The 114,540-nt window shown below is 44.3% G+C and overlaps 5 protein-coding genes across 6 annotated transcripts; 4 read left to right on the top strand and 1 right to left on the bottom strand.

Moving 5' to 3' along the window:
- Positions 1-1,719: 1,719 nt before the first annotated feature.
- gjb7 (gap junction protein beta 7) lies at positions 1,720-4,370 on the bottom strand. The gene is made up of 2 exons (XM_056257668.1): positions 4,290-4,370; positions 1,720-2,697 (listed from the first exon to the last, which is right to left on the bottom strand). The coding sequence occupies exon 2, from the start codon at positions 2,681-2,683 to the stop codon at positions 1,910-1,912; it is 774 nt and encodes a 257-aa protein (XP_056113643.1). The 5' UTR covers positions 2,684-2,697; positions 4,290-4,370; the 3' UTR covers positions 1,720-1,909.
- A 9,211-nt stretch (positions 4,371-13,581) lies between these two features.
- Positions 13,582-26,627, top strand: smim8 (small integral membrane protein 8). Its single transcript, XM_056257682.1, has 2 exons — positions 13,582-13,949; positions 26,245-26,627. The coding sequence occupies exons 1-2, from the start codon at positions 13,803-13,805 to the stop codon at positions 26,401-26,403; spliced, it is 306 nt and encodes a 101-aa protein (XP_056113657.1). The 5' UTR covers positions 13,582-13,802; the 3' UTR covers positions 26,404-26,627.
- A 2,168-nt stretch (positions 26,628-28,795) lies between these two features.
- On the top strand, positions 28,796-55,665 carry si:ch211-241j12.4 (uncharacterized). The gene is made up of 17 exons (XM_056257694.1): positions 28,796-28,997; positions 29,610-29,681; positions 29,752-29,875; positions 35,182-35,281; positions 38,816-38,938; positions 41,545-41,661; positions 42,982-43,142; positions 43,727-43,873; positions 43,942-44,044; positions 44,112-44,240; positions 46,505-46,690; positions 48,810-49,036; positions 50,940-51,788; positions 51,873-51,966; positions 53,025-53,132; positions 53,587-55,135; positions 55,196-55,665. Exons 1-17 carry the CDS (start codon positions 28,949-28,951, stop codon positions 55,663-55,665), a joined length of 4,608 nt encoding a protein of 1,535 aa, XP_056113669.1. The 5' UTR covers positions 28,796-28,948.
- A 465-nt stretch (positions 55,666-56,130) lies between these two features.
- On the top strand, positions 56,131-67,571 carry si:ch211-241j12.3 (uncharacterized protein LOC566552 homolog). Its single transcript, XM_056257679.1, has 7 exons — positions 56,131-56,289; positions 56,532-56,660; positions 59,238-59,430; positions 60,495-60,619; positions 61,794-61,984; positions 67,077-67,210; positions 67,321-67,571. Exons 1-7 carry the CDS (start codon positions 56,167-56,169, stop codon positions 67,551-67,553), a joined length of 1,128 nt encoding a protein of 375 aa, XP_056113654.1. The 5' UTR covers positions 56,131-56,166; the 3' UTR covers positions 67,554-67,571.
- Positions 67,572-70,454: 2,883 nt separating this feature from the next.
- On the top strand, positions 70,455-88,383 carry rpf2 (ribosome production factor 2 homolog). 2 transcript variants are annotated; one of them, XM_056257680.1, is made up of 11 exons: positions 70,455-70,541; positions 71,234-71,366; positions 71,447-71,484; positions 72,983-73,022; positions 73,102-73,183; positions 74,156-74,232; positions 74,310-74,409; positions 78,066-78,168; positions 78,729-78,873; positions 87,955-88,103; positions 88,200-88,383. In XM_056257680.1, the coding sequence occupies exons 1-11, from the start codon at positions 70,519-70,521 to the stop codon at positions 88,231-88,233; spliced, it is 924 nt and encodes a 307-aa protein (XP_056113655.1). In that variant the 5' UTR covers positions 70,455-70,518; the 3' UTR covers positions 88,234-88,383. The 2 variants fall into 2 exon arrangements, with proteins under 2 accessions (XP_056113655.1, XP_056113656.1); XM_056257681.1 differs by lacking the exon at positions 88,200-88,383 and having other exon boundaries at positions 87,955-88,172.
- The last annotated feature ends 26,157 nt before the right edge of the window (positions 88,384-114,540 follow it).

The raw sequence follows: 114,540 nt of genomic DNA, 5'->3' as shown, positions 1-114,540 counted from the left end.
TAGCATCCATTCTATTATTTTAGAAAAAAAGGTCTGAAAATGTTTTAAATATAAAGAAAAAAATAATAAATTCACCATTTGTGATGTGGCAGGAAGCTATAACGCACATGCGTGTTCTTTGTATGTGTTTCTTAGAGGTTGAATTCAAATCAAAATCGGCCAAACTTCTCATACACTTCTGAATAGGATGTCTACTTCATAAATTGAATGAAAATTGTGGAAATAATGGTTCATATCAATCAAAACGCATATGGAAATGAGGTGCCCTTATATGGGCAGTAATGGAGTCTGGTTGTGCCCTAGTGGAAGCGTTCGGTACTGCAGACAAACACACTCTCACTGAAAGCTCATTTACTGAGATATCAACCTAAAACTTTAAACAACTTGTTCAGATTTTTGGCTGTGATTCTTCTGCAGTTTTAGAGTCGCCCAGGTCTTGTAAATATACATATTTTATATAAAATATGAATAATCATTTTTTTTTACATTGTACATTTCCATAAACTCAAACTTCTATAACTTTTTTTCTGTTTCACTTTCTTAATTTATTTCACCTCTACAAAAATCTGCCAAATGATCTGTCAAGACCAATCTTACGTCTATATTCCAAAGCCTTCTTGAATTACAACCATTTAAATTCGAAATGTGCATTTTCATGTCTGTTCAAAAAAAGAGGGGTGACACTACAGCTTACACATGTTAAACAGTGTTTTATTGAAATTCTAGGAAAATATGATTAGCTCAGTACAAAAGCCATTATCATATAAACAGACATTGTTTATAATGCATTGATAGATGAATAGATTTTAGAGTCTGACACAAGGGTGAATGAGACTAGGGATGCACCCATATGAAAATTTTGAAAGCCGCCGATATATTGGCTGATAAATCTAAATCCTAATTTTTATATAATTTTTGAGTGCCTGGTTATAAAAACAAAAGTCACATGTCCCAATCACACAATTATAACGATGTTCTCATAATTTTATGTAGCCTATATGACAGACTTGTGTTGCACTTAACTTTGTTTTTCCTTTACAAAGTGATTCCAAACATATTTCAAGCAATTCAAAAACATCATGTTGAACAGTGCGCATCGGAACCGTCTCAGCTGAAGGAAATAATCCATTATTTACAGGCTTAAATATATCGGGCAAATTTTCGATATGGTGGTGGATAAATCGCGCATCCCTAAATTAGACCCGTCTGTATACGGCAGCTCATATCTAGTGGGTATCGCTTTTACAGTAGTGGACTCATTTACTTTTTCCCTCTGTTCTCAAGCCACTCAGTTTCCCGCTACCACACACTAGTCCACCGTGGTTATCTGATAAGGATGTTTATTTTAGAAATGCAGTATTCAAATAAGTGCAGTCTAATCCAGTGGTTCTGGGTTTGCATTAGACATTACCACTATTGTTTATCATACAAAAATAAATATATTAATACAGTAGTCAACATTTGAAGTGGATCAAAAAAGTTCTTCAAAGTTGTCCTAAGAGAAGAACGGGCATTCAAATTTCACGTTTAACTTTGATGAAAGGTTTTTATCCACTTCAAATGTTGACGGTCTTACCATGAGCTTTACAGCTCCAACAATATATTAAATCATTTGATTCTCAGCTCAAAACACTGTTGTTGAGAAACTTCAGAGGAACCTGTATTCAATGCCATCTGGGTTGTGGTTTGGACTTGGTTTGGGAGAATGAGGGGATGTTGACGTTAGTCTAATTTGCATAGATTCTACTCAAATGACACGCAATGTATACAATACAACAAAAGATGGGAAGTGCTCACTCTTCCCCTTTAATAGTGCATTCTCATGCTGCTCATGACTGGTAAGTTATTTGCATTTGAGGCGTCAGTGGAGAAGCACAGGTTTGTCCTGCATGAGCATCGGCCGCAGTGTTCAGGCCGCAGCGAGCGTGAGGCTGTCCGGCCGGGCCGGCGCCGGGTGAAGGCCGTCCTCCTTGGACACGGACAGAAGCTGTGGCGAGCCGAGCGTGAGCGTGGAGGGAGGCCGCACCCCCCGCACCGGGGCGTACCTCTTGCTGAAGCACTTCCAGCACGTCTTGGACACGATGTACACCATCTCCACCACATTCAGCACAATGCACAGTATGGAGGTGCAGCCCATGATGTAGAGGAAGATCTTCTTCTCCGTGGCCTTGGCGATGTAGCAGTCGACGGTGTTGGGGCAGGGGCTCTCCTCACACTGGAGCCGCCGGGGCACGTGGAAGCCGCTGTACAGCCAGTAGAAGGCCAGCAGAGTGGCCACCTCAAAGGTCGTTTTGAGGACCAGACTCATGATGTAGGTGAAGAGCAGGCCTCCGTCGATGCTGCCTTTGTCCCGGTACAGCCTCCTCTTGTGCTTGCTCTCTCGGTGCTCCCTGTAGGCCACGTGCAGCGCCACGAGCAGCGACGGCGTGGACACCATGATCAGCTGCAGGGCCCACAGCCGCACCTGCGAGATGGGGAAGAAGTGGTCGAAGCACACCTGCTCGCAGCCCGGCTGCTGCGTGTTGCACACGAAGTCCTTGAACTCGTCCTTCCACACCTGCTCGGCGGCGGCCACGAACACCAGGATGCGGAACACGAAGAGGATGGAGAGCCACACCCGGCCCACCACCGTCGAGTGCTTGTTGACCCCGCTCAGCACATTCTCCAGGAACCCCCAGTTCATGTTTCATCAGGCCGCTGCGGAGGCGAAGGAAACTCAGAGTTACACGCCTTCCGGCCATCATATACACTCTATGAGAACGGGTCTTTAGTGGTTCCACGAAGAACCTTTAACTCCCGTGGAACCATTCTGTTGGTCAAAATAGTTATTTTAAGAACTGAGAACTGAAAGGTTCTTGGGGAACCAAAAAATGGTTCTTTAATGGCAAATCAGGGGGGAAAAAGTTATTTATTGGCATCGATGGTTCCTTGAAAAACCTTTAGCTTTCTTGGGATCTTTATGTTGCTCAGAAGGTCCTTTATGGTGGAAAAAGATTATTAAAATAGTTACTTTAAGAACTGATACCTGAAAGGTTCTTTGGGGAACCAAAAAAAAGGCTATTTAATGTCAAATCAGAGGGGAAAATGTTCTGTATTGGTATTGATGGTTCCTTGAAGAACCTTTACCTTTCTTGGGATCTTTTTGTTGCTCAGAAGGTTCTTTATAGTGGAAAAAGATGGTCAAAATAGTTATTTAAGAACTGATACCTGAAAGGTTCAGTTAAAGGTTTTGGGGAACCAAAAAAAATGGTATTTAATGTCAAATCAGAGGGGGAAATGTTCTGTATTGGTATTGATGGTTCCATGAAGAACCTTTACCTTCCATGGAACCTTTCTGTTGCAGAAGATGGTCAAAATAGTTATTTTAAGAACTGAGAACTGAAAGGATCTTTGGGGAACCAAAAAAATGTTTCTTTAATGGCAAATCAGGGAAAAACAAGTTCTTTATTGGCATCGATGGTTCCTTGAAGAACCTTTAGCTTTCTTGAGATCTTTTTGTTGCTCAGAAGGTTCTTTATAGTGAAAAAAGATGGTCAAAATAGTTATTAAAGAACTGATACCTGAAAGGTTCAGTTAAAGGTTTTGGGGAACCAAAAAAAATGGTATTTAATGTCAAATCAGAGGGGGAAATGTTCTGTAATGGTATTGATGGTTCCTAGAAGAACCTTTACCTTCCATGGAACCTTTCAGAAGGTCCTTTAGATTATTAAAACAAGTTTTTATTTTATTTTACTGAACTATTCAGCCAGAAATAGTTATTTCAATGGCATTGCTGTGAAAGCCCCTCTTGGAACCTTTATTTTTAAGAGTGAATCATAAACGTGGACCACTTGATGCCACATTCGCTTACGGGAGCAGGAGCAGTGGCTGTCTTCGACAGATATCAAGTTATACTGGTTAGACACATGTAGAACATTCTGGAACAAACGTTCTCCCAGTAACATTAATAGAGTTTGTTTAAAGTGATCAATGTTCTCGAAATGTTTGCACAAAAAACATTACATAGCTATTTATTTATATATTTTGTAAATGTTACTTGTTTCAGAGAACTTTCAAAACTAGCGTTCCTGTTTACAGAATGAAAAAGGAAGGTTCCTGTAGCGTTCTCATAACCAAGAGAGACATTTTTTTTAATACATTAAAAATTGACATTTAGAGAACATGCAGAAATAACATTTTTAGTAAACCTGTTTCAGAATCAGAATTATTTCACCAAGTGTTCTCAAACATGTAAAATACTTCTCTTAACAAAGGCAAATGACATTTTAAGCTGATAAGGAAGTCCTTACCTGTGGTGTAGTGTGATCCTGATCCCTGCCGCCGTCGACTCGGCTCTGTGAATGTGCGAGTGCTATTTGATAGTCAAACACACCTGCCGCCGGAGCCCCACCTGTTTGGTAACTATGCCTCTGGAGTCGGGGACGCTCTACCAGCTGATGAGCGGCCAATCAGAAGGCTGAGCTGGGGAGATGCTGAGCTCATGACCGGCAGTGTTAGCAGTGTAAACAGCGTCGAGTGCAGTGCAAACCGCTCAGACGTGTTCCTGACAGTCTCCATCCACAGCAGAGGCTCGACACACTGCACTCATACACACTCTTATGAGGGATCAACCTTGCTGAAGAAGCTCCTGTAAGCGCATCTCCTGCAGCCACTCAAGCGTTGCGGTGGATATTCCATCAAAAATGCTTCAAAATAAATTATACTTGATGTTTTAGTGTCGTATTGCTTTCTGGGGCTCTTACAGTGCAGATACTGTGTCAAAAATTTTACTAAATTAAAGGGATAGTTCACCCAAAAACTCTGTCAGTAATTACTCTCCCTCATGTTGTTCAACCCCGTAAGACTTTCGTTCATCTTCGGGACACGAATTAAGATATTTGTGATTAAATCTGAGAGCTGGATCACTCCTCCATAGGCTTCTTAAGGGATCGAAGCTGGAAGACATCGTTAAAATAGTCCGAGTGACTACAGTGGCTCTACCTTAAGTTTATCAAGCGACGAGAATACTTTTTGTGCGTTAAAAGCAAACTAAAATAACGACTTTATTCAACTCTTCATTTCCTTCTCTGTGGGCCTCGAGTGAGTTCACGTAGTGTAACAGCGCAGCGCTTCTGGGTTGTAGGTCACACACAGGCTCACTATTGGCCGACGCTGGTCATGTGTGTGTGTGTGTGTGTGACGTACAACACAGAAGCGCTGAGTAATACAACATGAGGGAGAGTAATTACTGACAGAATTCTAATTTTGGGGTGAACTATCCCTTTAATATTTTAAGTACACCTGAAAAATACACATTTAATTGTTCTGAAGTATCTAAAAAATTAAACTGTCTTAGAGAGTAAAACTTCTTAATGCAAAGACTCTTGGTTACACTTTATTTCCATACTCAACTTTAGATATTCTACTGACATGTAAACTAACTCTCATTAGAGTATTGTAGACTGTAATAGACTGTTAGTTTAGGGTTAGTAAAGTAAGTTGACATGTAGTTGTAAAGTTACTGATAGTCAGTAGATTGTCTAAAGTGGACCAAGGCGATAAAGAGTTAGCAAACTGTGGAGAGAAACCTGTCAGAATCCCAGTGTTCTCGTTGATCTGACTAAAGCTGAGGACGCAGCAGATGTTAAACTGAAACCTGTTACCCGAATACTCTCAGCTAAAATGCCAGCAGATTTTACAGTGATTTGACATTTGAATATAGTGGTTTTTAGACTAATAATGTCTGCTTATAACTTTTAGGTCTACATTGATTGACTATACATAGATTGTAATGTAAATGTACTGAGTAACTGTAGAGGTATTCATCTTTAACAGAACTCAAGTACAGATTGCCTTTAGTAGTGAAGTAGCATTACAGTTGTGTGTGTGTGACAGCATCGTTCCACAGATGTTGTTGTCAAATGTGCTGAAGTGTGTGATAAAGTGAAATGTATTTCCAGTCTGATCCCTGATCAGTCATTAGTGTGTGTGTGAAGTGAGCTGTGTGTTCATCTCTCACAGCCAGCACTGGTGCAGAGTAACACGACCGGCAACACATGCAGTTTTAATGACACACCTCGGGCTGTTTGAGCATGAATAACTGATGATCCCAGCCGGCCTCTCCGGGGCCCTGTGGGGCGTGACGAGCTGGGGACCGGATCGGCTCCACTGGGGCCCTGTATGTTAGCCCACTGGGGCCCTGTATGTTAGCCCACTGGGGCCCTGTATGTTAGCCCACTGGGGCCCTGTATGTTAGCCCACTGGGGCCCTGTATGTAGCCCACTGGGGCCCTGTATGTTAGCCCACTGGGGCCCTGTATGTTAGCCCACTGGGGCCCTGTATGTTAGCCCACTGGGGCCCTGTATGTTAGCCCACTGGGGCCCTGTATGTTAGCCCACTGGGGCCCTGTATGTTAGCCCACTGGGGCCCTGTATGTTAGCCCACTGGGGCCCTGTATGTTAGCCCGCTGGGGCCCTGTATGTTAGACCGCTGGGGCCCTGTATTTTAGTCCACTGGGGCCCTGTATGTTAGTCCACTGGGGCCCTGTATGTTAGCCCACTGGGGCCCTGTATGTTAGCCCACTGGGGCCCTGTATGTTAGCCCACTGGGGCCCTGTATGTTAGCCCACTGGGGCCCTGTATGTTAGCCCACTGGGGCCCTGTATTTTAGCCCACTGGGGCCCTGTATGTTAGCCCACTAGGGCCCTGTATGTTAGCCCTCTGGGGCCCTGTATGTTAGCCCACTGGGGCCCTGTATGTTAGTCCACTGGGGCCCTGTATGTTAGCCCACTGGGGCCCTGTATGTTAGCCCACTGGGGCCCTGTATGTTAGCCCACTGGGGCCCTGTATGTTAGCCCACTGGGGCCCTGTATGTTAGCCCACTGGGGCCCTGTATGTTAGCCCACTGGGGCCCTGTATGTTAGCCCACTGGGGCCCTGTATTTTAGCCCACTGGGGCCCTGTATTTTAGCCCACTGGGGCCCTGTATGTTAGCCCACTGGGGCCCTGTATGTTAGCCCACTGGGGCCCTGTATGTTAGCCCACTGGGGCCCTGTATGTTAGCCCACTGGGGCCCTGTATGTTAGCCCACTGGGGCCCTGTATGTTAGCCCACTGGGGCCCTGTATGTTAGCCCACTGGGGCCCTGTATGTTAGCCCACTGGGGCCCTGTATTTTAGCCCACTGGGGCCCTGTATTTTAGCCCACTGGGGCCCTGTATGTTAGTCCACTGGGGCCCTGTATGTTAGCCCACTGGGGCCCTGTATGTTAGCCCACTGGGGCCCTGTATGTTAGCCCACTGGGGCCCTGTATGTTAGCCCACTGGGGCCCTGTATGTTAGCCCACTGGGGCCCTGTATGTTAGCCCACTGGGGCCCTGTATGTTAGCCCGCTGGGGCCCTGTATGTTAGCCCGCTGGGGCCCTGTATGTTAGACCGCTGGGGCCCTGTATTTTAGTCCACTGGGGCCCTGTATGTTAGTCCACTGGGGCCCTGTATGTTAGCCCACTGGGGCCATGTATGTTAGCCCACTGGGGCCCTGTATGTTAGCCCACTGGGGCCCTGTATGTTAGCCCACTGGGGCCCTGTATGTTAGCCCACTGGGGCCCTGTATTTTAGCCCACTGGGGCCCTGTATTTTAGCCCACTGGGGCCCTGTATGTTAGCCCACTAGGGCCCTGTATGTTAGCCCTCTGGGGCCCTGTATGTTAGCCCACTGGGGCCCTGTATGTTAGTCCACTGGGGCCCTGTATGTTAGCCCACTGGGGCCCTGTATGTTAGCCCACTGGGGCCCTGTATGTTAGCCCACTGGGGCCCTGTATGTTAGCCCACTGGGGCCCTGTATGTTAGCCCACTGGGGCCCTGTATGTTAGCCCACTGGGGCCCTGTATGTTAGCCCGCTGGGGCCCTGTATGTTAGACCGCTGGGGCCCTGTATTTTAGTCCACTGGGGCCCTGTATGTTAGTCCACTGGGGCCCTGTATGTTAGCCCACTGGGGCCCTGTATGTTAGCCCACTGGGGCCCTGTATGTTAGCCCACTGGGGCCCTGTATGTTAGCCCACTGGGGCCCTGTATTTTAGCCCACTGGGGCCCTGTATTTTAGCCCACTGGGGCCCTGTATGTTAGCCCACTAGGGCCCTGTATGTTAGCCCTCTGGGGCCCTGTATGTTAGCCCACTGGGGCCCTGTATGTTAGTCCACTGGGGCCCTGTATGTTAGCCCACTGGGGCCCTGTATGTTAGCCCACTGGGGCCCTGTATGTTAGCCCACTGGGGCCCTGTATGTTAGTCCACTGGGGCCCTGTATGTTAGTCCACTGGGGCCCTGTATGTTAGCCCACTGGGGCCCTGTATGTTAGCCCACTGGGGCCCTGTATGTTAGCCCACTGGGGCCCTGTATGTTAGCCCACTGGGGCCCTGTATTTTAGCCCACTGGGGCCCTGTATGTTAGCCCTCTGGGGCCCTGTATGTTAGCCCACTAGGGCCCTGTATGTTAGCCCTCTGGGGCCCTGTATTTTAGCCCACTGGGGCCCTGTATGTTAGCCCACTGGGGCCCTGTATGTTAGCCCACTGGGGCCCTGTATGTTAGCCCACTGGGGCCCTGTATTTTAGTCCACTGGGGCCCTGTATTTTAGCCCACTGGGGCCCTGTATGTTAGCCCACTGGGGCCCTGTATGTTAGCCCACTGGGGCCCTGTATGTTAGCCCACTGGGGCCCTGTATGTTAGCCCACTGGGGCCCTGTATGTTAGCCCGCTGGGGCCCTGTATGTTAGCCCACTGGGGCCCTGTATTTTAGCCCGCTGGGGCCCTGTATGTTAGTCCACTGGGGCCCTGTATTTTAGTCCACTGGGGCCCTGTATGTTAGCCCACTGGGGCCCTGTATGTTAGCCCACTGGGGCCCTGTATGTTAGCCCACTGGGGCCCTGTATGTTAGCCCACTGGGGCCCTGTATGTTAGCCCACTGGGGCCCTGTATTTTAGCCCACTGGGGCCCTGTATGTTAGCCCTCTGGGGCCCTGTATGTTAGCCCACTAGTGCCCTGTATGTTAGCCCGCTTGGGCCCTGTATGTTAGCCCGCTGGGGCCCTGTATGTAAGTCCACTGGGGCCCTGTATGTAAGCCCACTGGGGCCCTGTATGTTAGCCCGCTGGGGCCCTGTATGTTAGTCCACTGGGGCCCTGTATGTTAGCCCACTGGGGCCCTGTATGTAAGCCCACTGGGGCCCTGTATGTTAGTCCACTGGGGCCCTGTATGTTAGCCCACTGGGGCCCTGTATGTAAGCCCACTGGGGCCCTGTATGTTAGTCCACTGTGGCCCTGTATGTTAGCCCGCTGGGGCCCTGTATGTTAGCCCACTGGGGCCCTGTATGTTAGCCCACTGGGGCCCTGTATGTTAGCCCACTGGGGCCCTGTATGTTAGCCCACTGGGGCCCTGTATGTTAGCCCACTGGGGCCCTGTATGTTAGTCCACTGGGGCCCTGTATGTTAGCCCACTGGGGCCCTGTATGTTAGCCCACTGGGGCCCTGTATGTTAGTCCACTGGGGCCCTGTATGTTAGCCCACTGGGGCCCTGTATGTTAGTCCACTGGGGCCCTGTATGTTAGCCCGCTGGGGCCCTGTATGTTAGCCCACTGGGGCCCTGTATGTTAGCCCACTGGGGCCCTGTATGTTAGCCCACTGGGGCCCTGTATGTTTCACAACAGGGGGGACTTTAAATTAATATTTAATCATATAAAACAAATGAAATACTTAAAATATAATCAATTTAATTGGTTGAAAAACATTTGGCAGTTACCCATCGTGGAATAAACCAAACCAGCTCAAAAGTATCAAATCAAAAGTATTTATATATATAGCATAATAACCCTGATTCATTGGTGACTGTTACAGGTGTCAGATAATAACTGCTCTATTTACAGTCTTAATTCATGTTCCTGCTCTTATTATCAATGATTAATCAGAGAAAATATTGTTTGTCTTCATAATCCTTCATCAGAGACGTCATCAGTCTGTCCGGTTATACAGAGACACGTTCACATCATTCAGATTTAAGTATTAGGATAAACCTATGAGAGGATATTGATCACAATCACTACATTGTGAATTATTAATTCATCAACGTACATAAAGCAAACAATAAGAACAATAAGAACAAGGTAAAAAGCCCACAGACGTTAATGAAAACACTGCAGCGGTGTCTAAATGCACATTCATAATGATTGCTCAATAACACATTATAAACACTCGGACTGAAGCTGCGTAAACACACTGATGAAATCAATCTAATGTCAACAGGAAACATAATCACCTGAGGCTTTACACATGACAGTTCTTTGTCTCTTTATTTCTGCACCCCCTTCCATAGATCTCCATAATAAAGGCTAGATGTCTCGTCCGCGCTGCTGGCCAATGGAGGTCGACGTCCGCACTGGCGGCCATCTTGCCACAGGCAGCTCGCTCACTCGTAACATTGTGTTTTAATGGTGCATGTACTTTTTAAATAACCATAACTTGCTCAATTTACCGATTTTCAAACGGTTTGGTTTGTTATAAACGTCAGAGATGTAGTTATGACACTGCACACTTATGAATAATAAGTGTATCAATAAATAATCATCCAGAATTATAGCCACGTTAATAACGTTTGTAAGAAACCAAACCGTTTGTAAATCCGTCAAGATTTCAACGAGATGAGAGTATTTGTGTTCGTGCTGATCACTCATCTTACATCAGGCACCACAGAGCCCGCCAGAAAGCTTGCCTGTGACAAGATGGCCGCCGGTGATGACGATAGAGACTCCGCCGTAAGACATCTAGCCTTTATTATGGATATCTGTGCCCCCTTCTATGCCCCCTTCTATGAAGGTCGACATGTTGTGACGTCATGTTTCTACAGTAGCCGACAGCGAACACACAGCGAACACACAGCGCCACAGAGCGCGTTTCTTCACTACCTTGAAAGAGAAGCCGCAGAAACCTAGAAGCCATAGACACCGTGAGTAGTGACTTTTCCCTTGTCAGTGGTGTAAAATATGTAGTTGGATTGTTTCATGTAACTCAGTTCTTCTCCCTCGCTGTGTTATGGCTTTGACAATCAGATGATTAGTACTATTGACCGTAAAACAGTAACGTTACAGGAGTCACCAACACGTCGATCGCGGTCGACAAGTCCATCTTGGAAGCATTTTAAGTCGATCGCGAAGAGTTTTCAAAACCAGAGAAAAAAAAAACTATATTTTTATTCATTATTATTTCTTAATTTGTGTGCAGTAAATGTTGTCTAGGGGATGCGGAGGCACGCGCTGTTACAATCACGTCATTTTTGCCGCGCGCATCTTTGCGCTCATGTGGACGCGTCGAAATTTTTAAACAAGGCTTTACGTTTTAACCAGCTATTATTATATTATATATTGAGACCCTTGATCCTCACCTGACTATGGCTTTGTAAACTTTATCCATGATGTGGTTTATAATGGACTGTGGTACAGAAACAGTGACATTGTTACACACTCTTGGCTTACTCTGGCCATTCTCTGCTGTCTCACTCAGACGACGACATGTTTGTCCCGGTTTAGCCACCATAGCTCCTTCGAAAGGGAGGGGTGAGCAGTGGGCGGAGCCATTAGTGCAACTCGCAACCGAACCGCTAAAATCTACACACTGCACCTTTAAGGGCTTTAACTCTATTTAGATACGCAATATAAAGCCAAATATTGATTAATGCAGGGGGTTTAATCTTGTAGAGTAATGTTTGCGATGGATACATGCTAAAATGCAGCTATATATTTTCATGAGTAAAGATATCATTCATAACATCATTATAACAAAATTAAACCCCTTCACACTCATCGACACCAGAGGGCACAATATCTTGAACCTCAATGTCATGCGGATCATTCACTCATGAACTGCTCATGAAGGACACAGAAGGACACGAGACTCGGGTACAGGCAAGGCCGGACTTACCATTGGGCTTGACTGGGCTGCAGCCCATGGGCCCCGCCCAGTAGGGGGCCCCCTTACCCATTTTAGTTCGTTTGTTTTGTTCAGTCAAACTTGTATGCCAGATATCCCGAAATTATTAGCCGTATTTCCACTGTCTGGCCATGTGCAAGCGAGGGCTATAATCAGCCCAAAGTAGTGACTTGAGCGCTTGAAAACTAAATCCAATACACTATAGTGCGCGTGCACGCGCCGAACGCGTCTTTCCGCGCTCACGGAGTAGAAAGACGGAGGGGAGCACGGAATAAAATACCCGGGCCTTAATATCCTCCGACTGAGAGCTTCGAGGCTATAATCAAACGGCGCAACCTGATATTTATCACAAAGAATAACACGCGTGTTGATGTGCATCTGCTCCATTGCGGTCGGCTACTTTAAACAGCTTCAATTGGGCTTTTAGTCCAAAAGAGCGCACATTTAGAAAAATCTTGATACATTCTCATATGTTCACGTCTCGTTGCTTTAAAGAGAATGATAATTTCTATTTATTTATTTTCACAAAATTATGTGCTCTGGATAATTTTGAGCGCTCTCTCCACTGCCATCACAATATAGGAATATGTCATCAAAATTATAAAACAAAAAAAAAACATTTAGGCCTAACGAGTTCCTGTTTAATGTATTTAAAACACGAGCCTATGATATGTGAGTTATCACACCAGCAAGAGCGCTGATTTTCCGAACATCTGCACAATCGCAAATGTGACATCAGTTCAATCAAAGAAAACAGAACAAACAGCAGAACCGCTGCGCCTCCGAGTAACACGTGTTTTGTTCCTCAAAAAATCTTCATTTTTGACAGAATCAGACAAGTAAATGATTCAATTAGGCTACCTATTCATACATACAGTCGTTTGCTAGGTTAAACGAATTAGGATTTTTGAACGAATCGGTTGAATAAAGGATCCAACTCCCTCATTAAGATGGAGACTTGCCGCCACCTACTGGCGGTGTTAGTTTGATAGTTAAAATGGTTTCATAGTTAATTTTTCTCAATCATTTCATATTTCTACATTCAAATTTTTACATTTAAAACATTAATCTCTTAACATAATTTATGCAATTATAATTTTCTGTGTAAATCCATACATGCCATGTCTAAACAGCCTGTGTCAATCCAAAAATGGATTTTATTGATACCGACTTCCTTTTATTTGGTCATAATAAGCCACCGTGTCTTTGCATTCTGATTGAATTTGTTGACTAAATTTAAGAATCTGACAGATAGCTATGACAATGAATAAAAAAAATACTGTTTTCTCTTGGCTTTATTATTAGAGTTTTGATCTTATCTCAACCTAGAGAGCACATCCTGCATTATATTGTATTATAATGACTATTTAAAATTAGCCTACCACTAAACTTTGACTATAGGCACATTGCATAATAATTGTTCTAGGAACCTCAAAGCATATTTAAATTTTTGTGCAATTTGTGCTACTCCATAATGATGTTTGTAGCGTATAGGGCCCAAACATAAACTCAAGCCCAGGGGCCCCCAGCCCCCTAAGTCCTGCCCTGGGTACAGGAGATATAAAGGGTCGCGGGGAATGAGAAATTAGATTCATCATGGACATAATATGTATTTATCAGGTCTATGAATTAATAGAATTAGCAGATAGTGTGCGAGGGAGGAACGGAGACTAGAATAAAGCGGCTTAACCACAGAACAGCAGAGGGCGGTAATGCGACATGTGGAGGAGAGCTGCGAGACCTCGAAGAAGTAAAAGTGTTTACTATCGTTCAGCGTGTGTTCGACTGTGATTTCTGCGCTCCGGTCGACAGCTGTGAGTGTGAGAGAGTGAGTGTGAGTGTGTGTGTGTGTGTGAGAGGAGATGGGGACCCCCCCGCAGGACAGCAGCAGCGGCAGCGGGGGATCAGGCGCTCGGCAGCCGGACAGCAGCTACAGGAGCCCCGGCCTCCGCGGCCTCAACACCACCTCTCTGTTCCGCGCCGTCAACCCCGAGCTCTTCATCAGGCCGGCGAGTGATCACACACCCGTCTCTAGTGCACACACACTGCCAGCCAGGGCTTCTCTTACTGCGGCTTACAGACACTCACTGCGACAGGGGACCAGAGAAACACACACATGCTTCTCAAAATCAGTATTATGACATAAGTCATGACAAGTCGTTTTTATGAGGTGGAAAGGCATGATGAGATTAAGAAGTCGAAATGATGACAGTAAATCGAAATTATAACTTAAAAGACGAAATTATGATATTACAAAGTACACAGTCATTGTTTTGACTCATTAATGTGTCATAATTTCGGCTTTTTAATCATACTTTCGATTACTTAGTATGTCACAATTTTGAATTTTATCATATATATATATATATTACTAATAATTGTGACTTTATATGTTTTAAATTTGTATTGTTAAAACTACACTACAGCTGATGGACAAGAATAACGTAATTCATTTTCACAATTCACACCATAAAATCTGAAATGGTTTATTCATCTTGCCTTTTGTTTTGATTTAAAAACGTAATTAAACTGATGAATTTTAAACACTGAAGGGCTGAGACAAATATAAAACATGATACATAAAAAACCAAAGACATTCAGGAACAAAAATTAATGAAAACATGAAACAAAAGTTCCCAAGGCATTTTAATGTGAACGTAAAAAAAATAAAAATAAAAAACATTTTATTTAAATTAGTTGTAGAAACAACCATATAATCTTAAAGGCCAATCCTGTCATTTGTGTGATTAATTATGGTAAGGTTAATCGTTGATCTGTTTGTAACGGTGATCTGATGATGTCACGTAACGATGATCTGGTGATGTCACGTAACGATGATCTGATGATGTCACGTGACAGTGATCTGATAATGTTGTGTAAAGGTGATCTGATGATGTCGCGTGACAGTGATCTGATGATGTTCTGTAACGGTGATCTGATGATGTCGTGTAACGGTAATCTGATGATGTCATGTAACGGTAATCTGATGATGTCGCGTGACAGTGATCTGATGATGTTCTGTAACGGTGATCTGATGATGTCGCGTGACAGTGATCTGATGATGTCGTGTAACGGTGATCTGATGATGTCGCGTGACAGTGATCTGATAATGTTGTGTAAAGGTGATCTGATGATGTCGCGTGACAGTGATCTGATGATGTTCTGTAACGGTGATCTGATGATGTCGCGTGACAGTGATCTGATGATGTCGTGTAACGGTGATCTGATGATGTCGCGTGACAGTGATCTGATGATGTTGTGTAACGGTGATCTGATGATGTCGCGTGACAGTGATCTGATGATGTCGTGTAACGGTGATCTGATTATGTCGTGTAAAGGTGATCTGATGATGGCATGTAACGGTAATCTGATGATGTCATGTAACGGTAATCTGATGATGTCATGTAACAGTGATCTGATGATGTTGTGTAACGGTGATCTGATTATGTCGTGTAAAGGTGATCTGATGATGTCATGTAACGGTAATCTGATTATGTCGTGTAAAGGTGATCTGATGATGCCGTGTAACGGTAATCTGATGATGTCATGTAACGGTAATCTGATGATGTCATGTAACAGTGATCTGATGATGCCGTGTAACGGTAATCTGATTATGTCGTGTAACGGTAATCTGATGATGTCATGTAACAGTGATCTGATGATGTCATGTAACGGTAATCTGATTATGTCGTGTAAAGGTGATCTGATGATGCCGTGTAACGGTAATCTGATGATGTCATGTAACGGTAATCTGATGATGTCATGTAACAGTGATCTGATGATGCCGTGTAACGGTGATCTGATGATGTCGCGTGACAGTGATCTGATGATGTCGTGTAACGGTGATCTGATGATGTCGCGTAACTGTGATCTGATGATGTCGTGTAACGGTGATCTGATGATGTCGTGTAACGGTAATCTGATGATGTCGTGTAACAGTGATCTGATGATGCCGTGTAACGGTGATCTGATGATGTCGTGTAACGGTAATCTGATGATGTCATGTAACAGTGATCTGATGATGCCGTGTAACGGTGATCTGATGATGTCGCGTGACAGTGATCTGATGATGTCGTGTAACGGTGATCTGATGATGTCGCGTAACTGTGATCTGATGATGTCGTGTAACGGTGATCTGATGATGTCGTGTAACGGTAATCTGATGATGTCGTGTAACGGTGATCTGATGATGTCGTGTAACGGTGATCTGATGATGTCGCGTAACTGTGATCTAATGATGTCGTGTAACGGTAATCTGATGATGTCGCGTAACTGTGATCTAATGATGTCGTGTAACGGTAATCTGATGATGTCGTGTAACGGTGATCTGATGATGTCGTGTAACAGTGATCTAATGATGTCGTGTAACGGTAATCTGATGATGTCATGTAACAGTGATCTGATGATGTCATGTAACGGTGATCTGATGATGTCGTGTAACGGTAATCTGATGATGTCGTGTAACGGTGATCTGATGATGTCATGTAACGGTAATCTGATGATGTCGTGTAACGGTGATCTGATGATGTCGTGTAACAGTGATCTAATGATGTCGTGTAACGGTAATCTGATGATGTCATGTAACAGTGATCTGATGATGTAATGTAACGGTAATCTGAGGATGTCATGTAACAGTGATCTGATGATGTCGTGTAACGGTGATCTGATGATGTCGTGTAACGGTGATCTGATGATGTCATGTAACGGTAATCTGATGATGTCCTGTAACGGTGATCTGATGATGTCATGTAACGGTAATCTGATGATGTCATGTAACAGTGATCTGATGATGTCATGTAATGGTGATCTGATGATGTCGCGTAACTGTGATCTGATGATGTCGTGTAACGGTGATCTGATGATGTCGTGTAACGGTAATCTGATGATGTCGTGTAACGGTGATCTGATGATGTCGTGTAACGGTGATCTGATGATGTCGCGTAACTGTGATCTAATGATGTCGTGTAACGGTAATCTAATGATGTCGTGTAACGGTAATCTGATGATGTCGTGTAACGGTGATCTGATGATGTCATGTAACGGTGATCTGATGATGTCGTGTAACGGTAATCTGATGATGTCGTGTAACGGTAATCTGATGATGTCGTGTAACGGTAATCTGATGATGTCGTGTAAAGGTGATCTGATGATGCCGTGTGTGATGGATTTTTTCTTCCCTAATGCTAACCTATAATCTGACTATCCGCTTTCCTAAAATGCTCAAGCTCTCTACGTCCCTTACGACGTCTTTAGCTTACTCAAGCTCTATACGCTCCTTACGACGTCTCTAGCTTACTCAAGCTCCCTACGTCCTTTACGACGTTCCTAGCTTCGAGTTTTCTGAACTACTCTTACTCAAGCTCTATACGACCCTTACGACGTCTCTAGCTTCGAGTTTTCTGAACTACTCTAAAACCCCTTTGCTGCGCAGCTTTAATGACAGACAGACTTCAGTAAATGTCCTTTAGATGCTTTTAATTACGGCCAGGAGTCTCGAGCAATACTCAGAGAATCTCCCAAGTAAAACCAAGGCCGGTGGATCTCAGACAAATTCCATTGAGAATCCCACCGAAAACACGGAAACAACAGTTTTTATACAATAGGGAGGTATGGCAAAATGACATTCATTTGATTGGTTATTCCTTCTGTTACTGGGTAAGAATTTGTTTTAACGATTACTTCATTGATCACAAGTTCTAACTTAGTCATCTGTCTAGTCTCATTTCCCATATTTGTTATTTATACACACAGTCAGGAGTTCGACACACACACATTCATGTAGAATACAGAACGTCCTAGAACATGGTTTTTAGAGATTTAGCAGTTTAAACAAGGTCAAATATTAAAACATGGTTTTCTTAATATTCAGTTTAAATTTTCCACCACATTCCCCTCTCTGGCCATAATCAAACATGGCCAATATTAAATTTAATTATTCTAATCAATTTTCTATACCTGCATGACTTACCTGCTCCACCGAATCATCCTATTTTAAGTCAGTGACTTTAATACCACCTGTTATCTCTAACCATTTCCTTGTTTCACATACACATACCATCTTCTCATCTATTCATCTCCTTGCCAATATTCTATCTCTAGTAAAAAAACTAAACATACCATAGTACATTGCCTTTTAACTTTAGACCTTGAGTCAAGTTTCATAATTTTTAGCTATCTTTCAAATCATATTGATCTATTAGGCCTTAACAGGCCGATACTGTTGTTAACTATTTTCCTTAATCTTATTTTGTTAGCTTTTAATTCAAGCAGGCGATTGTTTTACTTAGTCAGATCTATTTAAGGATCTGTGTACTAAAATCTAACCAAAGAAAATTCTATAATCTTTCATTTTTATCTTTAACACTAATATCAATAATTTTATTATTTTGTTCCAAACAATGTCATTATTTTAAAAATAACTCTGTTTAACCCAGCTCTTGACACTAGAATAGCTCATAATGGATCCATTGATCCAGATCATTAAATCTTTAGCTTCATTGTGAATTTAGAAAGCTTTTCAGAATTTTTCTATATTAGCAAATACTCTATTTCTCTGAATCGTCTAAACGGATTAGACTAATTTTTAAGTTTAAATTGAACATATTTTTTGGTCATATTGTTCTTGGTCTATATTTTTAACTCTGTCCTCTACATAATTTGTTTTAATACGTTACAATAACAAAACAATATTTAATTTCTGGAAAGCCGGGCTAAATAAGCAAGCACTGTTGCTGTATTCCTAGCTAGCTAGACCCGCAGTCACCTCTCAGATATTAAATACAGACATTAGACAATACATGAAAGGAACATTTCAGTAATCACACTGGTAACTTCTTCAACTAATAATAATCCATAAATTAAATATGTTTCCCAAAATCAATCCCCTTTTAAAAGGTTTTCTTTAGCTATTTTAGCAATTGGAAACATCTAAAATATATATAACGTAGTCATGAGTTCATCACTATAGAAGTTTACCTAATTATCTATTCAGACCTAATCCGGCAAAGTAACTTATCACCTATTCTCTCTTACTAGAGAACAACTATTGCTATTAATATTTTTTAGCATCCATGATTGTAATGTCTTCATTATAATTGTAAAACCCTCAAGTTTCTTCAAACTATAATCCCTAGATTATTTATTATTTTTTCAGTCATGCACCTAGTTAGAGTCCCTATAATCTACAAAATTAAAAGATTTTCTTCTTCTTAATTTATATGTACCTAAAATATTTTCAAATTAATCAGTAATTGTTCAAATCTCAGCCCTATATCAATTCTCAGTCCTACAGTTTGATTGAACCAAATAAAACATCAATAAACATCACATTATTGCTTCTGGAAGAACATCACATTATTGCTTCCTAAGCAAAAGCATTGCGGAAGGCATCAGTGATCCAATCTAACCCCCCATCCTGTTGGTTTGTTCTTTGCCTGTTCATCCTGCCACAGATCATCCCGCACCTCTGTCATATCGTCCAGTATTTTGAGATGGAACTCCCATCCTCATCATAAGCTGGAATGAACAAATTTAACTCATAGTGATTTCTTTCTGTGTCGGATGAATAGTCATGATGAACAGGCAAACTTCCCTTCTCTTTCTACCCTGGTCACATCCTGGAGGAAATTCAAACAGAAACAGCAATATGATCAAAAACATCACTTATGAATATAAAAACACACATGCTGCACTTGAACACTCAGTTAGACCACATTTGCTCCCAGGTGTGCTGGTCGTCGCGTTGGCCCCACAGACGTCTGAAACGTTCCATGTTCACCTTGATTGCTCTTTGCGAGCAATAACAAGGTCTTTTCCCACGCAGGTAGAGGAGGCACGTTTCCAGCACGTCCTTTTGTTTTTCTTCCCCTACTTTCCTCTGGATGGCGGTTGGTGGGGCTTGCAGTGGGACACGTGAACCCAAGCGTCACGCTTGGAAACTTTGATTGCTGTATTCGTTGTTAGAATGATCTCATACGGACCCAGCCACCTCGGGTTGTCGTCGGCGTTTGGGTGTGGAGTTGCTCAGGGCTGGTTGGTGTAGTTTAAGATGAGATGCTTGCACAGAGGTGTCACCCCACCCCAGATAGGACCTTGCTTGTGGAGTGAGCCATTTCCTGGCTGCTTTGACCTGTTAAGGGAGACCTTAACTATTTTTGTTAGTGACAACATGTATTAACATAATCTGCTTGTCTGGCCGGTCGTCCTTTCTGATCAGACCTGTGAATTTTCATGATAAACAGTAACAAGACAATATTTTATACATTTGGAACAGAATAAGTTCTGTTCGATTGGATCCATCATGACATCCTGTAAAAGGAAGAAGGTTAAATGTGGGGTGGACAGGGCAAGCATGCTTGCTCTCTGCCTTCCCAAAGTTATACGCTGCGCAGGTGTGGCACTGTTTCTTTCTGCCACAACAATAACCCATCTCAGGATAATTAGCCAAAATCATCCATGGCTATTATTTTATTGGTCATAATTTACTCTGTTAGTGACATCAGCAAAAAATCCTGTATCTTCAAAAAAACATTGTAAGGGGTTAATATTTCAGTCAATCATTTCTAAATACAGTCAAAGAACAGGACGTTTTTAGTCCATTTTCAAAGTTCCATTGACCAAGGTTACATCGAGTCAAAAGTTTCTTAGATGGTTAGATCATATCGAAAGTTTGTCTGAAGGCTACATCCTAAATAAAAGGAAGTAAGATTTATTTTGTTCTATTGTTGGATCTAGAATGGAAAGTTAGTCACCATCAGACATGAAAATGGGAAGTATGATAAAGTTTACCATAAGATAGAAATATAAAATCAGAGTTTTATGGTTAGCACCATAATTAATCTTATCTATTAAAATTTCCATTCATTCACATTCACACACTTTCACACACACACACACACACACACACACACACACACACACCCACCCCTCTCTGGCCAGAGAATCATACCTTTTTGTCTGCCATAGCAGTTTATGAACTGAATGAGGAACATATATTTTATTAGGAGTGGAATACCACCAAATCCGAACGGTAACAACTTTTACGACAGAAACTACTGAACGTAGAAACACTGTGGCATTCCCCTTGCGACAGTGTCTAAACGTTAGGATATTAATTGTCAATTGTCCGATGCAGTCACAATGTGTTTTAGTTTAAACACAGTGAACGTAAACCTCAAAATCAAATAGATTAAACACTTCAAAATAATTGTATAGACCTACGGTTGCAGTTGAGAGATTCAGCTTCAATCCCTCAAATGCAATTTGTCATTAATTGCACAATTTCAATTTTTCAAAAACTTTTTGTTGTTGCTCCTAAGCTATTTAAAAGAAGATTTGGAAATCTTCACACAATTTTGGATCCATGGACAAAAATAAAATAAACATTTATATCTCGTACCCTGGTGATGACAGCATGTGATTTCAAAAGATTTTTAGAATAAGATTCATTGTTCTTATTGAATCCAGAAAATTACCTTTTAAATGAAATGGAGTGACCAATATGTTTACTTTTCTAGCCATAATGTCTCTTTGGGACACTTTATGCCCTATATTTAGTTATATATATATATATAGTCAATAATATATTCTCAACAAATTCATGCTTTTACCACTATTGGTTTAAGTAATAAGCCTCACTATCCAAATCCAGTATTTTAACTGATTGGTGAGTCAGTCTCTCACTTCTGCTATTGAACTTCCTGTATTAGGGCTGCTGGACTGGTCCTATTGGAAGCAGATTCAAAGTGTTAGTTGAAGAAATATGAAGAATTGCTGAAACCAGTGGATAATCAAAAACAATAATCAAGTTAATATGATAATTAACTAAATTTGAAACGTTCTCTGTAGTGATCATTGAAAATTCAGCAACTGGCCCACAAGTGAGGGGATGGAGGTCTTTCTTTTCTGTGTGGATTGTCGTTCAGTTGACTTGTTGGGCTGATACGTTTGATCATCAGGCTGCGATGGCACTCTCGGTCTGGCTTTTGATTCACCCTGGCACAACATTTCATAATGCATGGCAAAATTGTCTTAAGGAAAAGTCAAGTGAATTGTCACCTCAAGTGAACTGTCTTGAGTTGACCCCTCAGAAGGGTCCACTTCCTCTTTCGGGAGCTGGGGAGCTGAGGGCACCACTTCCTCTTTCTCTCTCCACAGTCATCCAACTGTTCAAGGCTGGTGTCTGAAATTCTTGAACACTCAAGAGAACCGCAAAACTCAAATTAAACTTATAGTTTAATAACTAAAAATCTCATCTGGTTATCAAGACAGCAGTTCCTCATTTTATCAAAAAGCGTACTTCATTGCGGGAAAAAGCAAGCGTTTCTTCGTTGCAAAGACGCAGGAAAAAAGCAAGAAAACTACTCTTCAGAATACAGTGTATATTGTAAAGAGAATTTCTTCTGTCTTTTCTTCTTTCTTTTTCTTCAAGAAACCAAAATAAAATGACTATATGATGCCTGTTATGTGCTTGTTCAAATCACAATTTATATTTAAATTGGTCACCCAATCTCATTCTCATATAATGCTCAATGCACAAAAATTCTCTTAGTTAAACATAAACCATTTGCTCTTAGAATCTCTGCAATGGATCAATTTTTTTTCAAGTTCTTTCACACTGTCTCCCAGGGATAACGGGATACAAATTCTAGACACCTTCAGATAGAAAGTATAATATTTAAACACGTGTTCTTAATATCTTATTATTTATTTATTACTTTAAGAGCACCTAATTGCTCAGTCTTATATATCTCATCAACATAAATAAATCAAAGTTTAACTCACAAAAGTTTCTTTATGATTCAAAATTTCCTAATTATCTCAGAATGTTTCACGGGTGCATATTCCTATTATTATGATTTATAACTTTAACAATTTCTGTAATTTTTTTCAAAATGTAAAAATTCATAAATGTTAACAATATTGATCCATGTATCTTGTCTCAACTCTTTCAACTGTATCTTTATATTCTCTCAGAATTAAACCTTTATTCAAACAAAACTTCAAACAAAAAGCAAATTGCAGCTCTACAGCATCTCGGGGCATTTTTCCCTCCCGGATCTGATTTCCAGCATGACAAAGTTGCTCTCTTTGCAGGAAGTTTTATTGACACAACAAATAGAATACTCAACAAATACCAATTTGGTTGAATTTAACCATAATCATTGCTCATTGCCCTTAATAGACAAGGTAAAAACTTCTTTTTTTAATGTGATCACCAATTTCCTTTAGATATTTTTTCTATCTGGCCACTTAATCTCAATTCTATATATCTTCGTACATATGTAGCCTATATATTGTTAAATAGGTAAATTTAGTTGACTTTCGTCTTCTCCATAGGATAATGGGATACACCGTTTAAACCTGGGCTCAGCCAGTTTTTTCTCTTCTCTTCTCTTTTTTTTTCAACAGATCTGGAACATTTTAATTTCAGAACACGTTCCAAAATCTTATCTTAAAAAAACGCACAAAAATGCTTTATTTTACACATTAAAAAGGAAAACAAAAACTGAAGTCTGTGTGTCCTACCTTAATAATTTTAAGTCCTTTTAGTCCGTCTGGAATGGGTCCCTCTGTCGAACAGGGTTCTGCAGTCTGGCAGAGTGAAGACAACATGGTTCCTCGTCCCCGTCCATCCTGACAGAGGGAGATTCCGAGGACTCCTGGATTGGCTCGCCAAATTGTGATGGATTTTTTCTTCCCTAATGCTAACCTATAATCTGACTATCCGCTTTCCTAAAATGCTCAAGCTCTCTACGTCCCTTACGACGTCTTTAGCTTACTCAAGCTCTATACGCTCCTTACGACGTCTCTAGCTTACTCAAGCTCCCTACGTCCTTTACGACGTTCCTAGCTTCGAGTTTTCTGAACTACTCTTACTCAAGCTCTATACGACCCTTACGACGTCTCTAGCTTCGAGTTTTCTGAACTACTCTAAAACCCCTTTGCTGCGCAGCTTTAATGACAGACAGACTTCAGTAAATGTCCTTTAGATGCTTTTAATTACGGCCAGGAGTCTCGAGCAATACTCAGAGAATCTCCCAAGTAAAACCAAGGCCGGTGGATCTCAGACAAATTCCATTGAGAATCCCACCGAAAACACGGAAACAACAGTTTTTATACAATAGGGAGGTATGGCAAAATGACATTCATTTGATTGGTTATTCCTTCTGTTACTGGGTAAGAATTTGTTTTAACGATTACTTCATTGATCACAAGTTCTAACTTAGTCATCTGTCTAGTCTCATTTCCCATATTTGTTATTTATACACACAGTCAGGAGTTCGACACACACACATTCATGTAGAATACAGAACGTCCTAGAACATGGTTTTTAGAGATTTAGCAGTTTAAACAAGGTCAAATATTAAAACATGGTTTTCTTAATATTCAGTTTAAATTTTCCACCACACGTGTAACGGTGATCTGATGATGTCGTGTAACGGTAATCTGATGATGTCGTGTAACGGTGATCTGATGATGTCATGTAACGGTAATCTGATGATGTCGTGTAATGGTGATCTGATGATGTCATGTAACAGTGATCTGATGATGTCATGTAACGGTAATCTGATGATGTCATGTAACGGTAATCTGATGATGTCGTGTAAGAGTTATCTGATGATGTCATGTAATGGTGATCTGATGATGTCATGTAACAGTGATCTGATGATGTCATGTAACGGTGATCTGATGATGTCATGTAACGGTAATCTGATGATGTCGTGTAACGGTGATCTGATGATGTCATGTAACGGTAATCTGATGATGTCGTGTAATGGTGATCTGATGATGTCATGTAACAGTGATCTGATGATGTCATGTAACGGTAATCTGATGATGTCATGTAACGGTAATCTGATGATGTCGTGTAAGAGTTATCTGATGATGTCATGTAATGGTGATCTGATGATGTCATGTAACAGTGATCTGATGATGTCATGTAACGGTAATCTGATGATGTCGTGTAAGAGTTATCTGATGATGTCATGTAATGGTGATCTGATGATGTCATGTAACAGTGATCTGATGATGTCATGTAACGGTAATCTGATGATGTCATGTAACGGTAATCTGATTATGTCGTGTAACGGTGATCTGATGATGTCATGTAACAGTGATCTGATGATGTCATGTAACGGTAATCTGAAGATGTCATGTAACGGTGATCTGATGATGTCGTGTAACGGTGATCTGATGATGTCGTGTAACAGTGATCTAATGATGTCGTGTAACGGTGATCTGATGATGTCGTGTAACGGTAATCTGATGATGTCGTGTAAGAGTTATCTGATGATGTCATGTAATGGTGATCTGATGATGTCATGTAACAGTGATCTGATGATGTCATGTAACGGTAATCTGATGATGTCATGTAACGGTAATCTGATTATGTCATGTAAGAGTTATCTGATGATGTCATGTAACGGTAATCTGATGATGTCATGTAATGGTGATCTGATGATGTCATGTAACAGTGATCTGATGATGTCATGTAACGGTAATCTGATGATGTCATGTAACGGTAATCTGATTATGTCATGTAAGAGTTATCTGATGATGTCATGTAACGGTAATCTGATGATGTCATGTAATGGTGATCTGATGATGTCGTGTAACTGTGATCTGATGATGTCATGTAACGGTGTTTCAGACTGGTCTCCTCCTCTGATGATGTCATGTAACGGTGTTTTAGACTGGTCTCCTCTGATGATGATGTCGTGTAACGGTGTTTTAGACTGGTCTCCTCTGATGATGATGTCATGTAACGGTGTTTTAGACTGGTCTCCTCCTCTGATGATGTCGTGTAACGGTGTTTTAGACTGGTCTCCTCTGATGATGATGTCATGTAACGGTGTTTTAGACTGGTCTCCTCTGATGATGATGTCATGTAACGGTGTTTTAGACTGGTCTCCTCTGATGATGATGTCATGTAACGGTGTTTTAGACTGGTCTCCTCTGATGATGATGTCATGTAACGGTGTTTTAGACTGGTCTCCTCTGATGATGATGTCATGTAACGGTGTTTTAGACTGGTCTCCTCTGATGATGATGTCATGTAACGGTGTTTTAGACTGGTCTCCTCTGATGATGATGTCATGTAACGGTGTTTTAGACTGGTCTCCTCTGATGATGATGTCATGTAACGGTGTTTTAGACTGGTCTCCTCTGATGATGATGTCATGTAACGGTGTTTTAGACTGGTCTCCTCTGATGATGATGTCGTGTAACGGTGTTTTAGACTGGTCTCCTCTGATGATGATGTCGTGTAACGGTGTTCTCTGCTGTTCTTCCTCTCTCCTGCAGAATAAGGCGGTGATGGCCATGGGTCTGCTGAGCATCACGCTGTGTGTCGGGTACATCGGGTATCTGCACGCCATCAGAGAGAGCGACCAGACGCTGTACGAGGCCGTGGACAGCGACGGAGAGAGATACATGAGGAGGAAGACCTCCAGATGGGACTGACCTTCATCATCTTCATCATCATCACTGCAGAGAGAGATACATGAGGAAGACCTCCAGATGGGACTGACCTTCATCATCTTCATCATCATCACTGCAGAGAGAGATACATGAGGAAGACCTCCAGATGGGACTGACCTTCATCATCTTCATCATCATCATTGCAGAGAGAGATAAATGAGGAGGAAGACCTCCAGATGGGACTGACCTTCATCATCATCATCATCATCATCATCATCATCACTGCACCTCACATACATCACACATGAATAATTTATAAACATGAATTGGATATGTCAGTATAGTGAAAGTCTTGCTCTCTTCCTTTATTTCATGTAGTGTGTGTGTGTGTGTGTGTGTGTGTGTGTGTTTAATTACATTTAGCTGATAAATGTGTCATATATTTATAATCTTTCCTTAGTGAAACAGGCTTTAAACGTGATTTTCAAATATGTACCGTGTAAAGGCACTTTTAAAAGAATTGTGTATTAGAGGTAACAGACAGAAAAGTTAAACTAATTTAGCAGCCTGTGATTGTGTTCAACACTCAGATGAAAAGATTGTTCAATAAAATGTTTTTGAGACTGTTTATGTGACTGAACTTGTTGAATGAACTGTTTATGTGACTGAATCTTCAGTTGAGTTCAGTTAGCTTGTGTGTGTTTGTATGTGAGAGAGAGAGAGGGTGTGTGTGTGACGCTGGTTCAGTCAGTCTTCAGTAGTAATGCTCAGTCACGTGATCAAACCTCAGGTCGTGTGTGTGTGTGATTGAACAAACTGCTGTTACTTCACTAAAGCCTCCTTCAGACTGTCCGTGCGAATCTAATTTCTGTGCAGATTCATTTAGAGACCGATCATCATATTCAGCTAATCCTATTTTTACCTATTTGTGTCCGCCACAGAATAAAAAAAAAGTAAAAAGGTAATGGACATTTTATGTCACAACTGCAAGTTTATATCTCACAATTCTTACATTATAACTTAAAATTCTGACTTTTTTCAGAATTGTGTGATATAAACTCGAAAGTGCGAGTTATAACGCAGAAATTGTGAGATATTTAAGTCGCAGTTAGCTTTTTTGTGTTATTCCACGTTTAGATCAGATTCAGTTCACATACACGGATTTGGACTGACAGTGTGAACAGACGCTGGAGCAGAAACAGATCTGAAACCCCACCGAGGCTCGAGTGTGTCTTCATGAAGTGTAAGTGTGCACATGTTCTCTGCAGGAGGAGGAGAGGCTCGAGTGTGTGTCAGGTGTGTGTGTCTCTCCAGCAGGAGGCAGTGCTGCTCCTCACTGACGTCTCTCAATACAACCCCACAACAATATGTGCCACTCAGATGGGTGGTGTGTTGCATGCAGTTATTTTAATAGAGGGAAACAATACACATTTCTAGTTTCAGTATTATTTGTTGTTCAGACATTCCTCTTTAAACACAATAAATCAGCTGTATGCACTGACCCGCATTTGGTAGTGTGTACAATTAATCAAATGTACTCATCAAGATCTCCATATCTCTGGGATTGAACCATGTTGTGCCTTTAATATTTAATTAATGAACATACCAATAGAAATGATTGTTAAAAAATGAATTTGTAAAAAGATATTGAAATATGTTTAATACTTCTTGAGACACAGGCATGCAAACTTTTTGGTAAAAACACTGCGTTTTCACCGTTGGCATATAATGCAGCAACAGATTTAACTAATAGACCTATCAATCTCTATGTAAAAATACAGTAATGATGCTGCCATGTAATGCCCTGTAATCTGACTCCAAATGTCAGGTGAATTATTGAAACTAAAGCCACACTGGTGTTTCTGTCACAGGATCTGCGTGTGTCTGAAGAGCTGATTTTCCTGTTCTGTCCGATTCCTGTAACATCATGTGCTTGTGAACTTAAAGCCAACCTTTAAACGTGTGGAATGTAAAAAGGAATTAGTTTTACCTGTCTAGTTCTACCAGACATGACCGAAAACAATAGTTTTTATTCTTCACCAATCCACTTTTTAGGTCTGATGATGATAAAATGTTCAAAACTTGCCTGTATGGTTTCCTCAAACTGAGTGTTTTTCAGAAATGTCAGCCTATGTCAATAAAGTTATTACAGAAGGGTTTGTTTGTATGCTTTTGTATGCTAAGGTATAAGTTTCCAACTTATGCACAGATCTGTTTGGAATTTTAAAACAAGTAAATGATTGAACAATTTTAAATAATTAATTTAATTTGTTACGTTAAACTTGTTTTTCTAGGTAATTTTATAATAAAGTTTTAAACAAAAATGCCGTTTGTGTACATTCGCATCGTGCGCGCGCTCGTGTTTGTGGGCGTGTTCGCGTGTCCCGTGGCCCCGCCCACCGGCTCTCCGCTATAAAAAAAGCGCGCTCGCTGCCGCTCTGCTCCGGGTCACTCACTCAGCGCTGAATGGGCTCAACATGGCGGACACTCTCGAACCCACTCCGGCTCTTACTCTCTCCCTGTCCCGCTGCAGGAGCAGTGTGTTATAAAGTTCCCGGGGGAGTGTGTCTGCGAACACAGGCGTCAGATGAGAGAGCGTGAAGCGCTGAAGATGAACGGCGCGCGCGCAGGTGCAGGTGAGCAACAAGTGCTTCTGTTAAAGTGGGACTTTACCGTTTCTCAGTGTATAGAGCTGGTCAACTGTGACTTTACCGTTTCTGTTTAAGTCTATAGAGCTGGTCAACCGTTTTCTCCTCGGTTTGTCGTATATTAGACCGTGTAGTGAGCGTGTGTTCGTGTGTGTCGCTCCGCGGTGCTGAACAGTGTTTCGGCTCGTGTGAAGATGAGCCTCAAACATCAGGAGAGAGAGTTATGCAGAACACCATAATCTAAATCATGCTGTGGTCAATAATGGTGATGACATAAGTCAGAAGTGTGACATGCTAAGTAATAATTATTGGATTTAAAAAGACAAAATGATCCCATAAGTTGAAATTATGTGAAAGTTGACATTATGGCATTTCAAGTTATTAAAAGTAGAAAATATGGCCTTTTATGTGATTGACTTTTGGTCAATTAATTTGTGAATTTGACTTCTCATAAACATGACTTGGGTGTGTCATAACTTCACCTTTTTGTCATAACTATGTTTTACAAACGCATGTTTCTCCGTGGTGTTGTGGAGCTGGGCTTCAGAGCAGGTCATTGAAGTGTGTGTGTGTATGTGTGTGTGTGTGTGTGTGTTTCAGGGGTCCCGAGTCCTTCATCCCCGTCCCGGCCCTCAGAGCACGTGCTGAACTCTGGTGCGGTCGTGTTCCCCGGTAAGAGCCGCTGGATTTGCTGTGTGTGTGTGCGTCTGTGTGCGCGTCTCACAAGTGTGTGTGTGTGCAGGTGTGTTTGACCAGCACGGCTGTCCTCTGGTCCTGTTCCCCGCTGAGGCGCAGTGTAAACTCACTGAGGAGCTGAGCAGAGAGGAGGTGTCACACTTCATTCACTACTGTCTGCGCCTGCACAGGTAACACACTTCACACACTACTGTCTGCGCCTGCACAGGTAACACACACTTCACACACTACTGTCTGCGCCTGCACAGGTAACACACACTTCACACACTACTGTCTGCGCCTGCACAGGTAACACACTTCACACACTACTGTCTGCGCCTGCACAGGTAACACACACTTCACACACTACTGTCTGCGCCTGCACAGGTAACACACTTCACACACTACTGTCTGCGCCTGCACAGGTAACACACACTTCACACACTACTGTCTGCGCCTGCACAGGTAACACACTTCACACACTACTGTCTGCGCCTGCACAGGTAACACACACTTCACACACTACTGTCTGCGCCTGCACAGGTAACACACACTTCACACACTACTGTCTGCGCCTGCACAGGTAACACACTTCACACACTACTGTCTGCGCCTGCACAGGTAACACACACTTCACACACTACTGTCTGCGCCTGCACAGGTAACACACTTCACACACTACTGTCTGCGCCTGCACAGGTAACACACACTTCACACACTACTGTCTGCGCCTGCACAGGTAACACACACTTCACACACTACTGTCTGCGCCTGCACAGGTAACACACACTTCACACACTACTGTCTGCGCCTGCACAGGTAACACACACTTCACACACTACTGTCTGCGCCTGCACAGGTAACACACTTCACACACTACTGTCTGCGCCTGCACAGGTAACACACACTTCACACACTACTGTCTGCGCCTGCACAGGTAACACACACTTCACACACTACTGTCTGCGCCTGCACAGGTAACACACACTTCACACACTACTGTCTGCGCCTGCACAGGTAACACACACACTTCATACACTACTGTCTGCGCCTGCACAGATAACACACTTCACACACTACTGTCTGCGCCTGCACAGATAACACACTTCACACACTACTGTCTGTGCCTGCACAGGTAACACACACTTCACACACTACTGTCTGCGCCTGCACAGGTAACACACACTTCACACACTACTGTCTGCACCTGCACAGGTAACACACTTCATACACTACTGTCTGCGCCTGCACAGGTAACACACTCTTCATACACTACTGTCTGCGCCTGCACAGGTAACACACTTCACACACTACTGTCTGCGCCTGCACAGGTAACACACTTCACACACTACTGTCTGCGCCTGCACAGGTAACACTCTTCATACACTACTGTCTGCGCCTGCACAGGTAACACACACTTCACACACTACTGTCTGCGCCTGCACAGGTAACACACACTTCACACACTACTGTCTGCGCCTGCACAGGTAACACACTTCACACACTACTGTCTGCGCCTGCACAGGTAACACACTTCACACACTACTGTCTGCGCCTGCACAGGTAACACACACTTCACACACTACTGTCTGCGCCTGCACAGGTAACACACTTCACACACTACTGTCTGCACCTGCACAGGTAACACACTTCACACACTACTGTCTGCGCCTGCACAGGTAACACACTTCACACACTACTGTCTGCGCCTGCACAGGTAACACACTTCATACACTACTGTCTGCGCCTGCACAGGTAACACACACTTCACACACTACTGTCTGCGCCTGCACAGGTAACACACACTTCATACACTACTGTCTGCGCCTGCACAGGTAACACACACTTCACACACTACTGTCTGCGCCTGCACAGGTAACACACTTCACACACTACTGTCTGCGCCTGCACAGGTAACAAACACTTCACACACTACTGTCTGTGCCTGCACAGGTAACACACTTCACACACTACTGTCTGTGCCTGCACAGGTAACACACTTCACACACTACTGTCTGCGCCTGCACAGGTAACACACTTCACACACTACTGTCTGTGCCTGCACAGGTAACACACTTCACACACTACTGTCTGTGCCTGCACAGGTAACACACACTTCACACACTACTGTCTGCGCCTGCACAGGTAACACACTTCACACACTACTGTCTGCGCCTGCACAGGTAACACACACTTCACACACTACTGTCTGCGCCTGCACAGGTAACACACACTTCACACACTACTGTCTGCGCCTGCACAGGTAACACACTTCACACACTACTGTCTGCGCCTGCACAGGTAACACACTTCACACACTACTGTCTGCGCCTGCACAGGTAACACACACTTCACACACTACTGTCTGTGCCTGCACAGGTAACACACACTTCACACACTACTGTCTGTGCCTGCACAGGTAACACACACTTCACACACTACTGTCTGCGCCTGCACAGGTAACACACTTCACACACTACTGTCTGCGCCTGCACAGGTAACACACACTTCACACACTACTGTCTGCGCCTGCACAGGTAACACACTTCACACACTACTGTCTGCGCCTGCACAGGTAACACACACTTCACACACTACTGTCTGTGCCTGCACAGGTAACACACACTTCACACACTACTGTCTGTGCCTGCACAGGTAACACACACTTCACACACTACTGTCTGTGCCTGCACAGGTAACACACACTTCACACACTACTGTCTGCACCTGCACAGGTAACACACACTTCACACACTACTGTCTGCGCCTGCACAGGTAACACACTTCACACACTACTGTCTGTGCCTGCACAGGTAACACACTCTTCATACACTACTGTCTGCGCCTGCACAGGTAACACACTTCACACACTACTGTGTGCACCTGCACAGGTAACACACACTTCACACACTACTGTCTGCGCCTGCACAGGTAACACACACTTCACACACTACTGTCTGTGCCTGCACAGGTAACACACACTTCACACACTACTGTCTGTGCCTGCACAGGTAACACACACTTCACACACTACTGTCTGTGCCTGCACAGGTAACACACTCTTCATACACTACTGTCTGCACCTGCACAGGTAACACACTTCACACACTACTGTCTGTGCCTGCACAGGTAACACACACTTCACACACTACTGTCTGCGCCTGCACAGGTAACACACACTTCACACACTACTGTCTGCGCCTGCACAGGTAACACACACTTCACACTACTGTCTGCGCCTGCACAGGTAACACACACTTCACACACTACTGTCTGCGCCTGCACAGGTAACACACACTTCACACTACTGTCTGCGCCTGCACAGGTAACACACTTCACACACTACTGTCTGCGCCTGCACAGGTAACACACACTTCACACACTACTGTCTGCGCCTGCACAGGTAACACACACTTCACACTACTGTCTGCGCCTGCACAGGTAACACACACTTCACACACTACTGTCTGCGCCTGCACAGGTAACACACACTTCACACACTACTGTCTGCGCCTGCACAGGTAACACACACTTCACACACTACTGTCTGTGCCTGCACAGGTAACACACTCTTCATACACTACTGTCTGCACCTGCACAGGTAACACACACTTCACACACTACTGTCTGCGCCTGCACAGGTAACACACACTTCACACACTACTGTCTGCGCCTGCACAGGTAACACACACTTCACACACTACTGTCTGCGCCTGCACAGGTAACACACACTTCACACACTACTGTCTGCGCCTGCACAGGTAACACACACTTCATACACTACTGTCTGCGCCTGCACAGGTAACACACACTTCACACACTACTGTCTGCGCCTGCACAGGTAACACACACTTCACACACTACTGTCTGCGCCTGCACAGGTAACACACTCTTCATACACTACTGTCTGCACCTGCACAGGTAACACACACTTCACACACTACTGTCTGCGCCTGCACAGGTAACACACTTCACACACTACTGTCTGCGCCTGCACAGGTAACACACTTCACACACTACTGTCTGCGCCTGCACAGGTAACACACACACTTCACACACTACTGTCTGCGGCTGCACAGGTAACACACTTCACACACTTCACACACTACTGTCTGCGGCTGCACAGGTCACACACACACACACACACACACACACACACACACACACAGAGGAACCGGGTAAAGCTCTGTCTTCACTCATTCCTGACGTGTGTGTGACTCTCCTGGTGTGGAACAGAAGATGTTTTGAAGAATGTCCAAGCTGCTCTTTTCCATAAAACACGAGTGTGTGGTGAATCATTCTGAGCTCCACAACTGCACCATAAACTTCTAATGCAGCATCTGCCCCGTTTAATGTGTTCTCTGATAGTTTGTGTGGTGTATAATGTGTGTTCGGCACTAAACCTGCTCTCAGCTGTGTGTGTGAGCAGGAGAACATCAGTGATTGAGGAGCGGGAGGATTCACACAGTTACTGCTGGAGCTCAAGTGTGAATGATGTACGGGTTTAAACACCGTTGTTAGTAAAGTCTTAAAGGGACAGTTCACAGACTCATCATGTGTTCTCCCTCATGTGACCTGTAGGACTGTGTCTTCTGTGGAGCACATGCTTCAAATGCTTTTAAGCTGAAATGGGTGCAACCTTCAGAAAGACATATTTTACTTTCCACAGAAGAGTCATATGTCATCCTGGTGATTTATTAGTGTTTCTAGTATCTTAAAGGATTAGTTCACCTCAAAATGAGAATTTCCTGATAATTTACTCCCCCAATGCCATCCAAGATGTTCATGTTTGTCTTCAGTGGAAAAAAAATTAAGTTTTTATGGGACATTTTAGGATTTTTCTCCACACAATGGAGTTTAATGGCAACCAAATTGAAGTTTCAAAGGGCTTTGCACGATCCCAGCTGAGGAATAGGGTCTTATCTAGCGAAACCATCGGCCATTTAAAAGAAATGTATATAGTTTTTAACCACAAGTGCTGGTCCGCGACACGCCAGGCATTACGTAATCACGTTGGAAAGGTCACGCTGGACGTGGGGTGGATGTACCGCCCCATTGTTTTAAACATCTAGGATATGCACACGAAAGGACCATTTTAAACAATAAACTGACACAAACACATACATATGTCATTCAACATACAATAAATTTGAACGATTCTCCGCGCTTGTAAACAATGGGGCGGTACTTCCGCCTACGTCCAGTGTGACCTTTCCAACGTGATGACGTAATGCCTGGCGCGTCGCAGACCAGCACAAGACGAACCGTTGTGGTTAAAGTATATACATTTTCTTTTCTTTTTTTTAGAAAATGATTGTTTATATGATATATCCCAGCAGGACAGCACGTTTATATGTGTGAGCAGTTGTATTATAACTGTGAGCTGCTCATCTTTTTCATCATTGTGACGTGAGCAGCTTGGACTTTCTGCTCCACCTCTCGCGTTTCAATGTCTTTATTTGTTGGTGAACTTAAAACCACATGACTGTGTGTGCAGTATCCGGGGTGAGGGTGGCCTGCTGTCTGTGGCCGTTGATCTGAGACGAGCTGATCTCCCCATCACTCGCTTCATCACGGAGACTCTTCTGCTGCTGGAGGTATTCAACACTGCACTATCACTACACCACTTCATCATTCCTCCTCCACACTCCTCCATCATTCCTCCTCCATCATTCCTCCTCCATCATTCCTCCTCCATCATTCCTCCTCCATCATTCCTCCTCCATCATTACTCCTCCATCATTACTCCTCCATCATTACTCCTCCATCATTACTCCTCCATCATTACTCCTCCATCATTACTCCTCCATCATTACTCCTCCATCATTACTCCTCCATCATTACTCCTCCATCATTACTCCATACTCCTCCATAATTACTCACTCCTCATTACTCTTCCATACTCCTCATCATTTCTCCATACTAGTCATTGCTCCATCTCTTCATCACTACTCCTCCATACTCCTTCTTTACTCCATCTCCTCCATACTACTCATTACTCCATCTCCTCCATTACTCCTCCGTACTCCTCCATTACTCCTCCATCATTACTCCTCCATCATTACTCCTCCATCATTACTCCTCCATCACTCCTCCATTACTCCTCCATTACTCCTCCATCATTACTCCATACTCCTCCATAATTACTCCTCCATACTCCTCATCATTACTCCATACTCCTCCACAATTACTCCAGCATACTCCATACTACTCACTCCTCATTACTCTTCCATACTCCTCATCATTTCTCCATACTAGTCATTGCTCCATCTCTTCATCACTACTCCTCCATACTCCTTCTTTACTCCATCTCCTCCATACTACTCATTACTCCATCTCCTCCATTACTCCTCCGTACTCCTCCATTACTCCTCCATCATTACTCCTCCATCATTACTCCTCCATCATTACTCCTCCATCACTCCTCCATTACTCCTCCATTACTCCTCCATCATTACTCCATACTCCTCCATAATTACTCCTCCATACTCCTCATCATTACTCCATACTCCTCCACAATTACTCCAGCATACTCCATACTACTCACTCCTCATTACTCTTCCATACTCCTCATCATTTCTCCATACTACTCATTACTCCATCTCCTCCATCATTACTCCTCCATCTCCTCCATACTCCATCTCTTCCATACTCCTCCTCATTACTCCATCTTTACTCCATCTCTTCATCATTACTCCTCCATACTACTCATTACTCAATCTCCTCCATTACTCCATCTCCTCCATACCCCTCATTACTACTCCATACTCCATCGTTACTCCATCTCTTCATTACTCCTTCATACTCCATCGTTACTCCATCTCTTCATTACTCCTCATCATTACTCCTCATCATTACTCCTCATCATTACTCCTCATCATTACTCCTCATCATTACTCCTCATTACTCCTCCATACTCCTCATCATTACTCCTCCAAACTCAATACTACTCATACTACTCCATCTCCTCCATACTAATTACTCCATCTCCTCCATTACTCCTCCATCTCTTCCATACTCCTTCTCATTACTCCTCCATACTCCATCGTTGCTCCATCTCATCATTACTCCTCATCATTACTCCTCATCATTACTCCTCATCATTACTCCTCATCATTACTCCTCATCATTACTCCTCATCATTACTCCTCCAAACTCCTCCTCTATTACTCCATACTCAATACTACTCATACTACTCCATCTCCTCCATACTAATTACTCCATCTCCTCCATCATTACTCCTCCATCTCTTCCATACTCCTTCTCATTACTCCTCCATACTCCATCGTTACTCCATCTCTTCATTACTCCTTCATACTCCATCGTTACTCCATCTCCTCATCATTACTCCTCCATACTCCATCGTTACTCCATCTCTTCATTACTCCTCCTCGTTACTCCTCCATACTCCTCCTCATCATTACTCCTCATCACTCCTCCTCCATACTCCTCATCATTACTCCTCCAAACTCCTCATTATTACTCCATACTCAATACTACTCATACTACTCCATCTCCTCCATACTAATTACTCCATCTCCTCCATTACTCCATCTCTTCCATACTCCTTCTCATTACTCCTCCATACTCCATCGTTACTCCATCTCTTCATTACTCATCATTACTCCTCATCATTACTCCTCATCACTCCTCCTCCATACTCCTCCTCTATTACTCCTCCTCTATTACTCCTCCTCTATTACTCCTCCATACTCACTCCTCCTCGTTACTCCTCCTCGTTACTCCTCCTCGTTACTCCTCCTCGTTACTCCTCCTCGTTACTCCTCCTCGTTACTCCTCCTCGTTACTCCTCCTCGTTACTCCTCCTCGTTACTCCTCCTCGTTACTCCTCCTCGTTACTCCATACTCCTCCATACTCCATACTCCTCCTCGTTACTCGATACTCCTCCTCGTTACTCCTCCTCCATACTCCATACTCCTCCTCGTTACTCCATACTCCTCCTCGTTACTCCTCCTCCATACTCCATACTCCTCCTCGTTACTCCTCCTCCATACTCCATACTCCTCCTCCATACTCCATACTCCTCCTCGTTACTCCTCCTCCATACTCCTCCTCGTTACTCCTCCTCCATACTCCTCCTCGTTACTCCTCCTCCATACTCCATACTCCTCCTCCATACTCCATACTCCTCCTCGTTACTCCTCCTCCATACTCCATACTCCTCCTCGTTACTCCATACTCCTCCTCGTTACTCCTCCTCCATACTCCTCCTCGTTACTCCTCCTCGTTACTCTCTGATGCTGGTTCACTGCTGACCGCTCTGTTTCTCCTGAATATGAGTGTTTACTCGCCCTCATGTTCATGCAACCCCAAGTTATGTTCAGGACTGTTTTTAAATATTTCTTAAAGATTTAGTAATAGTCCACATGAGCAGAAAGCAGAGTTACTAAGCAGGGTAACCAACTAATAATTTCAATTGGCTTTAATTGCTATTTCTTTATATACTTTTAATGTTCAAGTAATCTTGGAGACTTTTCAGGTGTTTGATTAGGGTTGCAGAAATGCTTTTAAGAGCCTCCAGAAGACTTGTACACATCTACTATACTATAACTATACTACATCTGCTACACTACCTATACTGGGATCTTTAAGTGTTGCTTGCTAAAGTCCACAGATGTTGATGAACGGCAGACAGAAGCTGATTGAGCAGATGTAGTTCCTGAATCTGCCAGCAGGGTGGCGCTGGGTTCTGGGTGTCATGAGACCGTGGCGACTGATTGGTTTAAAACATGACTGAATGAGTCTTGTGAAAGATCATCTGAATAGTGTTTCCACCATTGACGTCAAACCCGGTGTGATGCGTCTTCATGTGCCAAGACTTGACATGCAGCATTACTGGAGCCGCAGCAGAGCCAGACGCTCAGGCACTCGGACACTGGGTTATCAGAGGGGGATACACGTGCGGAGTGTGTGCTCTTCCTCTGTGTGTGTGTGAGCTGAGTGTGTGTGTAAGAGCTCTTCCTCTGAGTGTGTAGTTTCTCTGGCGTTGAGGCTGAAGTCTTGAGTCTGAGGATCACATGCTGCTGTTGGTCACATGTCTGATCTCGTACTGCAGAAACAGTGATTCAGCACGACTGACTGACTGACGTCTGTGTGTGTTGTGTTGCAGTGTGACCGGAGGATCATCCACTCTGTGTACATCGTTCAGCCCAAGAAGAGAGAAGTGCAGAAGCAGCTGGTGAAACTGCTGAGCTCCAGCGCGTCCAAGCAGCGCCGGCCCGTCCTCTTCAGAGTGAGCACACACACACACACACACACACAGTCCTCTTCAGAGTAACACACACATCATGGTCACATGACTTCACCGTCACCCCCACTAAACTCTTTCAGTCTTTATTTAAAAACATTGTTCCCTGAAAGCTTGAGTTAGAAAACAATCCCAAGGGAGTTATAGTGATGTATCTTTTCTTTTTTCTCACTCTTATTTTTTATTGTTTTAGGCAGATCAAACCCAAAACATGATCTCAATTTTGACTGATTACAAAATGCAAAAATAAAAATGAACAATTAAACAAGACCGCGACCAGAAAAAAAAAAACCCTTCAGATTACAGAGTTTCTAATGCTATTCTATATGCTATCCATTTGCCCCATTTTTCTTTAAGTTCAGCTTCTTCCAGTCTTTGAATAAAGGTCATTCTTCCCATGGTGAATATTTCCTGCACAATGTCCATCCACGGAGTATGGCTGGGTGGCTCAGGTTTGAGCCAACTTATCGCTTTCCTCCCTGCCGACAATAATATCTTAACCAAATATCGATCATCTTTCTTTACATTGGACAAAAGGCCCAGATACATTGTTGTAAAAGTTAATGGTACGGAGTACTTCAGTACTTTACAGAAAGTAAGGTGGACAGAGGTCCAGAAAGGTTTTATCAAGCCAGTCCCAGAAAACATGTGTGTGGTTAGCATCCACAGAGCCACATCGCCTCCAACACATTTGTTGGGTGGACAGTTGTTTACCTTTAATATATAGTGAAGTGATGTATCTTATTTCATGGAATAAATGGTGAATTTTCTTCAAACGCGTTAATAAACCCATCGGGCCTCATTTCTCAGTCCCTCCAGAAAAGCGCGATTATGCGATCGCATGATTCAGTGCATAATCAGCCAAAGTCCGCATATTTATGCGGGGCCGCATTTCTTTCAAATACGCCGCACTTTCGCCGCATAAATTGGCGATTTCCGTGCAAAATATGCGGGGCTTGCATGATTTCATAATCCTCACATTTTTGTTGCAAAAATCACATATATCTTAGCAGAAAGTGGTAAATGTTGCGTTTGCTTCACACGAGAGCCGCCGTTTCCCCTGTTGCCATGGGAACGTTATGAAGTGACGTAATTACGCGACGTGAACATCATCGAAAAGCTGTAAAACAGGAGCACACTTTATTTTTATATTTTATTTATTCACTTTTACAGAAGTTGTAGCATATTCCTCTAGTAAAGCTACAGAACTTGTTTGACTCATCAGTGTTTTGTAAGTTTGATGTGTTTATTAAGGTCTGAAATAAAACAAGATGAGAACTGAAATATTCCAGCACTTTCTGTGATGTATATGCTTGCTTATCATAGGAAGTAATAAGAAATTACTCGTATTGCATAAATATCCCGCATATTCCAACGGGCCGCATAATCAAGGCTTTTTGCCCGCAACAATCACTAAAAACTGTTTTTCTGGAAGGACTGATTTCTGAACCAAACGTAGAAACGAACTGTCGTCTTCCGACAGGGTTCAGGTGTGATTCATGAAGCATTCGTACATCTCGCCAATCTCATCGTACGAATAATCATTTGTTGATAAATGTGGCGGCTGAGTTGTTTGAATATCACACCCCTAAAAACTCCCGATTTAGATCCTCACCCCTAGAGTTTAACACGGACAAACCCGGCCGAGAGGAAGCAATCTCAGAGACATTGACTCCAACACCCGATAACCTCGTAATTGCAAACAATCATATTCATTTATATGTATATTAAATACCGGTAAATAAAATGAAACATTGACAAACATAAACTAAGCTTTTTTTCCCTTTACTCCACAACAAATCCTTTAAATATCACTGTATTCAGAACAGGACAAGAACAAAAAATAAGTAGCTATAAATGATATATTAAACTGTAAAATAAAACTTGGGCTATAGTGGCATTCAGTGTAAACCGCACACAAACATCAAGCCAAAATGAATGAATTTAAAAGTGAAACTGTACGGCGTGCTCACCGCTCTCATTGTCTCGAATCTAAATGTTTCTATATTTGCCACGTAACTTTGTTTGGCTGATTGCATTTTAGTTTGAGTGGCTGAAATGAAACTGATTTGTGTGGTGCGTTTGCTTCATAAACGAGGCCGAGTGTGTTCAGGGCGAGGGAACCAGAGCTGCTAGAAGTGTGTGTGTGTTTCCTCCATCCCTGCAGCGCTGTAGGAACAACCCTTTCATTACATGAGAATAACTAGAGCATATTTAATAAATCTGTCACCAGTGCAAGTCGTGACAGCCAGCATTAACCTATCATGGCTAATGTACTTGAGCTGTTTGCAGCAGTGTGTTCACTCACGGTCTTCAACACCACACACACCAACACAACCACCACTGCTCCTCAAACACACACGAGGCTTGCTGTATAACTGACCTCGATTTCTGAACACACGGTTCTTTAATAAAAACATTTAAGAGTTTTTTGTTTTGAATATGTACCTGAACTTTTACCAGATGAATCGATATTGAATCTTGAGCTCGTGAATCTGAATCATTGTTAAATCGTCCTCATTTCCCAGCGCTAGTGTGTGAGCTGAGGAGGGTTCTAACGCTAATGTCTCTGTTTTCCTGCATGTTAACAGCACATTTTCCTCAAAGAGGTGTTCGAGCTTTCCAACTACATCGACAGAAGCCAGTTACCGTCCAGTTTGGGTGGATACCTCATATACTGCCATCAGAGCTGGGCGGCCTTCGTCAAGGTACACGAGTGTGTGTGTGTGTGAGGAACCTGCACTGCATACAGAAAGGTTTGTGTGGCGTTGTTTTTACGATTTAGAATCAGAAGTTCATCAACAATACAAGCAAGTCTAATGAAGGACCCCACCATCATAAGTGTGTGTGTCTATAGGACGACGAGGCCTGATATCTGAGTTCATGTGATGGCCTGTGTTTGTCCCTCCAGCCTTTTCAGATCTGAAACACCCAGGCGCTGCAGAACAGTGTGTGTGTTGGTCATGTCTGATTCTCTGGCTCAGGATAGATCAGTCACGCCACTGCAGGTCTCATGATCGGCTCGATGGCCTTAGATAACAGCGCTGACGCACGCTTCACTCCACAGACCCTCTCGGCTTCGGCACTGTTCACTATGTGCATGTTTAATGTGTGTGTGACTCAATGCGTTTCAGTGTATTCATCATGATCGGCTCTATTGTGTGTCGCCCTGGAGAAGCTTCAGAGGACATCATCTGAAGTCATTAGCAAGTGAAAGATCCCCCCACACACACACCGCATCTCCCGTGCTTGTCCTCGCCGCGGCCTCTCTTCAGGGGTTGATCACGCCTTATAGATCTGACACACGGGCTGCTCTGAGCTGATCAGGTGTCGGTGTGTTTACACCGCAGGGAACCGGGTCTAAGTGAAGTTCTGGGTAATTTCCCCTCAGAGTCCCTGCTCGCGAGGTAGTAGTGCTTCAACGTTCAGGAACTTTCAGGGGCGGGACTTGGGCTCTGGACATGCTGACGGTTTTCTCCAGAGCGGCTATATGTATAAATGAACTAAACTTTTATTGGAAAAAAAAAAAAAAGAACATCACTGACCTTAAGCTGGACTCTGACGCTATTTTCTTCTGGAAACAAACTGTTGCATTATTTCCTGTTATCTCTGTAACGCTGCTTTGAAACACTTGTAAAAAGCGCTACATGAGTGACGCTGACTGGACTATAGAGCTATAAGGCCATCTAGTGCCTATAGTCATGAATTATCATGTTATATATATTTTTTTTCCCCACAAGAGGTCAGCAGAGACACCCAATGTAAGATATTTTGAGCTGAATTAAAAGGGTTATGCATGAAATTGAGTTATATTGAGGTTAAGTTGAAAGAATGTGAGGAATGTGCTTAAATGAATATTTATTTATTGATCAAATCTAGTAATTTAAAGGTAAATAAAATACGAAAATCTGAAAAAATTGCATTAAAAATAGAGAATTTTAGGGCTTCGGGTCATTTTGACCCGCGAGGGAAAGATGTGTCAAGTGCGAGGGAAGGATGAGGGTTAATACTGCTGTGTGTGTGTGCAGGTGATGGATGTGTTTGTGCAGCAGTTCCTGCTGGTGGTGAAGAGACTGCCCTCCTGCATCTCCACTCTTCAGGCGCTCTCCAAGCTCCCCGTTCCTGATGACCTCCAGCGGCTGCGGGACTTCTGCTCGCTGAACCAGGCCCGTTTCCAGCAGCTGAGGAGGTGTGTGTGTGTGTGAGCCCCTCACTGAACCCCATAGTGCTCCGCTAAGAGTTTCAGATCCGATCTTTAACTCTCAGTCATTGAATGTGTAGAGCGCTATGATGAAACACGCAGTTTACTGTATAACGAAATGGCAGAATTTGGCATAATTGAGTGAGATTCAAAGATCTGGAGTAACTCAAGAGTAGGACACTGAGGTGGTGATATGGACCAGAGTTATGAAGAGGCACATTTATTCATTACTTCTATTCAAAGCCAAAACTTGAAGTGTTATGTCAGCGTTGTGTTTCTCTTGATACAAGTCATAATCGTTATACAATCTTTTGAAGACGTATTCACATTTACACGCACTAAATATAAACCATGCATTCAATTCAGTACTTCTATATAGAGTTGCTCTAGCAAGTGGCAAAACTTTTGTTAAAATCACAAACATTCTTAATGATCTTACAAAACAGCCTTTTCTTTTGCGTTTAAATCTTTATGCAAGAAATCCTGCGGGTCACAGACCCCACAGAGGTCACTGTAATCCGTCTGCAGGAGATCTTAGAGCAGACTGTTCTGTTCTGTGTGTGTGTGTGTAGGGATCTTGGTTTAGATGACCTGTTGAAGCACTGTGAGTGTTTGCTGGAGAAGCTGCGTTTCCCGGAGAACGATCCCTGCTTTCAGGCCATGGCTGGAACGGTCCTCTACACACACACCGCTCTGGAGATGCTGCGCAACTACAACCGGTACGTGTGTGTTCGTGCAGCTGAGACTCCAGAAACGCATGTACAGATGTGTTGTGTGTGTGTGTCAGGATCAGGTCAGCGGTGCAGAAGGTGGAGCTGCTGTGGACTCAGGTGTTCTCCAGAGCTCAGGTCCAGCTACAGATGCTGCGTCTGCAGAGAGAGGCTCGACAGGTCAGGAACACACACATCACGGTGTTAATCTGAGGACAGATGAGTGTAACAGCTGTGTGTGTGTCAGATCCAGGAGCAGATGGTGGCGCTGTACCGGCAGAAGCTGCAGGCGTACAGGACTGAAGTGGCTGAAGACACACACACGGCTGAGGAGCTGCTGCTGCAGTTTGAGGCGTCCGTCTACACTCATGCCATGGTACACACACACACACACACACACACACACACACACACACACACACACACACACACACACACACACACACACACACACACACACGGCTGAGGAGCTGCTGCTGCAGTTTGAGGCGTCCGTCTACACTCATGCCATGGTACATGCCCTCCTCTCTCACACACACACACACACACACACACACACACACACACACACACACGGCTGAGGAGCTCCTGCTGCAGTTTGAGGCGTCCGTCTACACTCATGCCATGGTACATGCCCTCCTCTCTCACACACACACACACACACACACACACACACACACACACACACACACACACACACGGCTGAGGAGCTGCTGCTGCAGTTTGAGGCGTCTGTCTACACTCATGCCATGGTACATACCCTCCTCTCTCACACACACACACACACACACACACACACACACACACACACACACACACACACACACACACACACACACACACACACACACGGCTGAGGAGCTCCTGCTGCAGTTTGAGGCGTCCGTCTACACTCATGCCATGGTACATGCCCTCCTCTCTCACACACACACACACACACACACACACACACACACACACACACACACACACACACGGCTGAGGAGCTCCTGCTGCAGTTTGAGGCGTCCGTCTACACTCATGCCATGGTACATGCCCTCCTCTCTCACACACACACACACACACACACACACACACACACACACACACACACACGAGGAGCTCCTGCTGCAGTTTGAGGCGTCCGTCTACACTCATGCCATGGTACATGCCCTCCTCTCACTCTCTCACACACACACACACACACACACACACACACACACACACACACACACACGGCTGAGGAGCTCCTGCTGCAGTTTGAGGCGTCCGTCTACACTCATGCCATGGTACATACCCTCCTCTCTCACACACACACACACACACGCGCTCTCATCACGCACGCGCTCACATGTCAAGTCATCTTCATTTATCAGGGCTTAGGGCTGGGAATCAAATACTTGAGGTCAGGAATCGGACATTAACATTTCGATTCCTCTTATTGATTCCTCTGAGCATTTCAATATGACTTCTCAAGCGCGAGATGACTTCTGTGCATCCAAAGCGCGCTCACAGAAAAAGTGATTTTATTGTTTCAAAACATTCGACACATAAACAGGGTTCTCTACAACAGTGGTTCTTTAACTGAACGGCAAATTTGTTTGCATACCCCAGTATATTCTACTCCACCTTAAAATAACATTTAAAACTGAGCATGTATTTGGTAAAATGCTGTAAATGCATGACATCTGATCAAATTACCTCATCTTTCGCGGTCAACTGCCTGCATCCACACAAGCCAGCAAACCACGCTACATCACTGCTGTTCTGGCGATGCACCTTTGTAAAAGTGCAAAGTGGGGATTTAGCACTTACTAGCGTGAAGAACAAATACTGTATAGACACAGACTGTGCATAGAGATCGATTTAAGATTAAAACTCTTCAATACAAAAACACCCTGTGTTAGTAGTTTTAATGTTGATCATATATTATACAAGCAAGAATGTAATGTTTCCCGAATATCCACACGATTGTAAATGTGACGCTGATTTTGAAACCGTAATATTAAGCTATGTTGATTTTAATTTGATTTTAATTGAATTCATTATTTTTGCTCCATTTTGCAACATAAAAAGTTTTCAAAATTCATTCACAGCACACTGTTTGTGAAATGAATGTGTGGCTTTGAACAAATCGTGATAATTCAATGATTTATTCATAAATGCAACCACTTGCTTCGTTACTGGATGAATAAATGAGTCACTCATAAAGACAGTGACTATGCCACCTCCTGGCGGTTAGATTAATATTTAAAAGTATCGTTTTTACCGTAATTGCATGTTTCTCTATTGAACATCTGAAGGCAATCACACACGCTGTGGAGGATACAGTATTATGTGGCCGTGTACTGGCGTTTCTGAAGGAGGAAAGTGCTTCTAAAGATCCAAAATGATAGAAGATTAACTTTTTTTTACAAATATTTAACTTTTTTCGTGCAAAAAACTGAGCTAATCTCCAGAAACATGATATGAATATCTGATGTATTGAATGAAATGCCAGTGTCCTAACCAGGCAGATGCAGTGAGTTTCCAGAGACGCAGAAGATATCTGCTGTTTAATGGCGGTTGTGTGTTTCTCTGTGGATGTCCCACTGAGGCGACTCGATCGCCCCTTTGCTTTGGTGTCCGGCTAACCTCTTGTCTGCCCCCTCCTCTGCCCAGGCGCTGGTCCGGCGCGCGGAGGACGTCATGCACACGCTGGCGGAGACGGTCCCCGAGGCCGAGCGGACGCCTGCGCTGCCGTGGCTGCAGGACCTGGAGCGGCTGAAGCAGAACCTGTGCTCTGCGGTCCGGCGTCTGGACCAGACCCTGAGGAGCGCCGCCGACTTCCATCACGCCCGCGACCGAGTACGGGACCGCCGCCAGTCTCTCAGTATCAGCATGTGCACATTCACACAGGGGTAGCAACTTATGAACGGGGGAAACGCTGCTGTTAATGGCCGTGGGACAATTTGTACAATAATTTGGTACGAATCCATCTGGTAGAAACTTGTCAAATTAGACGGATAAACATGGTCAAGGAAAATGTGACCCAGGCTGGCTCCAAGGGCCGTGATTTTTAAGTTTGATAATGTTTTAGATTTATATTAGTATTTTTAGGGGTTTTATGGTACTAAATTATATCTACGCAACATTTATTATCCATTTATTCACTTTTTGAGCATAGACCTGCTCAAAATGAAATTTCCAGCTTAAACTGTCATGAATCTCGAATGCTTTAGAGCACAGACTTCAGTTTAGTCTCTTTTCAAAGACGACACTTGGCAGATTATTGCTGTGGTGAAAAGTAATTTAAAAGTTACAGAATTTTAAGTTTATTATGAAAAATGCACAAAATACTATTTAAAATTTTTGTATGAAACCTATATTGTCACAACCTATATTTTATTTATATAAACATATATATACATATATAAAAAATTTAACTTTAAATTAGACCATTTTATTTTTAGAATAATGATTATAGTAAACTGTGCATCCCTTTAAACATGAATAGCAAACCAGATTTTTAATCCGAAAATTAAAAATTGGGTTTTATTTTTTTGTTTTTTTTCACCAAGTGGTGCAGCCGTAACCCAAACTAAGTTAAACGTGTTACTCTTAGTGGTTTTCAGCAGGTGTTTCTTTAAAGGGATACTCCACCAGTTTTTCTTATTAAACTATGTTATTCCCTTAACTAAGACGAGTTGATACATACCTCTCTCGTCTCAGTGCGTGCACTATATCGCTCTGTATTGCCGCAAAACTATGTTAGCACTTAGCTTAGCCCATGCATTAAATATGGGCCAAGCAGAGAAGCGACCAAACACTTCCACGTTTTCCCTATGTAAACACAGTTACTCGAGTAGTGTAACTTGACCTGGGCTGGTGACACAAAATAAACCGTTGCGCTTTTCTAAGCGTTTAAAATTGATGACTATATTATATGGCGGAATACCATAACAAGTGCTTTTGAGCACTTCGACTTGGCGCAATAATATCTTCACTCGTGAAAAGTCCTCTTACCGGCTCCCGCTTCCTCTCCCCCTCCCTCTGACATTTCCGTCAATACAACCAACGTGACATGCGCCGGTAGTAGTAGTTCGAGCGGAGTTGACGAAGTAACAGGTTGTTGGAAGCTAGTTTGTATACAATCATGGTTAAAACGTGCATCGTAAAGGGTTGTGAAAATAAGGAGAATGTACATAGTGCTGTCATTTTTCACCGAATTCCAACACACCACATACAGCGGAGAGCTTGGTTAGCTGCTTTCGGGAAAGCTCCGGTCTGTTCTGGATCATATCTTTCTTGCCTCTCACGGTCCACAAGAGCTAATTCCTCCTCCGTGTACTCGGGTTCAAACAGATATGGCTCTGGGTCTTCTACAAAGAAGTCATAATCATCTACAAAGTCCGCCATTGCAAATGATCTGCAGTTTGCTAATAGCACAGCACAGGTAGTAAAAGTCACGTTGGTTGTATTGACGGAAATGTCAGAGGGAGGGGGAGAGGAAGCGGGAGCCGGTAAGAGGACTTTTCACGAGTGAAGATATTATTGCGCCAAGTCGAAGTGCTCAAAAGCACTTGTTATGGTATTCCGCCATACAATATAGTCATCAATTTTAAACGCTTAGAAAAGCGCAACGGTTTATTTTGTGTCACCAGCCCAGGTCAAGTTACACTACTCGAGTAACTGTGTTTACATAGGGAAAACGTGGAAGTGTTTGGTCGCTTCTCTGCTTGGCCCATATTTAATGCATGGGCTAAGCTAAGTGCTAACATAGTTTTGCGGCAATACAGAGCGATATAGTGCACGCACTGAGACGAGAGAGGTATGTATCAACTCGTCTTAGTTAAGGGAATAACATAGTTTAATAAGAAAAACTGGTGGAGTATCCCTTTAAGGGATGATGGTTTATATTGTGAGACCCATCACGGTGTGGAACTACTGTGTGTATATGATATCTAAATGAGCGTGTGTTTCTCAGTGCAAGAGCTGGTGTGAGCGAGTGCTGGGCGAGAGCCTCCTGCAGGAGCTGCTGTGGAGTGAGCACTGCGGGGGTCCGGCCGAGGGCGGCTCGCGGAGACCGGGAGTCCAGGCCTTCCTCAGGAGAGACCCCGGCCCAGAGGAGGAGGAGCTGGTGACGCTGGCACGCCTCGCCCACAGCATGAGCGAGCCCAGCCTTCAGCAGGCCGGCTCTCAGCTCTCGCACAGGTGCGCTGCCACACCTTCAGTCCAGGCACACGCACACATGGCTGCTTTGAACTCTTAATGTTGGTCTCTTAGCACATCTCCTGATATCTGAATATCTGTCAGGTCATCTTACTGTGATCACATTTATGACCTGAGAGAGAACAGGCCACAGATCTGTGTGCACCCCTGCAGCAATGCTGACAATGCCATAAAGCACACTAAACACTGATAACTACCAGAAATCATCTTAAGTGACCCGTTTCACTGGTTTACATGCAAACCAATAACCCAGCAGTACAAGAACCATGTTTGCAAGACCTTTTTTAAAAATCTGCTTATTCCCCGTAATTAATCACAAAGTAATCATTGTTGACATTTAAATTTCAAAATGTCTACAGGAAGCTCATTCTCCTCTTGATGACCACAGCTTTTCCTTTGGCTGCATGAGAACACATTATCATGGTCAAGAAAACGGTGTAATGCATTATTGTCTTGAGCATAATCCTTTTAAAAACATTAGGGGTGTAACGGTTCACATTAATCACGGTGTCGGTACGGCTCGGTATGCGTTATCGTCAGGGGGGAAAAGGAGTACTGTCAAAGTAAATAAAAATAAAGAAAATAAGCACAAATAATCAAACTACAAGCAACAGCAGGAACACAATGGAGCAAAGATACAAATAAAATTGTGTTTTTCAGGTAGGTTTAAGTACAGTTTTCAGGCAGAGAAATTGAGTAATCAAATGTAAAATATTGCATATAATCTTCACTATAAATTAAATAAATATTAATTGTTAAACTTACACAAGCTATTCAGTCAAGAGCAGAGTGATTTCCTTGATTAACATTAATAAACAGACCGCAGGAATATTAGGCTGCGGTCACTTTAAGACATAATACACTGAGACCGACACATGCAGGCTTATTTTACTGTTTACGTTCATTTAAGATGTAACCTACGATATCTGCTGGTATGACTGTTCAATGCGAGTGACAATGCTCTATATGACCAAAGATTGATTGTTGTCCATGTTTTAACCATCGCTGTTCCACATATTGGACAGCTACTTGGGTGAAACGCATGTCCATCGACTGAAACGTGCATTAACTGACGTGTTTTACTTCCCCCAACGAGCCGTAGTACAGATGCGTTGTCAGATTTGGCATTAAGCGCAGCACAAGTGTGTGCCGAACCATAGCTGGAGAGTGCGGTTTTGTTTTTTAGTTGGGAACAGTTACACCCCTACAAAAATATCCATGTACACGTTCAATGTGATTTTTGCCCAGATGTGTTCCTGGATCAGTGTTTTTATTAGTCGTTGACCAATAGTCCTAAACCATACAACAGGAAATGAGGGGTTGGTGATGTCACTCCAGTCCTAAGCCTTGCCTTAAACCCTACCGGTTTGCTAAGCCAGACTGACGTTATTAACATTGTGAATCTGACAAACATTCATTCTTTCATTCTGTCATTTCGTCTTTCTAATGTACATTTTATAAACCTCTACTTTGTGTTGTGACCTTGGCATTAAACATACAGTAAACTAAACACTACTGTGTGTTTCTAACACAGCAGCTGAAGGTGCGATGGCAAATTTGACATCTATCTTCTAGCCTATGCAGTCAATCTCTCTTTCTTCCTATTTTGGAAAGTCATGGAAATACTATCGTGCATTTAAAAAACAAAAGTATGCTATTAGAGCAGTCGGGAATGCAAAAATCTTATTTTTAGTTTGTTCACCGTTATAATATACCCAACTCTGACGACTTCTGCTTCTGAGAACCCCTGTACATGTGGAAAGGTTAAGGGTTTTTAGAAATCCTGTACGGGTGTGTTGATCCAGAAACTCCTTGGCAAAATGGCGGGCACAAGCTTGTTGAATGTGGATTTGTTTGCGTGACGAGTGTTGATGTCGGTCCACAGATGCATGACCCTGAGGAGACTCTTGACCTCCACGGGTGCGGTTCCCCTTCATGACCTTCACCTCGCCCTCCAGTGGCAGTACGAGTACCTGAAGGGTCACCACAAGAGCTCTGACATCACTTCCCCCGAGGACCAGCAGCACACCTGCAGTCTGGCTGCAGACTCGGCCCTCGCCCGGCCGGCGCTCGTGGTGTCCCCCTGCGAGGGCGTGTGTGGTGTGTCCCGCTGGCCCTCTGTGGAGGCCTCGCCAGCCGCAGCCAAGCCGCCCTCGCTCAGCTCCTTCGACTCCGGCTTTGACGGGGCAGGGAACACTCATCCGCATCACCGGAGCAGGAGGGAGAATCTCCCGAGGTTTCTGGGAAACGGAGACTCCGCGTTCAAGTCGAAGCAGATTCACGAGGACATTGTGAGCGTGTCTGACTCCGAGGAGCAGCCTGAGGAACGAGGGTTCGGGTTACAGCGGGCCAGTATTCAGATCGTCCCCAAAATAACCTCCGACTCTGTGAACCTGGAGATCAAAGTGAAGCGCTCGTCCACGCTTCCCAGAAACCCCTGGCTGAGCCTCCCGATAGATGACCTGGAGAGCTCCTATACGGTGACCATTACGCCCGGCTCCTCCCTCCCGCGGAGCCCCAGTCCCTCGGGCCGGCCGCAGGACCAGCCGACGCAGACACACCTGACGCAGACGCACCCGAGCTTCGAGGAGTCGGAGCTGAATCCCGTGGGAAATGTCCTGTCCAGCACCCTAACGGACAGTGAGGAGAAGCCCAGCTGCACTGTGGATGGGGATCCTTCTCTCCTGTGGGACTCCTTCGACCTGCACAACCTCAGACGGGACTCTTTTGAGCGGTAAGGCCGTCCATGGTGTTTCTCTAACGGTGTTTAATTGTGGTGTGGCCTCTTTAAGGACTCGTGTCCTCCTGTATTGGGTAGGTTGGACGTGTCTCTGGGCGACTGGGCTCAGAGAGAGCAGCAAGAGCTGAAGGAGGTGGAGACGACGTTAGAGCGAACCGCTGAGATCTTACAGGTGAGTGTCCCCGAGCCTCGGGTTACGCTTCGACAGGTTTATGAAGCAGTGTGATGTGGTCTCACTCCTAGCGGTGTACATGAATCACTGACAAATCTAGAATCATCAATGACACATGTACGCTACGTCACATACTGTTCAGTTATGAAATATCTATATACAGAGTAGAATACAGCTGTCTAGTGCAATTTTAGTTTTAGCAATCTCTTAGTTTTTATTAATATTGTTTTTGTAATTTAGTAGTTTCTGCCTTTTTTGCATCTATCTAGGTTGTTGTCCCTTTCATTGCACAGGGCATTTACTGAGCGAAACATGCTCTTGCTCGACTGTTTCACCCGCCATGATTTTTTTTTTTAATTCCCTTTGAAATGCTTTGATTCAGTTTATTTGAAATGCACAACTCGCTCACTGACAGACATCTGCTTTCAAATGCTTACGTCAAGTAACATTTATTTATATAGTGCTTTATGCAATACAGGTTGTTTCAAAGCAGCTTTAAAGGGATAAACCAGAAAATAAGTGCTTGTTTATTCTGAAGTATGCTTGCGGTTCTCTGCTGTGACTAAGCGGTTAAATGCACTTAAATCTACAAATGCTTTTAGGATGTGAAATTGATGTAAAATTAATGTAAACTGTCTGTTATATCTGATATAACATCTAATATGTTTAAGTAGATCTGGGCATTAGTGTGAACGCAGACCCGCCGTCTGTCATCAGTAACAATCAAACCGCAATAATGCTGACCTTGCTTGTCTGGAAAACATTGATACTAAGGGTTAGTTCAACTAAAACTAACCCGCTTAATTCATATGGATTCGTTTTACGATCTTGTTATAAACGTTTTTGAAGAGTCAAAGTGGTAGTTGCGATGCTGTCAATGGAGGGACAGAAATCTCTGATTTCATCCAAAAGATAATTTGTGACTTCAGCTGATAACCCGAGATGTACGTTTTCTCCTTGGCTTGCAGTTAACAGCTAAAAGTTGTGCTTTTCTCCTTGCCCTGCGCGGTGACCTTGCAGCTGAAGCGATTGACCTGATTATGAGGTCTTGTTTTCAGGAGGAAGAGGATGTGCTTGCTCAGGAGGTGGTCCTGGATGAGCTGTTGCGGTCCGAGGATCTGCACAAACACTGGCCCGTGTGGACTGAAGCACGCCAGCACAGTACGGTGAGTCTCTCGGGGAGGTCAGGAGCAGGTGACCATTCGATTTCTGCAAAGAGTTTATTATAAAGAGACTGTGATTGCCTGAGAAGAACCGTGCTCTGACTTGGGCTGTGCAATTAATCGCAAAACAATCACGATTTGAGCACATGCGATTTCTAAACCGCATAAGGCTGGGATTTTTATTTAAGATATTTATATTTCAATTCAGAATACTGCAATGTTCTTGTGCGCATGTTTAAGATGTTAACCAATCAGAGCTCACTCAGCGCACCGCGCAAATTACGACGGAGCTGAGCGGGAGAACAGAATAGGTGAACGGGAGGAAAGAACATAAAATGTGGATGCAGGTCATACAGTAAATTAATGAAACCGGAGAGTTGGTGTGTCTGTGCTCTTTGGTTTGTGTTAGGAACTAGGAAGGAAGTATGAATATTTGAACATTAATTTTTTGTTCCAGATGTCCCCACAAGATCTGGCGGAGTCTGGCGTGATCGGATTGGATGATGTCCTTCAGAGTGAACCCTCTTCCTCAGGCTCTGAGACTCTGAAAACTAGTGAAAGCGACTCTGACGCCCCGGGATTAGGCGATGAAAGTCCATCGAGTGAAAGGCCTGTGCAGCTGGACACGAGATGTCCTGAGGTGGACAGAAGTGGGATCCTTCGAGAGCTTAGAGATCTTCAAGTTCTTGATGAGCAAATAATGGAGGAGCAGTTGAAACTGGAAGCGCAGCGCTGCACTGAGACTGAGCCGCTTCAGGCGGAGCAACGGACGCTGGGTCATGTGACCACACGCAGCTCCTATAGGGAGAGGAGGCTGTTCCTGGCACAGCTGGAGGAGGAGAGACGGGAGGTGGAGAAGATGGAGAGAAGCTTGAGCAGAGAGATGAACAAGAACAAGGTGAGGACAAGCTCAAGCAAAGGCTGTAGAGTTGTCAAGTGTTCGGTCATGGAGAGGAACTCGAAGCTGAAAGATCTGGACGGCGAGCTGTTGAGGAACTGCAGGCCCGAATCTACCCGTCAAACACAGTGTGCCAGTCCATCGCCTCCAGATCGAGCCGAAGATGCCAGTCTCTCAGATGCGAGCTTGACTCAAGATCGAGCTGAAGATGCCAGTCTCTCAGACGCGAGCTTGACTCCAGATCGAGCTGAAGATGCCAGTCTCTCAGACGCGAGCTTGACTCCAGATCGAGCTGAAGATGCCAGTCTCTCAGACGCGAGCTTGACTCCAGATCGAGCTGAAGATGCCAGTCTCTCAGACGCGAGCTTGACTCCAGATCGAGCTGAAGATGCCAGTCTCTCAGACTCCAGCTTGACTCCAGAGCCTTTGAGTTCAACAAGCGGGTCTGTTCCTAACACGAGCTTGAGTGAGATTGGGATCGGAGGTCCTGCAGCTCCTGACTCCGCTCCCGGCTCAGAATCCCTTCAGGAAGCCCCGTCTTGTCAAGGAGAGCCTTTTGTATGGAGCAGTTTTTCTACTCCCGTTCAGAAACTGGAAGCTATGGATGCCACTGAAGGCCCCAGCGGCCATCCTGAGCATCCCGAGGGTGAGACGTCTTCCTGCGCCTGCACAGACGGTGGTGATTCTGCTGCGGATCAAGCTGAGCTGGAGGCTAGTGCTAGTGAAGATGAGATGGAGGCTAGTGAAGCGCAGCTAGAGGTTAGTGAAGCTCAGCTGGAGGCTAGTGCTAGTGAAGATGAGCTGGAGGCTAGTGATAGTGAAGATGAGCTGGAGGCTAGTGCTAGTGAAGATGAGCTGGAGGCTAGTGCTAGTGAAGATGAGCTGGAGGCTAGTGCTAGTGAAGATGAGCTGGAGGCTAGTGCTAGTGAAGATGAGCTGGAGGCTAGTGCTAGTGAAGATGAGCTGGAGGCTAGTGCTAGTGAAGATGAGCTGGAGGCTAGTGCTAGTGAAGATGAGCTGGAGGCTAGTGCTAGTGAAGATGAGCTGGAGGCTAGTGAAGCGCAGCTGGAGGCTAGTGCTAGTGAGGCTGAGCTGGAGGCTAGTGCTAGTGAGGCTGAGCTGGAGGCTAGTGCTATTGAAGCGCAGCTGGAGGCTAGTGCTAGTGGAGCGCCCTTGACCCAGAACAGCGGTGCGGTGCGAGATGCGTTTGATCCCGGCGGCGTCCTGGTCGCTCCTGTGGCTGCACCGCGGAGGCCCGTTCCTCTCGACGGCCGCTCTGAGAGACCGCCGTCAGCCTCTGAACACACAGGGACTGGAGCACCGGTGGAGTCAGCCGCTCCCTCAGCGCCCGACGCCTGCGCACAGAGCACATCTCAAGGCCTGCACATGCAGAACAACAACAACAACACCGCAGTGCTGCGCCGCGGAGAGACCTCGCGCTCCTCCGCGGCGATCCCAGAGACGCAGGCGCTGACCAGCCCGCAGGAGGACGCCGTGGCCAGGCCGTGTGAGGGTGTGCCCCGTGCCGGTGGAGGCTCCACGAGAGCGGCCTGCAGATCTGCACTCCACCAGCTCGACACCTACAGACAGGTGCGCACCAGGGCCGGTGAGGGGAGCACTCTCGTTGGGTTAGAGTAGGGGGTGCGTGGTGTGTATCATCTGTGGTGATAACGTAAATTGTGTTGAGTATGGCACTCACTTTGAAAATGCTGCACACTGACGACGGTGCACTGCTTTATTGCATGACGTAACCTAGTAGACTGCAGTTAATATTGAGTTACGCTTTTATTGTCATTTTTTTAACAACCATAGTTCCAAACAAAGCTGTACATCTCAGTGTTTCCTTGCCAAATCAATCAGCGTTTTTGAACGAATCTGTGATTTTTAACTGATTAATTTATAAAAACCGTTGCTGTCAGGCCTGAAGCAGTCGGATATAATCTGTTAATACCGCACACCCGTATTTGACAGTGTAGTCGTAACTATTTGAGGCTCTGTCCCAGACTCTAGTGAGCTGTTCACTTAAGCACTTGAAGGATGTAAAGTGAAGTTCACTAGGGTTTGGGTTTTCTCTTCCGTGTGTGTGAGACGCACTGAGCCTGAGCTGCCGTGTCTGGTTTCTTCCCTGCTCTGAGTTAGATGAGTGATTATCAGACGGCCATCGTGCTGGACAGCGGGTCGGGTTTGATGAAGGCAGGGTTTGCAGACCAGGATCTTCCAACCACGGTGTTCCCGACGGTCATCGGCCGGCCCAAATATGAGGTATTCTCGCTCTCTCGCTCTGATACCATAATAGAAAATCTCATTTTAATCTAAATTGTCTCATTTAGCAGATTAGATCTGGACGATAAAGCATGAAGATATTATATACATTAGTGCTTTCCACAATATATCAGGAAAAAAAATGTTAGTCAAATAGGACTGGCTCGACTAGCTCAGCCGTGTGTTCATGTGTCCTTGTGTTGTTGGTCTGGGCTGATGGTGGTGATGGTCTGGCTCTCCAGGAGATCCTGAGCGGTAGCGTGGACCGAGCGGTGTACATCGGGCACGATGCGCAGCACATGAGAGGAGTGCTAGCGCTGAAGTATCCCATCAGGAACGGCATAGTGCGCAACTGGGATGAGATGGAGATGGTGAGTGCTCTTAAGAGGAGGTCTCTTTAATGTTCCCTTCACTGCAGTATGTTTAGGTTCGGATGTTCTTTGACTGACATGAGGGGTTTCTTTCTGCCTCGTTTGATCACAAATCCTGCTGATGACATGAACGCTGCTTGGTTTGAGAGGGATTTGTACACCGCTACACTACAGTATTAAGAATGGACAATAGCCCTCACATTTTCACTGGTGTATCCAAACATTCACGGATTCCTATTGAAACGATTCACTGCTGTGGTTCACATGCACTCAGTAATCTGTTTATAATCAGATTGATGGATCAGCTGCACTGAAAAGCCTTTATGTAAACACCTAAACAATCCCAGTTACTTTCTGATCGTAGATGTAGACCTGAAATAATCTGATCAACTGGGGAAAGTATGTAAATGCTTGGGTCAGACTCTTTTCTTCATCAGGGTCACTAATACCTTGAGCACATGTTTAGTGCTGTTATATATGAGCTGGCCAGTGAGCGTGACGTGCTGGCGCACCGTGTGTGTGTGCTGAAGCAGGGCTGGGCGATAAGGCAAACACATCTTATCATGATTCTGTTTCAAGTTGGTTTTACTCTTTTGCATTACAGCCAAACTAATGTCCCTATTTTAAAAACAAAGCCTTGGGTAACGCAATCTAATATAAAAAGGGCTGACATTTAGGCCAAAGTGGCGAAGATAAAAATCTTTTTTCTTCATTAAAAAAATAAGAACGCCAAAGATGCACATTACACAACTTAATATACAAATTAAATAAACAGTGCTTTTATTTTTTTCAGATACAGGAGGTGTATTTAGCAGTAGCATTGAAGAAAGTAATTAAATGATCAAATATGTAATTAAAACACTACATAGTAGCTTTAATAGACTTCACTGTATACATTATACATTAATTCTTAAAGTTCTCAGTCAGGGAGTGATTTTCTGTGTTTTGTCGTTTTATTAACATTATGACAATTTTCATTTTTGGGGGAACTATCCCTTTAATTTACTCTCTCAAGTTGTTTTAAACCTGAATAAGTTTCTTTCTTCTGTTGAAAATAAGTTATTTTGAAGAATGTGTAACCAAACAGTTGCTGGTCCGCAGTGTATAGTTCTTTCTCCTGTGGAGATCAGCAACTGTTGGGTTACACACATTCTTCAAAATATCATCTTGTGTTCAGCAAAATAAATAAATACAGGTTTGGAACATTAGAGTGAGTAAATGACAAAAGATAGTTCACCAAAAAAAAAAATATTCTAAGGACAAGTGCCAGCATGTTTACTATTAGGCTACTGTCACTTTAAGACCGGCTCACATCAAATATACACGCATATGACACACACCTGATTTCCTCTCAAATGTTTGCTTTCACTTTAGACATAACCAACTGTTTTATGCAAAGCTTGTGTGTATTTAACAGTATTAGGAGCAGTGAGACTCGAAAGATAACGTAGTCCAGTGTCCAGGTGCTGTTTGACAGGCTTTAGTGCCCGTGCACTTCGGGTGTACGCGCTCAGAAAAGCACACGTTAAAATGGCATCAATGAAATGTTTAACCAGCAAGACTTTAAAGCACATGCAAATAATGAACGTTTGTGAATTGCAGTGTCCCGTGAATGTAACTCTACCTCTGCATTACCGTGTGATGTGAATGTGCGTCGTGTTGTACAGTATGTTGAGACGGCGGCGTCAGAACTGAACTGATACGCACTGTAACACGATACTACAATATTTCTTCAAAAGCAGATCATGGAGGCATTTTAATCGTCCACGATCAAAAATCGTGATATCGCACACCCCTATGCTAAGGGTAGTTCGGTATACGTGTAATGCATGTGCAGATTACAGAGTTTAGGGTTCATAAACTGAAAACTAGTGCATGTAAACATGCCCTGGGGAACGGTACTTTGAAAAGTGATGCATGACAATATTGTGTTACTCCCTTTAAAAGTAACTAATTGCGTTACCTGGTTACTTTTGCGTTACTTTTTTCCATCTGGGTTGGCTTGTTTTTTTTTTGTTTTTTTTTATATATAACAAAAAAGTTCTATTTTTGGGCAAATGTAAAGACCCTTTTATACTAAAAGTGAAAAGCCTCAGGCTGAAGGAGATGTCCAGTGGATAACTGTTGCTCTGGCTAACAGGAGACTACATGCAGGAGGAGAGCGGTCAACTCTTTACCTATAAAAACAACAAAAAAAGTTTTGTGCAATACATGTATATTGGTCAATAAAGGGATTAAATGCATAATGTGTTATTAACATTCAGTTATTGGAGGTTTTGCATAGTGTTCTAATTCTGCATTTCACAGATTTTATTCATTTTGAGGAATGTGCAAGTGAGCACACACACACACACACACACACACACACACAACGCCTCTGCACTTCGATTTGTCTCAACATGGGGACAGGAGAGCTGTCAGTCAATAAATGGGAAAACAAGTAACTTGCATTACTTATATGAAAAGTAAGTTGGATAGTGTGTGTGAATTTTAACCTGATTGGGATGTTCCCGTTCCTCTCCTGATGACGTGCTCCTGATCCTGCAGTGTTGTAGCTTGCTCTGCTCTCGTCTGCAGATCTGGGATCACGCGTTCCAGCATCTGTCGGTGCGTCCCGAGGATCACCCGGTGCTGCTGACCGAAGCCGCCATGAACCCGCGGCAGAACCGGCAGCGCATGGTGGAGCTGATGTTCGAGGCCTTCAGCGTCCCGCTGGCGTTCGTGGCCCTGCAGGCGGTGCTGGCGCTCTACGCCTCAGGCCGCACCACCGGTCAGTGTCACACACACACACACACACACACACACAGACAGAGCATCCCGCTGGCGTTCGTAGCCCTGCAGGCGGGTCAGTGTCTCTCTCTCTCACACACACACACGAATAAAATCATAATTTATGTGTAAACCATCACTTAACAGAGATGAAGAGAAAGCAGCGTTCATGTAGAGATGGATAGTCAAATATGAAACACTCAGTGGCCGAAATGTAGGTGTGTTTCTAACGAGGACACGGGTCTCTGCCGGACCCCTCTCATGGAGCCTCTGCTACCCGGGAATACACACATGACAAATCTGTTAGAATGTTAGTGTTTTATTTAAAGGACCAGTTTCTTGAACCTTATAAAAAAACATATTAAATTAAAAAAATTATACGTTTTGTTGAGCATCATATTTGATTCATCAGGCGTTTATTGCTCATATAATGTGATATAGTGAGAATATGGGGGAAAAACAGCTGTTTTATTCCGACTCAAACTGAGCACATATGTGCTGCAGATGCTGATATTTATATGGACGAAAGATGAGATTCTGATGCTTGTGATGTAAATCAATGCGATCTTTATAACAGTATAGCGGATACTTGCATAAAATACATATAAATATCATCTTACGAAGACATATTATTGGCAGATATTGATATTGAAATGCTTAGTTTATGAACAATCCTCTAGTTTAAAACGTATAAAGCAATACAGTGCTGATTGAGAGATTAACACACTTTCCTCAAAGCCTGATATTTATACTCATGATTTTTATAATAAATGATGTCTGGATAAAGTAAAGCTGCTTCAGTCCAGTTGAAATATAACTAACAATATCAAAGTTATTGTTGCATTTACTTGACTTTAGTTAATAGTTTAGACTCTTTTATCAGGAGATAGAAGGAGATTGAGAGGTTTATCAGATCATGCTCATCATTTAGAGGCCTTAGCTAGTGCACCATTTGATGCATGAATTTCTGTTTAGGGTAAAGTCATCTGAAACCTAATGAAGCATCTTGTTTTGAAGTTGAGTGTGTCAGTGTGATGTCGTTCTGATGGGTGTGTGTGTGTTCAGGTGTGGTGCTGGACTCTGGAGACGGCGTCAGTCACAGTGTTCCTGTGTTCGAGGGTTACTGTCTCCCTCACGCCGTGCAGCGCTTCAACCTCGCCGGAGCCGACGTCACCCTGCAGCTGCAGAAGGTCACACACACACACACACACACACACACACACACACACACACACACACACACACACACCCTGCAGCTGCTAAAGGTGACACACATGCACACAGAACACGTCACAATATTCCTCATTTGAATAATGCACAGAATAAAGGGGCGGGGCCTGGGTGAGTTGGTGTGTTAAAGTGGCGGTTATGGTAAGGGGCGGGACAATTCCCAAATACATTCGAAGCGCTCGACCAATCACAACACACTGATCCAGCCGAACAATCAGAGCACAGTGTGCTTTTCAGAAGGAGGGGCTTCATAGAGACAGGAACTAAACGGAGCGTTACTAGGGGCTTTCGCAGCGGGTAGTTATAGGAACGAGCCACCAGGGTGGATCCCCAAGATCTACTGGTTCTCCTGGGAACGTTTTCCTGGTTGCATTCGCATCGCCAGTAGGAACTCCGAAGTGACGTAAGCTGCGCTTGTTGTGACTTCTTTTTTTTTTTATTGTGGCGTGCTCAGAGCCTGAGCCACACAGTGCTCACATTCTCCGTGTTCATTAGTTTACGATCTGTCTAACACTTCTGTCAAATACGTTATTAGAACTTATACAAAGAAAATAGACAGTATATGAACAGGTATTAGCGTGTGGTTGTCCAGTGTTGCTAGCAGAAATACACAATCATGTTTCTCTCGGTCCCCTCAGTTGCGTTGGGTTTTCTCCTCAGCGTAAAGGTTAAGAGGCTCATCTATCACTGTTTTCCATGTTCGTAGAGTTAGTTTGTGCAGTAAATATATAGGCTATAATCTGTTTACACACAGCTTTTTAAAAAATGGTGGGTGCTGGTGTTTCGTGTGCGTTCGGGCAATCAGGAACACTAACATCACGGATAGTTCCTATAGCGCTGGTTTAGACCGACTCTGGAGTAGGAGTAAATTAGTTCCTCCAAAAGGAGTTCCCAGAACCAAAATCGTTCCTAGTTCCTGCGGTGCGAACACGCCAATATCCGGGAACTTCCACCAAGAGTTCTAGGAACTATGAAGAGGGTCCTCCGGTGCGAAAGCCCCTACTGACAGACTGGGAAGAGAGGAGCAGCAACAATGGAGAATATGGGGGAAATAATCAACATTCAAGCAGGAAAACCTGTTCTAGTAGAGCACAAAACCAACATCAGTGTTTCTGTGTGTGTGTGTGTGTGCAGCTGCTGCTGGAGCAAGGCGTGTGCATGCGCACGTCAGCGGAGCTGGAGATCGTGCGTGAGATGAAGGAGAGATGCTGCTGTGTGGCTCTGGATTATGAAGCGGAGCTGAAGAGCGCAGGATCGGCCTCCTCAGAGGTTCAGTACACACTCCCTGACGGGCGGCTCGTCTCGCTGGCCTCCGAACGCTTCCGGTAACTGACCCGCTCGAGTGTGTGTCTGCTCTTCACTGTCTGCCTCACACTAGGCTCAGTGGCACTGGGAGCTGCTGCTAACGTTAGGCTACCTGCGTAACCCCGGTTCTCTGATAACAGAAGTGCGGTATCTCACTAAGGGAACGCCTCCGGCGTGACCGACTGTGGAAGCACCAATTACACCACGTCTGTCAGACTGAGTCCCGCCTCCCTGGTATATAACTCTGCAGCCGCTGCATCATTCTACACACATCTGCAAGGAGTGAGGTGAGATGCCTCACTTCTGTTATCAGAGAACCGGGGTTACACATGTAACCTAACTTTCTCTTTCTAACATCCGTTCGGGATCTCATTAAGGGATATAGACCACTCCCGTATTGCAGATATGCTGTATGAACAGACGCAACAATGAAAGTAGTGTCATAACCAAGGCCATTAGTTACCAAAGTGAAACCCATGCCCTCATAATCCTCTATAAAACCTTTAAGTGGACCAACACCAGGGTGTTTATCAGGAAACAGAATAAGAACGAGAGACGTGTGAAGTGTAATGACGTTACACTCGCCGCTCCCACACTGAGCACAGGGTGCGCCAACGATGGCTTGGTCAGTCTATAGTATCAGACAAAAGTGTGCGGTGATGCCCAGCTTGCATATGTCCTGAATAGACACTCTTGAACAGCGCCAGGAGGTAGCCATCCCTATAGTGGAACGAGCTCGAAGCCCTGGTGGGGATTGTACATTTGCAACCATGTAACACATTGCAATCGCATTCACCATCCAATGAGAGAGCCACTGACGTGAAATGGGTCTCCCCTTGTAACTGTCAGCCCACGAAACAAAGAGCTGACTCCTTCGAAATGTGTTCTCTGTCTGTGCCTGGTGCGCGCTCTGCACACTTATCTTGTAACCGCTCTTCCTCTGATGAAGACAAAGGTGGTGGAAAGAAAGCCAACAAATCTACAGATCTGTTTGCTCCTTATGTCTCTCTGACCTTAGGAACGAATGCCGGATTAGTTTTCGGCATAACTTTCGATCCACTTGCTGCAAACTTTGTACAGGAAGCATGTAACTCACTCACTCGCTTTGCTGTAGTGAGAGCCAGTAGTAAAGCTGTCTTCAAAGAAAGACGCTGTAAATCAATTCTCGGTAATGGTTCAAAAGAAGGCTGGGAGAGCGCGTCCAGAACCACCGATAAACCCCAGGGCGGATCAGGGACTTCGTGACCGGGAGTACCCGTCTTGCCCCCCCTCATAAATCGACAGATCAAGGGGTGCTGGCTTATCGTTCCCGAATCCATCCCACATGACTTACCGAAATGGCTGAAAGATAGAACTTTACCGTGGAAAAGGCTCTACCTTTATCTAATAGTTCCTGCAGGAAACTGTGCCCGGTTGCATAAAGCACCTTAAGTGTAATTTTCCCTTAAGGTCACCCTTATGTTTCCCTTAAACCTAAGGGTGTTGCAGAAAAATACCCTTAAGTGTTACTTAACGTTTTTTTTTTAAGTGAAACGTCATAAACACTTAGAATTTCCCTTAAATGCTGTTTTTTCACTTAAGTAATCGTTAAGTGTTGCATAAAACCCCTTAACGGTAATTTCCCTAAGTATAACTTAAGGTTTGGAAATCGTAACCTTAAGAGTAACGCGGACAAAAGTAAGACGACATGGCTGAATTTATGGAACCAGCTGAAGATCATAGGGAATAGGGAGAACCCTTTGGCTGAATTTATGGAACCAGCTGAAGATCATAGGGAATAGGGAGAACCCTTTGGACTAATTTAGCGATGAAAAATTGTTGCAAGAAAACCGATTTGATCGACGCGCAATATTTGACATCACATCGCTATCAAACTAGATGGCCGTCTGTCTGTCATTACATGCGACTCGCATGTAAACTATCACAACGTTAAGTCAGTGCGCGCACGGAGAGTGTGTGGCCGACCCGTGCAGAAAAAAAGATTCACAGGAGAACGAGCTGATTCTGTGTTTTAAAAGGAATCATGACAGAAGAAAACAGGTATGCTATGGAAATATACTCAGCTGTATTTCGAGACACAGAGCCAGAAGTGCATTCACAATACCTAAACAAATGCCAAAAGCATGAGACGGTGATCCGCACTTTCGGAGCTAACGCGGTGTTGCGTGATAGCGTCACTGGACTGACACGTGATATTCCGACATGTTAGTGTTTTGCTTATCTATGGCAACAACAGATTTTTATAACGTGAATCCAGGATCGCTGTCGTAAAACACTTAAATGTTTCCCTTACCTAAGAGAACCGTTTAAGAGATTATATGCAACACCCTTTAGTTATTCTCTTAGGTAGTTATTCTCTTAGGTAAGGGTAAATCGCCCCTTAAGTATCATACTTAAGGGAAAAACTTAAGGTGCTTTATGGAACCGGGCACTGAACATCTGGTACAGAGCATAAGAACGAGATGATCCGTCTCTCTGCACAAAGATGGGCTCTGCGACCAGGGCTGGTCGTATAGAAGTGGGGTTATCTCCGCTATCCAAAACTTCCCCGGCCAAAACAGTGCAATCAGAATTAGTGAATGTCTGAATTCCCTCACCCTCTGAAGTGTTGGCCCGATGAGGCTCAGCGGGGGATAAGAGTGCGTTTGGCCACGGGTGGGCTAGAGCGTCCACACCCAGCGGTGCATCTTCTCCCACCAGGGAAAAGAACAGAGGGCGATGCGAAGAGATCTACGGCAGCCTGTCCGTATCTCAGCCATACCGGACTCACCACATCCGGGTGGAGTGTCCAATCTCTGTACATAGGATTTCCTCTGGACAACAGTTCTGCCCCTCTGTTCATTATTCCCGGTACATGCGTTGCCCGTAACGACAGAAACCTAGTGTTGCCCCACACAATCAGTCTCTGCGCTGGACTGTGCAGCTGTCGAGAGCGCACTCCCCTTGCCTGTTTATGTACCACTGTTGTGTTGTCTGTTCTGACTAACACATGATATCCCTGAAGGATCTGAATAAAGTGGTAAACTTGTACCTCCTGAGGTGTTTGTTCAGGGTCTGCAAGTCTAGAATAGGGCAGAGACCTCCCCTTTCTTTGAAAACCCTGATGCCTTTCCTCCCGCGGCACCGTTCTTAATACTCCTTTGCTCAAAAGAGAATAAATTTCTTCTAAAACCTGAGCTGATTCCCCCTGTGCAGTTGACATCACCTCTTCATTGAAATTTGGTGCTTTTACAGCGAATTGGAGTCTGTAATCTCCATCTATTGTTGATGAAACCCACGGAGACACTGCGCATGCACGCCAGCTCTCTGCTTGCGCAGCGCGTGTGCTCCGCTTCTCTTCGCTTACTGGCGCTGCTCGGTGGCGAATATGGGAAATGTAGTTTCAATGGAACTTTTTGGTTTCATTTTTGTTTTCACACATTTCCCCGCTCTTGGCCTGGATGTGTGGGAATTTCTTTTCACACCTCTTTTGCTTATGCAAACATTCTCTCCTGACTTCATTAACCCTGTGGGTGGAGGTAGGTGAATAATCACAGGGGAATACCTTGGGAACTTGTTCCTCTCGTAATGGTGAGTGAACCTGCTGAACTGGCCACTGAAACGCTTGAACTGGGGCCATTCACACTTGACAACTTTCTTCATTTCCCCGGGGGAGGAAGAAAAGTGTTGAACTCTAAGGGGGGTGGAGCAGAAAACCCTAGGAGCTGCTCTCTGTCCCCCTGTGGTAAACCAGGCTCGATCCTAGGTAGCCCGCCTCTTCTTGCCCCCTGGGTATTAGAAGGACAGAGCTTCGCCGCTGCGTACGATGGTTTCCCCTTACTCTTGGGCTGTGACGTCATAGCGGTTGGATGCTGAGGTGGGGGGGTCGATGACCGCGATACTCTGGGCAGCCCCTCTTTGACTGCGGCGTGAAATTCCCACGGGCAGGCTGATATGGTCGAGGCCATCTAGGTAAGCAGGTCTCGAACGCTTCTCCCTCCCTCAAGTCACACTGTTGGCGCATAGCTGTGACCGTAGACATAGGCTTGGGGTCTACGGGGGCGTCCAGAAACTTCTCTTTCCTTATCAGAAAGGCCTGAGAGACTGAGCCATGACGCTCTTTCTCCCACTACAGCCAGCCCCATACTTCTGCCGCAGCTCTGAACCGCCAAAGCAGAAGATTTGTACATTTTTTGAAACACAGAAGCTGAAAACTGCTCCGTTTTTCCCGGAAGCACGGCGCCCACCGCTGAAAAGTGCTCTTCGACTTCGATATAGACGGTTGGTAACTGAAAGCTCCACCGGGGGAGGCTCTCTCGTTCTTATTCATGAGGCGTGAGGCGTGACTGTAACCTCTTACCATCGTAGAGATCCCTCTCTACCCCTTGGTCGACCCGCTGGGAAGGCCGGTCGATGGAAAGTTTGGCAGCAGCCCTGCAACAGACTTCTTTGAGTCTAAGTCCACCGCGCCCATCGTTGTCTAGAAGATGAGGGGATAATTCCCCATCTTCCCCCGCTATACCCGTGAGGGACTCTCCAGAGAGAGGGGGAGGTCCGGGGACTCCACACCCATAATATCGCCCCAGGTACCTGGCTCAGGTAGCGGTTTAACCGTCTTATAATAATAACATCCGCTATAAAACCTGTATGAAGCTCTGATCACTTTACACTTTTCCATGGCTTTTTTTTTTTTTCAAAATGAAATTTATTGTAAAGGTATTTTTGCAGGGTTTCCTCACCAGAACAATCCAAAAGTACATGACATAACAGCACAACCCACTGAAGAGGTGTATCTCACTGCCTCATTCCTGTTACACACCAGAGATGGCGCTGCGGTGAATAAGCTCTCTTGGTTGTAACCGGTGTGTGTGTGTGTGGCTCTGTGGCAATCTGCCCTGGTTCACTTCTGTTCAGACACGAGTAAAACATGAACACTGGAGAGACGCTTCATAGCAGGAACTGAAGCTGAAGGAGACTCTTCGTGTTTCGCATGTGTATTTCAGCAAGAGGAAAGTGTGCTGCACATAATTACATGTTCATTAGAAACACTGCTGCAAATGAGTATATCAGGGACCTTATGACTTTAAATCTCCAGATTCACCCTCTCACAGTCTCGTGTCTTTACATACGCAGGGCTCCTGAAATCCTCTTCAGGCCGGAGCTGATTGGACGAGAGCATTATGGGATGCATGAGAGCGTGTTCAGGTCCATCATGCAGTCGGACATCGACCTCCGGCGCAGCTTTGTGGGAAACATCCTCCTGTCAGGTGTGTGTGTGTGTGTGTTGGCCAATCAGAGGCTAGAATCTGTAACGCATGTGACTGTGTGTGCTCTGGCCAATCAGAGGGCAGGATCTAACACATGTTCGTGTGTGCAGGCGGGAACACGCTGCTGCCGGGCCTCCCGGAGCGCCTCCAGCAGGAGGTGTGTGATGTGTGTGCGTCAGATCTGAGTGTGTGTGTGCGGGTCATCAGTCCTCCGGAGCGGGACTCCTCAGTGTGGAGCGGTGGAGCGGCGCTGGCCAGCAGAGCCGAGCTCAGCGGGGCCTGGATCAGTGCGCAGGAGTACCAGGAGTTCGGCCCGCACATCGTCTTCAGGAAGTGCTTCTGAACACACACTTTTACAGGGTTTAGTCTTACCCCACAGGGAGTCGCTGATAGTGCCAATGTTCATCTGAGTCTTTTAGGACTCGTGTACGAGTCCATGTTTTAATACTTTTAAACTCTTCCCTTATACTGGTTGTATCAATCAGATCGTCCGTCTCTTTAACACATGAATTATAATCTAATATGTAAATTAATGTGTTTATATATGTGTGTGTAAGTTTAACCTATCTATGAGATATTAATGTGACGGTTTGAGTGTTCTGATGCTCTCCATGAGGCTGATAAAGCAACTCTCACATGTGATCCGGTTCCCATCGGGCTCGACGCGAGGAGCTTCAGTGTGTTTGACGTGCGACGCATTTCCTCCATATGCAGTTTCTCTTTTCACCTGTGTGTGTGTTGTGTTGTGTGTTTTGATTGGTTTTATCACTTCACGCATCTTTCCTCTTGTTTTCACATGTTTGTTGTCTCTGAGAGACTGGTATGGATGGATGTGGGTCTGAAGCGTCTCCTGCTGATGAACTCTGAGGTTTGCTCTTGTTCACCCTAATCCGGTCATGTGATCAGCGCTGTAATGGCTGAATGTGTTGCTCAATGTGTTTGCCTCCATCCCCAGCATCAGTGTCTGTTAACTGGGTAATGTCTGACCTTTTTACAATAAATATATCTTCTAAACCAGCTGCTGTTGGTCTTGTGTGTGTGTCATCACACTGGTTTGATCTGAAGACTTCAACACTACATCCACGGCTCGTTCACAGTCTGAAAAATAAAGGACTTTTCCCAAAAATGTAATAATTTTTTTTTTTTTAAGGACTATAATCAGATCTCGCTTATCAAAACATATTTTCTTTCAAATTCTAAACGAGGTAAATTTATAAAATGGTACAAATAAAATGCAGCACATGCAAAGTTTGCAATGACTGTGGCAACTTTAAGTATGGGAACATTAAAGGGCTTTAGTGGAAAGAAGAGCCAATAGAAAGAGGGCATAATCTCTTACGTGATTATTAAAATATGTAAGTTTGTAAAATGTAAAGCATTTTCAATGCAATATAATTGAATTGCAATTACGATCTAATGACGTTACACTGCAAAAAAGACTAGTATTTTTTTAGTATTTTTATATTTTTGTATTTTTGTCTTGTTTCCAGTCCAAATATCAAAAAATTCTTAAATCAAGAAGCATTTACTAGAAAATTAAAACAAGGTAAGAAATTGTATCTTGTTTCTAAAAATATATATATACATATATCAAAATTGAGTTTGTTGAAACAACCTAAATTTGCCAGTGGAGTAAGAAAAATCATGTTCTATTTGAATTAAGATTATTTGTCTTACCCCATTGGCAAATTTAGGTTGTTTCAACTCACTTCTATCTATATTTCAAGATATAATCTGTCATTTACTTATCTAGTAAATAATCCTCCTTGATTTAATAATTTTTAGATATTTGGACTGGAAATGAGAAAAAAAAAAGTTTTAATGCACTGCAAAAAATGCAAGGATTTTTCTCAAATAACAAATGTAAACTATCCAAACTACAACTTATTTAATATATTATTTACAGAGTTCATAATTCTTGTGGAATCAATATAGTATAATGTTGGTGTCCTTGGGTCTGGGTTAATCAGCGGCTCCAGTAGAGGGTGGCAGACTAACTGAGTTAGTGCACTTCATTAAACACTGGTTCATTCTGGAAGGTTGTAAATAAAGAAATAATTTTAACCTTGAACAACACCTTTAAGGTGCAATCGACAAGCAAATCTGCTCCTAAGAGAAGCTGAATGTGACGGGATATAATCAATACATTGACCATGAGAAATCACTACTGAGAGGAGACTGTGACGCAGATATTTTGTCGATGCTTCGATAGGATGCTTCGATTCACATGATTTAAGTGTCATAGTCAAATTTAAGTAGGCTACTTCAACCACTTTGAGCACCTTGTACTAACTTTAAATATATGTGCTTGAAAAGAACTGAAATATACTTTTCTTTAGGAAACAAAACATTAAACTTCTTTTAAAGGAACACTGGGATTGTTGGCGCTCTAGCGGTTGATAAGCAAAGCCATAGACATAATAAATACAGGGTTAGGTATTTATTATTGTATTTATTTATTTACATAATGTATTTCATTTATCATGTCTATGAGCAAAGCTGCATGCTTCTCGCGGAAGAACACTGTAGCCGGAACTACTTCTCTATGACGCATCACGGGTTACTCCGCAGCATCCCGCTCAGTATAAAATAGTCCGAATATAAACATTTTATAATAAAACCTACTATAGGCCTACTGTAACCGAAAAGCACAGTTTGGAAAATGGATTCATGATCATAAATTATTAACAAAAATGAACAGTGCACCTTTAACTGTATAATATTATCATATTTCAATAAGCTGCATGGGATCAATTGTAAGTTTAAAATGGGCCAATATTAAAGTTAAACAAAAAGAGAAATATTTCACCTTTTAAAAAATTTTCCACTGCGTTTTATGTGTCCCTATATAGTTATGTTTTCAAGTATAATATAAATAAATGCATTGGGCTTTCACTGTAATGGGTAAAACAGACAACTAAATGGTTCGTTGCAATTATTTATATGACAATTAATCGCCAGTACAAAATTCAAATTTCATGACAGTCGGCATTAGAAGAAAAAAAGTTAATGTGACGTAAAGAATTTGCCATACAAGTATTCCAGTGACGAGTAACATCACGAAATAGCTTTACAAAGTTTACATTGTAATGACAATTTACGTGTAATGACGTTGTTCCTTGTAAAATATTACTATTAATAGTAACAAAATGTTGTCCTGTGAATTGTTAGTGTGTAAGCGTGGTTTCGTGAAGGACGAGAGAGACCTGTATTTTGAAACTTCCGGCTGCACCGGAAGCCGGTATCGTTGCGCTGGCTTCACAGAGCAGTTTCACGTGTTCCCATCACCGCAGACACACTCTTAAAATATGACGCATCTAGACGGGATCGTGTAAGTAAACTTTATGAAAACTTCACATTCCCTCTTGTCGCTGTAGTGAAGCTGTTGTTTAGGAAGGCAGTTAGTCGCTGAAGTGTGAGATCAGTATCAGTGTGACTCTTCGCCGGAGACACGAGAAAATAACATACAGTTCAATGTCTTCTCTCGGTTTCATGTGGATATACTTTGTTATTATCTCGGTGTATGTGTATATATATATATATATATATATATATATATATATATATATATATATATATATATATATATATATATATGTGTGTGTGTATTATATACATATGGTACTTTATACAAAAGAGGGAATAACGTTATAGGGACAGTAGAAGTGAGTGTAAAGAGCCCATGAACACACACACACACGTGTGTGTGTTGTTCCTCCAGTAAAGAGCCCATGAACACACACACACACACACGTGTGAAAGTGTGTGTGTGTGTGTGTTGTTCCTCCAGTAAAGAGCCCATGAACACACACACACACATAAGAGAGAGTATAGGGACAGTAAGTGACTGTAAAGAGCCCATGAACACACACGTGTGAAAGTGTGTGTGTGTGTGTGTTGTTCCTCCAGTAAAGAGCCCATGTACACACATACACATAAGAGAGAGTATAGGGACAGTATAAGTGACTGTAAAGAGCCCATGAACACACACGCGTGACAGTCAGTGTGTGTGTGTTCCCCCAGTAAGGCGAAGACGCGGCGCGCTAAGCGGTTCCTGCAGAGCCGCGAGCCGAAGCTGACGGAGAGCCTGAAGAACTGCATGATCATTAAAGGAGGGAACACCAGCGAGACGCTCTCTCAGTCCCTGAAGGACGTGGTGAGTTACGATCTTCATCATCCTCTTCATCAGCTGGGTGTGTGTGTGTGTGTTCCTCATCCACTCTGTGTGTGTTTCAGTACGCGCTGAAGAAACCCAATGCTGTGCTGTATAAGAAGTAAGTGTGAGTCTCAGAGGCATGAAGTGTCCTCCTGTGCTGTTATAACGGCTCCTAATGTTGTTCTGGCGTCTCCTACAACAGCTTCACACGCGTTACGCTCAGAAACACTGATCTCCTCATAATCTCCACTGCAGCTTCAGCTCTTTCTCTCAGTGTCTGAAACGCTTCAATACAGATTCAGTCTCTCTAAGCCCCGCCTCTCTGAGAGCTGCTCTGCTGTGATTGGTCAGAAAGCAAACGCTCATTATCATATCTGAATCTCAGCTCTTGATCACAGTGATACGAACAGTGATGATGGCGTGGGTTTCACCGTATCAATCTCAGAAAACAGCGTCTCCTCGACACGAACAACACGAGCCTAACTCTTCCAGTCTCAGATACACTACAGTGTTTGAGGGCGGAGCTAAGAGACGCTGCTCAGCCAATCAGGAGCACCGGCTGCAGGGAGTAACTTAGGGCTGCAACTAACGATTATTTTGATAATCAATTAATCGGACGATTATATCGGATAAATTCAATTTGATTTTTTTTTTATAACTAAATAAAACCCTAAATCAGGGTATTTATGTGTAAAAGTGTACTTTTAAAAGTGCAAAAGCCACACATCGAGTTTTACTAAGATCAACATATGCATTGTTTTTAATGATAATTGCTAATGGCAAGTTGACAACCATGATTAATGTAAAAAAAATATATAAACATATCCAACATAATTATTTTTGAACACAATTTTTGTTAAAACAAATTTACACAGACATGTTGTTCAGATGTGAAGATATAAACTAAAAACATCTCAAATATATAATTCATTTAATTTTTATTTGAAATTAATAGGCGATCCCTCACGCCGCATTACATGACTGTAAGACTCTGGTAAGGCTCAGCTGTGCGGCTTGACCACATATCAGTAGTGCTAGCAAAAAACTCAACCGTCTTAAGCTCCGCGGTGACTTTATCTTTGCACTTTTTGCACATCTCCGGTATGGCAGTCTGACTGAAGTATGTACGGGAGGGTATACTGTACCGTTTATCAAGCGTATTTATCAATGCCACGAACCCAGGCTTGGTCACCGTGCTGAGAGGCATCATATCTTTGGCTATGAACTCGGTTATTGCCCGAGTAATTTCCCCGTGCCGTCATACGTTCATACGGAGTGACACTTTCGAGCATTTCGGTCAGTGATCCCTGTCTTGAGGTATTTGGCTTGTCTGGCGCACTGGTGCCAGAAGCCATTGCTGAACAGGTTGAAGGGCAGCATGAAAAGTTGAGGCAGCCGAGTTCTCCACGCTTAAGCTCGCGTCACGTGACCACCTTGTAATCGTGCAAGTTGCGATTAGAGAATCATGTTTTCTCGTATCGCGATATTATCGCAAATGCAATTAATCGTTCAGCCCTACTCCAGTTATCTGTGGACCTGCAGATGTTTACACACACACAGCTGTATTACACCCTGCCTGACAGATCAGATCTAATGTGTGTGTGTGGTCCTGACAGGAAGAACATGGTCCGGCCCTTCGAGGACTCCACGGCTCTGGTGAGATCATGCTTCACACTCGTGTGTGTGTGTGTGTTGAGGCCTGTGTGTGTAACCATCCTGTGTTTGCTGCCCTCAGGAGTTCTTCTCCAAGAAGTCAGACTGTTCCCTGTTTCTGTTCGGCTCACACAACAAGAAGAGACCCAACAACCTCATATTCGGTGTGTGTGTGTGTTAATGTGTGCTGGTGTCCTCCACAGGACGCATGTTCGACTTCCACGTGTGTGTGTGTGTGTGTGTGTGTTAATGTGTGCTGGTGTCCTCCACAGGACGCATGTTCGACTTCCACGTGTGTGTGTGTTAATGTGTGCTGGTGTCCTCCACACAACGCATGTTCGACTTCCCCGTGTGTGTGTGTGTGTGTTAATGTGTGCTGGTGTCCTCCACAGGACGCATGTTCGACTTCCCCGTGTGTGTGTGTGTGTGTGTGTTAATGTGTGCTGGTGTCCTCCACACAACGCATGTTCGACTTCACCGTGTGTGTGTGTGTGTTAATGTGTGCTGGTGTCCTCCACAGGACGCATGTTCGACTTCACCGTGTGTGTGTGTGTGTTAATGTGTGCTGGTGTCCTCCACAGGACGCATGTTCGACTTCACCGTGTGTGTGTGTGTGTGTTAATGTGTGCTGGTGTCCTCCACAGGACGCATGTTCGACTTTCACGTGTGTGTGTTAATGTGTGCTGGTGTCCTCCACAGGACGCATGTTCGACTTCCACGTGTGTGTGTGTTAATGTGTGCTGGTGTCCTCCACACAACGCATGTTCGACTTCCCCGTGTGTGTGTGTGTGTTAATGTGTGCTGGTGTCCTCCACAGGACGCATGTTCGACTTCCCCGTGTGTGTGTGTGTGTGTGTGTGTGTTAATGTGTGCTGGTGTCCTCCACACAACGCATGTTCGACTTCACCGTGTGTGTGTGTGTGTTAATGTGTGCTGGTGTCCTCCACAGGACGCATGTTCGACTTCACCGTGTGTGTGTGTGTGTGTTAATGTGTGCTGGTGTCCTCCACAGGACGCATGTTCGACTTTCACGTGTGTGTGTTAATGTGTGCTGGTGTCCTCCACAGGACGCATGTTCGACTTCCCCGTGTGTGTGTGTGTGTGTGTGTGTTAATGTGTGCTGATGTCCTCCACAGGTCGCATGTTCGACTTCCACGTGCTGGACATGTTTGAGCTGGGCGTCGAGCAGTGTGTGTCTCTGAAGGCCCTGAAGGTGAGCAGCCGTGCTTGTGTGTGTGTGTGTGTGTGTGTGTGTGTATGATGGGAGTGTAACGTGAGCTGTGTGTGCAGAAGGACACGTGTCCCGTGGGAACTAAACCCCTGCTGGTGTTCGCCGGAGAGCTGTTCGACACGGACCGCGAGCACCAGCGCCTGAGGAGCGTCCTGACAGGTGCGTCTCTCACACACACACACACACATTATCTGATGTTTGATCAAGACTTTATCAGGTCTTGTATCTAATGACTCTTGTGTAGGACTCATGTCTCATGCACGTTATGGCGATAATCCAACTTCCTGTGCGTTAAACAGTATCAGCCAATCAGAAGGCAGCATTCAGACCAGCGCTTAAAAACAAAACAAAAATTAAATCGTTTACTCCGAGCAGAATCAATATTTTAACATTTGTTCATGTGTATTACCGTTCCGAAACCGGTTTGATTAGAAAAAAAAGCGGTTAAGGTTATTTATTACATTTTTTAAAAAACTCTTTTTGCCGTTTTCTTAACTCAGAAACACAGAGTCTTGCATTTGCCGTCTAGTCATAGCAGTACAGTAACATGGGCATACACACACACTGTAACATGGGCATACACACACACTGTAACATGGTCACTGCTGAACGCTCGTCTGGTTTCGGGGTCAGTCAAACGGTCAGCGGTGTCGGGCGCTAACTATTCAACCAATAAAAGCACTTTAAAGTCCGTTCTGTGGCGACCCCATGTGGAACAGGGCTGATGTGCTCATGCTCACGAGCTGCCGCTGAGACCCGCTGTGGCGACCCCATGTGGAACAGGGCTGATGTGCTCACGAGCTCCCGCTGAGACCCGCTGTGGCGACCCCATGTGGAACAGCGCTGATGTGCTCACGCTCACGAGCTGCCGCTGAGACCCGCTGTGGCGACCCCATGTGGAACAGCGCTGATGTGCTCTCGCTCACGAGCTGCTGCTGAGACCCGCTGTGGCGACCCCATGTGGAACAGGGCTGATGTGCTCACGAGCTCCCGCTGAGACCCGCTGTGGCGACCCCATGTGGAACAGCGCTGATGTGCTCTCGCTCACGAGCTGCCGCTGAGACCCGCTGTGGCGACCCCATGTGGAACAGCGCTGATGTGCTCTCGCTCACGAGCTGCCGCTGAGACCCGCTGTGGCGACCCTATGTGGAACAGCGCTGATGTGCTCTCGCTCACGAGCTCCCACTGAGACCCGCTGTGGCGACCCTATGTGGAACAGCACTGATGTGCTCACGCTCACGAGCTCCCACTGAGACCCGCTGTGGCGACCCTATGTTGAACAGGGCTGATGTGCTCACGCTCACGAGCTGCCGCTGAGACCCGCTGTGGCGACCCCATGTGGAACAGCGCTGATGTGCTCTCGCTCACGAGCTCCCGCTGAGACCCGCTGTGGCGACCCCATGTGGAACAGCGCTGATGTGCTCTCGCTCACGAGCTGCCGCTGAGACCCGCTGTGGCGACCCCATGTGGAACAGCGCTGATGTGCTCTCGCTCACGAGCTGCCGCTGAGACCCGCTGTGGCGACCCCATGTGGAACAGCGCTGATGTGCTCTCGCTCACGAGCTGCCGCTGAGACCCGCTGTGGCGACCCCATGTGGAACAGCGCTGATGTGCTCTCGCTCACGAGCTGCCGCTGAGACCCGCTGTGGCGACCCCATGTGGAACAGCGCTGATGTGCTCTCGCTCACGAGCTGCCGCTGAGACCCGCTGTGGCGACCCCATGTGGAACAGGGCTGATGTGCTCTCGCTCACGAGCTGCCGCTGAGACCCGCTGTGGCGACCCCATGTGGAACAGCGCTGATGTGCTCTCGCTCACGAGCTGCCGCTGAGACCCGCTGTGGCGACCCCATGTGGAACAGCGCTGATGTGCTCTCGCTCACGAGCTGCCGCTGAGACCCGCTGTGGCGACCCCATGTGGAGCAGCGCTGATGTGCTCCCGCTCACGAGCTGCCGCTGAGACCCGCTGTGGCGACCCCATGTGGAACAGCGCTGATGTGCTCTCGCTCACGAGCTGCCGCTGAGACCCGCTGTGGCGACCCCATGTGGAACAGGGCTGATGTGCTCACGCTCACGAGCTGCCGCTGAGACCCGCTGTGGCGACCCCATGTGGAACAGGGCTGATGTGCTCTCGCTCACGAGCTGCCGCTGAGACCCGCTGTGGCGACCCCATGTGGAGCAGCGCTGATGTGCTCATGCTCACGAGCTGCCGCTGAGACCCGCTGTGGCGACCCCATGTGGAACAGCACTGATGTGCTCATGCTCACGAGCTGCCGCTGAGACCCGCTGTGGCGACCCCATGTGGAACAGCGCTGATGTGCTCCCGCTCACGAGCTGCCACTGAGACCCGCTGTGGCGACCCCATGTGGAGCAGCGCTGATGTGCTCATGCTCACGAGCTGCCGCTGAGACCCGCTGTGGCGACCCCATGTGGAACAGCGCTGATGTGCTCCCGCTCACGAGCTGCCACTGAGACCCGCTGTGGCGACCCCATGTGGAACAGGGCTGATGTGCTCATGCTCACGAGCTGCTGCTGAGACCCGCTGTGGCGACCCCATGTGGAGCAGCGCTGATGTGCTCATGCTCACGAGCTGCCGCTGAGACCCGCTGTGGCGACCCCATGTGGAACAGCGCTGATGTGCTCCCGCTCACGAGCTGCCGCTGAGACCCGCTGTGGCGACCCCATGTGGAGCAGCGCTGATGTGCTCATGCTCACGAGCTGCCGCTGAGACCCGCTGTGGCGACCCCATGTGGAACAGCGCTGATGTGCTCCCGCTCACGAGCTGCCGCTGAGACCCGCTGTGGCGACCCCATGTGGAACAGCGGTGATGTGCTCGCGCTCACGAGCTGCCGCTGAGACCCGCTGTGGCGACCCCATGTGGAACAGCGGTGATGTGCTCACGCTCACGAGCTGCCGCTGAGACCCGCTGTGGCGACCCCATGTGGAACAGCGCTGATGTGCTCTCGCTCACGAGCTGCCGCTGAGACCCGCTGTGGCGACCCCATGTGGAACAGCGCTGATGTGCTCCCGCTCACGAGCTGCCACTGAGACCCGCTGTGGCGACCCCATGTGGAACAGGGCTGATGTGCTCATGCTCACGAGCTGCTGCTGAGACCCGCTGTGGCGACCCCATGTGGAGCAGCGCTGATGTGCTCATGCTCACGAGCTGCCGCTGAGACCCGCTGTGGCGACCCCATGTGGAACAGCGCTGATGTGCTCCCGCTCACGAGCTGCCGCTGAGACCCGCTGTGGCGACCCCATGTGGAGCAGCGCTGATGTGCTCATGCTCACGAGCTGCCGCTGAGACCCGCTGTGGCGACCCCATGTGGAACAGCGCTGATGTGCTCCCGCTCACGAGCTGCCGCTGAGACCCGCTGTGGCGACCCCATGTGGAACAGCGGTGATGTGCTCGCGCTCACGAGCTGCCGCTGAGACCCGCTGTGGCGACCCCATGTGGAACAGCGGTGATGTGCTCACGCTCACGAGCTGCCGCTGAGACCCGCTGTGGCGACCCCATGTGGAACAGCGGTGATGTGCTCGCGCTCACGAGCTGCCGCTGAGACCCGCTGTGGCGACCCCATGTGGAACAGCGCTGATGTGCTCTCGCTCACGAGCTGCCGCTGAGACCCGCTGTGGCGACCCGTCTGAGGCGCAATAATTAATCATACATTACATACAAGTTTAATTGCAACATTTTTCACATGCGATTATAACCAGATTTAGGCCGTGTTGATTTAGTTGAGTGTTTCCTCAGGTCACGTGTGTTGTTGAGGCCGTAACCGTCCTCTCATCTCTCTCTCTCTGCGTGTGTGTGTCAGATTTCTTCTGCGGTCCACGAGTGTCTGCGGTGCGTCTGGCTGGACTGGAGCACGTGCTTCACTTCACAGCGCTGGAGGGCAGGATCTACATGCGCAGCTACAGGTGACACACACACACACTCACTCCTGACAGCACCAGCCACATGTAAGTGTGTATTTCCCTCAGTTGTTCAGACTGCAGGACTGCTGAATGACTAAAGAAATGTTATCAGTAAGATGGTGGAGAACTACAATAGCTTAATATGTGGGTGAGCGCTGCTGTAGAGTGACGATATTGTATTGCAATATTTAGCACTGCAAAGTCAATACCTAATCAAAACTAGTTAGCACATCATATGTAATTGAAAGGGTATAATGGCAATATTGTTATGGTTACACTTAAAGTAGTTAAAAAATAGATGTTTGAGATGTTGATAATACCATTAATTGTAGCCAGTATAAATGAGAGAGAGAGAGAGTAAAAGAGCAATAGTTCTTTTATCCCAAATGTGAGACGTTCAAACGGACCAATCAGCTGATTACATCTTCCCTCATCGTACTAAAAGTGTGACGACTCATGGAGCCTGAAGTCCACACACCTCAGCCTACAGGCCTCGTCACTACCAGCCCCGCTGTCTTTAGGAATCACACGCACACACACTCCTGACAGCAGTGTTTCCACAGGGTGCTGCTGAAGAAGTCGGGCTGCCGGACGCCCCGGGTCGAGCTGGAGGACATGGGCCCGTCCTTCGACTTCACCATGAGGAGGAGTCACATGGCCTCAGACGACCTGTACAGAACCGCCCACAGGAAACCCAAAGGAGTGAAGGTGCGACTCACTCACTCACTCACACACACTCACTCACTCACACACACACACACACACACACACACACACACACACACACACACACTCACACCTATGTGCGACCTATGTTTACGTGTTCATTTGGCTTTGGTGATCATGATGCATTCAGAGTCGCAGTCGCAGTTATGTTGATGCAAACCCTTTCTTCAGTTTGATATTACTGTTGTACAGTAGAATATACCCTACTTCTCAATGTAAATATAATTCTGTCAGGTCCATTAAAGGTACAATATGCAGGATTTTTCACCACCAGGGGTCGCTAACCTCTTACAATAACAAAGACATTGATGACGTATATTCCACATTAGCTGAATTATGGATCTGGTCATCAAGCTGATGGATCTTTTATGGATGAGTGAATACATTAATGTTTTTAACATGACTGTGGTGTGAAGCAGGGCGCGATTGCTAGACGTATAACGTTACCAGCGCCACACACAATGTGAGTCCCGCGGATATAAAGGAATAAGGACATTTCATTCTACCAAACTACACGCAAGTGCTGAATTAACTCACACAGGTCAGTTTATTAGAGGAATTAAACTTGAGGTAACGCAGCGCTGCTTCACTTGCTCTAACAGTTACACTATCACACTAAACTGCATTTGAGTGTGTTAAATGTTGTTAGTTAGGTTGTTTGTTGGCTATATGAGACTAAGCTAGATCAACATTAGAATAACATACAGATCATATTCTAACATTTCATCATGTTGAACTAAATAACATTGATTAGTTTTATGTACATTTGCTCACCTGTCTAATAAAGTACGCAACACTCGCGTCTCTGTCGAGTGGAAGTCGCGGACGTGGAGCTCTCGGCATCTCGAAAGATGTGGATCTTCGTTTTAGTCCTCTTTTTGTCTCAAAGTCTGCTTACCATGGTCCATAATGTTTGAACAAAACAACAACAAAAGCGTGAGCGTCCTGCTAGGCATAACCCGGTTGTCAACGTCTGTCGCCATGGTTACTATGGCAGTGCGAGGTCAAACCTGACGAAAACCGAGGCTAAAACGGATATGACATCATTGACTGGCGACTCCTCACCGCTGCTCACACGCCCCGTTTCCTTGGTTAAAATCGCAATTTTCTCACGATTTACAAATAGTTTGAAACATTTGGGATATTGTAAGTAATCAACTAAACTAAATATATAACATTGGCCTATATTGGTTTTTGGATATTTTACTGCAAAAATCCTACATATTGTACCTTTAAGTCAAGAACACACATGACAATAAATGATTAGGAAATTGTATTGAATAAATCGTCCTCATCCCTCGCTCACTGCAGACTAGCGCTGGGTTTACTCCAGCACTCCTCCTCTCATCCCTCGCTCACTGCAGACTAGCGCCGGGTTTACTCCAGCACTACTCCTCTCATCCCTCGCTCACTGCAGACTAGCGCCGGGTTTACTCCAGCACTCCTCCTCTCATCCCTCGCTCACTGCAGACTAGCGCCGGGTTTACTCCAGCACTCCTCATCTCTCGCTCACTGCAGACTAGCGCCGGGTTTACCCTGGCACTCCTCCTCTCATCCCTCGCTCACTGCAGACTAGCGCCGGGTTTACCCTGGCACTCCTCCTCTCATCTCTCGCTCACTGCAGACTAGCGCTGGGTTTACTCCAGCACTCCTCCCATCCCTCGCTCACTGCAGACTAGCGCTGGGTTTACTACAGCACTCCTCCTCTCATCCCTCGCTCACTGCAGACTAGCGCCGGGTTTACCCTGGCACTCCTCCTCTCATCTCTCGCTCACTGCAGACTAGCGCTGGGTTTACTCCAGCACTCCTCCTCTCATCCCTCGCTCACTGCGGACTAGCGCTGGGTTTACTCCAGCACTCCTCCTCTCATCCCTCGCTCACTGCAGACTAGCGCTGGGTTTACTCCAGCACTCGTCCTCATCCCTCGCTCACTGCAGACTAGCGCTGGGTTTACTCCTGCACTCCTCTCATCCCTCGCTCACTGCAGACTAGCGCCGGGTTTACTCAAGCACTCCTCCTCTCATCCCTCGCTCACTGCAGACTAGCGCTGGGTTTACTCCAGCACTCCTCCTCTCATCCCTCGCTCACTGTAGACTAGCGGCGGGTTTACTACAGCCCACCTCCTCTCATCCCTCGCTCACTGCAGACTAGCGCTGGGTTTACTCCAGCACTCCTCTCATCCCTCGCTCACTGCAGACTAGCGCTGGGTTTACTCCAGCACTCCTCCTCTCATCCCTCGCTCACTGCAGACTAGCGCCGGGTTTACCCCAGCACTCCTCATCTCTCGCTCACTGCAGACTAGCGCCGGGTTTACTCCAGCACTCCTCTCATCCCTCGCTCACTGCAGACTAGCGCTGGGTTTGCTCCAGCACTCCTCCTCTCATCCCTCGCTCACTGCAGACTAGCCCCGGGTTTACCCCAGCACTCCTCATCTCTCGCTCACTGCAGACTAGCGCCGGGTTTACCCCGGCACTCCTCCTCTCATCCCTCGCTCACTGCGGACTAGCGCTGGGTTTACTCCAGCACTCCTCCTCTCATCCCTCGCTCACTGCAGACTAGCGCTGGGTTTACTCCTGCACTCCTCTCATCCCTCGCTCACTGCAGACTAGCGCCGGGTTTACTCCAGCACTCGTCCTCATCCCTCGCTCACTGCAGACTAGCGCTGGGTTTACTCCTGCACTCCTCTCATCCCTCGCTCACTGCAGACTAGCGCCGGGTTTACTCCAGCACTCCTCCTCTCATCCCTCGCTCACTGCAGACTAGCGCTGGGTTTACTCCAGCACTCCTCCTCTCATCCCTCGCTCACTGCAGACTAGCGGCGGGTTTACTCCAGCACTCCTCTCATCCCTCGCTCACTGCAGACTAGCGCTGGGTTTACTCCAGCACTCCTCCTCTCATCCCTCACTCACTGCAGACTAGCGGCGGGTTTACTACAGCCCACCTCCTCTCATCCCTCACTCACTGCAGACTAGCGGCGGGTTTACTCCAGCACTCCTCTCATCCCTCGCTCACTGCAGACTAGCGCTGGGTTTACTCAAGCACTCCTCCTCTCATCCCTCGCTCACTGCAGACTAGCGCCGGGTTTACCCCAGCACTCCTCCTCTCATCCCTCGCTCACTGCAGACTAGCGGTGGGTTTACTACAGCCCACCTCCTCTCATCCCTCACTCACTGCAGACTAGCGGCGGGTTACTCCCGCACTCCTCTCATCCCTCGCTCACTGCAGACTAGCGCTGGGTTTACTCAAGCACTCCTCCTCTCATCCCTCGCTCACTGCAGACTAGCGCCGGGTTTACTCCTGCACTCATCCTCTCATCCTTCGCTCACTGCAGACTAGCGCTGGGTTTACTCCAGCACTCCTCCTCTCATCCCTCGCTCACTGCAGACTAGCGCTGGGTTTACTCCTGCACTCATCCTCATCCCTCGCTCACAGCAGACTAGCGCTGGGTTTACTCCAGCACTCCTCTCATCCCTCGCTCACAGTAGACTAGCGCTGGGTTTGCTCCAGCACTACTCCTCTCATCCCTCGCTCACTGCAGACTAGCGCTGGGTTTACTCCAGCACTCGTCCTCATCCCTCGCTCACTGCAGACTAGCGCTGGGTTTACTCCAGCACTCCTCCTCTCATCCCTCGCTCACTGCAGACTAGCACTGGGTTTACTCCAGCACTACTCCTTATCCCTCGCTCACTGCAGACTAGCGGCAGGTTTACTCCAGCACTACTCCTCTCATCCCTCGCTCACTGCAGACTAGCGCTGGGTTTACTCCAGCACTCCTCCTCTCATCCCTCGCTCACTGCAGACTAGCGGCGGGTTTACTACAGCACTCCTCCTCTCATCCCTCGCTCACTGCAGACTAATGCGGGGTTTACTCCAGCACTCCTCCTCTCATCCCTCGCTCACTGCAGACTAGCGCTGGGTTTACTCCAGCACTCCTCCTCTCATCCCTCGCTCACTGCAGACTAGCGGTGGGTTTACTCCAGCACTCCTCCTCTCATCCCTCGCTCACTGCAGACTAGCGGCAGGTTTACTCCAGCACTACTCCTCTCATCCCTCGCTCACTGCAGACTAGCGCTGGGTTTACTCCAGCACTCCTCCTCTCATCCCTCGCTCACTGCAGACTAGCGGCGGGTTTACTACAGCACTCCTCCTCTCATCCCTCGCTCACTGCAGACTAATGCGGGGTTTACTCCAGCACTCCTCCTCTCATCCCTCGCTCACTGCAGACTAGCGCTGGGTTTACTCCAGCACTCCTCCTCTCATCCCTCGCTCACTGCAGACTAGCGGCGGGTTTACTACAGCACTCCTCTCATCCCTCGCTCACTGCAGACTAATGCGGGGTTTACTCCAGCACTCCTCCTCTCATCCCTCGCTCACTGCAGACTAATGCGGGGTTTACTCCAGCACTCCTCCTCTCATCCCTCGCTCACTGCAGACTAGCGGCGGGTTTACTAAAGCACTCCTCCTCTCATCCCTCGCTCACTGCAGACTAGCGCTGGGTTTACTCCAGCACTCCTCCTCTCACACCTTGCTCACTGCAGACTAGTGCTGGGTTTACTCCAGCACTCCTCCTCTCATCCCTCGCTCACTGCAGACTAGCGCCGGGTTTACTCCAGCACTCGTCCTCATCCCTCGCTCACTGCAGACTTAGTCCGGGTTTACTCCAGCACTCCTCCTCATCCCTCGCTCACTGCAGACTAGCGCTGGGTTTACTCCAGCACTCCTCCTCTCATCCCTCGCTCACTGCAGACTAGCGCTGGGTTTACTCCAGCACTCGTCCTCATCCCTCGCTCACTGCAGACTAGCGCTGGGTTTACTCCAGCACTCGTCCTCATCCCTCGCTCACTGTAGACTAGCGCTGGGTTTACTCCAGCACTCCTCTCATCCCTCGCTCACTGCAGACTAGCGCTGGGTTTACTCCTGCACTCGTCCTCATTCCTCACTCACAGCAGACTAGTGCTGGGTTTACTCCAGCACTACTCCTCTCATCCCTCGCACACTGCAGACTAGCGCTGGGTTTACTCCAGCACTCCTCCTCTCATCCCTCGCTCACTGCAGACTAGCGGCGGGTTTACTACAGCACTCCTCCTCTCATCCCTTGCTCACTGCAGACTAATGCGGGGTTTACTCCAGCACTCCTCCTCTCATCCCTCGCTCACTGCAGACTAGCGCTGGGTTTACTCCAGCACTCCTCCTCTTATCCCTCGCTCACTGCAGACTAGCGGCGGGTTTACTACAGCACTCCTCCTCTCATCCCTCGCTCACTGCAGACTAATGCGGGGTTTACTCCAGCACTCCTCCTCTCATCCCTCGCTCACTGAAGACTAATGTGGGGTTTACTCCAGCACTCCTCCTCTCATCCCTCGCTCACTGCAGACTAGCGGCGGGTTTACTAAAGCACTCCTCCTCATCCCTCGCTCACTGCAGACTAGCGCTGGGTTTACTCCAGCACTCCTCCTCTCACACCTTGCTCACTGCAGACTAGTGCTGGGTTTACTCCAGCACTCCTCCTCTCATCCCTCGCTCACTGCAGACTAGCGCCGGGTTTACTCCAGCACTCGTCCTCATCCCTCGCTCACTGCAGACTTAGTCCGGGTTTACTCCAGCACTCCTCCTCATCCCTCGCTCACTGCAGACTAGCGCTGGGTTTACTCCAGCACTCCTCCTCTCATCCCTCGCTCACTGCAGACTAGCGCTGGGTTTACTCCAGCACTCGTCCTCATCCCTCGCTCACTGCAGACTAGCGCTGGGTTTACTCCAGCACTCGTCCTCATCCCTCGCTCACTGTAGACTAGCGCTGGGTTTACTCCAGCACTCCTCTTATCCCTCGCTCACTGCAGACTAGCGCTGGGTTTACTCCTGCACTCGTCCTCATTCCTCACTCACAGCAGACTAGTGCTGGGTTTACTCCAGCACTCCTCCTCTCATCCCTCTCTCACTGCAGACTAGCGCTGGGTTTACTCCAGCACTCGTCCTCTCATCCCTCGCTCACTGCAGACTAGCGCTGGGTTTACTCCTGCGCTCGTGCTCATTCCTCACTCACAGCAGACTAGTGCTGGGTTTACTCCAGCACTACTCCTCTCATCCCTCGCTCACTGCAGACTAGCGCTAGGTTTACTCCAGCACTCCTCCTCTCATCCCTCGCTCACTGCAGACTAGCGGCGGGTTTACTACAGCACTCCTCCTCTCATCCCTCGCTCACTGCAGACTAATGCGGGGTTTACTCCAGCACTCCTCCTCTCATCCCTCGCTCACTGCAGACTAATGCGGGGTTTACTCCAGCACTCCTCCTCTCATCCCTTGCTCACTGCAGACTAGCGGCGGGTTTACTACAGCACTCCTCCTCTCATCCCTCACTCACAGCAGACTAGTGCTGGGTTTACTCCAGCACTACTCCTCTCATCCCTCGCTCACTGCAGACTAGCGCTGGGTTTACTCCAGCACTCCTCCTCTCATCCCTCGCTCACTGCAGACTAGCGGCGGGTTTACTACAGCACTCCTCCTCTCATCCCTCGCTCACTGCAGACTAATGCGGGGTTTACTCCAGCACTCCTCCTCTCATCCCTCGCTCACTGCAGACTAATGCGGGGTTTACTCCAGCACTCCTCCTCTCATCCCTTGCTCACTGCAGACTAGCGGCGGGTTTACTACAGCACTCCTCCTCTCATCCCTCGCTCACTGCAGACTAGTGCTGGGTTTACTCCAGCACTCCTCCTCTCATCCCTCGCTCACTGCAGACTAGCGCCGGGTTTACTCCAGCACTCGTCCTCATCCCTCGCTCACTGCAGACTTAGTCCGGGTTTACTCCAGCACTCCTCCTCATCCCTCGCTCACTGCAGACTAGCGCTGGGTTTTCTCCAGCACTCCTCCTTTCATCCCTCGCTCACTGCAGACTAGCGCTGGGTTTACTCCAGCACTCGTCCTCATCCCTCGCTCACTGCAGACTAGCGCCGGGTTTACTCCAGCACTCGTCCTCATCCCTCGCTCACTGCAGACTTAGTCCGGGTTTACTCCAGCACTCCTCCTCATCCCTCGCTCACTGCAGACTAGCGCTGGGTTTTCTCCAGCACTCCTCCTTTCATCCCTCGCTCACTGCAGACTAGCGCTGGGTTTACTCCAGCACTCGTCCTCATCCCTCGCTCACTGCAGACTAGCGCTGGGTTTACTCCAGCACTCGTCCTCATCCCTCGCTCACTGTAGACTAGCGCTGGGTTTACTCCAGCACTCCTCCTCTCATCCCTCGCTCACTGTAGACTAGCGCTGGGTTTACTCCAGCACTCCTCCTCTCATCCCTCGCTCACTGCAGACTAATGCGGGGTTTACTCCAGCACTCCTCCTCTCATCCCTCGCTCACTGCAGACTAATGCGGGGTTTACTCCAGCACTCCTCCTCTCATCCCTCGCTCACTGCAGACTAGCGGCGGGTTTACTAAAGCACTCCTCCTCTCATCCCTCGCTCACTGCAGACTAGCGCTGGGTTTACTCCAGCACTCCTCCTCTCACACCTTGCTCACTGCAGACTAGTGCTGGGTTTACTCCAGCACTCCTCTCATCCCTCGCTCACTGAAGACTAGCGCCGGGTTTACTCCAGCACTCGTCCTCATCCCTCGCTCACTGCAGACTAGCGCCGGGTTTACTCCAGCACTCCTCCTCTCATCCCTCGCTCACTGCAGACTAGCGCTGGGTTTACTCCAGCACTCGTCCTCATCCCTCGCTCACTGCAGACTAGCGCTGGGTTTACTCCAGCACTCCTCCTCTCATCCCTCGCTCACTGCAGACTAGCGCTGGGTTTACTCCAGCACTCCTCCTCATCCCTCGCTCACTGCAGACTAGCGCTGGGTTTACTCCAGCACTCCTCCTCTCATCCCTCGCTCACTGCAGACTAGCGCTTGGTTTACTCCAGCACTCGTCCTCATCCCTCGCTCACTGCAGACTAGCGCTGGGTTTACTCCAGCACTCCTCTCATCCCTCGCTCACTGCAGACTAGCGCTGGGTTTACTCCTGCACTCGTCCTCATTCCTCACTCACAGCAGACTAGTGCTGGGTTTACTCCAGCACTCCTCCCTTCATCCCTCGCTCACTGCAGACTAATGGCGGGTTTACTCCAGCACTCCTCCTCTCATCCCTCTCTCACTGCAGACTAGCGCTGGGTTTACTCCAGCACTCCTCCTCTCATCCCTCGCTCACTGCAGACTAGCGCTGGGTTTACTCCAGCACTCGTCCTCATCCCTCGCTCACAGCAGACTAGCGCTGGGTTTACTCCAGCACTCCTCCTCTCATCCCTCGCTCACTGCAGACTAGCGCCGGGTTTACTCCAGCACTCCTCCTCTCATCCCTCGCTCACTGCAGACTAGCGCTTTGAGGAGAGCGATTAACCATGTTCGACCCCAGCCGTCAAACTCACGTCATCAGAGAACCAAGCAACGTGTCAGATTTTGATTAGATATTACCACCACAAACTATTTTTTTCTGTGTATTAACTTGCACGGATTAATTTTTTACCACAAGACTAGTAATATGCGCTAACAAAGTAAATGGGATCAATTTGTGAGCAGCGTTTACTGTGAGGAGCTGAGGTCATTTTAACATGTAATCTGCACACATGTAAATAATTAAAGCCTTGTGCTTCTCTGTGGAAAACTAACAGCGCATATATTTATTTAACTGAATCACAGCCTTTGAGATTTCACAATAGCACTGCTATATTATGATTTTAAATGGTTATAATATATCACGTAGCCTTAGAAAAATGTGTAATAATGCGGTTCATGGATTCTCTGTGGAACATGCCACTTCCGGCATTTTGCCAGTTACTCGACACGGGTAAATTGCAATCGAGGATTTTTTAAATCGAATATTTGACTTTAATCGAGGAATCGTGACAGCCCTAATATTAATGATTTCAGTGAATTAGACATGCTTTTGAATACTAAAATGTAATTTGCCCGTTGAGATTGAATCCAGAGGAGTTGAAATGTAATGCGTTTGATGGGATATGTGTTGATCTGTGTACAAGCTCCAGATGATGCTCATGTGACAGTCATGTGCTTCTTCATTTCACCCTCAGCCCAAGAAGAAGAAGAACATCTCCCATGATGCCTTTGGCACCAGGTTTGGCCGCTTACACATGCAGAAGCAGAACCTGGACAAACTGCAGACACGCAAGATGAAGGGCCTGAGGAAGAGGAAGAGGAGAGGAGAGCCGGCAGAGAGTGTGTCCCCGAAGACAGCCAAGACAGACAACTGACCACACACCCACACACACACGAGATGAAGGGCCTGAGGAAGAGGGAGAGGAGAGCTGGCGGAGAGTGTCCCCCCGAAGACAGCCAAGACTGATGTCTGAACGAACACACACACACACACACACGAGACTGCGGACTGATGGTGTGTTTGACACTTCAGAGCTTTCACACACCTTCTCTACCAGATCCTCACACACACGACCAGCTGATACAGTGGAAATTTGATGCAATAAACAGATTTCTCCAGATAAGGTGTTTGTGTGTTGTTGAGAGCGAGAGCGTGTCTGTGTGTGCGCTTGAGTGTGTTCAGACTGTAATCATTCATCTTCTGTTTGACTTTACTGTCCCAGAAACATAAATAACTGTAGTCATTTAAAAATTATTTTCCTTGCAAATGTGAGTCTGATCTTCAAATTGATGCGCTGCTATATTTCACCTGCGATCTGGATAATTATTTACACCTGAATAAAGAATGAGAAACTAATCACCACTAAACTGAAAACACCTGTAAGACAAGGAAAAATAGGAGGCTCTTTACATTTATAAACTGGTTTTGTGGAAACTGAAATTCTCCCAGATAAAATATTTATTTTATAAGTGTTGCGTTCCTATGAGAAACTGCATTTGCTTACAAAAGATCTCTGAAATGCAGTTCTTCCTCCCATCCCCATATTTTCAAATGAAAATATCACAATGGTTTTGCAAGTGACTGCAAAGTTTCTTAGTGAAACGTAAGTGTTTTTTTGGGAGAATGCAAAAGCATTAAAATAGTTTTCTTCACACGTTTATTTCCATTGCAAAAGTTTTTTGAGTGAATGCCAGTGTGTGTGTGTATATATATATATATATATATATATATATACACTCACCTAAAGGATTATTAGGAACACCATACTAATACTGTGTTTGACCCCCTTTCGCCTTCAGAACTGCCTTAATTCTACGTGGCATTGATTCAACAAGGTGCTGAAAGCATTCGTTAGAAATGTTGGCCCATATTGATAGGATAGCATCTTGCAGTTGATGGAGATTTGTGGGATGCACATCCAGGGCACGAAGCTCCCGTTCCACCACATCCCAAAGATGCTCTATTGGGTTGAGATCTGGTGACTGTGGGGGCCATTTTAGTACAGTGAACTCATTGTCATGTTCAAGAAACCAATTTGAAATGATTCGAGCTTTGTGACATGGTGCATTATCCTGCTGGAAGTAGCCATCAGAGGATGGGTACATGGTGGCCATAAAGGGATGGACATGGTCAGAAGCAATGCTCAGGTAGGCCGTGGCATTTAAACGATGCCCAATTGGCACTAAGGGGCCTAAAGTTTGCCAAGAAAACATCTCCCACACCATTACACCACCACCACCAGCCTGCACAGTGGTATCAAGGCATGATGGATCCATGTTCTCATTCTGTTTACGCCAAATTCTGACTCTACCATCTGAATGTCTCAACAGAAATCGAGACTCATCAGACCAGGCAACATTTTTCCAGTCTTCAACTGTCCAATTTTGGTGAGCTCTTGCAAATTGTAGCCTCTTTTTCCTATTTGTAGTGGAGATGAGTGGTACCCGGTGGGGTCTTCTGCTGTTGTAGCCCATCCGCCTCAAGGTTGTGCGTGTTGTGGCTTCACAAATGCTTTGCTGCATACCTCGGTTGTAACGAGTGGTTATTTCAGTCAAAGTTGCTCTTCTATCAGCTTGAATCAGTCGGCCCATTCTCCTCTGACCTCTAGCATCAACAAGGCATTTCCGCCCACAGGACTGCCGCATACTGGATGTTTTTCCCTTTTCACACCATTCTTTGTAAACCCTAGAAATGGTTGTGCGTGAAAATCCCAGTAACTGAGCAGATTGTGAAATACTCAGACCGGCCCGTCTGGCACCAACAACCATGCCACGCTCAAAATTGCTTAAATCACCTTTCTTTCCCATTCTGACATTCAGTTTGGAGTTCAGGGGCCTCATTTATAAACGTTGCGTACGCACAAAAGAAGGCGTACGCCGCTCTCTACGCAATAATTGGTATTTATAAAAAGCAAACTTGACGGTAAAATGTGCGGTCCTTCACGCAAGCTCTGACCCAGGCGTACGCACAAAAACGGGTGAACTGAGAAATGGCGACACCGTCGGCAGAGGGAAGAAACACGTGAAAGTGTGTGAAACTGTAGACCGTTGTGTAAAATAAATGGCAAAACTGCCTCTCATAAATAACACGAAGACTTCACAAAGCAAGTAGCTTATTACAAGCAGCCTACACGAACACCCGTTTGATCGATCTGCAACAGAAATGCAAATTAACACATATTTGCAAAAAGAAAAGTGAAATATGTTCTGCAATAATATTGGCATGTTATACAATTCATCCTCATAAATAAGATGGTAAACAGAACGAAATAATGTACAAAACTGATATTCTCACCAATGTGTCCATCTGGCGGAGCAGATACAGCTAGATAGTCAGTCAGATAGATAAGTAGGGTGAGATAGATAGATAAATAGATAGATGTATTATTTGTCCACTGTGGAAAGTTGTTTTCATAATAAAAATGTCTTTATCAGCTACGGAATCATGGTATTCATGCAGGTATTTCATGCATATGCCTTTAGTTTGTTTTATTTTTGATAAAATAACATATGACGTATGTCTCAACCATTCAGAAAGCTGCAAGAAATTACATTTGCGCTGAGCTATTTACCATTTCCAAGTAGATTTATAACCGACATCTGTAGCTTGTCATTTCTTTTTTATTTCGGCCACAGTCCGAGGTTGTGAGGCTACAGCATTTACGACGTCTGCAACCTTTTGCCACTCAAGTGCCTTTTTGGCATTAGTAATGCCCACACTGTGCCCTCCAAACAACATTTTTCTCCTCTTTTCCACCTCGCCAACAATAACTTCTACTTCACATTGAGTGAAGTTACGTTTTTTTGATTTCCTCTCTATGTTTGCCATGATTTCGCAATCAATGAATATTAACTTATGGGCGTTTCACGGACTATTTATGGGCAACTATGGGCGTGACATGAAGCCGCAAAAGCTGCGCTACATTTAGAATTGATTGTGATTTATTAAGGGAAAAATGCGCAGGATGTGCGTGCGCTCGGTTTTATAAATCCGAATATTTCTGTGCGTACGCACGTCCTATGTTTCATCCGTACGCCACTTCTGACGCAAATCCTACGCAAAGTTTTATAAATGAGGCCCCAGGAGATTGTCTTGAACAGGACCACACCCCTAAATGCATTAAAGCAACTGCCATGTGATTGGTTGATTAGATAATTGCATTAATGAGAAATTGAACAGGTGTTCCTAATAATCCTTTAGGTGAGTGTACAGGTCCTTCTCAAAAAATTAGCATATTGTGATAAAGTTAATTATTTTCCATAATGTAATGATAAAAATTAAACTTTCATATATTTTAGATTCATTGCACACCAACTGAAATATTTCAGGTCTTTTATTGTTTTAATACTGATGATTTAGGCATACAGCTCATGAAAACCCAAAATTCCTGTCTCAAAAAATTTGCATATTTCATCCGACCAATAAAAGAAGTGTTTTTAATACAAAAAAAAAAGTCAACCTTCAAATAATTATGTTCAGTTATGCACTCAATAGTCAATACTTGGTCGGGAATCCTTTTGCAGAAATGACTCCTTCAATGCGGCGTGGCATGGAGGCAATCAGCCTGTGGCACTGCTGAGGTGTTATGGAGGCCCAGGATGCTTCGATAGCGGCCCTAAGCTCATCCAGAGTGTTGGGTCTTGCGTCTCTCAACTTTCTCCTCACAATATCCCACAGATTCTCTATGGGGTTCAGGTCAGGAGAGTTGGCAGGCCAATTGAGCACAGTAATACCATGGTCAGTAAACCATTTACCAGTGGTTTTGGCACTGTGAGCAGGTGCCAGGTCGTGCTGAAAAATGAAATCTTCATCTCCATAAAGCTTTTCAGCAGATGGAAGCATGAAGTGCTCCAAAATCTCCTGATAGCTAGCTGCATTGACCCTGCCCTTGATAAAACACAGTGCACCAACACCAGCAGCTGACATGGCACCCCAGACCATCACTGACTGTGGGTACTTGACACTGGACTTCAGGCATTTTGGCATTTCCTTCTCTACAGTCTTCCTCCAGACTCTGGCACCTTGATTTCCGAATGACATGCAAAACTGAGCAACAGTCCAGTGCTGCTTCTCTGTAGCCCAGGTCAGGCGCTTCTGCCGCTGTTTCTGGTTCAAAAGTGGCTTGACCTGGGGAATGCGGCACCTGTAGCCCATGTCCTGCACACGCCTGTGCACGGAGGCTCTGGATGTTTCTACTCCAGACTCAGTCCACTGCTTCCGCAGGTCCCCCAAGGTCTGGAATCGGTCCTTCTCCACAATCTTCCTCAGGGTCCGGTCACCTCTTCTCGTTGTGCAGCGTTTTTGCCACACTTTTTCCTTCCCACAGACTTCCCACTGAGGTGCCTTGATACAGCACTCTGGGAACAGCCTATTTGTTCAGAAATTTCTTTCTGTCTTACCCTCTTGCTTGAGGGTATCAATGATGGCCTTCTGGACAGCAGTCAGGTCGGCAGTCTTATCCATGATTGCGGTTTTGAGTAATGAAACAGGCAGGGAGTTTTTAAAAGCCTCAGGAATCTTTTGCAGGTGTTTAGAGTTAATTAGTTGATTCAGATGATTAGGTTAATAGCTTGTTTAGAGACCCTTTTCATGATATGCTAATTTTTTGAGACAGGAATTTTGGGTTTTCATGAGCTGTATGCCAAAATCATCAGTATTAAAACAATAAAAGACCTGAAATATTTCAGTTGGTGTGCAATGAATCTAAAATATATGAAAGTTTAATTTTTATCATTACATTATAGAAAATAATGAACTTTATCACAATATGCAATTTTTTTGAGAAGGACCTGTATATTACAGCGCAAAGCTGTTGCTCCCGTTAAAGTTAACTGAGTGAAGCCTCACGTCGTAAAACCATCCAAAAGCTACGAGTGGTGTATTTTTGTACAGTTTGATATGCGCCGACATTTCCCGTAATATGATCGACTGTTACTGTACATGCATATTCTATGACCATTGTTGAAAAGCGCCCACATTTCATGTAACATGCCTAATGTTAATTGTTGACAAACTGTGCATTTCACGTGTTTGCCCACTAGAGTTTGTTTGGTCGCTATAGTTACGATCGTGACACGGAAGTCTTAACCAACACTTCCGGGGGAATTCTGACCTCTCGCATGATGTAAACAAACCCCTTTTGGTGGCTAAACCAGCTAACCCTTTGTATAGCTAACCAAAGCAGTTGTTACAGTGAGGCCTATATGCTAAAGCCTTAAGCATTATTTACGGTTATCAGTTGTATTAACATCAATGGTTAAATACAGTGTCTGTTTGAACAACGTTAAAGTGATTTAACCATTTAAACACCTTGACTTTACACCTGTTGGTCTTTTCTTCTTTCTTATTTACCTTTCCCATATCTTACTTAACCCTTATTTTCCGTGAAAAGGAAGTCGTTTGCAATTATTAATTCCTTTACCTGCATTTTACTTGAAAAAGAAAATACTGGTTTATGATTATTAATTGTCAAATTCGAATTTGATTTTTTTGTTTTGTTTAAAAGGAATAATTAAATTTAAATTTAAATTCCATTTTTCTAAACAGGTAATTTCTAATGATTTCTCGATTTATTTTTAACAAATCTAATTTCATAATTTCTAAATTTCTCTTTTAGATCTAATCCCTTCAGGCGAATAAGTCTTAAACTTTGAAAGTTAATAACTTATTCCACCAACATTTTCCCTATTATAAAATATTGTTAGACTCATACTTGCTCCTTATTGTTATTGCGTTGTATCCTCCTTTTCTCATTTCTTTCAGTTGTGGTTATAAACTTAACCATTCTATTTTACTTATTCATTTACCTCTTTATTTAATTTCCCTTTTCTTATTATCATTATTACTTTCTTTCATCTTTATTACCTCTTCCTTACCTTTTTGTTGCTTCGGAGTGACACACCTGAGCCTCAATAGGAGACATTGGTATCTCACTACGAGCTTCAAATGAATCAGAGATAACCCTCTCTTACAAAGTTTATTTGTGAATGTTTAGTTGTTTGGCAACTGTCAATTCTATACTCGTAGTTCGACAAAGGCTCCAGCCATTTGTGGATCCAATCTCCTTCCCTCCTTCCCTTCTCACATCTTTCCTGTGCTGTCCTGCTTTATTCCATCCCATTCTTCGCACTTGTAGGGAACATAACCATCAATCAATTCAAAAGAAAGAGAAAGATAATCTTTCCAAAGAAATCATTAGGTATTTGATTTTTAATCAAATCCCCTCTGTTCTCCATACTCTCCCTGCATCTGTTTACGCAATTTACAATTTGACATCTCATCCAAGATCAATTAACAGAGACAAGTGTTGAGCAACCGTCGCCTTCAAAGCATCCCTGCTGTAAGCGGTCCAACTGATGGTGTGTGGTGTCAATCCTGTCAAACTCAGAAAAGAGATATCAGCATTATTATTGTATTATTTTTCGTTGTAAACATAAACAATAATATTGTTTACCTTTCTGGAAACAGATTCTCTTTGATAGGAAGCATTTACGAGAAAAATAATATCTCTCCTTGTTAATTAATTTTTTTTTTTTCAATTGGTTTTTAACCTCTCTCTCTCTATTTCCCTTACTCAGTTGAGTGACATAGTCCTCACATCACGAGTTGAAACCAGCTTTTCATTGATAGAAAATTTTTATAAAAATATTTCTCCCATTGAAAAAAAAACAACCTTACAATTGAGATTTGTTTTAACCTTTCTCTCTCTCTTTCCCTCACTCAGTTGAGTGACAAAGTTTCCCCATCACTAGCCTACCTGTCTACACTGAGACCAACACGTAGACATTACAACATTTCACTATTGGTGTACCCTCACTGAAACGACACTTAGCTGTTCAACCACATATAGGCTTACATTCCACACAGGTCTGTGTCAGTCTCTTCACCCCAGCGTACCAACATGCCGTGGACGACGAACCCCACTGCCCAAAGGGACGACGTGGACGCCTGGCTCAGAGGCATTACAGACTGCCTCACACCAAAGACAATTGAACTGTTATTATTTTTAATAATAATCATAATTCTGAGAAGATTCCTGACACATGATTCAAGCCAGAACCACAACCATGTGGAACTAACCAAGATCACCTGTTCCTTAAGCAATGCCTTCACAGCCCAGCTGAAGCTAAGCAACAAGCACATCACCCACCTTCAGGAGGAGCTGACACGTGCCCAGAGCCGCATAGACAAGCTGGAAGTGAAAGTCCAGGACGACTTCAAGTATCAGACCACTGAGTTCCTGAGAGAGCTTATGCACCCTCAACACTGCACAGACCAGCTCAAAGCGAAAGCTCAAGACAACTTCAAAGTGCCTGATGAAGTGGAGCAAGAAACAAAGAAACAACTCGATAAGCTCCAAGAAGCCCTTGCAGTCACTGAACGTGACAAACTAGAATTAAAGACTGTCCAAAAGCACCTGGTAAACCAACTCCAGTCTGCTGAACATCAGCTAGAGAAAGCCAAAGCTGACATTAAAGATAAGAACTCTGAAATTAATGCTCTGAAAGACCACCTGGAAAGGTGCAGCGCTGAAATGGACCATCTGACCCAACAGCGAGATGACGCCAACGACGAGCTCTACGAGGTCAGAGATGAACTCCAGCACATGTTCCAACAGAAACCAGAGCCAAGAAGGGAGAGACCTCCCTCAGCATCACCCCTGCTGAGCAGAACCGAGTCCTCCATCCAAGAACTGGCATACAGTGAAAGAAGTGAATGGCCACAACCCAAAACGTCACAGGCCTTCACTACAGAACTGTTCACTGCCAAAAAGCAACGAGAGCTCATCCAGGTAGACTCCAAAGCACCCAGGGGATGACCTTTAAAGATCTCAACCAGCTGGTTATATCACTCAGTTCAACCCAAACTCCACAGAGGGTCCCGACATCCAGACCTACATCCGAGATATCAACTTCCACCTAGAGGTGAGACCACATATGACTGACAGAGACAGGTTCTACCTCCTCAGATCCACATCCAGTCCAGAGGTACGAAGCTTCCTAGACCGACAACCTGCTCATGTCAAGTCAAACTACCAGCTGCTATGTGAGACACTGATTAAATAATTCACATGTCCAGAGTCGGAACACGGTGTGTTAATCGCCTTGGAAACCAAACAAGGTCAACAAGAGACTCCCCAAGCCTACTACCACCGCTTCCAACAAGCTTACTGTGGTGCAGATAACAAACCTGAACATGAAGAGGATGTGAACTTCAAAACCCTCTTCCTAAGAAACCTGCACCCCGGATTGAGTGGTCATCTTGGTATCATGGCCTGCCCAGGAACAATGACAATCCAACAGCTACGTGACCTGACACACAAGGCCTACATCAAACAAAAGATGACCTCAAAGAAAGGTTTGAAAACATCCACAGTTTCAAACTCCTTCAGCCAAGACACAAGTCTTGCACTGGAAGACAACCAGTGGCATGACAACACAGTTCTTTGTAAGAAGCGTGAGAACGTGACTCCCATGCCGCTGACAGATACCACACCAACCGCGTGGAAAAGTCATGGGACCAGCCACGCTTCTCGAGAAACCCACAAGAAGGAAACCACTGGAAACCTAAATGGACATCCAAAGGCCATCAACCAACGCATCCAGAAGCACTCCATGTGGGTACTCAACAACGAAACCCACCTTGGCACCACTCAGTTAAACACAGCACCGAGTATGCCCAAGAACCAGGCAGTTTAACCTCAGAAGACATGGGGCAACTAATGAGGCACCTGAAAGTTTTCATCGGAAATGAGGTAAACATGGATGACGAACAGGATGGCGATGGAACGGAAGACCACCGATTCATCTGATACACCTTCATAATGAACATGACGACCACTTGTTCTACAACAACACAGAACAAAGTGGCCTCTCACAGTCAACCACTGACGAACACCCAGAGGTAACAGAAAACACCATCCTGGCTACCCATCACGCATAAAGAAACCACCAAACGAGCTCCAAACTCAAGAACCATGTGTGTGCAACAGCAACAACAGTAAGCACAGAAGGTCAGAAAGTCTGTCACAACCAGAAGGCATCATCGGAGGAATGCAACAATGGAGACCAAGTTTCGCACTACATCTTCACACATCCTTGCCAAACTACCTCCCAATGTCTGCCAAAAAAACTTCCTGCCTTACTGGATTGACCCCCGCAGATCACAGAAGATCCCTTTTCCAAGGCAAAGATGCAACAAGCTCATCAAAGCTAAGCCATCAAGCAAAGGGGGGAGCAAAACAGACTGAAACAGATCTGACCATACATACATACATACATACATGCACTACACGACACCCCTAACATACTCACTTACATACAGAAGTTAACCACCTCTACCGTGCAAAACATTCAACAAATATGTTTTCCCCCACAGGTAGAAACTAACTTCAGAAACTAGCTTAACAACTTAGCTACACTTACCATAGGAAACATGGTAACTACCCATCCAACAAGTACACCTGAGAACACCTCTCACTGCATCATGATACCTGACACATTAGCTGCGCAACCGTAGTTATAAATCATATCAGGAACACTCAACTGCTTTGTTTTGTTTTGTTTTACTTCTTCCTTCCTTTCCTTCTCCTTTAATTAGGTAAAATGCCTGTCCACCCCATAAGGGTCAAGGTCACAATAATAGGATTGACACACCACGCCTAATATTTGTAAGTCACCTTAAAACGAATGTGAGCCAGAGAACTCCCTGCATCATTCGTATCACAAATTGAAAGGTAAATTGGTCTAAACCTAGAACAATTTAGAAGAGAATAAAACAAACAAATCAAATTTAGTCACAAAGTTGATCAATCACCATACCAAAACAAACTAAAATAACGGTCCTAAAATTGAACTAAACTTTATTCAACGTGATTGACTATATTGAGAGAGTGAACCTGTTTAGGCCTAGATAATCTAATGCCCTGCACCAGTAAAGTGACCAGTCATGGAGGTGTTGTCTTGTTGTTTCCTGGGTGTGTTTGCTTCCTCTACCCGTTTCTCCAGCGTTCACGGATGTCTTCTCCTCAACCCATCATCGACCGAAGGGGGATATGTAGCGACTACGAGAACGAACCAAACACAATTGAAGCGGTCATACATAATCACTGTAGCGACTGGCCGAATCCTGATTGTTTTCCTTTCACTACTGAACAAATATGAACACATATATGTTTAATTCACAAAACCTTGAATCATGTGATATGGTGCCCCAATGTCTGCCAGCAGGTCATTGATTAACTTCGTTTATGACGCATTGCGCAATCAAGAAACAGGTCCCCGTTGTTCTCGAACCCTTACCCTGCTTGTAATTTGGGTTCAGTCACAAAGAATAAGACTGCTCCATTCAGGGTATCGAGCTAATTCTTTTCCCCCCTCATCAATTATTATGTCTCCTTGGGCTGATAAGTGGAATTACATACAAAACTACCCTTTGTCTTGAAGACAACCATTTGCGAACTAAACCCTCACGTGGTACACACCACGGATGTGACACACACATAAGGACTTTCCTCCAATTCTCCAATATCCTCATTGAAAGACTGGTACTATGATATATTTGATATGTTTTTATGTTTGCCCATGTTCCATTGGGGTTATATGTGATCGTATTGTAGTTCTAAATGAACAGAGGTGCCTTTAGATGCATTTTTAATGTAGCTGTGTTTTCCTATAATGTTTATGTCGTTCTTCATACCTTTAGAATCCTCTTGATCTGTAAAATGTATGTTACTATGTTTTATCATCTCTGGAGTAAAATTTAACGCATTTTTACATCACTGTCATGAAACATGCAAAGTCGGTCTCGAGGGAACAAAGGAACGCTTATCTGCACACTTTTATCCCAGCTGATTGGTGCATTCACGCCAGAGGAGGCGTGAACAGAAGTGCCTTTAAAGAAGACGCACCAAGCACCTCCTAGCTCTCTTGTGTTCGCTTGCTCTTGTGCTCTCTCTTGCTGGCTGCTTCTTCCTCCATCATGTGACGCGCTCATGACTCTCTCTCGCCCACTCTCTTGCCCTCGCTCTCTCCCTCGAAAAAGGTCTCGGCAGAACAACAAGCCGGGTGGAGCCGACGATGGTTAAAGTAACCATGTAGACAAACGAAGACAAATGACCCAAATCAAGATCAAAGCCATCTAACTCGTCACACTTTTCTTTCTTTTCCTTATTTTTCTTTTCTTTTTCGTTAAAAGTCTCGGTTCTAAGTTAAGTTTTGCTGCAAAGTTTCGTTTAAACGTTTCGACTGCAACGCGCTTCCAACTTCAAAGACTTTCATCCATCCGCCAACACACCACGTGACTGGCTGCCCAAGATCTAGCAGGCACGACCGCTAGCCAAGCAACGGACCCAGGAAACACCTTTACACCGACAAAAGGGAACCCCAAAGCAAGGACAAGCAAGTAGCCTCCTGACTCTAGCTGAACTGGTGTTTAATATATGCCTAAGAAACACTAGAAGGGTTAAATCGATGATTGATGGTTCGTTCAGGTCATGTCTTTTAAGTGCATATAGAAACTTGGGATCTCACCATCTGACTCCTAAAACTCATTCTTCCTCACTCTCTGTCTTTCTGCAACTCGTATGAATGCGTGTGCGTGTGTTTGTGTAAGATATTAGTCTTATGTGTTAGTCTTATAATCAATAAGGTATTGTTTGTGTGTGTTAGATATTAGTTTTATGTGTTAGTCATAGGCTTATAATCAATAAAGTATTGTTTGTATTTGAAAAGAGAAGCATTACTTGTGTTATGTGCTTACGAATTTATTGTCTTGAACTGCGATCTAAGCTACTTATGCTTTTACCCTTGAATTATTTCTTAATTTAGCTGTTAGCTGGGAATTAGTCTTTCTTGGCCAGGAAGATATTATATTTCCTAGAATTAATAATTCTTTATGCTTTCCGTTCATTGGATGAACTGATAAAATGATCATACTATTGATTCTGCTACAGTAAATTCTGAAAATAATTAAATTATTAATTATTGATCATAATCCGTTATGAATAATAATTAGTTATATTTATACGTGCGTATAAACGCTACACTATTCATCGTAAAAATGCCCTCTGGAAAAAGGCCCGCTCTACCCAATCTCCAGTTGACTGGCTGGCCTTCCGTCAATGCAGAAATAAAGCAACACAGGCTATCAGAAATGCCAAAATTTCGCATTTTAAAGGGGTCATATAAAGGTACATGCACTTTTACAAGTTGATTGTACTGAAATGTGTGTTGGCAGTGCCTGTACACAACCATCATAAAATGATAAGAATCCATCCAGTGTTTTTGTTTTAATCTCCTTATATGTTTTCCCCTGCCTCAAATCGAGCCGTTCGACCTTGTGACGTCACACGCTCGGAAGCCCCTCCCACGATTGTTGATTGACAGCAACGTTTCAACACAGACCCGCCCTCGCTCGTGAGGGAGCTGTCAATCATAGTCTGCGCGGACCGGCGCGGTCATTGTTGATATGCTGGAGCACTGTCTATGAGCAGAATGGCGTCTCAGCGATTGTGGTGTTCTGCTCTTGGGTGTAATAATGAACACAGCATGTTCCTAAATCCGAACCGCTGAAGACGCAGTGGCTGAGTTTGTTTTCGAAGGGAATATTCCACACGAACAACGTCAATGCTTTCATGTTTGCGCGAATCATTTCTCACCAGACTGCTTTATAAACGAGGGTCAGTATAAAGCTGGTTTTGCTAAGAAGCTGCTCATGAAAAAAGGATCGGTACCAGATATTCGTGTTCCTGCTGAACCTCTAGAACAACTGAAGTGAGTGTAACATTTTATTAAACTTTATATTAATATTTATATTAGTCTTTGCAAATCGCCAGCTGCACGCTTCACTATGAATGCGTCTAAGGTTTACACTCGGGGTACATTACGACATGTTTTCTATGTATGATGTTCTCAATATAATTCATAATCCCATACTGAACAACGCGTTATGGTTATTGTGTTATTGTGTTACAAACGGTGTAGCACAGAACAGAGGGGCGGGGTGAGCAAAGCTAATTATCATTTAAAGTCATATGCACTGAAACAGCGTGCTGAAAACAGAGCTGTTTTTGACCAGGTAAAATAAGTGTTTTCTTACAATACTAATGAGAATTTGTAATTAAAGTATATTACAAACTTTTAATTTAGACCCTAAAGAATCATACTAGCTTGTACAAAAATGGCATTATATGATAGCCTGGTTCTACCAGACTCTCGTACATTTCATTTGTACAGAGAGTCTGGCCTCGCTCCATTGAGAAACGTTTACTTCCTTGTAGGCGGGTTCTCTGTTAAAGTTCAAAACTATTGGATCTGCCCAGCGTCACTCAGGATCTGCCATAGCCAATCGCTAACGTGTGGTCGTGACGTATGTCATGCGCCGAAACCGGCTGGAAAGAACAAGTCCGAATTCCATATTCATAAATCTAAATATCTAAATGCTAAACCTCTCTTTCTTATATTTGTGAAAGAATTTTAAAAATACCTCTTTTCAATTAAGTTGTCTGAGAACAAAAAAAGCCTTAAAAACATTATCTGTTTGTAATTATTTTCCTTTTTTCAGTGTCATGTAATTCTCTTAACTTGTTCATGTTTATTTTATATTATCCCCCTACTGTTTTATTTTTGTTTTGTTTTTATTATTATTTTTTGTTTGTTTTTGTATTATGTTTTCTGTTATTACTTGTGTATTGTTTTAAGCAATAAAAAAAAACAAGTCCGAATGATCAGAGGATTATGTCTAGAATAAGATGTCTGTCAACGAGAGCTGCATGTTTTGTTCATCGAATTTAAGAGTTCAAGGAACAATTCTAAATTCTAAATGTATATTTGACACTAATGACAGTGATGTATTCAATCAACTGTCGAAGCTGGGTGTAATCATTAACAATACGCCGCTGCGGTCGTTTCGGATCTGCCGCAAATGCTGTAACGTTACAGTGATCATCGTGCACGCCGAGCTGCCCAGCACCAACTCCTAACCTTTCTGCCTCCCTCACTTGGTCCTCCATTAGTGCAACAAGAAGAGACGACAACAACTATCGGCTTTGCATCCTATCGTTCTCTTAGCTAACTCATTCACCACTAGCGGAGTGAGCTGGAAAATCAAACTTTTCCCGAACCCCGTGGTGAGGAGGGCCACAACATCATGGCCACCAACAACACTTAGCAAACATTGATCTTGCTCCGGCTTTAACTTCTGGATATTCGGCAGTTTTGCAACAACGGACCGAATAGATTTTCTCACGTCTTTCTCCGCTGCCGTTACTGAACTCCAACTCAAACTGACGCGCTACATCAACGTCATCGTTCTCAGCCACTCCCTCTGTTCGCTGATTGGACCGGTAAAAAAATTATTTCTGGAAACCAAAGTCTACAGCACAATCCCAGACGTAGTACTGAAGGAAAATAAAATTGAGCGGAAGTGCGTAGGAGGGCGGAGCCAGGCTAATTATATGACCCCTTTAAAGAGAAACTCACCTCATGTGGCACTGATGCCAGGGCATTCTGGAAAACAGTCAAGGTAATGGAAAATGAAGTTATTTCCCAAGGCTTCTGAGAAATTAAAGAGAAAAATACCCCTGGAGTCTGCGAGAGCGGGGACGGAATATGACTCAATGCTGGACAACATGGTTAACGACTTAGGAATGGAAACGGATATGAGTATGGAGAGTAAGACTAGTTCAATATCTGCAGTTAGTAAAGTCATTGAACTCCAAGCTTGTGTCTGTGGCTGGAGCAAGGCGACAACGGTCAGGGGTTTGAAGGTTCATCAAGGGAAAATGAAATGCTTGAGGGAGAAGGGACAAGGGCCTCGCATTGATCAGTACTTCTTACGAAGTCAGACAAGTCAGTCGAATGAAATCCAGCGACAGGAAGCAAACCACAGCTCGCAGGATATCAGCACCCCTGTCATAGAGGAGAGGAGGGCTTGCACAGTTGGTGATGAACATATTCATACTTGTGAACCCGGTCAGACTAAACAGCATAAGAGAGAAAAGAACCTCAACGGGCATAGGCCTGGAGTTAGATGGCCAAGAGCTTGTGAGAAAACTGCATGGGACACGGTAAACACAGATCTATGCTTTGCATTGGAAAGATTAACTGGTACAGTTGAAAAGAAGCTGGATAAATTTGGGGACATCATTTACGCATATGGAAGTGAGAGGTTTGGTGTGGAAGAAAGGAAGGAAAAAGTACAGACCACTCCTGGAATGTCTAGACGGCAGCAGAAAATTGAAGGGATAGTTAGAGAAAGGAGACAGCTGAGGAAGCAATGGAAAAGAGCAGAACAAAGTCAGAAGGAGGGACTCAATCTCGTACAAAGGGCCATAAAAGATAAGCTGGCAACATTACGCAGAGCTGAGCGCCTACGGAAACGCTACAAAAAGAAGGAACGTGCGAGGGCTAATTTCTATAAAGACCCATTCAAATTCGTAAAGAAGTTATTCACCAGTGAGAAGAATGGCATTTTAAAAGCATCTAGGGTTGAGCTAGTGAGATATTTGAAGGAAACACATACAGATGCAAAATTCCATCAGACATCCCACCTATCAATCCACCAGAAAACCAAATGGAGGTCTGTGCACCTAAGTGGAAAGAGATAGAGCAGGCTGTGAGAAAGGCAAGGGCTTGATCATCTCCAGGGCCTAATGGAGTTCCGCTAGTCTCTGACGTCACTCATTGTTTACACAGATTTTTCGGAAGTGTTACTTTTCACTGTGAAGATCTAAACATATTTAGATATACAGGAAATCGCAATGGAAGACGATTTCGATATATCAACAGACAACGTTGAATTTTTTTTGTTTTTTTTTAAGAGATCACTTCCGGCGCTTGCACAGACCGACTGTCTATCTATTTATGCCCACCACCACTTCGAAGGACTCTATCTATCTATCTATCTATCTATCTATCTATCTATCTATCTATCTATCTATAATAAGCTGTCTGTCTGTCTATCTATCTACCTGTCTATCTATCTATGCCTACCTCCTTCACTTGGACTCTATCAATCTATCTATCTATCTATCTATCTATCTATCTATCTATCTATCTATCTATCTATAATAAGCTGTCTGTCTGTCTATCGATCTATCTATCTATCTATCTATGCCTACCTCCTTCACTTGGACTCTATCTATCTATCTATCTATCTATCTATCTATCTATCTATCTATCTATCTATCTATCTATCTATCTATCTATCTATCTATCTATCTATAATAAGCTGTCTGTCTGTCTATCTATCTATGCCAACCACCACCTCCTTCACTTCGAAGTGTGTCTATCTATCTATCTATCTATCTATCTATCTATCTATCTATCTATCTATCTATCTATCTATCTATCTATCTATCTATCTATCTATCTATCTATCTATCTATCTATCTATCTATCTATCTATCTATCTATCTATGCCCACCACCACCTCCTTCACTTCGAAGGACTCTATCTATCTATCTATAATAAGCTGTTTGTCTGTCTATCTATCTATGCCAACCACCACCTCCATCACTTCGAAGGTATCTATCTATCTATCTATCTATCTATCTATCTATCTATCTATCTATCTATCTATCTATCTATATATATATACACTCACCGGCCACTTTATTAGGTACCCCATGCTAGTAACGGGTTGGACCCCCTTTTGCCTTCAGAACTGCCTCAATTCTTCGTGGCATAGATTCAACAAGGTGCTGGAAGCATTCCTCAGGGAGTTTGGTCCATATTGACATGATGGCATCACACAGTTGCCGCAGATTTGTCGGCTGCACATCCATGATGCGAATCTCCCGTTCCACCACATCCCAAAGATGCTCTATTGGGTTGAGATCTGGTGACTGTGGAGGCCATTTTAGTACAGTGAACTCATTGTCATGTTCAAGAAACCAATTTGAAATGATTAGAGCTTTGTGACATGGTGGAAGTAGCCATCAGAGGATGGGTACATGGTGGCCATAAAGGGATGGACATGGTCAGAAACAATGCTCAGGTAGGCCGTGGCATTTAAACGATGCCCAATTGGCACTAAGGGGCCTAAAGTGTGCCAGGAAAACATCCCCCACACCATTACACCACCACCACCAGCCTGCACAGTGGTAACAAGGCATGATGGTTCCATGTTCTCATTCTGTTTACGCCAAATTCTGACTCTAACATCTGAATGTCTCAACAGAAATCGAGACTCATCAGACCAGGCAACATTTTTCCAGTCTTCAACTGTTCAATTTTGGTGAGCTCTTGCAAATTGTAGCCTCTTTTTCCTATTTGTAGTGGAGATGAGTGGTACCCGGTGGAGTCTTCTGCTGTTTTAGCCCATCCGCCTCAAGGTTGTGCGTGTTGTGGCTTCACAAATGCTTTGCTGCATACCTCGGTTGTAACGAGTGGTTATTTCAGTCACTGTTGCCCTTCTATCAGCTCGAACCAGTCTGGCCATTCTCCTCTGACCTCTGGCCTCAACAAGGCATTTCCGCCCACAGAACTGCCGCTCACTGGATGTTTTTTCTTTTTCGGACCATTCTCTGTAAACCCTAGAGATGGTTGTGCGTGAATATCCCAGTAGATTAGCAGTTTCTGAAATACTCAGACCATAGATAGATAGATAGATAGATAGATAGATAGATAGATAGATAGATAGATAGATAGATAGATAGATAGATAGATAGATAGATAAATAGATAGACACACAGCTTATTATAGATAGATAGGTATATAGATAGATTGATAGAGTCCAAGTGAAAGAGGTAGGCATAGATAGATAGACAGACAGACAGCTTATTATATATATATATATATATATATATATATATATATATATATATAATAAGGCACCAACAATCATGCCACGTTCAAAGTCACTCAAATCAACTTTCTTCCCCATACTGATGCTCGGTTTGAACTGCAGGAGATTGTCTTGACCATGTCTACATGCCTAAATGCACTGAGTTGCCGCCATGTGATTGGCTGCTTAGAAATTAAGTGTTAACGAGCAGTTGGACAGGTGTACCTAATAAAGTGGCCTGTGAGTGTATATATATATTTATATATATATATATAATAAGCTGTCTGTCTGTCTATCTATCTATGCCAACCTCTTTCACTTGGACTCTATCAATCTATCTATATACCTATCTATCTATAATAAGCTGTGTGTCTATCTATCTATCTATCTATCTATCTATCAATCTATCTATCTATAATAAGCTGTCTGTCTGTCTATCTATCTATGCCTACCTCCTTCACTTGGACTCTATCAATCTATATATATACACCTATCTATGTATCTATCTATCTATCTATCTATCTATCTGTCTATCTATCTATCTATCTATCTATCTATCTATCTATCTATCTATCTATCTATCTATCTATCTATCTATCTATCTATCTATCTATAAGCTGTCTATCTATAAGCTGTCTGTCTGTCTATGCCCACCACCACCCCTTCACTTGGAAGGACTCTATCTATCTATCTATCTATCTATCTATCTATCTATCTATCTATCTATCTATCTATCTATCTATCTATGCCCACCACCACCTCCTTCACTTCGAAGGACTCTATCTATCCATCTCTCTATCTCTCTATCTCTCTATCTATCTATCTATCTATCTATCTATCTATCTATCTATCTATCTATCTATCTATCTATCTATCTATCTATCTCTCTATCTATCTCTCTATCTATCTATCTATCTATCTATCTATCTATCTATCTATCTATCTATCTATCTATAATAAGCTGTCTGTCTGTCTGTCTATCTATCTATGCCTACCTCCTTCACTTGGACTCTATCAATCTATATATATACCTATCTATCTATCTATCTATCTATCTATCTATCTATCTATCTATCTATCTATCTATCTATCTATCTATCTATCTATCTATCTATCATAAGCTGTTTGTCTGTCTATCTATCTATGCCTACCTCCTTCACTTGGACTCTATCAATCTATATCTATATACCTATCTATATACCTATCTATATACCTATCTATCTATCTATCTATCTATCTATCTATCTATCTATCTATCTATCTATCTATCTATCTATCTATCTATCTATAATAAGCTGTCTGTCTGTCTATCTATCTATGCTCTTTCACTTGGACTCTATCAATCTATCTATATGCCTATCTATCTATAATAAGCTGTGTGTCTATCTATCTATCTATCTATCTATCTATCTATCTATCTATCTATCTATCTATCTATCTATCATAAGCTGTCTGTCCATCTGTCTGTCTATCTATCTATCTATCTATGCCTACCTCCTTCACTTGGACTCTATCAATCTATATATATACCTATCTATCTATCTATCTATCTATCTATCTATCTATCTATCTATCTATCTATCTATCTATCTATCTATCTATCTATATACCTATCTATATACCTATCTATCTATCTATAAGCTGTCTGTATGTCTGTCTATGCCCACCACCACCCCCTTCACTAGGAAGGACTCTATCTATCTATCTATCTATCTATCTATCTATCTATCTATCTATCTATCTATCTATAATAAGCTGTCTGTCTGTCTATCTATCTATGCCAACCACCACCTCCTTCACTTCGAAGTGTGTCTATCTATCTATCTATCTATCTATCTATCTATCTATCTATCTATCTATCTATCTATCTATCTATCTATCTATCTATCTATCTATCTATCTATCTATCTATCTATGCCCACCACCACCTCCTTCACTTCGAAGGACTCTATCTATCTATAATAAGCTGTTTGTCTGTCTATCTATCTATGCCAACCACCACCTCCATCACTTCGAAGGTATCTATCTATCTATCTATCTATCTATCTATCTATCTATCTATCTATCTATCTATCTATCTATATATATATATATACACTCACCGGCCACTTTATTAGGTACCCCATGCTAGTAACGGGTTGGACCCCCTTTTGCCTTCAGAACTGCCTCAATTCTTCGTGGCATAGATTCAACAAGGTGCTGGAAGCATTCCTCAGGGAGTTTGGTCCATATTGACATGATGGCATCACACAGTTGCCGCAGATTTGTCGGCTGCACATCCATGATGCGAATCTCCCGTTCCACCACATCCCAAAGATGCTCTATTGGGTTGAGATCTGGTGACTGTGGAGGCCATTTTAGTACAGTGAACTCATTGTCATGTTCAAGAAACCAATTTGAAATGATTAGAGCTTTGTGACATGGTGGAAGTAGCCATCAGAGGATGGGTACATGGTGGCCATAAAGGGATGGACATGGTCAGAAACAATGCTCAGGTAGGCCGTGGCATTTAAACGATGCCCAATTGGCACTAAGGGGCCTAAAGTGTGCCAGGAAAACATCCCCCACACCATTACACCACCACCACCAGCCTGCACAGTGGTAACAAGGCATGATGGTTCCATGTTCTCATTCTGTTTACGCCAAATTCTGACTCTAACATCTGAATGTCTCAACAGAAATCGAGACTCATCAGACCAGGCAACATTTTTCCAGTCTTCAACTGTTCAATTTTGGTGAGCTCTTGCAAATTGTAGCCTCTTTTTCCTATTTGTAGTGGAGATGAGTGGTACCCGGTGGAGTCTTCTGCTGTTTTAGCCCATCCGCCTCAAGGTTGTGCGTGTTGTGGCTTCACAAATGCTTTGCTGCATACCTCGGTTGTAACGAGTGGTTATTTCAGTCACTGTTGCCCTTCTATCAGCTCGAACCAGTCTGGCCATTCTCCTCTGACCTCTGGCCTCAACAAGGCATTTCCGCCCACAGAACTGCCGCTCACTGGATGTTTTTTCTTTTTCGGACCATTCTCTGTAAACCCTAGAGATGGTTGTGCGTGAATATCCCAGTAGATTAGCAGTTTCTGAAATACTCAGACCATAGATAGATAGATAGATAGATAGATAGATAGATAGATAGATAGATAGATAGATAGATAGATAGATAGATAGATAGATAGATAAATAGATAGACACACAGCTTATTATAGATAGATAGGTATATAGATAGATTGATAGAGTCCAAGTGAAAGAGGTAGGCATAGATAGATAGACAGACAGACAGCTTATTATATATATATATATATATATATATATATATATATATATATATATATATATATATAATAAGGCACCAACAATCATGCCACGTTCAAAGTCACTCAAATCAACTTTCTTCCCCATACTGATGCTCGGTTTGAACTGCAGGAGATTGTCTTGACCATGTCTACATGCCTAAATGCACTGAGTTGCCGCCATGTGATTGGCTGCTTAGAAATTAAGTGTTAACGAGCAGTTGGACAGGTGTACCTAATAAAGTGGCCGGTGAGTGTATATATATATTTATATATATATATATAATAAGCTGTCTGTCTGTCTATCTATCTATGCCAACCTCTTTCACTTGGACTCTATCAATCTATCTATATACCTATCTATCTGTCTATCTATCTGTCTATCTATCTATCTATCTATCTATCTATCTATCTATCTATCTATCTATCTATCTATCTATCTATCTATAAGCTGTCTATCTATAAGCTGTCTGTCTGTCTATGCCCACCACCACCCCTTCACTTGGAAGGACTCTATCTATCTATCTATCTATCTATCTATCTATCTATCTATCTATCTATCTATCTATCTATCTATCTATCTATCTATCTATGCCCACCACCACCTCCTTCACTTCGAAGGACTCTATCTATCCATCTCTCTATCTCTCTATCTCTCTATCTCTCTATCTATCTATCTATCTCTCTATCTATCTATCTATCTATCTATCTATCTATCTATCTATCTATCTATCTATAATAAGCTGTCTGTCTGTCTGTCTATCTATCTATGCCTACCTCCTTCACTTGGACTCTATCAATCTATATATATACCTATCTATCTATCTATCTATCTATCTATCTATCTATCTATCTATCTATCTATCTATCTATCTATCATAAGCTGTTTGTCTGTCTATCTATCTATGCCTACCTCCTTCACTTGGACTCTATCAATCTATATCTATATACCTATCTATATACCTATCTATATACCTATCTATCTATCTATCTATCTATCTATCTATAATAAGCTGTCTGTCTGTCTATCTATCTATGCCTACCTCTTTCACTTGGACTCTATCAATCTATCTATATGCCTATCTATCTATAATAAGCTGTGTGTCTATCTATCTATCTATCTATCTATCTATCTATCTATCTATCTATCTATCTATCTATCTATCTATCATAAGCTGTCTGTCCGTCTGTCTGTCTATCTATCTATCTATCTATGCCTACCTCCTTCACTTGGACTCTATCAATCTATATATATACCTATCTATCTATCTATCTATCTATATCTATCTATCTATATACCTATCTATATACCTATCTATCTATCTATAAGCTGTCTGTATGTCTGTCTATGCCCACCACCACCCCCTTCACTAGGAAGGACTCTATCTATCTATCTATCTATCTATCTATCTATCTATCTATCTATCTATCTATCTATCTATAATACGCTGTCTGTCTGTCTGTCTGTCTATCTATCTATGCCTACCTCCTTCACTTGGACTCTATCAATCTATATATATACCTATCTATCTATCTATCTATCTATCTATCTATCTATCTATCTATCTATCTATCTATCTATCTATCTATCTATCTATCTATCTATCTATCTATCTATCATAAGCTGTTTGTCTGTCTATCTATATGCCTACCTCCTTCACTTGGACTCTATCAATCTATATCTATATACCTATCTATATACCTATCTATCTATCTATCTATCTATCTATCTATCTATCTATCTATCTATCTATCTATCTATCTATCTATCTATCTATCTATCTATCTATGCCAACCACCACCTCCTTCACTTCGAAGGTCTCTATCTATCTATCTATCTATCTATCTATCTATCTATCTATCTATCTATCTATCTATCTATCTATCTATCTATCTATCTATCTATCTATCTATCTATCTAGCTATCTATCTATCTAATAAGCTGTCTGTCTGTGTGTCTATCTATCTATGCCCACCACCACCCCCTTCACTTGGAAGGACTCTATCTATCTATCTATAATAAGCTGTCTGTCTGTCTATCTATCTATGCCTACCTCTTTCACTTGGACTCTATCAATCTATCTATATACCTATCTATCTATAATAAGCTGTGTGTCTGTCTATCTATCTATCTATCTATCTATCTATCTATCTATCTATCTATCTATAATAAGCTGTCTGTCCGTCTGCCTATCTATCTATGCCTACCTCCTTCACTTGGACTCTATCAATCTATATATATACCTATCTATCTATCTATCTATATACCTATCTATAAGCTGTCTGTCTGTCTATGCCCACCACCACCCCCTTCACTAGGAAGGACTCTATCTATCTATCTATCTATCTATCTATCTATCTATCTATCTATCTATCTATCTATCTATCTATCTATCTATCTATCTATCTATCTATAATAAGCTGTCTGTTTGTCTATCTACACTGTAACAAATTGCTGTAAAAATTACAGCAACTTACTGGCAATTTTGGTTGCCAGTAAGCCTGTAGATTTGACAAGAGTACTGTAAATCATAAACTACAATTATACTGTAAAAAATACAGCACACCTGTAAAAAAAAGCAAAACAAGACCAGCTGTGAATTTACAGTTCTTTACTGTATTATTTACAGTATGTTACTGTTATTAATAATGCATTGAATTAAAACCTGAGACAACTCATTTCATTTGAGGAAATTTGCCATTAAATAGTTATACCGTGAGCTGATTTCATTTGAGTCTACTAAGAAAAAGACTATGAGTTAACTAGAAACATACATTTAACTAAATCCTACTAGACAACAACAGCACACATGAATAACTTTAATGCATCAACAAATACACAGTCACTGCCTTTAAATAAAGCAACATTCAGCTTAACCCCTGTGTTTTTCTGCTCCTCCTGAACTGAAGCACGGGCTCTACTCTTCAACACAATGGTGACACACAAAACGCAACAGAAACACTTTAAATTCCAACAGAACAAACACTAACAGATCTCCACTATATCATTGTGTGCAAAACCACATACAATCACATGAAGTAATTCAATAATTTTACTTTTTTGTTTATTACATTTGACTGTGAGATTTTTCAGGAAACAACTGACTTCAGCCACAGCCTTAGAGGAAATCCACTGAGGAGAAAAGAAGACATTAAATCTGTGAAGATCTCAGCAGAGGAGGATTAAACAACTCCACAAACAGCATTACCAGCTTCACTTATTACTAACCAGACTCACTTTATTTCTGTCATAATCAGACTTACTGAGAAATAGCTGAGGGTTAGATGTTGATGATTTATTGAAAATATTTCATTTGAAGTTACCATGATCGTGATTAGTGTTTACTTTAGTTGGGCTCTTGACTCTTGATAAGTTGAACATTAGTTCTACTTTGGCTACTATAACCATGTCTTTATAAGACAAATTTGTTATGGCAATAGAAGTCAAGTAAAATGATTTACAGGTATTCATAGATGTCTATTGATATCAGCCTTGACAACATCTAGTGGCTGATCTTGATCAGAATAATTTTTTATTATGAAATTGGGGTTGTAATATATTTCACCATACTGATTGTTATAGTCGTGTGATTCTACAGCATGATGATGTTCAGTTGTGATTATATCAGGTCATTTGTGTTTGATACATATAAGAAGAAAAGAAAATAAGACAATTCAGCTGCATAATTTATGCATGCTGCAATGCATGCTGGGAGTTATGTATAAAGGTGATACCCAGCATGCATTGCAACATGAAGCATTTCATTTGAGTGTCACCATTGTTGAGATTCATACGCTGATTGTTGATGTCTGTGTGTGACTTAATAACATGATGTATGCCACTATCTATGCCATTTTGTTTTTAAAATCATTCAAATGATAATGTTGTTAAATTGCCTTATGGAAAATCGCTATATTAATCAATTATATGGAAAGAACCGTATGACTGAGAAGACATTAAACTCTGGGTGAAAGGAGGTGCTACTGATCTGTAAGCTCTTTTGATGACATCATCAATACACAGTCATAGTCACCAGATTTCTTTTCTCTTGGCTTTATTGCTATAACTGTTGTGCCTTATAAACACACAAGTAAAGCAGCCAGAGAAAAACTAATGTTGCAATGTCAAGGGTAACAGCCCAACTAAAGCCAACACTTATCACCATCATGGTGCCTACAAACTAAACCATAAATCATCAACATCTAAACCTCAGTTAATTCTCAAAAAGACCTTGACAAGTGATGCTGGTAATGAGTTATTTACTCCTCCTCTGCTGAGATCTTTAGATATGTACTGTCTTCTTTTATTTTCAGTTGATTAAATTATGGCTGTGGCTGGAAGTCAGTAGTTTACTATACAATCTAAGTCAAATTTACTAAACAAAATAAGTTATGTTCTGTGCATGTATTTATGTGACAATAAATGTGAAATGTGAATATATATTTATATGAATGACTGCTCAGGAGAGTAAATGCTGAAATGATGTGTGATTTTTTTGCACATAATGATATAGTGGAGATCTGTTAGTGTTTAATGTTCTGTTGGGATTTAAAGTGTTTCTGTTGCGTTTTGTGTGTCACCATTGTGTTGAAGAGTAGAGCCTGTGCTTCAGTTCAGGATGAGCAGAGAAACACCGATGTTATGCTGTGTGTTGCTTTATTTAAAGGCAGTGACTGTAGTTGCTGATGTATTGATTGTAGTTGCTGATGTATTGATGATCTTTTTGTTAAGTTCGTCAATTCAGGTGTATGCTGATGTTAACTAACAATTATCTGCAAGAGGATTGAGTTAAATAGATGGTTTGTTAACTCATTTAAATTAATTTTATTTTTTAGTGGACTCAAATGAAATAAAATCACAGTATAAATATGAAATGTCAATTGACCAATTTAAGATAATCGGTTTCCTCAAATTAGCAAATAATCATACTGTAAATAATACAATAAAGGACTGTAAATTCACAGCTGCTCTTGTTTTTCTGCTTTTACAGGTGTGCTGTATTTTTTACAGTTAATTGTAGTTTATGATTTACGGTAATCTTGTAAAATTTACAGGCTTACTGGCAACCAAAATTGCCAGTAAGTTGTTGTAAATTTTACAGTAAATTTTTTACAGTGTATCTATGCCTACCTCCTTCACTTGGACTCTATCAATCTATCTATATGCCTATCTATCTATCTATCTATCTATCTATCTATATATATATA

Source organism: Rhinichthys klamathensis, unplaced genomic scaffold (assembly GCF_029890125.1).
Source record: "Rhinichthys klamathensis goyatoka isolate OS25496 unplaced genomic scaffold, OSU_Roscu_1.1 h1tg000141l_1, whole genome shotgun sequence".
Taxonomy (NCBI): Eukaryota; Metazoa; Chordata; class Actinopteri; order Cypriniformes; family Leuciscidae; genus Rhinichthys; species Rhinichthys klamathensis.
The sequence above is the reverse complement of the archived record's forward strand: the minus strand, read 5'-3'. Positions and strand labels throughout refer to the sequence as shown.

Bases quoted from the DNA above. Each gene is read 5' to 3' on its own strand.
- gjb7 (XM_056257668.1), bottom strand. From the start codon at position 2,683: ATGAACTGGGGGTTCCTGGAGAATGTGCTGAGCGGGGTCAACAAGCAC.
- smim8 (XM_056257682.1), top strand. From the start codon at position 13,803: ATGGGGACCCCCCCGCAGGACAGCAGCAGCGGCAGCGGGGGATCAGGC. The intron at 13,950-26,244 runs GCGAGTGATCAC...TCTCTCCTGCAG, and splicing joins CCGAGCTCTTCATCAGGCCG to AATAAGGCGGTGATGGCCAT.
- si:ch211-241j12.4 (XM_056257694.1), top strand. From the start codon at position 28,949: ATGAGAGAGCGTGAAGCGCTGAAGATGAACGGCGCGCGCGCAGGTGCA. The intron at 29,682-29,751 runs GTAAGAGCCGCT...GTGTGTGTGCAG, and splicing joins TGGTGCGGTCGTGTTCCCCG to GTGTGTTTGACCAGCACGGC. The intron at 51,789-51,872 runs GTAAGGCCGTCC...TGTATTGGGTAG, and splicing joins AGACGGGACTCTTTTGAGCG to GTTGGACGTGTCTCTGGGCG.
- si:ch211-241j12.3 (XM_056257679.1), top strand. From the start codon at position 56,167: ATGAGTGATTATCAGACGGCCATCGTGCTGGACAGCGGGTCGGGTTTG. The intron at 59,431-60,494 runs GTCAGTGTCACA...GTGTGTGTTCAG, and splicing joins CGCCTCAGGCCGCACCACCG to GTGTGGTGCTGGACTCTGGA. The intron at 61,985-67,076 runs GTAACTGACCCG...TTACATACGCAG, and splicing joins CTGGCCTCCGAACGCTTCCG to GGCTCCTGAAATCCTCTTCA.
- rpf2 (XM_056257680.1), top strand. From the start codon at position 70,519: ATGACGCATCTAGACGGGATCGT. The intron at 70,542-71,233 runs GTAAGTAAACTT...GTGTTCCCCCAG, and splicing joins ACGCATCTAGACGGGATCGT to TAAGGCGAAGACGCGGCGCG. The intron at 74,233-74,309 runs GTGAGCAGCCGT...CTGTGTGTGCAG, and splicing joins TGTCTCTGAAGGCCCTGAAG to AAGGACACGTGTCCCGTGGG.